Raw genomic sequence first — 121,896 nt, 5'->3', positions numbered from 1 at the left:
TGTTTTGACCAGTAGGATATTTTGGTGCTCCAATGAATTAAATTAATAGATCCATAATAATTTGCATGCAATAGTGTGAAGAACTTAATTTTGTAAAATGAACTAAACATACAGCAGAAATAATGCCTCAGACTAATTAAGTAGTGATTCAGCCAGAACTCCTTTAATATGTCAAGACTAGTCAACTAAAGATAACCAAAGTGTCTGTGGGCCAGTGTGTCATAAGTGTATATCTGTATTAAAACATTTAATAAGAAAACTAAAATAAACAAAGCCCAGTGCTGTATAAAAGAATCCTTCACTATTGTATATGGAGACACATACAGCTCTTCCCAGATACCCTGATAACTCTTGGTGTTATTTTTCATGCCCTAATAATAGAGCAGTCTAATAATCTTTTTTGACCTTTTCTCCTATCAGGGCTTTATATCAGTTATACAACTCCCTGTCTGAAAATGCATTTATCTTCAAGATTCGTAATCTCTCTGCCTTCACCCACTATTGATGTCGGTGGTGGGGTTTCTTGATATTATCGTATGGTCAGCTGCTGGGAGCCCTTCTTATTTTTATCTCCCCTTGGTGGAGAGCGCAGTCGGAGCTGGAGTGTAAAGCGCCGTTAGACAGTCCAAGGCCATGCCAACCTCGGCTCTCTCGCATTAATCCGCACATTTTTCAGCGAGGAATCAATAGTTTTAAATGTCACTTTATACTTTTCTTACCTACCCCTTTTGTGATCTTAAGATACATCTTTCTGCAGAGGGTAGAACTTATTTAGGCAATGTTTATTCTCTGGGATTGATTTCAGACTTATACTGCTGCCGTTCTTGAAAATCAGAAGGCTCTCCCATTTTAAAACCCAAATTATTATTTAAGAGACATGTAAAATACCAGAGTCAATGTTTTGAAAATCTCCCTGAACCGTTGAAGACTCTCCCCTTCAGAAGGAATAATAACAGGTACACTGGAAAATAAATATGGTAAGGAAAATACAAAATGTTTTCCCCTATTTTTATTGAAGTGTGTTAAGGTTTCAATATTAAAGACAAAAATACAGCCTGCAGTTGTGTGAAAGCCATTGGCATACTTCAGCAAAATAAAATCAATCAATTCGGCCATGAAAGTGTGGAGAGCTTTTGACTTTTAGTTCAGCAAATTGTACATAAAAGTCAAAAGATCCTTCATGACTTTGCCGTCATCTCAAAAAAGTTGTATTGTTCTGATACTCTGTAACTCAGAGGAAACAAAGCAGTGAAACACAGAAACAGAAATTCTGCACATAAACAATGTTACATTAAACAAAATTGTGTACCACAGTAATCAAAGTACTGCAAATCCCATGTCTCGACTCTGCATTCTTTAGCTATCATGAACTTCTAGAGCTAGCAATCCACAGTTCAGTTTTATTTAAAAAAAGCATGCACCCCCCCAAACCCAAAAAGTCACAAAATAACATTCTTTACAATTAACACTACTTCATTTTAGAAAAGAATTACAAGGCCATATCTTCATCAGATGTGTTGTTGCAAAAAGATTTAGAAATACATGTATGATGTTAAATTGCTTGCGAAAGTGCATAGGTTTTTAAAAATAGCTTTAGCAAACAAGTGTCAGTTTACGAGAAAAATAAAAAGTATGAAACGGATTTCATATTCTCCAAACACTTCGATTCCTTTGACTTCCTTCTTGAAGTATTCTCTTGAAAAGCAGTGTTCAAAATCTGCGTCCCCTTCTATTCCTTGAATCCAGGGCTGCTCAAAGTGACCTGTAGCAGCCATTAGACCATCCGCACAAATTTGGGAAGACGATGCTCTCACAAGAAGAATTCCAGTAACTCTGGGTCTTCTGCACTGGCCATAGTTTTTTCCTCCTGACAATTGATCAAGTCATCAGTGCTGCAAAAAAAGAAACAGAGACACTCAATTGCCTTAAAGTATCAGAATCTTCAAATTAAATTATATCATAACGAAAGTCATGACACTTCAACGGAGATAAGGAAATAACAGTGGGAGGACAATAATTCATTCCATTATGTAAAATGTGAATGTGCCAATCACATTTACTGATATTTAGAAAATACATGCACATAGTGACATGCTTAGTACAGCCAGAGGTGAACGTTTCCAATGAATGCACAATAGACATAACACTGAAAAAGACAGAGGTTTTCTTTTTTTTTTTTCAGTTTGGAATTCCAAAACTAGTCAGTTATTATAACTGTATATAAAAGTCATACATACACATCGTATTGTTATAAAAAGGTCACTGAATAAAGGCCTGATTATTTAATGAGAAGCGACTATTTTGATACTATAAAACCAATTTAAAAATTTGTAGCATACTGTGATTGAAAAAAAAAAAAACATGAAAACCTGACTAATAATTAAATTTGAATCCCCAAAAATGATCCCCTTGAGGTTTTGGGTTTATAGTCTTTATTCCATGATGTCATAACCGAAGATAAACAAAATTAAAAGGGATGAAAACATTGAAATTTGCATAGATGATAAAACATTCCTTTTAACCAGGGCATGTAAAGTTAATACATCAAAATGAATTCAGTCATCTGAAATGAATCATCATTAAATGAGATCTCAGATTTCATGAAGTGACATCATGATCAACCTGATTATATGGAATCAATTCAGATCTGTGTCTAGTATTTTTACAGTAGACCCTGAAACTAAATATACATTGTCAAGTAGTTTGGCAAGACCCAGAGAAACATACCATGCAGTGTACATATTATGAAGGTCATCAGTAATCAGCATGCAAGGGTGATCGCGACTGAAGATGCAAGTATCCTAAAAAAAGTCAGGGCAGATGTGTTTTGAGCAAGCGCAGCCATGCCTTTCAGAGCATGCAAAAATACAGCAAGCAACTCCATGCAGAAAGCAAAAACACATTCAAATTAAATGACAGATATTCATTATTTGTTTAAATTGTTTGTGTAAACTGTAAGTCGCCCTGGATAAGGGTGTCTGCCAATGAATAAATAATACTAATTCTATTCAAACTACTGTACATCTATAGTAAATCCAACAGACATTTCGAAATAACAAAATACAGCCATTCCCTGCCTTTCAGGCTTCAGAAACAAAATTTGCCCATGTGACTAAAGTGCAGTATTTATATATGAATGTTTTATTCAAACCAATAGTGGCACCACAATATTTCATATTAGATGTAAAAAAATAAAGAATGCCCACAAATGTAAGAAAAACAAAACAAAAAGCAACATGAAGGAATTTTAAAATATATAGTTAAAAATACAATTATGGAATATTAATATATATTGTTGGATATAAAATACACTACAGAGCCCATATAAAATGACTGAAATTCATTCATTATTTAATGACTATGAAAGTACTGATAATTAAAAGGTTGACAGCAGCACAGACCACAAAACTTATATCTCGTAATGTTATATAGTTTGGTTAAAATATAGTGGTTCAATTTACATACACTTAACAAGTATAAACACACTTGCTGGAACCACTGTACAGAATATATACTATAAACTTTTTCAACTCACAAAATAATTTCCATTTGTCCATTTTTCTTTTGTTTGCTATAAGGAGTTTCACAGTTGTCTATCATATTGTTTAGATCTTGGTTGGCTCAGATACATCGTTGCCTGCCTTGTATACAAAGTTTATTCGAGCCACTCGACTATTATTATAGAACTGAAATCACATGATGAAAACAACAGCATCTTGATGGTTAAAAAAAATATATATTAGTAAAAGGTTAACACGCTGTGGAATATAGACAAAACAGAAGCACACTATTTATTTTGCAGTGAATGTTTGCAATACAGTACATGCAAGCCACACAACTACCAATACTACACAGCACTCACTGTTTTGCTCTTTAACTTTGTGGGGCTAATTTGGTGTGCTTTTGTTTCTGCTTGTTTCCTTCCTGTCGAAGTCAGTAGTAAACCAGATGGGGGTGTTTTGACTATAGCAGCCGTTGGATAATTGTTATTGTTATTGTTCTGGTTTCCACTCAGAGACTCCATGATGGATCTGAACGTTCCAAACGGTCTTTTCCACGCATCACCCGAGTCCGTGCTTTGGGCAGTCCTGGACACGCCTTTATCGCTCTCTTTTCCTTTGCTACTATTCGCTTCCCCTTCCGTCTGTTCGATGTGCACAACTGGCTCCTCAAAGGTCACCCTGAGTTTCAAGTTTTGGGATGTTCTTCTCTTTGAGGATGGAGATTTGAGGGCACTTTTGGGGCTTGTGGTAACCTTTTGGTTATTAGCATTTTCAGAGGCAGACGGGGGCACTTCCCCAGTCACTCCAGTTCTCGGGAGAATCCCCGCCTGGTACTGCGATTCATAATCCGGGTCGCTGCCTTCTGAAGTGGGCGAGGGGCTGTGTCCATCCATGGACTTTGAAACACTGTTGGCAAAGGCGTACTTGCGTCCAGCCGCGGAAGTGTGCTTCTTGATCATTAGGTGTAAACTCTCAGTACACTCCACATTTTCTACAATAGGTAGAGGGCGGGGTTTGTCAGCTCTCTTGACCGGAGTGTTTTTCTGCTCTTCCGAGTGATAGGAATCCGTGTCCGACTCGCTGAGGGAGCGCTGCATGATCTGTCTCAGTCTAGCCAGTTTAAGCTCTCTCTTCTCGGCTGGCATCCTCTTCAGTATCTTGGGGCCCGTTCCAGAGCCTTCTCTCTGCCCATCCTGGAACTCCAGTGATAGTTTCTCTTGGGTACACACGTTCTCTGCTATCTCTTTTCCCAGAAGCTGTCGCAGAATCTTATCAGAGTCTTCCTCCTTCTGCTTGACGAGCCGGCGGCCAGGCAGAGTGCCGGCACAGCTCCTCTGGAGGGCTGAGTGGGTAGTGTCCATTGTCTTGTGTTCTGGTGAAAAAGGCACTTGGGGCCTGGTTACTGCGGGGGACAAAGGTGAACTAACAGAAAAACAAAGACAAAAAATGAAAATGGAAAACCCACACAACGAATACACCATGTAATCACAGAGACCGTAAAACAAAACAAAAATAGGACATTTCAGGCAATCATATAACCTGAGTTTTAGTAACATAACATTATAATGGTCTAGGTTGTAATTTATAAGAATTTGGTTGCATATTTCTACCAGACTCCTCACTGTTTTATCACCTTTAAAACATAAGGAACTTTTAAAGGGTAATGTGATATTTTCAGTTATGGTTTTGTAAACATTAAGTGCACTATGCTGCAGAAATGTTCTCAATCTTTAAGGCAACAATGTGTGGTCGGAGAACAGGTCTACAGTAAAAAACAAACTCAAAAAGAACTTTCAGAAAGTATCCTTTCTGTACAATTGTAACATCACAAAGCTGGCGACAGCTGTTTTGGCATGACATTTTCTTGAGCAAATAATAGACACACGACTGTGTCACAGTAACACACCTGGGAGATTCAACTGGCGTGCCCTCTTCCAGTTGCTGTGTTTCCAGTAGCTGCTGTAGTTGAGTTTGCAAAGTGATTCTTTCAGTAGTTTGCCTGGAAATGTAGTTACCACACAGTTACACAGATAATACAACAGCTTGTAATACTACTTCTCCTCAAAAGTATAGAAAGAAAAAAGAAAAATGTGATGTGTGCGAGATAGAGGGTCCTTTCTTCCGCTTACTCTTTCAGCTGCTTGGTTAACTTGACAACTTGTGATGCCAGGGACATGCATGTTTCCACAACCACAAGGTAGCGTGAGCAGGTGGTGTGTCCGTGTCGCTCAGCACTCTGGGATGGCTTTTCTCCGTGCTGGTTGTTAATGGTAACATTGGCACCATATTCCACCAGGGTCTGCAAAAACAGGTAACAGCAACAAACAACACAGGAAATATGAGTAATGGCATCAATGTGCATTTAATACAACTAACCAGACAAAAAAACTAAATGCTACTGATGTACGTAAAAGTTCATTTTCACCTTTAAACTTTATAAACACTTGTCTGTTTGGAATTAATATAACAACATTTATTGTAAAGTATTGCTTTTTAATTACAGTTGCAGAATACAATTTTTTGTGTATTTGGTGTACACTTCATTAAACCACAAGCATTTCATCTCAAATGGTAGAAACACATCTACCTGGATGCAGCCCAGATGGCCGTGCTGAGATGCAATGTGGACGGCACTGTTTCCGTATTGGTCAACTTCATCCAATGAAATCCCTTGTTCTTGCATGAACTGCAATAACCACAGGAGAATCTTTTCCTACAAGAAACAACCCAGAATTTGCTGAAATTTACAGAACCTCAGAATCACAGAGAAAAAAAAGACTGGGAACACGGTTTCACAATAAAAGGATCTCAAACTGAAACAAAGAACTGGAAGCTGTTTACTTCTGGTGTTTTGGCCAACAGCAACAGTGCTGGCAAAGCCAGTGGAAAATGAAACATTGTAATAAATTGTTGACAGGGTGAAATCTAAGGAAATAGTGTTGATTTCTAGTTTATTTGAACTTTACAAAAATGCAGTAGATGTTCTATCATTTGCTGGTGACAATCTGCTTGTATGCCAACACTGCACAGATGACGGGGATTCATGTAGCTGCTGATCTACAGTAACAGCTTATTGTTAACTAACAATGCACAGCAAATCAGTTTCCACATTTCTGAAAGTACTGTATTCTGTTAATACAATACATCATAGGGATGAGTTTACACTACCAAACATAAAATGGGTGGCATATATTATTACATTTTAAACAACACTATACATATATATTAAACCTATATGGAGTCCATTGAAAGATAATCATTCTATTTATTTAGAAAATCCACAGTATCCAATAAAAGGACCTAAATCATACTGAGGGTACACTTATCACTCATTGTATGGCATCTGTTAACAGCCCCCTATTAAGGTCAAACAAAAGCCTGAATCCCAACCCTACCAAACATCATGCTAGGTCCATGAAAATCTTCACAAGATTCAGTAAACTCAGTAGAAAAACATCCCTAATCTTAATGAAGCCTTAGTGTACTGGGGACTCTAACTCTAAACATAGCCCAAACCAAATAGGAACCCTAATTTCATCACTTAACTTTAGTGCAAAATATACCTAAATTACTGTAGACAACGCTTTGGAAACACCCTAAATCCGAGACCGTTTCCACCTTTAATTGCATCTGTAATCAAACTTGGGAAAATGTTTAAATTAAGGATTTTCCATTGTTTAAAATTGGAGAATAGCTGGGTTTCTGTAAAGACAAGCCAGGAATTTAGGGAGGTTTTTGCCAAAAAAATACCTTTGGGCTTAACAGCATTAGTATTGTGTCTTCAGAACTACAAGAAAAGCAGGGAGAAAAGGAGCAAAAGGAGACCCTTACCATCATTCATGGATCCTTATATTACATCTAGAGATGGACATTAGCACACGGAGGGCTGGAATTTGCTCTGGTCACATCTCCCATGGTAGAGCTTTCTTAAACTTTAGGTTAACCTCTATAGGCTTTAGAGTGTAAAGTTTAAGTCTAATTATTACTAACGGGAGTAACAGCTGTTCATTGCATTTTTTCAGTGCAAAGTAGAGGGTATAGGCTTAGATGAAGTAAGACAATGGAAGTCATAAAATATGTGTATGCACCTTGCTTTCTAGAAGAAAAAAAATAGGATTGTCACCTTACCTGCCCATAACATGCAGCATAGTGGATCAGGCTGGGGTGGTCTCTGGTGCAACTGAGTTCTGCAATGGCCTCCGTTTCACTCACCATCCAGCGAACGCACTCCAGGCGCCCATTCTACAGAGCAAGTAATGTACTTATTAAACATCACATCACTGGAGTGAAGAAAGACAGACAGAAGATATTGTGACAGGACTTCCCCAAACGAGATGTTAAATTGAGTAATTTTTGCCCGACAAAATTAAGTCAGTAAAATTGTGTTGTGCATCCATCCTTGTAATCACATCATTGAGACGTGATCCTCTTTGAACATTTTATTTGCATCAAGGAATCATTTATTATACTACAGGTTACTTGCTTTTAGGATTTCCTGCTGAAAATGTAAAAAAGGAAAAGGAAAGGAAAACAGAAACTTGGCAAAGTGGAGTGGGCTTTGAAAGTGCAAATGCTAGAATTGGGCAATATGTTCAAGCCCCGAGTAAAGATCACTTCAGGACAATAGAGTGGCTCCGTTCTTGGCTTCCTGCTTGACTCACCTTGATGGAGAGGCCGGCAGGAGTGAGCTGTTCGTTGTTGCGTTCGCTCAGACAGTCCTCCCCCATGAGAGAGGTGAGGTGCTGTAAGCATTCGGCGTGGCCCTGGGAGGCCGAGACATGAAGCAGGTTGTTTCCATTCTCATCGTGGATCTGCTCCAGGTTATCCACGGCTAAATGAGGCTATGGCCCATTGGAGAGGAGCAATGCGTGAGAGAAGAAATATAAATGAACAAATGCCTTGCACTGAAAGACTTAATAGTATAGATGATATCAGCTATAAAATATTTTAATATATTTTCTATTTCTGTGTGAGGCGGAAGGAGGTGTTTTCCAAAGAACTGAAAATGCAAAATAATCTTGTATTGCCTTCCTACAGCTTTACTCTTGGCATTTTACATTACAATGACTAATATAAAATAAGACACTTGCTTTGTTCTACATGATCTCAACAGAAGACAACCTGCGTTTCCCTTCTCAAGCTTGGCTACTCCTGTGATGGCTGTCATTAGGACCACTGGGTTCAAACTCTTCACTGAATGATTTTTTTTGAGATCACAAGCAGTTTTGAAATGGAAATCATAGGGGAAAAATAGATGAAAGCATCAAATAATGATTGATAAACAAATATCTTATATATTGCGTTTCAATTAACATTGTGACCACATCCTAGAACCCATGCCTAAAACCATGCAATCCTCAATGAAATATTAAAAATAATAGAGAATATGAGAATAAATAGATCAAAAAACAACACAGTCCTATATTTATGATGTTTAAGGAGGCATGTAATTAGCTTTAATAAATCAGAGGGTGGCTGTAGAAGCATTCATTATACTACTGCTGCTAATAAAGCTCAGACACGTCTCTGATGTTGGTGAGACTTCATCAGTACACAAACCACTACTGTCCTACTGCAGGAATCTGGAAATCATTCATGAGGCTGGATGAGTGCAGTATTCTTCTTTATCGCATAGATGCATTGATAAAAAAGCAGACCCAGTACAACACAAATACTGAAAGAGCAAGGCAACTCCCGGCCTCTCGTCTGTTGGAACGTAACAGGACTCAACTTCTCCTGTACTTTCTTATAAATGTGAGAGCACTTAACCGTAACAGTCAGAGCTAAGATGATCCCGTGAAGGAATTCCTGTCTTACCACTGACTTCAAGCTGTAAAATGTAGATGTGAACTGACCGCATCAATCCTGCACTGTCCAGAAAACGTCATGCTCAACGAATTCAGTTGAAAGCATTTTGTAAGATGTTTAGTAATTTCTTTCTGTACTTGTTTCTATTGCAAACTAAGAAATTAAATACAAAAAAATTTAATCAGTTGACAGTAACTGATTATGTACATGATTATCATTGTTTTTCTGAAAGCATGAGTTTCTTAGGGTTTTGAATGCACCAGAAATAAGCACCGTTTTATCATTAAACCCATACCAAAACTTTTTTTTGATTGTTTGTGTTGCCTTTCAGCTTCCCTTGGAGCGATCACACGGACACCATATCGGTTCTAGCAGGAAATTAAAAATGTGCAGTAAGATTTATAAACGTCCCATTCATTGTCCCAGTTTATACTTTGACTAATTAATTCTGGCAAATTCACTGCTGTTGGATCGCAACAAAAGAAACGCTGAGGCTTACTGAGCTTGTCTACATATTATGGTGTGCATTCAGATCTGGTTGCTCTGGCAACACACGAGCATGGTGTTTGATCAGAGAGCTGGAACTAACTTAAAACTTCACTATGGGTCAAAGGAGGCCTGCGCACGATGTGAACCGCTGCTGCAACAACTTGACACAAACAGTGCTGAATAATAATGAGCGCAGCACAGAGCGCCCTTGTTCCCTGGCAGAAGGCACTGCAAGCTGGGCTAATCTCTGAATAACTACGGACAAATGAAGAATGAATAGTGGGAGTAGATGCCTTTTTGTTTCCTGGCCAGATATTATATAAAGTTTCTTGAAAACATAAGTGCTTTGTGAAATGTGTATTCTTAAGATAAGGAAGATAAGACCGCTGTACACTAAGCACACCTACACACACACACACACACACACACACCTATAAGCAAGGTCACAGCCAGCGCGGTAACAAGAGCCCTTTCTGTTAAACTTAAGAAAATAATTAAGTCAATGAAAGACTCTCTCTTCTGTGAACACAATCTCTAAAATCAATGCTATGCAGATGCACACTTTGTGCAGACTCACCAGCAAGGATATCTGCCCTTCTCGGATGATGTTGAGGATGCTCTTCACCTTCTTTGCCTCCTCGTTGCGCTCCCCCGGTCCCCCCGGGCTGCCCCAGGCCCTGTTGCTGTTCTCGTCCAGCTTGCTATCTGCAGGCAGGTTCTGCAGCTGGAAAATCCTGGGCTGGCAGTTGGGCATCGCTTTGTCGGCCTTATGAGCATGGGAATCCGAAAACGTCCTGTTTGGGAAGCTTTTCACTTGGGTCTCAGCTTCGGGAACTGAGCCACAGCTAAGCAGATTCTGGGAAAGCTCTAATCCTGCAGCCGGGCGTCTGTGCTGGTCTGCGACAATAGCCGGCGTCTTTCTCAGGTCTGAGCTTTTCACGGGGGACAGCACGCAGAACTGGGTCAAGCTCGCTGGCAGGTTCTCGCCGTTCGCCGCAGAGCAGGTCTTGTTGCCGTGACCTTTGTCGCTCACGCCGCTACCCGCAGTCCTTTTCTCGGCGGCTCCCTTCGACAGAGCAGAGAGCTGCTGATTTGACTTGATGTAAGGCACGTCCAGAATCTCGTCCATGTCCAGGTCATAGTGCTCCAGCTCTCCAAACAGCACCCCAGTGCCGGCATCTTTCCCTTTAAAGCCCTGGCTGTCACTGGGAGACAAGCTAGGCTGAGGCTGCTTTTCAGAGGTCTCTTCTTTGCTGTAGTCTCCTTTTTGTTCTGGCTGGTCATTGTCCGTCTCATTGTCTGTGGTTTCGGGCTGGCGTTTCAGCGGGGAGACCCTTTTCACTGGTCTGAATTTGCTGTACACTTCTGCTATGCCAGTGGGTTTAATTCCACTTCCACTGTGGGACGAAACGCCACCGCTCCAGTTTGTACCTGGAACTAATCGAATACAACCCATTAGAGAAAAATCACCTAGCAGCGTTTGGTTTAGCTATTTGATACCAGTCAGAAATACAGCATAGGGGGTGTGGGAGGGTTTTGTATCTAAATACATAATAAAATGCATATACTTAGACAAAGGTGTTTAATAAAATTACTTTGTTGTTCGTTGAAGAAGAACGCCTGAAGCACTGATGTGTTGCTTTGATTTCACTGGATTTCAATTAACACAAGAATGCTGTATCAATTTTAAGCAATCAATTAATGGATCAATAATCCACAATCTATCAATATTGCAGCTTGCAGGGAGATTTTTATTTCATTTATGTACCATACATAAATGAGGGTTAGAAAATACCAAGCAAAAAGCTTCTGATTTGGTTGATGGAAAGCTAACAGGTATATGACCCATTTGGTTCCTTCAGGGATATAGAACATGTGCATTTAGTAAAATTATAATTTATGGATTTATAATCTACTTCTTGGGTAACAAATTTGAAGCTCTACTTTCAAGTACTGTCATGCTACCTTGAAGTGTAGCTACCCACAGAGGCCTCAGGGCAAATAATACAATTCTTAAAAACTGCAGTAGGAAATTAATAAAAAGTTAGAAATAACATGAAGAGACTAAATCAACCTAGGTAAATATTATACTTTTGGTTGGCAAGCAATGTACCATTTTATAATATATAAAACAGTGTCTATAATTATGGTTATTAAAAAGTTATCCTTTGTCAACACAATATTACTGGTGGACAATTTCATACCAAATTATCCTTTGAAAAAACAAATCCTTCCTGCTTCATTCACATTTTACTTTATTTCTCTACTATATATAAGTACATTTAACACAGAGAACCAAACTTTAGTGTATACAGATATGGAAAAAATATATATAAAAATCGTTGGCATTTTTCCTTTAGAGAAAAACTTAAATATTAGGACAAGTACATTGTGACACAGACTAGAAAGGGAGCGCTAATTAATATGAATTTGAAAAAGCCAAAAAAACAAGAGCTCTTTGAACATAAACATCAAAGTAACACTAGCTTATGGTTTTAGTTTCCTTCACAGATCAATTTAACCTTCTTCCTAATCCTTCTGTTTGGGAAGATTGCCATGCAGATAAACTAGAACCACTTTCAGATATAAATTCTGAACTGGCAGACCCTTTTTAAAAGAACAGAGCCTTGAGGATCTGAACTGAGAGGAAATGTGTCAACCGCCATTTTACAGAATTTGAAATTGTATTGGTAGCATGTCTTCCATGGTTTTAATTACATTTGAAGCCTGTACACCTCATTATTAGGAGCAACATCTTTATTCTGGATGTCTTGTAGTGACAACACATGCAAGGGATTGATATTACATTGTTGTCGTTTTTTTATGTCTTCACACTACAACCTATGCTACAAACTTTGTATTAACTGTGTGGGCAAAAGGATTATAAATCACCAAAAATAACAGATAATACCCCAGATTAAATGAAAACCCAGCATCCAATATTTAAATCCATGTAATTCTTATAAGCATCTAGATTCTTCCCAAATGAAACCACCATAATACTAGGTTTGTAATTCATGCCTGGGGATCAAGTTTTGACTTTAGATGGGTTAATGCCAAGAACAGCATTTTCTGTTCATGTTTTATTGTAAGGAAATGGTTTGCAGTATTTTTCATAATGTTTGGCAAAAATAAACTAATCTTGGTCAGTGAACCATATAAAAATATAAAAGAAAAGTAAAATCGTTTGAATATTAACTGAATCACACACAAATCAAATGATCCTCTTAACCCTGTTTGAGGATACAAAGGACTTAAATGTTGTTTAAGCTGCTTACCTAAACTGTTTCCACGTATAGTAAATAAAACTGAAAACGCTTATAATTGTGAACTTGTAACATGACAACTAGAACTACTGTAGATTACCTTTACAGTATTATAAAATTAACAGACTTTTATAGCTCAGTAAGAGTCACTCAGTCCTGTGTTCTAAAACAAAGAATGTATTGTTTGGTTTTTCATGTGTTGTTGTTTTCTAACTTATGTATTGGGTAAGATTTAGGAGTTCACAAAAAACTACACTTTTAAGTTGGTTTTATTTACATGTTAAATTCTTTCCAAGTGATATAGGAAAATTAATGCCATATGTTTCCCAGCTGTTTTGTTCTGACAGGAACCATTAAAGACTGCATGGAAATGAATTCTGTCTGGACCTTAGAAAAACATTTTTTTTTCTATTCAGACAGGTCTAGACAAGACCAACAGTGGGCCCTCTATTGAAACCTCTTAACATCTTATTGTTTTTAACCTGCTTTTGTTTTTATTTTATTTTATTTACTCCTGACTGCATGCAAGAAGTACTTCCAGAGATACAATCAGTGTAAAGCATAACACACAGGATAGCCCCAAAAACATTTAGATTACATGTCAATGACTTAACCTTGGCACTACAAATGGAGAGTTTTCTTTGTTTTAAATAGGAAGTCAAGCCCCCAGTTCAAAAAGAGAAACATCCTTTACTGTCATGAATTGTCATTTGAGATAAGGATTTTAAAATTTATTTAGTGAGGTCCTGTGTATTCATGACATAATAATGAACTGATGTTTTCAAATTAAATAATGGATAGTTATAATAATAGCTGTAGATCCCGTGCTTTACAGGAATGTTAGGGAGGAAACAGTCTGATTTCTTTCCTTGAGGGGTTTTGTTACATTCCTTAAATAGATTTCTTATTCATCATACCCCCAAAAAAATAAAAAAATGTTATACTTATTGTTTTTATCTTTCTAATTTACCTTGCACTGTTCTTTGTAAATCACAGTCAAACACAATGGAAACATGATGTTTACAATAAAACTGACATACAGGATGGTAATATTAGTAAGAGAGAGGAGGTAATAATAAAATTAATAATACATACTATGTCACATCAACTATGATGCAAGAAAAATACTTCTTTTGGTCTCCTATGTTTGGGTTCTATGAGGACACAGTTTGCGCTTCATGACGACCAACTTCCATGTTAAATTTTAATCAGCTGTGACTGTTACGTGTAAGAACATTAGGCACCTCTGAGTCATCCGTTTGACTCCTTTCCAAGATGGTAGTGCTCAGTAGTTATTTAGGCAGACTTTCTTGGCTAAATGTTTACAGTCTATAAGTAAACTGAGTGGTCGGCAAACATATTTTGAAATTGGCTTCTCTTTAAAGGCAAGGGTACCAGCTGTTTAAAAATAAATTTGCTAGGGCCAAGAGTGACTGCTCCCATCTCTCTCTTTAAAAAAAAATATTTCAATAAGTATCAAGCTTGTATCCGAGTCATACCTCATCTGGCATTTGAAGACCACCAGGTTAAAAATTCAGGAAATTCCTACTTATTTTCTCTCCCTTTCCCTTCTCGTTCCCACAAATGTCTCCAATTTGGCTGCCTGTGTTGATTATTAATGAATTTCACCTGGACAACGCTGTTTATTTTTGGACTTGTATAAGGATCAGCCAAAGGAAGCAGCCCATTCCTATTCCTTATTAAGATTATTCCAACTGACATTGTATTTTTGTATGCCATCTACCGCACGTCAAAAACACACTTGTAGAAAAACATGTATATGTTGTGAGAACGACGCCCATAAAAGGCCTAGTCTTCAGCTGTGACTTCTGTAGATTGAATTGACATTGGCTCATAATGGAAAATAAACACTCTAATATTGAACTATGCAGTGAGACCTGCTGCTCCCCACAAAATCTCAACGACATTGGATCATTTCAAATACAGAAATGTACAGAATGTACTTGAAACTCAAAGGTCTTTGTTCCCTTGTTGATTTTGTCTTGTTGTTGTTGTTTTTTTTAAGAGCCATCGTTTCCGATCAGAGGGTGGTGCTGTTGTTCAGTGTTATCGGCTAAACTGTAATCTGGTAAGTATATCAGTGTGCTCTAATTCCCTTTGATCACAGGCATTAGTATTATGACTGCCATTGTTTTTCCTGCACACAATGGTCTTATCTCAAATGGTTTTAGACCCCATGGAACATAGTATTTACAATGTCATTTTAAGCCTTAAAAAACAATAAAACAAGACATCTTCGCCGGGACTGTAAGGCTTTAATCTTTTCAAATGACAGATCAGGCGAAACACAGCTGCTGGTGCATGTAAATCGTTAATGCTTTCAGACAAAAGAGCCGACCACTTCAGAGAAGGGTCTTGGGTCCATCTTACCCCGCCCTGTCCTCACTGCTTTATAACACGTCATTTACTGGTATCACATTAAACCGACACAGCAACAAGGATAAAATCCCTGCGTTTCTTTAATAAAGAATTCTATTTGATGTTCTTAATCATAGATATTGGTAGATGGATACAGAAGACGTAGATGAATAGATCACCAGCACTGAAAAATATACCTTCAGAGAATAGGTTTAAAGGAATACATGTTTAAGGCTGGTTATGATTAGGAGTTATATTAGCTGTCAACATCAAAGAGCTCCACCTGTGATCCATAATGTGCTGCTAGGCTTCAAAAAATTTCAACCAGTTCATAGGGACCTGCATCACCATGCCTAAGGAACGTGCAGCTACAGGAAGCAGTGCTTATACAAGAGATCAATGATCAGCTCAATGTTTTAATTTTGTTGGTAATTCAAAACATCAACTATTTAATAGAAAGATGAAGGAGAGGCACCTTCTAAAATGAAAACAATCACTATGACAAAAGTGTACAGTGAATAAAAAAAAAAAAGAAAAAAAGGATACAAAATATCCAATTACATTAACTGAATTGTATTATTGTATTGTGTCCAGGTGACTTCTCCATTGTGAAAAACAGGAACAATTGAAATGTTCAGCTATAAGCAATTTCTTACGATACAACATTTGCTGCAGAACAACATCAAAAACAGCTACCGGATTCAATAACACTTAATAACTACTACAGGACAATTAATTAATTAAAGTATTATTATTATTTGTGGGGTGAGGGGCTCCACTAAATTCCTGAAACATAATGCACCTTTATCTTTACTGGGATAAGATATTCTACATGCATACGATACCTTGTCTTTCTTCGTTCTGAGAGTCGCATCTTCGGCAAAGCTCCGGGATGGTCTTCAGAGATGTTACTGAATACTTAAAGAGAGGAACAGATTAAAGTTAAACCCTTGACAATCTATGCTGAGATGCCTGCTACAAAGGGTTCCTGAAATCCAGACAGGCCGTTTTCATAAAGTGTTTTCTTAGGTTTCTCAGGTTGTTAGTGGAGTTCCACAGGGATCAGTACTAGGGCCTTTGCTTTTTCTAATCTATATTAATGATCTGGACTCCGGGATAGTTAGCTAACTTGTCAAATTTGCAGATGATTCTAAAATAGGTGGCTCAGCAGATATAATCTCGGCAGCACAGGCTATTCAAACGGACTTAATAATAATAATAATAATATTATTATTATTAATAATTCAGATACTTAGCCGACGCCCTTATCCAGGGCGACTTACATTTGTACCCATTTATACAGCTGGGTATTTTATTGGAGCAATCTGAAATCTGAAGTAAAGTACCTTGCTCAAGGGTAGAACAGCATTGTACGTGCTGCCTTAGATAATATTCAGTTGTGGACCGACACCTGGCAGATGAAATTCAATGTGGACAAGTGCAAGGTAATACATGCAGGTAACAAAAATGTCCACTATAAATTACACTATGGGAGGAATAGAACTAGATGAAGTAACGCATGAGAAAGACCTAGGAGTCTATGTGGACTCCTCACTTTCTCCATCCAAACAATGTGGGGAAGCAATAAAAAAGGCAAACAGAGTGTTAGGGTATATTGTCAAAAGTGTAGAATTGAGAACAAGGGCAGTAATGGACAGTTCTGGGCTCCACACTTCAAGAAAGATATCGCTGCTCTAGAGGCAGTTCAGAGGAGAGCAGCCAGACTTATTCCAGGTCTGAAGGGAATGTCCTACTGAGAGACTGAGGGAACTGAACCTGTTCACCCTGGAACAGAGACTACGTGGGGACTTGATTCAAGTCTTCAAAATCATGAAAGGCATCGACCACATCAAACCAGAGGAGCTTTTCCAGATCAGCAGGGACACACGGACCCGGGGACACAAATGGAAATTGGGCTTCAAGGCATTCAAGATGGAAAACAGGAGACACTTCTTCACACAGAGAGTCATCACAATCTGGAACAAACTCCCCAGCGATGTGGGTGAAGCTGAAAATGTGTGAACATTCAAAAATAGACTGAATAGGATCCTTGGATCACTCAGTTATTAATGGACACCAAATGAGCATGATGGGTAGAATTACCTCCTCTCATTTATAAACTTTCTTATGTTTGACATCTATTGCTCTTGTTTAATCTTGAGAAATAGCCGTCAAATTTACACTTCACTTTAAACCAGCTAAAATCATAGTAATGCATTTATGCTATTTATTCTTAAGTTCTAATAATCAGAATTTTAAATATCCATTTTAAATGCTTTTCATTGCCTTAGTCTTCATCCAAAGTGGAGTAGTTTATCAAAGTTCTAGCAAAAACTGTTACACCAAATGTTCTTCATCTGTGGCCTTTTTTTTTTAATTGGCTTTAAACCACTGAATTTAGAGAGTCTTTTGTATTGTTTTTATTAATTCTAAGAGGGAAAGAGTTAAGAAAAAAAAAAAAAGCAATTGAAAATAGCTCCAAGAAACTGGGCTGAATATTTTAATTAGCTCCACAGAGAAAGACTTAAAATTGTTGCTTAACATGAAACTCAGCTCCATAGAAATATCTCAAAACTAGTAACGTCTCAATAAAACTGTTAACTTTCTAAAATTTGCATTTAATTTTTAGATGGTGATGTGTATTTGGCACAATTTGTAAAAAAATATGTTTAAATCTTGGCAGTGTTAATACAAGCTGTAATCAAGCTGCTTGTAATTTAAGTCTTCAATTCACTTGCTTTTTGAAGATTTACTTATTACTCATACAATTATTGTAAAAAAATAAGATTTTTCATCAAAGGGGGACAGCCAAGGTCTGAAACATGAGTCAGCTAAAGATTTCATATTCATGTCAACCCCAACACAAGGTTTGTAAATACACAGCTGGCATTTACTCTGCTGTAATGTAGACTGGAGTAAATCATGACTGAGAATAGGAGACACGTCATTGCACTAGGAATCGTGGAAGTATGGAACAAATTCAAGAGAGTAAGAAATGCCCAGATTACATTCAATAGATTAATCGGATATAGGTTAAGAAGTCAATTGTTCTGTTAATTAGTTTTTTTAAGACTTTACCTTTGAGTGTGAGGTCAGTTCTTACTTCTGGATTAGCTAACATGATATCCATACCCACTACAATTCATCCAGAAACACAACTGTGTTGAATTTAAATCACTGAACAGTAAGTCCAAGTAAGTCCCAAGTCTTTTTGCTTCGAGTCCAAGTAAGTCCCAAGTCAGTATTAAGCAAGTCTCAAGTAAGTCCCAAGTCAAGTCACATCACGTCTCAAGTCTTTAATTTTGAGCCGAGTCTTGAAGTCTCTTTTATAATGAATTACCACGTATGATCTTCTTTATACTTTAAGTAATACAATACATAACACAGCAGATTATCAAAAACATTGTTATTGTCCATATATCACTAAAATAATGTGCGATAGTATAAAATAATTATATTATATATATACACACACACACTGGTGAATTATGGGACAAAATCCAAGTTAAAAATATGAATTTGGTCCAAAGCAGAAAATGCACACTCCTACTACTGAGCCTTACTTCGAACATAAGTAGAAGAACATCAGCCATGTTGCTGGATGTCTTCATGCCTCAGTGAAGTATTGTACTTGTACTACAGAGGATTGGACAGAACCGTCACTCATCTGTGCATGATGTGGTCGTAGAATTAGTCCACCATGGCTGAAAACCCGCTCAGTAGGTGCACTTGTTGCTGGTACAGCTAATGCCCTCACTGCCACACTAAAGAGTGATGGCAGGGGTTTCCTATTCATAGCCCAGAACAGGAGGCTGTTTTGTCCTTCAGACATTGTGAGGTACTGGCAGAGCCGAGAGGGCAGGGGATACATTTTGATACATATTTTAAGCAACATTAGCACCTTATGACTCTGTTTAGAGATCACTGGCTAGCTAACTACTGAAATAAACACTACCCAATTGTGCTAGAATGTAGAAAGTTGCTGCTTAGCTAGCTAGGTGATCGTGCTTGGGACAGCGAGGACGCATTAGCTAGTAGAGGAGACGTCGCACGCATGCGCCTGTGCTGTAGTCCTGTTCTTCTAAAAGTTGGCATTTTGTTAGATTTTCCTTGCTGTTGGTAAGTTTGTGCTTCAAGACCTATAATGGCCAAATGTATTGAAAGAGGGTAACTTCCACAACGAAACGTATAAGATGGCCTAAGCCTGTGTTGAACGTAGACCTTATATGAGTGATTTTTCTGAATCTCTATGGGGAAAAATGAATGGGATATTTGCGTTAGGAACGGGAAGTTAATTTGCATACGCTAGTGCCTACAAAGTGACGACACCACTTCGGCTCTCTATTGTCTTTGGTGAGAGTCTGTGCCCAAGGACACATAGTATGACAGGCCTTGACACAATGAGCGCCATATTCATCGGCGGACTGACGCGCATCCATTTGAATGTAACAAAAAATGTACAAAAGCAAACAACATAAAAATGAGAAAAGTGAGTTTCTTTTTTCAAGTCATGCCAAGTAAAACACCCACAAGTCAAAGCAAATCACAAGTCAGTGATTGCCAAGTCTATGTCAAGTCTAAGTCATTTCAGCTTTTTTCAAGTCAAGTCTCAAATTCTGACTCGAGTCAACTCGAGTCCCAAGTCACTTCAAGTCTACACCTCTTCTGAACAGTTCAGAAAAAATCCTCATCTTATAAATGTGTACAGCTCTAAATGTATCTATACGTTCATTCAACTAGAATGCTTAACTACATTTTTAGAAGCGGTTTTATCCTGAAAAGAAGGGCACAGTGTCAACTAATATGAAAACCTTCCCATTTTGCCTTATGTATCAGCTCGAAGGGGACGGGAGTGTTCCAAGACTGGAAAGATTTAAAAATAAACTGTTCTACATGCGTTTGAAGCATTACCAAGATTTGTAAGTGGAAATAGTTTTTCCCTAAAATTCATTCCTTTGGCGATCGGGAGTTTATGTTCTTCAATTATGTTTAGCTTATGTAAACTAAATGCAGATATCTAAATATCCCATCACACAAAATTGGATTAAGAATTTGTTTTAATATTTTCAGCCCGATGTAAAGTATAAACTTGAAGCATTTACAAACATGCGAGTGGCTTGAGAACACAACACACCACAACACCAGTCGTTACAGGAGCCTGAGAGCTGAAGAGCATAGTGAATTTCGAATCGTGCTCAGTTGTATCTAGAAAGTGTGACACTGCTATTGATTCTACACATGGAAACTGAACAAGAATACAACTGCCCGAGCCTGAACAAGGGGACTATGACTTCTAAATTGTGAAATAATAGATTGAAATAATGTGAATAGTACAAATATTCAGACCTCCAGTTTCCACATACTGTTGCCACAATGTATATTAATAATCATAATTGATCCTCTACACACAATTACTTCTGACCAGACCTGACTGCTCTGTTCTCACGGCTTGTCCTTATCGAAGTGAAAAAGATTTAAGCCATTATGAGTCCCAGTGGTCCATCAAACTAAAACAGTAGATATGTGTGTGTGTGTGTGTCAGGTAAGTCACAGCTTCTGAATTGCCCCATTTTACCACAGCTACCACAAACAGACAATCGGCGAAGCCAGCACTGATGAGTTATACCAGGTGAAGAGCAGAACTATTTTGGCCGTGATTAAGAGCCGGTCTGAAATCTCTCATCCACCTTCAGTCTCCTGTTCTCATGCATGGGAGGCTGGAATGGGAAATTCTACCGTGCAGAGAAGAAAGGGATTGAAAATGTAGAAAAAAGGTAGAAAAAATAACTAACGCCCCATAAAGACTGAAAACATTGTATATACTCCATAAAAGGTAATATTGCCATGACTGTAAAATAATATAAATATTTTATTACAGTTTAAAAATATAAATAATCTGATTTCCCCACTTTAGTCTATCTTAAAGTGTTACAACACTGCCACAGCAGACAAGCCCAGTATGTTTTGCCCTCCTGAGGTGACTGGAATCTTCATATAACCAGCAGCTCCAAACACAAGTGAAGTGATGGTGTGTTTCTGGCTCTGACAAGGAGTCCCTCGAGAGTGATTATAATATTCTACTTCCTTCAAAGATGGGAGATGCATTAGAAGGTAACTTATAAGATGAAAAGGTTACCAAAACATCCTTTAGATCCCTGCATTTGCAGTTCTTGCACAAGTAGCCTTTTTGTTACACCACATGTGAAGCCAAGAACACGGCTGCCTTAACAAGAAATCAAGCATCTTATCATGATCCACCACAGATTATTGCAGCTCTCAACTTCAGAATCTCATGATCATTTTAGTGATAACACTGGATGATACCTAAAACCAGAAGATGCACATCCTACACCCTCTGGAGAACTGCATCCTGTCATAAGGAGACAATGCCAAAGCCGTATTTTTTAATTGTATGCCCCATTTTGTGGTTTTAGAGGAGCGATTCCCAAAGCAGTTGCCATCTGTAGGGAATATGGTAGCTGCTTGTGCCCAGCTGCTCCAGGACGCTTAATTGCATGCTTGACAATTGATATGTAATTAGAACAGTGCTCTTTGCTTCACTACAGCTAATTAATCTTTCCAAAGCAGAGGTTATTTTTAATTTGTGAAACATAAGAAAGGTACTTGGACCAGCTACACTGAATATTCAGATTCAAATGCAGTAAAGTTCTTAAAAGGCGTTGATAATGCTGCAAGCCTTTACTAGTGTAATCAAATAATTAAGAAGATAATGCTGATCCACGCAAAATGTATTATCTGTAGTCATGGCACTTTGATAAAAATATGTTATTCTTACATAATTTACAATGTATGCCATATCAGAGTCTGCCAAGGTAACAGGTTGAGGTGAGGTGTATTGACTCAGAGGCAGAATTACACTGTAAATGTAATGATTAATATTTTTAAGTCGGTACGAGAAAAATCTACATTTACACTTACAATTTGCTTTCCTAAAATAGAAAGATAAGGAGCAGATAGCCAAACAATTACATAAATCCATGAATTGTACACAGTAAGTTATTTAACCTCAATGGAAATCTTTCTAAGAGATAAACAGTAACAGTATGCAATATCCAGTATGAGAAACAACAGATTACATGTAGGTTAATTTGCAATTTACACAAGTACAGTAAGAGACTTGTAAATTGGAATTTGTAAAATGTATTTTGAATTGCTAAGTTGAATTTGTAATGATTGATGCCTTGTACTTCTCTGTATTTTTGCATGGATAAGGGCATCTTCCAAGAAAAAAAAAATAATAATAATAATAATCATCATCATTTGCATAAAAAATATTGCATTTTCCTGCAGGCATTTTGAATGCTTCTGAAAGGAGAACAAATTAATAGTATGGAAGTAAAATGTATTATGCTGGAAAATAGTGTCTTTGCTGCTAACAAAGCACATTATTTTATATTAATGCATTTGATTTAATATGTGCACATTCTCTTCTTATATACTTGTAATAAGTATTTTTTATTATTAATGAATCTCCAAAGAGTGTTTTACACACTGCTAAAAAGGATCAACATCTATCCAATATTATTAATTAATGGAAATTAATAAAATACAAATGTGTAATTTAGGTCCAAGATAGGATGGAGAATTGCTCAAATGTGGGTGTTGGCAGAATCCAGTATTTTATTTTATTTTTAATCTGTTTTATAACATTGACATGTTTTATAAATATTTTAAAAGATGCTTATTAATGGACTTGAACAAGACTGAGCTCCTACTTCTATTTTTCTGATTAAACACAAGTGTTATTCCCACTCACTCCTCATTGTTCAAATCAGTGGCACTTTCTTAAGATCTGAATTTTCGTTGCTACAACTTGGATACAGACAGTTGTTTATAAACTCCTTGCCAGGGCCTTATGAATTGCATGTGAACATCCCTTTAGCTCAGATTGAACCGGTTTCTCCGTTATATATCTTAGAGGTTTACTTACGGCTAAATCATCAGTGAAGTCAATTTCATCCAAATCCAGGTACTCAGGGGTATCCATTATTTCTCCGCAGAAGCATTATGTGAAGCAGGGGTCCTGTGGTATCACCAATCTGAGGAACAATAATTATGGGAAATTAGTGCTAACAGGTCTGAACAGTTACTAACCCTCCACTGTCAAAGTTAAAAAGCAGCAGTTAGCCTTTATGTTTTTCTAAGGTCACAGTAATACAACATTGATGATGACTGCCTAAGCAATATGATAACAATGACAAAGAAAATATCAGTCAATACAATATAGGACATACACCATGAGAAAATGTGCTCCTGCTGCTTAGCTTAACCAATAATCTGGTGTGTGACAGTTACAGATACAAATTTCAGTTAATTCCTAGTAGTAGAATTGTAAGAGTATAGTCAACACCAGGTCTTAAGTTTAACTTGGACCTATAGCTTCTCTGTCTAAACCTTTAGTAGTGTTTTTTGAAGGAATACTCACCGATAGCATATCCTGCAGGCTGAAGACAACCTGTGTATCCTTATCTCTGCTATCTTATTTCCTAATAAGACATTTTGAAAACTGATTTATTCCCGGGGAACAACGTAATTTAGTCCTTGTTCAAATTCGATTTCCTGTTTTTGCGGCTGCTAGCCCAGTCTCTGTGCCACACTCCCATTAACCCAGTTGTGTGAAGATCTCCCTGCCACACATTAAAGGAATGTTTTCCCTTTCACCTAATCTCCTTACCCTGCATAATGCTTTTAGCTGAGTGGCACAGTTGTTTCAGTGTCAAACTGGGGCTGTTCTAATATTATTCCAGAATTCCCTAAAGCCCAAATACCTGATTCTGTTAAGGTAGTTAGTTACCCCTTTTTTTTGTATATGGTCACCACCTTGACATTTTTACGTTACAAGTCAGATGTGCAAGTGTTTCCCATTATTATTTAGGTCTTCTTCACTCCAGCTCCCATAAGCAACCTCAGATAAGAAATAGGCCTACATAGCTGAACCACCACGTGTTGCACATTTTCAGCTGGATTGGTCACAAGCTGCAAAGACTTGAAAAGCAGCCAAAAATGGACGACTTGCAAAAACAGATTTACATGACTGTACATTTTCTGTAAGTAACTGAGATTGAAATTATGTTTAATTGAGTCATTAATCTATGGCTTGTTATCTTAATGAATGTATTATTTAAACTTTCTGATTGCCTGACTGTATTGCTGACATTTAATTTCTTTCTCTGCCATGCCCTCATGTGAAATTACTCATCGAACAGCACTTGTGTGACAAGGCATGCCCTGAACTGAAAGCTTTTGGGATGAAGGTAAAACTACAAAGATCAAATTAATGCACAAGCGAAGAACTAAATGCAATATAGAGCAGCTTTATACAGCCCTATTTTCTTTTGATATTCATTTTCTTTTAATATAAATTATAGATCAATAGATTTATTGAAAGCCATCTGCTTTGCATTTTCTTTTCATCTTCAATACAAAAAAAAAAAACAGGTGCTACCTGCATAACAGAATTATGTCTGAATTGACTATTATTAATAATAATAATAATAATAATAATAATAATAATAATAATAAAATAAAATAAAAAATTTGACACTATAATAAAAGGTCAACAGAATGAACAGAAAACATGCAAATGTAGACTAGGTCTGACAAAAGGCTATGAGTCAGGGTTTGGGAATTATTAAAGAAAAAACTTAAAGCATATATTTCAGTATTATTACAACTTACTAAACATTATACAACATAAACAAACCAACATTTTAGTATAAAATACTCCCCAAACAAGTGAAATGCATTACTTGAAAGGTCAAACCAATATATCAGTATAACCAAGTTTAACTTTAGTTTGCAAAGAGTTTGTCTGGTAAAATAATATAAAGAGTGTACTGCTCTGAGCTGGCTAGTATTTCAGACCAATAAGGAGAGGCAAGGACATCGCCCTGCTAAGTAGGGGTAAGCCACTTGGTCAGCTGTAAAGATAAAGATTGACTTACTGTAAGAATATATTAATATAGAGCAGATCTATTAATGATATGCCTGGCAGAAGCTTCTCTATAAAATCTAAAATGTGACTGTACTGTTGTGTTTTTGTATTTTTCTTGTGCCCTGTACCTGTCAGAACCAGTCTCCATAGCATAATAGTATACATAATCTTTTGGCATTGGTTGTCTGTCTGAATGTGGTTAGAAAATGTACAAAGTAGTTAAAATGTAACAATAAATTATTGCACATTTTGAAAAATGCAATAATTTATTCAACTAAAGAATTTTACCTCACACAAAAACAGTAAGATGTCAGTATTGTGTTTTTTAATAATTAAACTGATATGATATGTATGTAGGTCTAGAAATATGTTCTGACATGATTCTGGTATAAATCCTAAAAACAAAACACACAGTGCTCTTCATTTTCAGGTTTTATTTATCTGAATTACAGTACTGAAATAACAAATACCCCCCCAAAAAGACACATTCAGAAAATAATTAATGATAAACATTGTCTGCCTTAAACACTTGTTTTGAGCTACAGTGTATTATAAAAATCTCAGTTTTTCTTCCATGTATTCTGCCTCCCTGATACCTTGTGCTAAGTATAGCATATCTTCCCAGGTCTTTGCAATCCTGAAGTCTCCCTGAGAGAATCCACTCAAATATGAGCACAACCTGTTACTAGGATCCTTCAAAGAAATAAAGCATTTCCAGAATTACACTGCAAAACACCGGAGATGCCTGCTTACTCACAAAACACAGGCGATCACTGCTTTGAGTTAACTCTTCACCTTTATGGTTAAAACAAATAATCCATATTGTCAATTCATATTCACATTGTACAGTTGCTGTCATGCTATCATACATGCCCAACAGAAGCTTCATTTGAGTATTTATACAGCTGCATCCCACTTTCTCAACACCCTGTTCACTCAGCATACGGGGAGGTTAGAATCATGGCTGGCAGTGACTTTGTCAGTTTTGGGTTTGAAAAGCATGATGGCATCAGACTTACCCTGACTTTGTAGCTCATAGCAATGAGAATGAAAGGGCTAAGAGCTGAATAGACAGAAGACAGTACAGCAAGTAACAGTGGGAAAAAGGAATAAGCAACCAATTGGTCTAGGAACTGCAGCAAAGTGTGATGGGAAATCCACAAAGCACACACAAGAAACATCAGAGGAAAGACCAGTTTGGACGCCATGAAAACTTCTCTCTCAGATTTGTCTTCGCCGATCCAGATGTCTCCATATGTCGCAACACGATATCCTCTCAGAAGCACCGTTATCCGAAAGCCAACGAGAAGCAACACCATCAGTGGCAAGACGTCAACAAATGTTAAAATAATCCTTCCGTATATGAGCTCCACAACAGGGTTAGTGTACTTGACTTGACAAGCAGTGGGAGCCCAGTCTCTACCATCAGTTTTGTTCTGTAAACATTGCCCTTTTTCTACATACAGTAAGAGAGGGTAACTTACTCCGATTGCAATGGCCCATAGCACCAACATCCCAATGCAAAGGATCGTGCGCCTGTCCGCAGTGGGTGTTGAAGTTAAAGGATGAACCACCCGATTCAGCCTGACACTGTAGAACAAAGCCACGTAGAGTGTGAACCAAATGGCGAGCATGTTGGTGAGGGTAGAGGTAAACTGGATGATTTTGCAACCAGTAGAACTGAATATCACCACGTCTGCGAGTGCGGAAACAACATTCAGCAAGTTCACAACCAAGATCCGGATCAAGTGGACGGAGGCAATGTTCAGGAGCAGCATGCATGAGGTTCTGTGTCGCTGGGTTACGCATCTGTATGCACCAAGAAAGAGTACTATGTTGCCAACCAAGCCAACAGAACCCAGGACAAGGTAAGCAAGCCAGTCAGCATCTTTGGAAGTGATCAGCTTTCTATTACAATCGGTCATCTCTTCTCCAAAATGTATACGCGTCTTCTTTATGACTAGAGACTGAGAAGCAAGCTCCTATCCCTAACGCAAAATGAATAAACACTCCACTGACTAACTTGTTTTGCAGAACGGTAAGAACACCTGAGCAGTAAACACAATTAAAAACCCTCCTGCTTCAGTGAACACTATGACTATGGAGAAGGTTTAATACTGTGCAATCCCCAGAGTCACATAACAAAAGCACAACATTAAATTCAATTTTATTATGTAGAAGCACATAGAAGGCTTTTATAGATGCCTAGTAGAATGAAAAAAGGGGGGGTTCTTCAGTGTATGATATTTGCAATTTTTGGAAAGTGTAATTCTACAGGGAAGGATAAAAGTATGGTTGATTTCCATATGAAGGAAATAATTTCTCAGAGGACGATGAGAGTGACATAGCTGCAAGCTTTACAAGACTTCAGTGAAGTAATTAAAGGCACGATTCTCCTGTTTCAGTATTATGATACCAAAAAGCCTGGGTCTGTCAAAGCGTTGTATTGAGAAGGGATTACCAATTATGATCGAGCTTGTGGCTCAGGATGTCAATACAGGCACTGCTTACACAAGCCAAACCCATGCAATTTATTAATGACCTTTTCCTTTAGGCTACCATTTTCTAAATCCCAAAAACATGAGTCACAAACACAAAATATCAGAACAGCAAAAAATTGTTTTATAAAAAAAAAAGATAAAGAAAATAGTATGTTTGAAATATTACCTCATACAGACCTCAAGAAAAAATGTATATTATTTGAATTCCTGTCTAGCCTACAAAAGAGAAAATAATGAGTACTAATACCCTCACACTAATTGCTAAATCTGCATAAACCTGATGACACCCATTCAGAGGAAAATGATTACTGGAATTTGACAAAGCTTTCTAGTTTAGGATTAGGCGTATTACTGATCCGAGTATACCGTCAATACATTAAGTATTTTTGTGGTTGTCTCAAGGGCTAATTTCAGTCAATTCAGTATCATTCCTAAATCACATTTTTATGTTAATCACATTTTCATTAGCCAACGTGTATGAAACGCGTAAATGGATCAGATTTTACAACAGATTTAATTGACCACTTCATAAATGACGCATAATGGGCTAATTTTAGTTTCATATTCCAGCTCTGAGTAAATTGGTTCAATATCATGCTATATTTAGATTTTCTGTTTGGTTAGGAACCACAAAATAATAGGTATCATGGAAAGGAGGATGTAATTAAATGTGAAAGGTCAAGAAAGAACATTTTACAAAGAATTCTATACCGCTAGATCTGTTTTTTTATTACTCTATGTTTTTCTTTTCTTATAAAATTGGCTTCAGTTGAAAGTGGACCCTTACATTTTCTGCAATCTAAAAATAGCATCACCCAAAGAGACCACAGAGCTAAGTCATAAAGCAGACATCCCTCTTATAGCTCCAGCTTTGGAGTATTTATATATATATTATATAAAAAGCTGCAATATAAACTATACAATTGTGTAAATTGGTTTAGCATTCTTTTTCATTATAATAATAAAAAAAAAAATTGCATGCAATAAGTTACAGGTTCATCACCTTAAATATTTTTGTCAAGCAAAGACAACTTAATTGAATTCCTGAATAAGTTAAATAAGTTAGTCTTAAATAATAACCTTGTCTTGAATGTCATGAGATACTCTTCCAGAAGAATCTGAGCAACTCTTTCATTATTTTGTGATAACAATTATGTCAAATGCTTTGCTGCCTATTTTACATTGAATACTTTCATCATGCAGTCCCAACGGTTCCCTTTAAAGGCTTAGCTCAGTTGCAGTTCTCCCTATTTAATTCCACTTTCAAAAGAAGAGATGCAGCTAATGAATTAAGGTGCAAATCCCCTTAAAGAATTAGCATCTCTAGAGAGCCATTCTTAATATGCACGCGGCTCCTGTAAGCGGAGGGAATTAACCCTTTCGTTACACTCTGGGCATTTATGAATTATACTGATGACACTGTGAAATACATAGTTCCCAAACATATCATGTATAATAACAAGATTGTGTTATATTTTACTAGGAGCTGAAGTAGCTTAATTTCTCTGACACATTGCCAGGTTTCCTTCAAGGTACGGTTGTCTCACTCTATACAACCCACATCCCATTAATGCCAACCCCTATCGTTGCCCATTTCGAGGCCTGTCCCAGACTTCAAGGCCTGTAGTAAACTAATAAATACTATAAAGATAAACAGTGAGAGAAGAATCTTCCACACAAATTACTTGACACGAGTAGAAAAATGACTAGCAAGACCCCAATACAATGAATACAAGTTTGCACTGTTACATATTTTTTTAATCATGTTGATTTCACTCTAAATGAGTAATTCAATGTTGGAATACATGAACACAATACTGTAGCAATTGTAAGTTCTACCCATGACTAATGCTGACAAACCAAAACATTCCCAGGGACACAGCGAATGATAAGTGAGTGGGTACATTTTGGCTATCCATGTGCTCTGGGTCATTGCAAATGATATATCATTACACACAATATGACATGATTGTCAGACCTAATACAAATATTGTGTTGTTTATTCACAGGACTTTAATTCTTAGCAGAGTTAAAGTACTGCTGCACAGAGAACAGAAACCCACACTACAGAAATATTGATTGCTTGACTTTGTGAAAGCAATCAGGAGACTTTTTTTTTTTGTTTGAAGATGTATACACATTCTGTGGTGTTACAAATTAGTTTGGTACTTTTTGTGATTCAAACTTCTTTGAACTCATAATTGTTCTTGAAGTCAGATATATATGGATTTAGTCATCACCTATATTGTCTACTTTATAAGAATGTTCTTCTGTTCTTTGATGCAAAAGTGCAAGATGTTTGTCATCTCTGTCAAGAATAAAATGATTCTACTTGAACATTGTGGGCCACCTGAATCAGTGGAGATTCAAAAGGCATTTTCAATGTCATAAACACAAGAATTAATGTTCCCCTGTTCTCATAAGTATCAACCTACACATTAAAAAATGTAACACGGCTTGTTTTTGTTACAAACTTTAAACAAAGTGAATCACAGCCACTATTATTTAAACACTCACACATCCCTGTAATGGCATTCCTGGTCTAATGAAGGCACAGTTAGCTTGTGAAAAATGAGTACCAGACATGAAATCCTAAGTCCTTATCAGCGACTAACTCATGGTGACCTGCAAGTGACCTTAGACAAGTAAATAAATCAACCTTCACGCTCTTTGAGTACTTAAATCCTGACTGTGGTAGCACTGAGTGTAATCTACAGTAGTTCCCACTAAACTGAGAGGCACTTACATGCTTGGGAACACCGTGACAGCAGTAATGATCAACAGTTTGACAATGCGCATTCACAGAGTGTAATTAAATGTAGGGAAATACTAATGTTCTAGTAGTAAGGCTTCTGTTCAGGTATGAAACTGGCTACTTCGTTTTCCTCTCTGTAAAACCCTAAAACCTCAAACATCTGGGAACCATCAACTATAAACTTGAGCTATGATGTTAAGTTAAGATCCACCCCCCATCAATGTTGGGCTTTACAGGCGGAAAACAGTAACACAACTTTTTCTTTCCTTCTTGCCACGGTGCATCGCAGAGTGAATTTCCACACATTGTGAGAATTTTGAGAGGTGCGCACGATGTACGTGTTCATAGTTTGTGCAGCTGCTGGGTGACTGGCAAAGAAAAGGACTGTGATTGCGTGTTATTGTTCCATTAATCACAATTAGGCACATTTACCAGCAAGAAAGATTAATAACTTAATCCTTTAGGTTTAAAGGGGGTGCGGGTAGTGTGCTGCTATGTCGAGGTTAAAGCGTAAAATAGCAGGATGTGCTGCAATTGAACTGCCACACATCTGACCTTGCCATTAAATTCATCATCTGCCTCATTTCATGATTAGGACGCTGTAGCAGATGTGCATGACATATTGCAATCCTGCACTGTATTATTTTAATTTCATATGATCTTACACTAGCAGTTTGTAAAACTGAATGCCTGCTAAAACAATCTTGAAGAACTTCGATACGCTACACTGGTATTCCAATTCTACAGTGCATTATGGGAGTATAACGGTATATTCTTTACAGTCTATCCTGGGTATGCACTTCTCCTTATTTGTTGCTTCAGCTGTTGCTATTGTGAGGTCTTGTCACCCACATAAAATAAGACAAAATCTTAGTTAATCTTATCCTGGTTAAGTCTGTTTCAACAAATAAATAGACACCACCAAAAGTAGTTCATGTTGTAAGTGTCCAACTTATTGTATCCCCCCTCTCATTTTAGGTCTGTTATTTGGGGTAAAAGCCATAGTTTAATAACAAAGTATATTTTTGTTTACACACCGGCTTGCACATCGTTTATTCAGTGCAAGATGAATTTCTGGCAAAATTTGTTCTGGCAAAAAAACAACCAGTGTAGTGTGATTTACTGACCACATGCAAGCTTCAGAAAACAAAATTAGTGTTTGTTAAAATTACTGTTTACTGAAAAATAGGCTGGTGAACAGGGTTTGGCAGGAAAAAAAAACTTGGCTTCCAGGGGAAATTCTTAGTTATCCACAGCAGAGGAGTAAGCAAAAAAATGTTAAGAAGCTGGCTTCACATTAAAGCAAAACATATACAATTATACGCTAAATACTACATTCTGGTCCTCACGTAAACACTGGTGTCACCATTACATAGGCATGGTAGACAACTGTCTTGTTTGAATGCATCTGAAAGAAAGTGATAGCACAGGAATCACTTATACAACAGTAATTCACAGTGCTGCATGAGTTAATGTTTGTATATTTCTAAAAGAGCATTTCAGAGATATGAAAGTGTTCCTCTTCTAGTGCCCAACCAGAAGCATACTATATGTAAACTACATACCCTTTGATTTATTCTATATGTTCACAGTATGATGCAGTAGCTATTACCCTTGAAAACAAAATGTGTAACATCTTTTTATTCAAATGGAGATTGTTAACTCATTAGTGGCATTATATCTTAATGTTTCTTTTATCTGCACTTCAAAAACGAAACTGCAATTACTCAGTGCCAAGTCCCACATCAAAGGATCTTTACATAAAATACTAAAATAATGAACGGCAACCAAAACTATTGCCAGTGACTATGGATGGGAATATTGAAAAGTCCGTTTACATTACAAATTAATATAGTACAAGTACAACATTATACCTTGACTGAACATATAGATAATGCAACCCTGACTGAAGCATTAGCTTGACTTCCACTTTTTCATAGACCACCAACAGCACATCCAGAGAAAGACATCTATACAGAAATAAAGGTTCTGCAAGGCTTTTACATTTGAGGATCATAGTTTAGTTTAGAAAGGAAGCCTCACAATGGACACACAATCAGAAGTAACATCAACGATATTTGATCTTCCTTCCAAAAGGGAAACTGGCACAGAATTATACAGACAGGCTTATTTGAGAAGTAATTAGCCGTACACTAGTGATTGTTAAAGGCCAGATACATTTAATCTGATCATCACCAACACATTTTCAACCGGACTATCCAAATATAAAAGACTCTGGAGGGATATTATTTTGCTCCATGTTGTCCATCAGGGGATGAATGTAGCAGAGGGCAACTGTAAGCATTTAGAATATGTGCTAATGAAGAGATAATTTTACAAAGCCGACTGATTAGGCATAATTGGCATTCCTGTGACTGTAAACAGGATTGAACTGGAATGTTTTTTTTTTTTTTAATTACTGAAAAATAGTATAGTTTATATATAAAACATAATATATATGAGCATTCTGGACTCATGGAAGCTGCTTAGGCGAGAAGCACCCTACACTCATTTTCATTCCATTGTAATATGTACAAACCATATTGTGATGTTCACAGAATGTGTGTTACTCTAAATAATCTGCAAATTCAAATACTAACGCATGTCCTCACAGTAACCCTTAGTGACTCACTGCCTTGAATTTTAATCTGCTAAAATGAGAGTCTGAAATACCTAACATTTATACAACATTAAAGGTCAGTTTACAGAGCCTTGCGGTTGAAAGTTTTCAAAATGAAGACTTGGGTAAAATTATACTGATGATATGTGGGTTGAATGAAAGTACATTTGTAAAAAGCATTAGAGAAACACAAGAAATCCAGACATGCATGTCGAAACTATTAATATTCCTTTGAAAAAATACATCTTCGTGCTCAACTCTCATCTTGTTTCCTTTATCAGCTCTTTCCCCCGTCAACAACCAAAAAATAAACCCTGGCGAGAACCCCAAGTGACATGACAAGAATGAAGTGGGCAATAATCAGTTACTGTAAATAAAGCCTCCTTAAGAGTTATCATTACACAGTGTTTTGCTTCATTATTATCTGCAGACAGAAAAGCAGCTTCTTCTGCCAGGAGCCAGCGTGTTGTACACTGGACGAGATTGTTTTAACCGTGCCCGTCTTAAAACCATTTCGGTTCACCTCAGATACTTCTGCATAAACTCACAATTCTGTACAACGTTCGACATGATGTAAATGTGAGAACAGAAGTGCTTCCAGCCCTTTGCTCAAAGGTAATTTGAGAGGGCTTTTTAGCTATTTCCTAGCAACCGGAACAAACACAGCAGCATTTTCTGTCCCGACAGGGAGCATCTGTGCCAGGGTTTAGTATACAAAAGGGAAAGCCATCACATATTGCCTCTGTAGGTAAGACTCATTCCAACACTGGACAGTGCTTCAGAGTGTCTACAGGGAGTCAATTTGTCAACTTCTACTGTAAAAAAAATGAACTGCAGCCGGTGTAAATTTCTCTTTCAAACAACGGCAGTGAGAGCAACAAAGGGATTTCCATTTACATTGGCCAATGCATGCAAGTCAAAATCCACTGGAACCAAGCAAACCCAAAAATACTACAATAAAAGAAACTGCCATGAAAAACCAAATAAGTTCTAAAGAGCTGTTTATTTCTTATTCTATACTGTGCTCTGCCATTCCCAACCGCGGAACACGCAAAGTACACTATGACACACTGATTACTTAGCGTCAAGCTTAGTATTTCAATGCCAAATAAGAGCAGCTCCCCGTGTCTCAGGCTTAAAGAAACAGGTTTCTTTAAACCACATTTCAAAATGCAAACTATAAAAGATATTCTCGTGTCTATGAAGTGGCTATTCCAGTGGCAGGGTTGTCTGCCTGCTGGCTCTGTGCTTCCCTAAAGCAGGCCGTCACTACTGGCTTGTCTGGCCAACGGTTTTTGAGTCTGGATAATACTCTTTCACTGTGCCATTGGACTATGTTGCGTTGTAACTGGTTCCTGCGGTTGTGTCATGTCATGTTTATCCAACTGCACATATTTTATCCTTCGTTTACCTGCATAAATGATGTACTGGAAGACTCTGCATGACAATACAATTTCCTTTCACAACTACCATGCCAATTTTCATTTGAATAAAATGTTTTCCTTTCCACTCCCAATCCATGCATGTTACAATAGCTAAAAGCTTTGGGTAATTCATACTTTTTTTGTCCTTAATAGATGGATTGTGGAACTTAGTAGACTTCATGAAGATCTTGCCATCAAATGGAAATAATGTGGAAGATATTCCTCCTGCATTCTCACCGCTATGCAACTCAGATTGAGCCAGACGATTTCCTGTGTACAGTTGCCATGGCAGATTTTCACCCCGAGACAAAGCAGGCCAGAACACCATGAACCCTCAGCAGGCAAAGTACGGCACTCTCAGACTTGGAAACTAATCTTTAGTTTCCACTTCACTTCAAACTGTTTATTACAGCTATAGTTCCTTAAAACAAAAGATATATAAACATATTCACATGATGGTTTCCTATAAACTACTGTAAAAATGAGCCAACCTTAAACATCCTTCTATTGTGTTCTTACTTAGTTTCATATGAAGTTGTGTTAAATGTAGTACTGAATGTAGCCACACATACGCCAGACAAGACGGTGGTCGAGACACTGCCAGAACCACGGGGTAGATCACATCTGTTTAAGCAACCTAGAAAAACAAAAGTTGCGCAACCTCCAGCCGCACAAAACTTTCTGAACTAACACCAACAGTGCGTTTTGAACGTTTGTTTGCAGGGTAATTGATATTTAAAGCAAATTAAACAGCGCAGTTTGGATTATAATAACAAGCCATCATATTTCAAAAGCTTGCATGTGTAACCGGGTTCACCACATTGAGAAGCCTGTAACGTTGGCATTACTCCCCTGGACGGAGTGAATAAACCCATATGTGGGCCGACCTGTTGGCACAGATGCAGACGACATTCACAAACCAGAAGATTTTCGTAATTGGGACTTGAAATTTACAGAAGACGACTTACAGAGTATACAGGGAATCTGATTGGAGAAACTAACCTCGCATTGCTTCTGTGCAGCTACTAAAAGGTGCAAGAATGCTTTTTTTTTCTTAGCTGAAAAACAATGTGTGTGGTAAACGTGTAGCGGAATTAGACTGTGGTCTTTTGAGATTCAGTTCAAAATTATGGCAGAGAAAAACACAACATGCTTGCCTTGAACCCTATAAACAATGGCATATCAAACACTTTTCCCCTTAACACAATATTACTTGCACATTCAGAAAACAACCATAGCTCTGCAAAGAATGCACGCATTTCCTGTGGAAACTGTAAGTTTGCCAACATTGTGTGCTTTACCGTAAAACATTGCATATTACAAAGGACAAAGATACTTATTTTTAATTCACCACCTGCAGATGAGATCACCATTATTATGTGGTTAAATATAGACTTCTACTCTATTACATGCAAAATGATTCATTTGAACAGTCAGTGCCCAATGAAAAAGGCTCAACTCACATTAATTACAGAAATTTGTTATTTAAAAGGTGTGGAGCTTTAATACATCCCATCTGCCAGTGAAAAGCAATACAGTGAATGGAAATCCAATACAGAGGAACGGCACCAAAATAAAACTCATCAGAGGTTGTCAGAGTTCGGATTTGGCAAGGAGAACGATAATTAAGCCAATTTAATTAAATACACATTAAATCTAGATTTATAATCCTGCCACAAATGTTGTTACTCCATGCAAAAAGTTACATTCCAAACTATGTACAAAATGCATTTAAATCTCTCCTTCAAATGCAATAGTCACTTGATTCAGCGGTTCAATGCATCTAGTCATCCACAAAACCCTGAGCTAGGCCCTGCCACTCTCCCAGTATTAAAACCCTGCAGTCATGGGTCCTATTAAGTTGAGACTCTTTAATACTTCTGTAAGCCTCATTACAAAGATGGTGTAGCTGTCCCCAATTTACTGATTTTACTGCTTCCCTGCTTCTGTCCCACTCAAATATGCGCATTACCAGTTGTCAGCTTACCAACACCATATTTTAACTGTTCTAATTAGAAAGAAATGTTTTCGATTATGAAAAGGGGCTTTTGAAAAAGGATCAAGGGTTCACGGCCGAGAACGATGGAAGTTTTTGCTGTGTCTGGTTATGACACCCTAAGTGCCTTCACTCGCTCACGCAGGCCAGCAAGCTGTCGGTGGTGCCATATTTCTTCAATAACTTTAAACGCCCATTCATAAAACATCCTGTAAGGAAATCAACATGTAGCATCAACAGTGTCACAGAGTCGTCAGTTACTTTAATGCCTTTTAAATTTACTGCATATTTATTATATTTTACCTGTTTCTAAATGGCAGGCTATCTTATAAATTGAAAATGTTTGGAAGTAATAACTTTAATGATAGTAGCAGCTTTTAAATACCTACTTATATATATATATATATATATATATATATATATATATATATATATATATATATATATATATATATATATTCATTTTCAGTTGGGAGTGTTTAATTGAGTGGTATTTATTTAAGAAAGTGCTGCCATTCATAACAGTTGAAGTATGGTGCACTTAGGGCTGTTAAAACTTCTCATGTTATTAACTCTGTTATTGTGACATCCTGCCACTGTTAAGTAGCCAATATATGACAAACTCCAGCTTGATTGTAATATTTGGTCATATTGTTTCCAATTGTTTAGATCCTCTGGTCTGTGATGCTGGAGCCCCATCTGTTACCTCCATTGTGTTTAAACGTCTTATTGATTTTTCCAATGTGCCAACCTGCCTGTCACATAGAAAGCACATAGACTGTGCAAAAGCTTACTCTTGTATTATCTCTAGGAACCTTGCTAACAGTTTAACCCAATTTCCCATTGAAATCATCTGGATCTAAGCCAAGCTCCTAACTGAATAATGCAACTATCCTTCATTATTAAACGGATGCTATTTTAATGCATTTTAACTGTGTCACAACATCGCATGCATGTGAATCCCTGCTCACAGCACACAAAGCACCCATGCCACGGACACAGCTTTATCCTCAAACATACATGAACAAATCATTTCAAATTAAAAAAACAACAGAACTTCGCAAGTGAAGGATAACAATGACACGCAGACATACATGTCTTTGTTATCAGTCCATTCCCGATTCTCCATTTGGTTTACTGAACATCATTACTTTGTATCCGAGCCCTGGAGCCCCACCGACTGAGCCTTCAGACATGACGGAGGGGTTTCTCCCAGTCAAACTCATCCATGTCCGGGAAAACAAGGCATAAATACAGCCATACATAAAAACAGGGGGTAGGGCGGTGTTTCTCCCTGTGCAAGACTGTCAGAGCTCAGCTGCATACCTCCACACCGAAACTTGAAGAAGAAGAAGAAAAAAGGAAAATAACACGTACCATTTCACACACACATACCATCTTAAACTACTCGACACCAGAAACCCACTGCAAAGAAAAAGACAGCCCACTAGCGACTGCTGGCGAAATGGTCTATGTCTCGGTGATGCCTGATCAATGGTCTCACCCTTTGTGTGCCGCGGCTCTTGGCTGGCCGTCCTGCCCCCGGTGTCCTGCTCGGTGTCGGTAGCAATGAGGAGCACAATCCCGGCGCCGGGGCTGCAGCTGTGATCTCACTTTCAGCTGCGCTCCGTTTCCCTCTTCATACCGGAAACCGGGCTCTGGGAGACCCCGATGTGGGCTCATCAAGCAAATGCGCTTTCCTCCGTGCCTGTGGGGTTACAGTCCGCCCCGATGGCTTGCGATGGAGATGCCGCTGCTCGCCTCTCTCAGTGATACCGAACTGTCGACGTCATGCAATCGTAATCTCCATTTGCTGGGGAATATAGGCTCCATGTTTCCAATTACTAATGTGTGATCAGCTGCAGGACTTGCTAATTGCATGTGGGCACCTCTGCTGTGTGTTGTCTAATGTAAAATAGGTTCCTGTTCCATAAGAAGAATGTGAATTTGAATGTCCTACACTTACAAAAATAAATGACTCAGTATCTTGTATTTGTTTTACTTATAACAATTGAAACATGTTACCTCAACTTGCTATTATTTACTTTTCATTAGTGCACATTGACTTTTTTATCGGCTAACAATTAAAATGACTGGAGTGCATTCTTATTATATGAAATAATAAGTATTTTCTTAGTTTACTGAACATAAGTAACGGATTTATTTATATTAGACTTTACTTTACCAAATATTGTACATTACTAAGGATTACTTGTAGAATGGACACATTTGTTTTACTAGTATTCAGTCATTTTATTTATACATTTAAGAACAAACAAGTATTATTATAATTTGTGTGTGTAGTTCTGATCAAGGACTTTCTGTATTTTAAAAGTATGGAAATGAAACATGATCATGTGTGTCTTAAGAAATGGATTGACGTAATTGTATCATGTATTCCTGTATATGAGTTCAACAGAGAATAACGTCATACTGGATCAATTAGATTACCTGGCCAAATTGCACTAAGGATTACAACATAAATATCTCTTCATCTGCAGTATATAACACACATGCTGCTAACTAAGGCTTATGTTTAACAGTAAGGATTACCCTGAAACAGTTGTGTAGAGGAGTTATTTTGACACTACAAAGGGAGAGTTGATTGTACCAATGGGAAATGTATAATTGGTCTGAAATTGGATATGGTCAAACACTTCCCAGAAAAAACAGCCAGAACCTTTAAATACACGAGGACCTCTCTGTATTGATGTGGTTGAAAGTATTCACACCCTGAAGCAAGGTTATTTGGTGATTCACAGGATACTTCCCCATTTTTCCCAGCTTTTTCAAAGGTCTCAGTGCCACCGTGGCTGTGCAATCATCTGTGATCACTGGCTTGTGGACAGCTGCCCTGAGTGTACATCCTCTACGTTAGGGGATATGGGTAGGGGATGCAATCATGGTAGTTCATCTGCTGAATGATGTCTTTTTGGAGATGCCTTGTCTTAATCACAAATTGCACTGTTTGCTGTGACCAATGAGTCTTAATCTGTGGCCTGCATGATCTGTGTTCCCCTCTAATATAACATTATGGTTTCCACTCTGGAAACCATAATGTTTCTGCCATGTTACAGACGGCTATACATGTGATATGGCAAACAGCTACCTTTCTGCATTCAAAATAGTCACTTAAAATCTTTTATGAAAAGCCAGTGTTCCACAAACACAATGCAGATACAGATTTATATACTTTTATCTTATGTTAACCTAAATAGTACAATTAATTTCACTTCATTCCACAGTTAATAATGGATGTAATTACAGGAGAAAGGGGCAAGTAAGTTTAACAGGTCAGTCCTATAAATATGTGATATTATATGGCTTAGGAATACACTATCCATTTCAGGACAACCCCTGCCTTATTATAATGACTAAACTGCGTTGAATTGATTTATGAATGAAAGGGATGGGGGGGGGGGGGGTGTTAGCCTGAATGGTGTCTTATTTAACTCAACTGAGTTATATCAAATAATTATTTGCCTGATCTGTTCCAATTTGGCCAATTTTGGCCAATAGGTATAAAAATAAAAAGAGCATTACAATGCATTCAGGTAAAAATAAGAACAAGTACATTACTCTGCATATTCTTACCTATATGTTGAATTGCTTAATCAACGAATAACATATCTTTAAACCTTCTGAGACTTGGAGCAAAAGAAGGATGTTGAAGCAACATGAATAAAATCCACCACAACAAGCTCCACTGAAATGAATAACAGACACAGTAGCAATCATAATAGATGCCAAATAATCATTACAGTACTTTGAGAAATGTTGTATTGTTTGGCTGAAAAAAAAAAAATCATCATGGTGGCTTTTTGGCAGTGATACTGCATGTCTTGATCACTAATTGTATGTATTGCGCTGCAGTAACTTAGTGATGCTGTGCATATGTTTTTAGTATATGCAAACTGAAACACTCGTTGGGATTTTTTGACATTTATGGAGAGGTTTTCTCATGACAGCAGGATGTGGTGTCAGCAATAACACCACTTGCATAATAATGTGAGTAAACATCTGTGATCCCAATATTATATTACTTTCAATCATCCAGATCAATGCTGTTTTTAGACACGTTGTTCTTGAAAAGATCTTACATCTTTAAAACTTTCAAGAACATGTAACATGTGTTGTGTATAATGCGACCAGAGTGAAAATAAATGAAATATCCCTGAATATTAAAAGTATAAGGTAATATTACAACAATAATTTGAGAATTATACATCCGCTGTCATGGCCGATATCCTGCCATGCTCGTGCTAACTTTTGTTCTCGTGTGTGTCCACAGCTGGGCGCTCATGATGAAGGGCCCATCCACGCTGATCAGTCGCCACATCGATCATTGTGTGTTATTTGAACCACAGAGCTCTGGATTTAGACCGTACAGACAATAGGATGTGTAGGCCAACTGCCTTGAAAGGTCAGATCAGTTTTCTAATCTGTTCAACATTTTGAAGCTAAACACATTGTTAGTTTACATTCAGGGCTCCCTGCTATGTCATGTGAACGATTTTGAGATGCTACAGAAGTTAAACCCCAACACTGTCAGACAAAAAACAGAACTTTATATCTGTTTTGATATAAAAAGGGTGACTTTAATTACCTTATGCTGTGAAAGAACCAAACATGTTTCTGTAGCCTTTTTTCAGATATTAATGACATTCATTTTGATGATAATTCTATCATTTTTTAATTAAGGACAAGTTGTATTTTTTCTTATTCTATTTTAAAAACACAAACTTTATTATGTGCCAGTGTAGTGGCACTCAGCTTTAAGAACTACCAAACAGATATTTTATCTTCCCATCTGTCAAGAATGTCAAACTGAGTTGAGAGGAAGTTCACTTTCATCAGTCGGCACAATCTCATAGAGAAGCAAAGAGATGTCCATGTGCAAACCACTGACCAGGTGTGAATTCAGTTTCCAATATCTCAGTACCACCATTAATTTCAATGATGTGAAATAAGAAGCAAGCAAGACAAGAAGTCCTTTGCTCATGTGTACATTGCTGAAAATTGATAGTAGATGTGGAAAACTACATTACATACAAAATGACAAAAAAAAAACATTTACTAAAACCACACTTACACAAAGCAATTACAAATAGATGTAATTGTTTTTTAATTAATCTTTCACGTCATTCAGCAATTTTGCAGTGAGGTTAGAACTGTTAGTATATCGTTCATGTACTTCACGCATTAACCACAAGGATCTACACTCACCTAAAGGATTATTAGGAACACCTGTTCAATTTCTCATTAATGCAATTATCTAACCAACCAATCACATGGCAGTTGCTTCAATGCATTTAGGGGTGTGGTCCTGGTCAAGACAATCTCCTGAACTCCAAACTGAATGTCTGAATGGGAAAGAAAGGTGATTTAAGCAATTTTGAGCGTGGCATGGTTGTTGGTGCCAGACGGGCCGGTCTGAGTATTTCACAATCTGCTCAGTTACTGGGATGTTCACGCACAACCATTTCGAGGGTTTACAAAGAATGGTGTGAAAAGGGAAAAACATCCAGTATGCGGCAGTCCTGTGGGCGAAAATGCCTTGTTGATGCTAGAGGTCAGAGGAGAATGGGCCGACTGATTCAAGCTGATAGAAGAGCAACTTTGACTGAAATAACCACTCGTTACAACCGAGGTATGCAGCAAAGCATTTGTGAAGCCACAACACGTACAACCTTGAGGCGGATGGGCTACAACAGCAGAAGACCCCACCGGGTACCACTCATCTACACTACAAATAGGAAAAAGAGGCTACAATTTGCACAAGCTCACCAAAATTGGACAGTTGAAGACTGGAAAAATGTTGCCTGGTCTGATGAGTCTCGATTTCTGTTGAGACATTCAGATGGTAGAGTCAGAATTTGGCGTAAACAGATTGAGAACATGGATCCATCATGCCTTGTTACCACTGTGCAGGCTGGTGGTGGTGGTGTAATGGTGTGGGGGATGTTTTCTTGGCACACTTTAGGCCCCTTAGTGCCAATTGGGCATCGTTTAAATGCCACGGCCTACCTGAGCATTGTTTCTGACCATGTCCATCCCTTTATGACCACCATGTACCCATCCTCTGATGGCTAATTCCAGCAGGATAATGCACCATGTCACAAAGGTCGAATCATTTCAAATTGGTTTCTTGAACATGACAATGAGTTCACTGTACTAAACTGGCCCCCACAGTCACCAGATCTCAACCCAATAGAGCATCTTTGGGATGTGGTGGAACGGGAGCTTCGTGCCCTGGATGTGCATCCCACAAATCTCCATCAACTGCAAGATGCTATCCTATCAATATGGGCCAACATTTCTAAAGAATGCTTTCAGCACCTTGTTGAATCAATGCCACGTAGAATTAAGGCAGTTCTGAAGGTGAAAGGGGGTCAAACACAGTATTAGTATGGTGTTCCTAATAATCCTTTAGGTGAGTGTATGTCTAACTCTGTTATGGTGCCATCTGCTGGTTCATAGAAAGCTTTCTGACTAATGTCTGTGAAAAGCATGTCACATAGACAAGTACAGCAAATTGCAATAGTTCAAATTTGGCCCTTTGTGTTTTCAAATACATATATTATGAAAAAATATATATAAATTCTGAATGTGGTTTTCTGTCCATAGCCATCATGGTTGTGTTGTTGTTTTTAGTTAAATCCTGTAGGAAGCGCTGTAATTTACACTACATTGGGACTTTCCTTATGTGTGATGCGTATCCACAATTTCAATTTTATAATATCTCAATTCCAACCCAAACTATTAATATTTAAATCAAGAGGATTAATGTTTCAGTCTACATACACATACATGACAAAAAGTGAAAATCAAATAATTTAATTCAGTTTTTTTTTCCTGAGTTCTCTAAAAAATACAATCATATTGTCAAAAAGATTATTTTGAAATGAGGTCTTTAAATCTCATTAAGCTACTTCTTTGCAGACTCCTCACTGTGCTATATTATTCCACATTCACACTCACATTAATCACAACACATCTTCTGCTCTAAAAATATGAATGCGTAGTCATTATATTGACCGTCTTCATTCAGGTTTTAAATGAATAATCAGAGGTTAATGCATAATAACATCTTGATTAATTTGATGATCAAATAATTGAAAACAATATGCAGTGCTCAAAAGTTGAAATGATCATATGTAGGTAAAATAACATTAATATTGCAGGAACTGATAATACTATTGAATATACGTTTGAGATTTTATCATAAAACACAATATACTTAATTATTGCAATAATGTGTTTTAAATTATTTCTGAATGCTATAATGATAAACAAATATTATTCATCAACCTACTTCTTATTGAAACCTCCAACCAATTTGTTCTACATTCTCAAAAAGATCAAGTAAAAAATCTCTTTAATGCTGTTTAATAATTGCTCAAGCTGCACAATCCCTGCTGCAGTACACATTTCAGATTAAAACAAAAGAATAATACGCTGTGAGGTTGATGTTTTCCAGACGTGTCCTTGCATCCATTTTCCATAATCGTTGCTTGCCGTCAGGTTCATGAGAAGCTGCCACTTTACTTGGGAGGTTTGCAGGATCGCTGGTGGACCGTCAGCCTGTCTGGCAGGAAAGTCCGCCCGCAGAAATCACAGGGTACCAGCTGGGCTTGGGCGCTTTGCCAGGCCGCCTCATTCAGTGCCTGAAGATCATAGGAGCCTGTAGCTACAACAGCGAACACAGCAGTGTTATTTCTCATCTACAGTTAAGGATGTGGTGTTTAAATCACATTTTTGACAATTATTTTTGAACTGAAGCCCTTTGGCTACATGATTTAAAATGTGCTGTGTGTATTATTCCCAAACTAGGTTAACTATGTTGTAAACAGTTTTTACTGTATATAGGCTTGCTTTAGCTTACAAATCATAATACTTCAACTCAAGACATTTTTACGTAGCCATTTTTTAGATATTGTTTCCAGGGCCGACATATTGAATTCTTCTTGGTTAGCAAGGGATTAAACTGTGCAGACAAGACTTTAAGATTAAATATCACTCAGCTAGTCTCAAAATCAGTTCCCCTACAAGATGTACAGATTTTTCTTTTCAGCAGCTGCAAGGACACGTGGTATTATTGAACTGCATTTCAATTACATTTGGTTTTAACTCAAACGAGTTGTGAGGTCTGACTTCTCCACTCAGCTGGGAAGGTTTTGTGTTTTGTTTTCTCTTTATTGGAAGGAAAGCAAGAATGAAAGAAATCTAAATGTGCATGTAATTTCAAATAGGAAAAATCTGAATAACAACAGCTGTATACTCACATCCTAGCACCCTTATTTCCGGCTTCCTGGGCTCTGGTCTCTGAAGCTGTTTTGGCAACTGGCTATTTCCCATGTGCCACTTTTTCAGACACTGTGGCTCGTGGATACTGATTGATTTGGATCCAAATTCTCTGCCACAAATGTAGCAAACAACTGTCACAGGCCGCCTCACTACTGCTGACTGATTAGAAACCAAACAAAATGTTAAGTAATAAATATGAAACAAACAAAATGTGCAGGTCTAGTATTCATTTTGGGTCCACAATCCCCTTTTATATGTATATCTTTTTGTTTTCTCAGAACATACGCACACCATAGATGAATCAAAATTAAAAGAAGAACATTCAAACATATGTTCTCAACAACTGAAAAAAATACCATATCTCTTTAGAAATATTCTGAAATCTGTCTGAAAAATTGATCATCAAACCTCAACAGAAGAGGTACAGCTAGTCATGCTGTATTCCAGAAGTTTAAAAGAGAACTTCTATTTAAGTCTGCAGCTCCCTCTAGTGTTGAAAGTGAATTATAAGATAAAAAGCTAATTAATGATTTAATTAGACATATGCAATTTGTCTTCTACTGGCAAAACAAAGCAGAAGGATATGGTTTGGGAGGTTTTGTCATTCACTTCAATGGCTTTATGGACTGATCTAGGAAAATTAAATTATTGTATAGGGACCTAAGAAATAGGTTATATTAATTTATTTCCATTTTCAAATGTATTTATTTATTTTATTTGTATAATTTAAGTAAGTTTCTATAAGAGATTGCAACTATTATACAGTTATTCCTAAAGTGAAATGCTTAGTTATAATAAAATAAAAGTCATTAATAACAGGAACAGCTATAGTACATTATTATTATTACTACTATTACAATTATGATGATGATTATTGTTATTATTATAATAATAATTATTATTATTACTACTACTCCTTAAATGTAATGATTGCTTATTGTAAAATGTATTTACTTCTACATAATCACAATTTAAAAGCAACATAGTTGGTTCTCTGTTTTTGATTTCCCTACACTTTCTGTGGCTTGCTTTCGAATGTCATCTCACAGCTTGCTTCACAGATGTGACAAAGGAGGCCTGAAGATTAATTAGTTAAATTCTCCCTGCCTCCCTTGGCACAAAGCAAATCGAATGACCCTTTGAGCCCCAGAGGGCAGAGCTCAACAAGGCCACACTATCCTAGCTTTACTGCCCGTTCAGTCTCGGCCTCTTTGCTGAAAAACAGACTTTCCATTCCTCTTAGGAGAGTTGTGTCCCTTTAATCCTCCATAAAAACCACAAGCTGTACAGGCCTAAAGGCATGACAATCTGGGTAACTCATCAGACGAAGATGTATGCTCCTTTCAGGCTATCACTGAAACCTATCATGATACATAGTTTGTATTTCTTGTGTGCTCAAAAATAAATAAAAGCAAATCCGCCTAAATGTTTTTCAATCAGAATTTAACTGACAGTTTAGATAAAGGACTGTTCCTGAATTCAGGACGGGACGATAAACCATTTAACTGACCGAACATACCAGTCTCGTGCTCCAAAAATAACAAAAATGTACATTAACACAATATATGTAAATACTAATAAAATATTTACCATACCAGCCACTGAATAAAATGACCTATCTGCAATAGGTTGCAGAACACCATGTTTAAAAAAAAATTGTTGACCGAGCCTGCCTGATTCCTTTTCGACCTTTCAGACATTTCAGTAAGATACGTAGAACCTTATAATGATCAGTCTGTGGTAACAGCAAAGAATGAACACTTGAAATAATCCTCGCGGCAATTAAGAAATCCAGGAAAGTTTTAAAATTTCACCATAGAAATTGCTTCTAGGATTCTAATTCTAGCTCTTGAACACCATTACTGACAACACATAGAAAAGTATAGATCTGGATCAAGCCAAAATCTAAATGGGTAATATAGGTTATGTTCTTTAAAAAAAATTAAAACAGCTAATTAAATAACAATGTAACCTAAACAAACAAACAAACAAACAAATACATAAATAACCACCTTGCCAGCTGGTTTAGAGGAGGTCCCACTATCTTGTTTCTTGACGGCATCCACATTACTCTGACTGGTGACACCTTTCTTGAGGGAGACTGTCTTCACACTGGGCCCAGCAGATTTACAGCTCCTCTGGTGGACAGCGAGCGGCTCAGGTGCGAAGGTGCGGCCGCAGTTAGCGCAGGGCAGGAGCTGGCCCTTGAAGCTTTCATAAGCAGCCTCATTGTGTTCTGCCCTCGTGGCCCCTCCTGCTTTAATCACTGCTGGCTTTTGAGGGGCCGGCCGGCGAAGCTCCTTAGGAAGTGCATCATTCTCAATCTTCCACTTCTCAAGACATTGGGGCTCGTGGATGGGGAGGGATTTGGTCCCGAATTCTCTCCCACAGATGTAGCAAACCAAAGTGCGAGGTTTCGAGGGGGCTTTCGGTGTGGCGCTCGAAATGCTTTTGGAGACGCTTCCCTGGGAGACATCAACATTCTGAGACTGTCCAGACCTTGAACTTTTAACAGCCTGGAAAGTTTGGGAGTGTGAAGCCTCCCTGCTATTCGGTTTCGGTTTACAGCTTCTTTGATGAACAGGGAGACGATCTGGCAGAAATCTGCGCCCACAGGTTTCACAGGGGAGAAGCTGAGCTTGTGAACTTTGCCACGCTGCTTCATTCACAGCATTAATATCATATGAACCACCAACAGACAGAGCTTCAGGTTTCTGAGGTGTTGGTCGCCTTTGATTCTTTGGCAATTTTTCATTTTCAATGTGCCATTTTTCTAAGCATTTTGGCTCATGGATGTCAATTGATTTAGAGCCAAATTCCCTCCCACACAAATAGCAGACTCTAAATCCTGGTCTCTTTGGGGGTATCACTGGCCGGTTAAAACCGTTTTGCGACATAGTGGATTGACTTGTTTTTTTCGATAATACTGTAGTAGTAGGTCTTACAGGTCGCTTTTGAATGACTACATTTGCTCCATGTGCAATCTGTCCTAATTGTAAATTATATTCATTTAATTCATGTGACTGTTTATGTGGAAAAGTCATGTAATGTATGCCACTGGTTGAAAATAAATCTCCTGTTACAGAAAATGATTTTTCCAAATGTTTTCCTAGCTCAAAACACTCTCCTCTGTTGAAAAGTTACTTAAACTGCACATTTCAGTTTGTCTTGCGTTTAAGGTCTGCTGTGCCTGGAATGTTTTGGGGGCAAATTTTTCAGTTTCGTGTTGGAAGCAGGAGGGAGGATGACAAGGAAGGACCGATGGCTCCAGTATGGCTTTGTATTGTTCTGTTCAAAACTGGAAACGTCTGTGTGGAATCTGAGAAACACTTGTGTATTAGTGTCAGATACACTGCTGATGAAATGAAATTCACACAAGCACATGCACACAATCTCCATTTTAATTCTATAAGATAAATTGGCTATATTCTTTGAATCTATGTCTAAATTAAACTTGAAACAGAAAACGCAGGTTAGACCTTTTTAAATGAATATATTATTTTATTCTCGTAATAGAAAACATAATCCTCCCTGGTATTTCATTTGTGTGAGTTATATTGCAGTTTGGAAAGTGAGGGACATTCAGTCAGACTCTGTGCCAGTAGGTGGCATAAGAGCCATGCCTGTGCAGGTCAGCACACCTGTTTCAGCCTGCAAACCCTCTTCAATTCATATCAAATGCAAATATTGACTTTCATGACTTTCTGACTGGCTCTCTTCTGTACATGGACACAAGGAAATAGATACTTCTGGATGATGAAGATTGTTTTTCTACTACTTCACTGCTCAACTGCTACAACTTTTACTCATCTTACAAATCTTACACAACCAGACCTTATATATTTTAAACCCTGGGATTCTCTTTTTTACACATTGAATGAATGCAGAACAGAATCTGCTCCTAAAAAGCTTAAGTTATAATAATACTAGGGACGAAAGTAGTTTATAATGGACTTTCATGTAAAACTATGATATAATTAAAAATGTGATAGCATATATCAACAAACATGCAAAAAACGCTTTCAAAAACGGATAATAGTACATCATTATGCGCTATTTGCATGTGTTACTAAATAATAAGTGACAAAGGATGCGGTTTACATGGGTTTAATAGTATGACTATATGACACACAGTGTAGAGGTTTAAGTTTGTAAGATGTAAGCTATAGATATCTGAAAAAATAAATCAAAATAAATGCGATGCTTACCTGTCAATATTAAACAAACACAGATGAGATGGTTAAGCAGAGAAAACACATGTAAAGAAATCCTGGCAACTTCAGTCATCTTTCAGGTGTAAAAGTCTCCTAGCAACGGTCAACACACTGACGTAGCACAGACACACAATCTGATTGGCCACAGTCACAGTTACTTTATCACAATTTGGCACAACCTGTCTCTAGAACAGCTCAGGCATTTTAATATGGCACTTCTGTAGCAGTTATGATTGAAAGTTTCCTCTTGTTTATTCAATGTTAAACTAAAGTTAAAGTTAAGTTAAACTAAACACCTTTAAATAACCGTAATATTGTGTAATGACAGCTCTGTCAGCCACACGTCAAATGGACTGAAAATGACAGTTTATGATAAGCGCATGTGACGTAGGTCTGACGTAATCAAAGATATTAATCCTTACGTCATGTGAGAGACAAGAGATGGAGTTCGATCTTACGCTCAATATTAGAAGTCAGAAGAAGAATATGAATCATTTGTGTGACAGACTTGTGTTACCACCTTTTCCACATGAAACTTGTGGATAAATATGATTTGTTAAGGGAAATATTTAATTTAAAATATGTATCTAGTCTGCTGACCCATTGACTTGTTACACTGTTTTTCACTTTGTTCGGATACAAATATATTGCCTTTGGACAAAAAACTAACTTCCTGTTTATCTTCCAAAACTATTTACTTTCCCTCAGTGATTTTATTTCAGTTGCATGAATGTTTTCGCAGGACAAGTACAGACGTAAACAAGCCTAAATGATCCCGAAATAATTTACAGCGTGTATTATTTTTAGTATCTGAGAGCGGGAAGGAAACTCCCTTAAATTAAATACAATATATTTTTGAAACATTCATAATTTACCATACCTACAGTATTCATTACTGCTGTGCCCAGCGTCATAGTTAATGATGTGTTCCTCTGATCTTTCCAAAGATATTGTACCTTTTAAAAATACACCTTATGCTGAAACAAATGCAATACAAAATCTGGTAAAGAGATGTTTTTCTCTTTTACTAGGAAGAAATGGAGAACCTATGAATGTAGGAATTATTGTTTTGTCATTGTCTAATTTAATTATAGAACAATAATATGCAAATATCAAAACAATAACATGTAACACACCATCCAAAATAAATAAAATCACCCATTTCAGAACACAGTGCAACACACAAAAAGCAGCATTTTTATCTGCCGATTCATTCTCTCAGTCAAGCATATCAGGGACCTCTCCAGATTTGACTGAAAGTCTAAGGTATTTTTACTAGGTCTCTGGGACATTGGGCATGAATTGAACTGTCTGGTGGAGAACCATTCTGTAACCATGCAGTGAATCTGACCAACTGTGGAATGACTACAGGAGAGGGTTGTCCGAAATTATCTTGAAATCCACTTACAAGATGTTTAGTTGCTTCACCAAAAGAACATTAACATACTATAATTTACAATTTGAGATCTGTGGCTCATACAAACAAGATAGGGCCTCATATCCTTTTAAACTGAATGTGGGGTCAGGTGATGAACACTCAACATGTGTTCATGGTTTCCTTTATCCCTTGGAAATTATAGTCAAATCTGCCTGGTTCAAGATGTTCATCTATCAAAGCAAAATGTGGACCAACAACTGCTGCAAACAATGGACTGCTATAAAGAAAGTGTTGTCCTTTAGGTTAGAGAAGTTTCATTTAAGCCCTTATTAAACACACAGGGGATAATATGGTACCATTGTGTAATGCCTTTCCATATGCCATTAGACATACACTCACCTAAAGGATTATTAGGAACACCATACTAATACTGTGTTTGACCCCCTTTCGCCTTCAGAACTGCCTTAATTCTACGTGGCATTGATTCAACAAGGTGCTGAAAGCATTCTTTAGAAATGTTGGCCCATATTGATAGGATAGCATCTTGCAGTTGATGGAGATTTGTGGGATGCACATCCAGGGCACGAAGCTCCCGTTCCACCACATCCCAAAGATGCTCTATTGGGTTGAGATCTGGTGACTGTGGGGGCCAGTTTAGTACAGTGAACTCATTGTCATGTTCAAGAAACCAATTTGAAATGATTCGACCTTTGTGACATGGTGCATTATCCTGCTGGAAGTAGCCATCAGAGGATGGGTACATGGTGGTCATAAAGGGATGGACATGGTCAGAAACAATGCTCAGGTAGGCCGTGGCATTTAAACGATGCCCAATTGGCACTAAGTGTGCCAAGAAAACATCCCCCACACCATTACACCACCACCACCAGCCTGCACAGTGGTAACAAGGCATGATGGATCCATGTTCTCATTCTGTTTACGCCAAATTCTGACTCTACCATCTGAATGTCTCAACAGAAATCGAGACTCATCAGACCAGGCAACATTTTTCCAGTCTTCAACTGTCCAATTTTGGTGAGCTTGTGCAAATTGTAGCCTCTTTTTCCTATTTGTAGTGGAGATGAGTGGTACCCGGTGGGGTCTTCTGCTGTTGTAGCCCATCCGCCTCAAGGTTGTACGTGTTGTGGCTTCACAAATGCTTTGCTGTATACCTCGGTTGTAACGAGTGGTTATTTCAGTCAAAGTTGCTCTTCTATCAGCTTGAATCAGTCGGCCCATTGTCCTCTGACCTCTAGCATCAACAAGGCATTTTCGCCCACAGGACTGCCGCATACTGGATGTTTTTCCCTTTTCACACCATTCTTTGTAAACCCTAGAAATGGTTGTGCGTGAAAATCCCAGTAACTGAGCAGATTGTGAAATACTCAGACCGGCCCGTCTGGCACCAACAACCATGCCACGCTCAAAATTGCTTAAATCACCTTTCTTTCCCATTCAGACATTCAGTTTGGAGTTCAGGAGATTGTCTTGACCAGGACCACACCCCTAAATGCATTGAAGCAACTGCCATGTGATTGGTTGGTTAGATAATTGCATTAATGAGAAATTGAACAGGTGTTCCTAATAATCCTTTAGGTGAGTGTATATCACTGTAAGTATCTGTTCCAAAGATGGGATCTTCAAACACAGCATCTGAAATGTTCCCCATCTCTGCCAATGCTCTTGCTATGAAGGAACAGACAAATGATCCAGTGTACTGGTTTCTAAGTGTTTGTGATTAATAACATTAATATAAATATGCAAGCTAGTTTCCCTCTGAAATCTACTCTTATGCAATCTGCTGGTGTAAACTAGCAAGATCCAAGTCTATAGTGACCTCTGTTGGAATTGCACACTGGATTGGAAAAATGTATAAAGAAAATGTAAACTGTTGTTATTATAAACATTTGACTGTATATGTATATTTCCTCCAAATACAAACATGATGTTGAGGCTTATATAGCTGAATTGAAGATATTAATCAAAAACTGCTATCTAAAGGGATTATAGTCTTCAATTTGCTTTAAAATACTATTAGAATGTCTCTGTGGATTCTAAAACCTGATATAAATATAAAACACTTTTGTTTACAGATCAATTGTCGCTAAACTTCAGGGCCGGGCCAGGAGGAGAGTTATTTCTGACCAAAGTCGAAAGAGATGTGCGAATCTGTCAGACTTCACGTTTCCAGTCCACTACGTGAACAAACAACAGACCCAGCCTGCCAGAGGGCTTGTGTAACTTTGCATCGGTGCCAGAAACTTTAAAAATCCTTCCCTGCTCCCGCCTCCACTCCAGACACCAGCAGCTGAGAGGAAGATGTGAGTCCGCTTGGGCAACTTTATATATATATATATATATATTTATATTTATATTTATAAGCTTTTTTCCGCATCTAAAGCATTATCTACCAATGCAGTTATTTATAAACGCTGTGACTAGATCTTTACCACTGCCTTGCTTTGTCCTCCAACGTTGCAGATAATGCTGACTTTTGTCTACTTTTAATTGACAAGGATTATATTTCTGTATTCCTTTGAAAACCTATCACTGCTTTTCTCTTGCATTTTAAGTTTAAAAAATGAAGAAAGGGGGATTTAGCCACGTCATTTATTTATGCATCCACTTATGCTACTTGGGCTGCATTTTGGAAGTAGTTCAATGCCAGCAGCAGCAGCAGGACACAAGACCAGGGCATCTCCCACCTGCAGGTGTTTTTAGGCACAAAATCCAATGGGAAAATAACGGGCAGGTTTTCAGTTTGCTAAGTCATGGAGCCGAATACCAGCCCCCAAGAAGAAGGGAACAAAAGTCTAACCCAGATCCACCGAAACCCATCATCATCAACATTAGAGACAACAACCAAACAGCGGAGGCGCATCATTCAACACCATCTGCTGCTTCAGCCGCAGCTCAGAGACGGCCAGCTGCGGGGGCACGGCCAGGACTGCCACACTGGCTCCGGGCAGGGGGCACCAGGCATGGGAGACCAACCGGAGCATCCTCGCAGGAAAGAAGAGACACCCCCAATCTTGATGCCAGGCAACCCAATCCACAGACCACTGCAGAAAAAGAAAATCGTACCGGGGATAATCCTCTGCCATTGAGCAATTTCAGAGCCGAGGACACGATGGCAGGGGACGATCCCTATAATCCCTATAAATCCACGGATGATAATCCTTATTATAATTACTACGATACCTACGAGAGACCGAGAGGAAGAGGTAGACAGAGGCCGGGGTACGGAACAGGCTATTTTCAAAATGGTAAGAGACTTTATTGTAAATAATAATAATAATAATAATAATAATAATAATAATAATAATAATAATAATAATGTGCCAACTCGATGTAAGCAATTAAAGATGGAAGTAAAATAAAGAGCTAATTGTTCAATGAGTTTGGTTTAATAGCCTATATAATTATCTCTATAATTGCATGTTTGAATGATCCTAATGCTTTAGTTATATTGCCACAGTTAATTAGGTATCTAATTCACAGGTCTTCCAGATTTGGTGCCAGATCCTTATTATATACAGGCTTCCACGTACGTGCAGAGAATGCCTATGTACAACCTGAGATGTGCAGCAGAGGAAAACTGCTTGGCAAGGTACAGTCTGTAGGGGGCGCGATTTGGAGCAGGGGATGTACTTTTTGTGATTGCATCATATTTTTGTCTGTGGGATTATGCTGTTGGTGTCCTAAGCTTTGGTCCAATTCTGGAATTATTGAATTGAAGTATTTGAAACCAATACAATTAAAGTGTTTAAAGTACATTCAAATTAGCGTTTCAACAAATTCATTTTATTTGGCATTTTAAAACATTTACCTTGAGTTTGACCCTATGTATTCTGAACACATGGTACATGGTCAGAATATTTTTTATATGTATCTTGAAAAAAAAAGATTGTATTCTCTTTTTCTGTAAAAGTAGGTACAGAGATGTAAAATGACAATAATTATGACACTGTTTTGTTAAAGTGAGTGTGAAATGACAGAGTACTGACCAGGTTTGTGCCAACAGTTCAGCCTACCGGTCTGAGGTCCGAGATTACGACACGCGCATGCTACTGAGGTTTCCGCAGCGCGTGAAGAACCAGGGCACGTCGGACTTCCTGCCCAGCAGACCGCGCTACTCGTGGGAATGGCACAGCTGTCACCAGTGGGTTTCATTTCACATATCTGGATTGCTTACAGAGCAGATGACGACACCACATTCAAGATAAAGGCCTACTTTCTTTGGCACATTTTCACCCCAAATGGAATGTTGTGTGAAAACACGTGACGTGCGACACTGCATGTTTTTGCTCTGTAGTCTGACGTGAGCAGAACTGATTGTTTAAATTAGGTTTCGCGACAGACACAAATAAAATATCGATTGGAGATGTTACGTGGGGTGGGTAGGCTAATGAATGGATTTCCAACTTATGTAATATAGTATTTCATTTTTATCTTGTAGATGGTTTGTATTCCTAAAACATACACCAGTCATATGCAGTAGTAGATAGCTGTAGGTTAAGGATGAACATTCTGGACAGAACATGATATCCACTTTGAGATGCAACACATTGACTTAGCAGGATGTGTTTCTTTGCACATAACTGATACATTGTTACAGTAATTTGACTAATAACATTGCTATGCTATGATGTAAACCACAGGCTTTGTTTAGAGTCTAAGGATTGGATGAACTGAAAATCTTGGCAATATTTCAGTGGACACTTCACAATCAGCACTGAATCTTCTCTAAAAATGTAGAAACATTATTATTATTAATTATTATAATTAATTATTATTATCCATACTACTACTACTTATAGATATGACCTCTTAGTGTAAGAATGTATCCCAAGAGTGCAGGGAGAGTTCTTAAGGTTAGATGTTGTCTGTGAAGGTGAATAACTATCGTGATAAAGGAGCTCTCACATTGTTCAGCCTTTTAAACCCTTCATATGGGCATTTAAGTAGGAAGAATCCAAAAGGCCTGGTGGCTGTTGATTTAAATTCATCCCACATTGTAGGATTAACTGATACGAGTGAAGAGGCAATTGGCTCCATGTCTGGCTCTCTTTGCTATTGTGGGAAAACACTGGTGAGACAGAGTGAACAACAGCTGGCAGTTCCAATTCAGAGAATAAATGTAGAGCACATTTGGTTTCCATTTAAGATTGAACCGAAAATAGCAATACTCCAAAGATAGTCAGCCAGCTTGAATCAACATACAGGGAGGGATGGATCTATACCTCACCCAGGACAACCTCACTGCTGTCCAGTGGTAGTGAAATACTCCGTCCGATAGTGAGAGCTGACGCTGGAGCAGTTTGTACAGGTTTAATTGTAGTTGTTGATAACACCAGCCGACATCAAGCAGGAATCATCACTGCAATCGACAGGATGGATTTGAATACCCAACAATAGGCTCAGCTCCTGCAATGCTTCTCGTTATGTGTAGGCACTGTCAGTTTTATAATATTTCTGTGTACTCAGCAAATTATTATCACGTAGAATGACTTAGAATTTTCACCCAAGAATATGAACTGTCATTTCCTTCTAGATTCTCTGTAATGGCATGATATTGAGGATATGTAACAGATATAACATGCCATGCAGTAACAATGTATTAATAGAAGATTTTAGTGTGCAAAAACTGCAAAGTCTGTCTGGTAACTCTGTGTGGTGCCTTGCTCAGATTAAAACGGCCATGGGGGGCATCTGTTTATTGCCTGGCTGTTTGATGTAAATGGGATACCATTCCAGGTGATCAAGAGGTGTCTGATATAAAAGTTGATTTGCAGAATGTATTCCAAAGTGTTTGCTGGTCCTTAAAAGCAGACCAGATTAAAGATTAAAAACAGCATGTTTTAACAAATAAACAACCTCAGCTCCTTCTAGACACAATACAGTAAATATGGCCACCACATTTTGGCTGTCTGCCCTTAGGCTTATTTTCCAGCAGTCCTTTGTCCTCTCTAGCTGGAAGACAGGGAGGCCAAAGTCCATGTGATCCATTTTTACAGTCAGATCCATTTCAAGTTTCTGACATTGGAGGAAGCAACTACATTGCCACAGTGAATCTTATGCCTAGACCATATCAAAACTTTAAGCTACCCACAAATTGCAAATTATAAACTCATATCCTATAAGGTTTTTATTTATAAGTTGTAGAAAGGAGCTTCTGACAATTAAACTAAACCGAGATTTGTAATTTGTGATTCATGGATGGGGCAAAGTTTTGATTTGGTCTAGGCCTGACATTCCAGTGCATGGATGGCTAGCTATACTCCCTCCACCTCACTGCATAGAAGAACATGAAACAAGACCATTTAGAAAAGCAGTAATTCAACAGATTTAGTACATCACGAGGGCCGGCTAAGTAAGGAATCTGTGCTTGCTGGGAAGACTAATTGTCCAATTGATCATGTACTAGGAACGCAAATTGCTATAATTCGAATACTATATTAATGATTTTAATCTGCCTGTTTCCGATTAAGAAGAGCTCTTCAGACCAGAAGCACAATCCAGACTCTGTGTGTGTGTGTGTGTATATATATTTATTTCTAGATCTACAGATGCCCATTCTCGCTTTTTGTTATTTCTCAGACATTATCACAGCATGGATGAGTTCAGCCACTATGACTTATTGGAGGCCAATTCTCAAAGAAGAGTTGCTGAAGGTCACAAAGCTAGCTTTTGCCTGGAGGACACATCATGTGACTATGGCTACTATAGACGCTATGCTTGTACATCCCACACTCAGGTATGAGATTGTCAATAATATTCACTCTTCTTCCTGTACTTCATAATTATTAAGTCTATCATTTATGGTTTCTGTCTCATGTGTGAATCCCCCCCGGCTACATATAGAACACCTAGTGTTTTGTATTGTTATAGATTTATAATGTACTTGAAGCATGTCAACCCTAAACTGACAGAAAAAGTGGATACATTGTCAATAAGGTGTTTCCCTCTGAAATAAATGATACTTCTCAATGTTCCTGTTACTAATCAGACTGACTGAAAAGCTGAGTTAAGAATCTGATCACATCTAAGCTATATGATAATTATCAAAAATATATATTACTTTAATATCTTTAGATGAGGCTGCTATAAAGTATGAATCATATTTTGGTTATTATAATTAAAGTTGATTACAAAATGTTTAAAGTTTCATTTTTTTTTTCTTCCCCATAGGGTCTGAGTCCAGGATGTTATGATACCTATAATGCTGATATTGATTGTCAGTGGATTGACATTACTGATGTGAAGCCTGGAAACTACATTCTTAAGGTTTGGCACTCTTATCATGAATCATTTAATACTTTCATATATATACACACCTCTTTACAGGTATTTTAACCAAATGGGCCAAAGTGCTATAAGGAGCCAGATTAACTTTTGGTTAAGTATGCTGCCACAAAAGACCCTTAAAATTTAGCTTGTGAATATTTAAGAGTGCACAAGTGGCATCAGCTATTAAAAACAAGGAAACTGTTGCATTAGAACATTTTTTAGGCCAAAAATCCTTTCATGTAAAAAGATGTTTCTTTGTCCTTTCTAGGTCAGTGTGAATCCAAGCTACCAGGTCCCGGAGTCTGACTATTCAAACAACATTGTACGATGCGACATCCGCTACACAGGCCAATACGTGTACGCATCGGGCTGCAGGCTCTCAGCGTAAGTCATTTCTCCTTTTCCCCCCTCAGAGTTACAGAGAAGCAATGACTCAACAGTGTAATTATCAAATTTCACAGATTACAGTGATTTTCAAATCTGAATGGCCAACCCCTGCTAGCAGTGAAAGGCTTGTTGTCAATCTTTCCTGTACACCCGGCTACATGATGTTCATACACAGACAAAGTTTTAGCCCTAATTGCAATATACAATTATGGGCTATCCAGAGAATTGTTACATTTCACAATGAATGCATCTGAATAGTACTTCAAATGCATCTGACCAGTAGGTCATTTGTGTTGCCATTTGGATTAGCATTAGAATTGCTCTTGCAACACTTGAGATTTTTTCTATAAACGCACATCCTTTCTAGTATACAATCAAATACAGCATTTGTGCAGTTTAACCTGCAGAAAGTAGACATTCTTCTGTGTAAAAGGGCTCTTCTTGAAGAAATGAACAAGCTTTTGGGAAGAAACTGGCAGCAAAAAGTGTCCATAAAGAATTCATGAAGTTCAAATTGCAGATTTGATTACATTATTTCTGTTCCAAACTGGTGTCTGGGAATAATCAAGGCCAAAAGAGGCCCCACCAAATAAAATAAGCATTTCTCAAAAGCAGTTCAGTTCGGTCTTAAGAATACGTTTCTGTATGGTTTGCAGTCTTATAAATGGGGTTAAATTATGATTCTGTCTGCATTAAGCATTCTTTGTATTCTTTAGGTGAATAACATAAGTAATTGCTTTGGAAAATGAAGGGTGTATCTATAGCCCCTGTTGGAATGCCATAGCAATAAGACTGCATTATGTAAAGAAGGAAACACTTACAAATCTGAAAATACCAATTTAATTTTACAGTGGAAAGCCTGTACAGAGAAAGTATTCATTCAATACAGCCAATAGTGTAAATGGATTGTTTGTGTATTCATCCAAATTAAGTATGTTTAAATAAAAGTTGATTTTGTAGCGTTATTATATATTGCCAATTTCTAAATCAGAGAAAGGTTATTATCTGGGAATAATGCTTTGTTTACTTGCTCCACTATTTAATTTACCAAGAAAAGCATTACTAAATACCTTGGTAATTCACCTCGTTATAATACTATTTAGCCCCTTCTGCAGAACGAGAGATAGTGGATCATAACACAGATACGAATACACTTAAGCAGCTAGTTGGTGATGGTGGCTTACAATGACGAAAGCAGAACTGCACTGGGCATTACCGAGGAGCCTACTGATGACTCATTGGGTGGGATTGCCTCATTCTATCAAGCCACAGCACCTTTTATTGGTGGAAAACAATGTCATTAATGGGCTACCTGTGCAGAAGCTTTCCTCCTGGATTATGCGGAGAATTGCTGCAGAATGATTGGGTGGGAAGAGGCAGCTGGGGAGATGGGGAATTCACAGGACCACACTTTCTTGATTTATGTACATGCTAGGGAACTTTTGGCTGGAGTATTCTACACGGAGTGGAAAAACAGACTGGAAAAAAAAAAAGACTGCACACAACATTACAAAACGGCAACAAAAAAACCTGAATATATAACCATTTGGCTTCTTATTCACTCTCTATTGCCACAGTGGCAGAGAGTGAAGATAGAGCACTGGAAATATGGGTAAATAAAACAGAAGTGAAGGAAAAAAATCTTATGTAAACTAAGATTTCCTTTTGTTTATTCTAAGGTTATAGCAGCAGCCAGCACAGATTGCTCACTACAGTTGCTGTCACACTTGAAAATGTTATAATGACTAATGTCACACTTGACTAATGTTATCTGTATGGTCTGTTTAATTATCCACGTTGTTTTTTTCAGGTACTAAGACACCAAAGGTGCGATTCTCTGCCAAAGAGTAGAAGAAAATGCCTGGAAGCACCTTCAGAATGCCATTACCAAAGTCAATATTAAAACGTTATTAAATTGCACAAGGACTGCTTCCCATAAACAAAACAACCATAACTCTGCATACCGAATTGTAATAAGAATAAAAAGGAAATCACAACTGTTAAATGTTTGACAAACATGGTTTAAGTGACTTGAAGCTTAATGTTGCTGTTTAGACCCGTGACTATTTAAGATTCATCCAACAATTCTGCAGGATTTCTTAGTATTCTACAACAAAGCTCATTTTCACAAGCTGCTTACACCTTCAAAGGGATTGCAAAGCATGACAATCTAATTCATGAAAAGAATAACAAAACTTACCGAAAAAATGCAGAACTTTCTCAAACTGAAAATCTATCTAATAAAATACATTCCACATATGGGAGTTTGGAACTGAAGTCCTCCACTGCAGTGTATGGTTTGTTGTATACTACTAAGCTTGCAAACTAGTGCATATTTACTGGAAATACTCTTTGCCCTTAAATGTGACTTCAAAACATTTTACATGGGTTAAGATGAGCTAACTCAAAATGCAATCAAAACAGGACTGAACCTAAAAGGTAAAAATATAGATTCAATGTATATAATGCCCTAAACATGTAGTATCTTTATTCTTCCAAGGAAAGTCAATTACTTTTGAAAGAATACAATTTCTTTATTTTTTTAAAAAACTATGCAGTTTTCCTTTGAAACTACACGGCATTATCTCAAATTACTTGGCGTGCATGGATAATATTTATAACCTACTTCTTTTATTGCTCAGTGGGTCAGAAAACCACTTTAATAGTGCTATATGACCACTTTACTTTTGACCTGAAACTGAGAGCTGTAGTATTTAGATTTTTAAAGACCTATTTCTTGTTAAAATAAACTGCCAGGAAATAATGTAAGGAAATCCATGTAATGCCATTCAGTGAAAGTTATGAGATGTTCAAACAGGAAAAAAAAAAAAAAAAAAGACAAGACATCAAAAGTACCAATAACTTCGCTGCTCGTTTCCCAGGTGGGTGTAAAGCAATGTAGTTTGCACACCGACAATTAAGAAAATTACTACTTGGAATCTATCATAACTAAATAAACAGCTAAAAAGTGCGATACGTCTCATACATAAGCCTCAGTATTGTGCTGAAAATGGTGCTAATTATGACTCCAAACTTGAAGATGACAAAATGTTCTTGTATGTTCTGTGCAGGACAGTTGTTACACATTATCCAAAACAAGTTTAATGCCACTAAATATTGGGGCCTTACAGAAATCTTAATAGTTCCTTTTTTGCTTAATGTTTCAAGGTATTGTTAACTTCCTGTATCTTTTCCTAATGCTTTTAAAACTTGTGTAAACTCCACATATAATAAGCTTTGTACCTAGTTGCACTATATTCCTACAGTACATCCCTATATCTTCTATGAAAAAGGACTTGAATAAAATATTTGAAGCTTTCAATGGGACTTCTTCTTTCCTTACACATGTAACTGCTTTATCTAGATTACTGCTGTTACTATGTATAATGTCTAGCATGGCCATGGCTAACACCACAGAGTAGTGGGCCCAGTATCGAGTATCAGCTGTAATCACCACTCAAGGAGAACTGAACACTTGAACACTCTGCAGCATGAAAATATTAGAAAATCTGCAAATTCATAATACTGTGAAGGATGACTAATAAGAGACGTACACATCCATGTATTTTTCAATATATATTGGTATTGTATAGCTTAATATTAACAAATTAAATCTTACATACACAGAAGAAATATTACATCCATCAGTTTTGTTAAGGAGCAGTTTATAAATAAACTGTACAGGAAAAAACTGGAACAATTTATAAATGCTCTACTATGACAATGTGGTTCAAAACCTAGCATAAGCAAGCAAAACTGACCATCTGTCAACTGACGGCTAAATGGATGCAGTAAAAGAAACGGTACTGCTACTCAAATTTACCTGTATAAAACACTTTGCAGTGAAACTATCAAGTCATTATTAATCAAAAATCAGTCGTCAAATTTGATCCTTTTCCCCTGGAACGCTGTTATTTGGGACTGTTGTTCTTTTCGTCTCCTGCTGGCCTCCCAGGAGGGATGGAGAGTCTCTGGTTTGTGCGGAGTTGGATTGGGAAACTTCCTGACGGCGGCGGTGTGAGCTGGGCGATTCTGAAATTGTGGTCGGCTTTTCACAGCAGCTGCAAACGGAAGGAAACCAAAGGGATAAATATACAAAGCAACGGACATATTTACACTACTAGAGACGTATGCATCGGGGATACCGTGTATTGACTTCAGAGGCCATTTTTGCAGGCCTTGATATATTTAATTTTCCGTCGTCTCCGTTAGGAGACCCTATAATTCGGAGGTCAGGGGATTGTGGCTGATGCTTTGGAGATGCTATGGGCTGATGTCGTCCAGTAAAACTGCAGTCATATGAATGCGGCTGGGCCTTAGTTCAAACAAATATGGTTAAAACATTGTAAAATGAGCAGAGTCTCTTTCTTGGGCTGTTTGAACTGAGATTCACCTGATGCTCGGCTGCCAGACACAGACTGTAGGGGAGATCGTACAGGTTGCCTTTCTAAAATAGCACCAAAGTTGCCAACTCATACTGTGATGTACAGTATCTGACTTCTATGAATTATATAAGGGCCAACATCTAAAATAACACCTCTCGTATAGAACGAGACGTATTATAGGTTTTTGTATTATTAAATGGGTATCTTGTACAACTGCTCTTGTAAGTCTGAATGTGGTCGATCTACAACTGATTAGTGGATTAATTATGCATATAAACATCAGACGATTGTAGTTAAAAGGGAAACATACCTGAGCCCTTGTACTCTTGAGGATTTCCACGAAAATTTCTGCAAAATAGGATATAGAAATGCATTATTTTAATTGTTATATTCAACTTGTGAGAAGTTTTTTTTTTTTTTTTTTATACAATTACATAAAATACTCCAAGTATAGAAATTGATCATCTCAGTTCATTGACATGTTTCACTTTACACTCTAATACTATCACAGCAGTCTTTACCTTTTTTGATTCTGGGGTTTGGTCCCTTTTGATCCTGATAAAGTATTGCAGAAGACGGACTTCATTCTCACTTGTTTCTGGTTCTGCTGGCCTTTTCCCTTGGCCTGGGTGGTGGATCTTGCTTCTTTTAAGAGATCATCAATTGCTTTCCTGACATCGGGTTTCTTCTTTTCCTGTGCAGGGGCAGTGTCGGTTTTCTTTTTCTTCACTTTTTTCACTTTGCCAATAAAAAAGTCATCTCCATCACTTCCACTATCTTCAGACTGGGATGACTGCTTGTAAAAACGTTCCTCTGTGCTATCATCAAAGTATTCCTTCTCTTCATCATCTGAGTCATCTAATTCACTTTCTTCACCTTCCAGGTCTGGTTTCTGTAATTTCACTTTAGGCTCTGTTTTATTCGCAGGAGTGGGTGGCTTGTTGGTTGAATTTTGAACCTCTTCTTTATCAACAGGAGGGGGTTGTAAGGGGTCTGGTCTGAGGGATTTGGTATCAGTGTTCGTCTGATCAACAACAGTCTCTGATGTTGCCTCAGGTTGGTCTTTGTCTTGATGACTTTCTTTTGCTGGAACAATCTCTTTTGTAGGAACAATCTCTTTTGTTGGAACAATCTCTTTTGTTGGAACAATCTCTTTTGTTGGAACAATCTCTTTTGTTGGAACAATCTCTTTGGTTTCATTTATGTCATCACAGCTCACTTCAGCACACTTATCAGTACTCTTCTCCGTTTCCTCAGAGGTGCATTCCCCTTTGCGTTCATCTGTTGGCTTCAAAGTGTCCTTGTCAATCTTTCCCAGCTGTGGAGCTTTTTTGCCTTTTAAAGACTTTTTCCGCTCGTCTTTGAATGCCTTAATGGCAGCTTTGTATCAAATGTAAAAAAGACAAAAGAATAGGTTGATAAATAATAACAATAACCATCACCATCATCATAATGAACATAATCAGTAAATATGTCCATATTCTAGACAAAACACTAAGAAACATCTACTAACAGCAGGGTTTGGGTAAGAAATTCTCAGAATTAGACTTTAAGCCCCCTTTTTATGTTCTTAGAAGAAAGTAGCTGGTGTTTGGAAAAATTTAATTCAGCATAAAAGACTACCACAAAATATTTGGGTTGGGCACATTTATATTATACTTGTATATATAAATAATTCCCCAAAACAGAGGCAATACAATACTATATTTTACTATTTTGAGAGATAAAATCCTTGATTCTGAAACCATGTAGCTCAGCAAGAAAAGGCAACAAAAGGATGAAAACAAAACTTACTCAGCTGGCCAGTTGATCAATACCAGCTTAGTTACTCAGAAGAGGGAGTGATACGGATAGTCTGCAAATGTATTATATTACCTTTAATGTCTATTATTTTTTTGCTGATTAGTGGGTGTGATGCAATTCGTGCAGTTGCTCTGTCTGACGTTGTAGACTTTGGCTGTAATACAAATAATAAATGTCAGCATATTGTTGGCTGTGCATTTGGATAAGAAAAAAACATTCTACAAATGGGATCTGATTTTCTGTCAAACAAAAATAGGTAAAAAGAACAATGAGACAAAAATAATTAAAGTAATTTTAAATCTCCTGCTTTTTCTTCCCACTCCCCCATCCCCCTCCAAAGCATGCCACGTATGCAACGATCTCACGATGGAAACCCTGGTTTACTCGTCCTGTTGGTTAAGTCTCTGCTTATGGTATTTCCTGAACAGCACAGAAGTGAAATCAGGACAAGGGGAAAACAAATACAGCGCACTGGCTTCACACTACAGAGTGAAAGTTAGCAAGATACAATGGTTGCGGTGCAGAGCTTTACACATTACAGACATAACATCATTCATTGGAAATGGTAGGGTAAATTAAGTTATATTTATTACCGTTAGCTGTATTCGCCAAGAAAATATGTAGGAAATTCCTGATTCCAACGAAATTTAACTTTTCTTACTCACATACCATATAAAGTGAAATAATGACTAAGCTGCTGCGGTCATGCCTCTTATGGGCCAACACTATGTATAGTTATTATTCATATGGGTTTAATGTAAAAAAAAATAGTTATATATTACAAAAGTAAACTTCAAAAGTAAAATTCATGCAAACAACTTGATAATATTTAATGTACACTACCAGTCAAAAGTTTAAGAACACTCCCAGTTTTTATTGAAATTTAAGCAGTTAAATCCAGTGAATAACCTGAAATGGTTCAAAGGTAAGAGGTAAACTGACTTAAAGAAAAGTTTAGGTTACCAAAAACAGAAAAATAATGTACATTTCAGAGTTATATACTGTGCTACTACACCCTCTTAAGCATTATTTGGCAGTGTTACGCACAGCTCCTGTGCATAGAAGTTACACTGTGTTCCTACAATGCACACATCTGCAAATAGGCTCGTTTTGTTCAGAACAACCTAACGATTAATCCAGTATATATTATTTGATGTTCTATCAAAACACAAAGAAGTTCAGATCCAATTATGTAAAATCGTTGTGTATTAGTATACTGTACAGAGTTTTCCATCTTTACATTTGAGCTCTGTAAAGGTGTGTGTTGCTTCTAACAAAACATGGTTGGTCTTGATTTGATCAGTAGTCTGGTTCCAGAATATGTCATTATTGTCAATATTTTGTATTCCTACTCAGACCAAGTATCCCCCACCCCATTTCAGAATATGTAGTGTGTATGTTTCCAATATTTTAGTCATGCAAGAGTTCCTCTTCCTCAAAGTGTCAAATTGTATGTGGCATTAACCAACTTTCATTAAATAAATTGAAATTTTAATTAAGGAATTAATCACCTTTTTGCATAGTTCAATTAAGGACACAAACAGACTTTTATGTACGTTTGCTATTCACTATTATTCATTGGACAGATGCCTTTATTCAAAGTTATCAGCCATTGAGAATTAATCATAAGGAAATATTTTTCACTGACTCACCAAAGAAGTGTTAACCGGAAGAGGTCATAGATTAGAGTAGTTACGAGCAAAGTGAGTTAATCTGAGAACAATTAGGTTTCAGGTTATCAGCAATACTAGTCATGGAGCAGTGAATTCTATAACTCATAATGACAAACGACGAAGTCCAACAGTCCATCTGCAGTACATTTTAGAGAGTGAATACCACTTTTACATCTTAACCTTGTTATTACATTCATAAACAGGTATGTGCTTTTCTGGAGGAGGAGAGGGGACTTTTTCCATTTTAATTCCCAGTAGTAGGAGTAACTAATACTAACACTGCTAATGCAGAGGTTGTTAGTACATGACTGCAGCAGTAATGGTTAAAATGGATTAGAGGTTGATGGTACATCATACAAGCAGAAATATCCATGCAGCACTCCAGATCTTAAGCTTGTTTGGCTGAAACATTTTGGGTAACGGTACAGACCGTGCTTCCATGCTTCAGTGAAAAATATTACAAAACTATTTAAAAATTAAATAAAATCACAGGTGTTTGGGCTAATACACTTTCCAGACAAAAGTGACCGTTAACAACTAGACATGCTTTGGAAAACATAAATGTGCAATACTTTAAATAAAGTTAGTAATTATGCATTTTTCATTTGCCCAGTCATTTCCCCAACCTACAAGAGGATAACTATTGCAAGAATGCTTTTTCTGGGTTAAGGCCATAAATTACCAGGAAAAAAGGCATATTACTTCAGTGCTGTAAATAGTATTCAAAGTCTTCCATTAAAGAATCTCTAATGCAGACCTTAAGGATTATTTTTAAATGCTTACCAGGCCTTAATGGAGATATAATCAGCAATTTATGAGCACAGATTAATTGCAGAAAAATTTGCCTACTTAAATGTTAATGAATGGTGAAAAGAATGTTGTGTGTATATGACTTATTGTAAAGTAACCCAGTTCTCTACACCTTCACATGCATTTACGGTTGGTTGGTTGGTTGTTTCCTTGTACATTTGGAATATCCTAATATCCTATCCTTTTGTATCCTGCAAATTCAAACTTTCCTCACTGGTGTGATTGGGGTAGTAACACGGGTAAGGTGAAGACAGATGCATATGTGCTGTCAAATGTGACTGTCCAGCCACATACAGCTGGTGGTGAAATGATTCACAACCTCATTTTGAAATATTATTCAGTGATTAATTTACTTTATTACATACATTAAAAAAGGTTAAGGTTTACCTTAGTATATACTTACATTTTTACAGACTTGTTCAAAGTTGAGATTCTTTTGCAGGGCCGCCTTTGTAACTTCATCAGGTTTTAAAGTCTGAAAACATAAAAAGGATACAAAAACCTAATTACCCCAAGTGAGGACAAAAGTTTAGTTGAAAAAAAGAGAATGGTTTTGCTCACATTCCTTTCCAATATGTTTAAAACATGAAGATGCCGGGAAGTGGTTGGGCACTCAGCCAAGCTTACATATATTCTATGGAATGCCTAGGAATTTGAAAAGATTAATGGTCTTCATATTCACACAAATAAATGCACATTGGTAAGCTTGATTCATTTAAGAGGACCGCAATCCATTAAACAACCCAGGGACAGCATGATGGAAATAAGGAAAGGAGAGCAGAGGTGTGTTCAATCTGACAGCAGGGACATAACAGACGCACTGTAGTATCTTTATCAGAAGGTCGATCGATTAGGTTTATAATTGGTCATGATTGAAGTTAAAGGTAGAACAGAGCAAACAGCACATTTAGGACAAGACAAATGGAGTAAGCATTACTTAATAATAGTTAATAACATCTCATGTAGAAGTCTGCTTTATTAAGTGACTTACAGAGGCTATGGAAAACGAACATCTGCTGGGTTAGAATCACAAACTACAGCAGGACCACGACTTATCTAAACAACAGAGCACTCAAGGATTTATTCAGGGAAATACATAGTGAGTCAGACGCACAGCAAAGGTTTGGACCAGGAGCCTCATAACAATAAACCCCGATTACCTTAGCTACTGGAAACAGTAGCCTAAAGTTAATGTTGGGCAACACTGAATGGTGGCAAATAAGTCGAATTGAAAAAAACACTGCATTGAAGAAAGAAAAAAAAAAATATATATATATATATACTGTTGTATTTAGTGATAAAAGAACAAAGTATTACACTGAAATCTAGAATGCAAATAGCATTTATCATTAAAGAAGCTCTACTGTTTTTAGAAAACGCTGGACTGGGATTTAGCCATAATTCTGTGCACAGAACAACAGCATCTGTCTCCACGGGTGATGCTTCCCCCCAGGCAATGTTTGTCAATGGCTGTTAAAGTTGGCAGACGAATAGTGAATGGTTATGGATTTCATGAATGCCTTTTGGATTCTTGACAACAGTGGCAAAGTAAGAGCCCATTATCCTTTCTGAAGCATTTGCGTTCAACTTGGATGTAATTTTCAGTTGGCACGTCCATAGTCTGAAGCAGTAATCCTAAATAATTCTTAATCTGTGTGTGGACTGATTTATTGATCATCATCTTATTTGGGATCTCAAAAAACAGATAATTCATGCTTTACAGGGCAACAAAATAAATATCAACAACCCAAGCAGTACACAGAACCTGTTCCGTCAATATGGGTTATACTACTACTTACAGTATATACATATAGGGTGTCTGAATAATTTTGTTAACAGGGTCAATAGAGGTTATTTTCTTCAACTGATTTTATTGAGAAATTAAAATTATAGAATTTGCTTAATATTAAAACCTAATTTTTGAGTATGTATTCGCTTCAAACTGAACGATTTTAAAGGTAACAGAACACATTAGTACATAAGCAGACTTAATAAAACAATATATGACATATGCTTACTGGGTTCTCTCATTTTGTCACAGAATAATGTCAGAACCCCAACACTTTCAAATGACATGTTTTGAACAGTCCTGCAATGAGATTCATACATACAACCACTATAGAATTCCACAATTCAACCACAGAAGAGCATGAACAAAACAGCTCAGTTATAATGATAGGTTAAAAAAACCCAGTGCAGATTCTAACAGGATGATGAATATCTTTTTTTCTTGCTTGCTAGAAACCGTAAACATACTGGATCCAGTTGGCTTAAATTGTATTTGATCTCATAACATGCAGGTGGAAAATTAATTTTGACAAACGAGTTAATATGACAACAAAAAAGTATTACAAAGACAACATGCACAGGATAAAGGTAGTCTATGGTTTGTTAATGGCAAACTCATATACAAAAAATAAAAATCAAGTGTTCTTCACACTAAAAACATGTCATCTGTATGGCAAATGGTTTAAGAGGCATTCACGGTTTTGAAAATGGTAAAAGGAAAACAAAATACAAATTTCCTTATGGGGATGTTTATGTATAGCAAATGGTCTGTAGAATACTATACACATTTAGGATGAATGAGCTTATTTCTAGTGCCCAAGCCTCTGAAATGGATTGCACAATCTGGGTGTCATTAAGACGAACTGTTTAGGAGACTAATTATACCTTAGATAAATGCACAGCTTAAGTAATAAATTAAATACTTAAAATAGAATTAACTGCAGTAGAAACAACACAAAGTAGCAAATACATTTACATTTTACCCTGTCCTTGGAAAACTGGCAAACAAAGTGGTTCTAGTTTTTTAACGAGATACTTCCCGAATCCAAAGCAAAACAAAAAAACAGTAGATTGGGCATCAGGGATCTTGACAGATTTAAACCCACTCACTAATGGTTTCTCTGCATAAATGAGAGCAGAAACACTTTGACAACAGTGATTGGAAATTACCTGGCTGTAAAACATTTTTAAAATGTGGTCTAGGATTTCTAACCACCGGACCTTTGCTTTTTACACTGCTCAATGTTTACCATCATATCTCTCAGTTTTGCTTTTGCTCCCTTTAAACTTCATTTCAGGTAACATTTAACAGGAACTAGATTATGTGTGAAAATAAACATTGGTTTAGTCAGTCAAAACAGTAATCGTGGAGGCAATGTTGAGATCAGTGTTAAATTTGATGCAAACAGATTTTTGAGGAACATAAGTGATTTCATGAAGAACATGTCAACCCTAGTGAATCACTACCATGTTAGCATAATTAGAATAGAATACATACTTTTATTTTCAAGTTGTAAGACATTATATGTTGTCAAGACATTCAAAACGGAAAACAGGAGACACTTCTTTAAACTCCCCAGCAATGTGGTAGAAGCTGAAAGTTTGGGAACATTTAAAAATAAACTGGATAGGATCCTTGGATCACTCAGTTATTAATGAACACCAAATGAGCACAATGGGTTGAATGGCCTCCTCTCGTTTGTAAACATGCATACCCATGTTGATTTAATTGATATCAATTTAAATAAACCAGAACTTCATATTATTTCCATATTTATAACAGTGTTTAGGTTATAGCAAAGACATGCCACCAGAGTCCTACAACCTACAAGGCATTCAAGATGGAAAACAGGAGACACTTCTCCACACAGAGAGTTGTCACAATCTGGAACAAACTCCCCAGTGATATGAGCGATGTGGTTGAAGCTGAAAATTTGGGAACATTTAAAAATATACTAGATAGGATACTTGGATTATTTAGTTAATAATGGACACCAAAAGAGCATGATGGGTCAAATGGCCTCCTCTCGTTCGTACACTTTATGTTTTTGTATGTTCTAACTAATGGGCAACTCAGCAGAGACCTGGTAAATGTTATAAATTAAGACTCTGGGTGAAATACAGAATTTGCAGGTTGGCAAATCCTGCAGCCCCAATCAAGATGTTCCTTTACAGGGAGATGACTGATGGGAACACCTTCAATAAAATACACCTCATTAAACAAATCTGACCATTTGCATTCATGACTTTAAGCCACACAGCGCTGAGCTACTGCTGTGCTATGGTTCTTAAGAACAGAACAGAACAAGGGAACTGATTAAAACAAAAAAACACACACAAAAAACAAAACATGTGGGCCTAATTACCTAAAGCTTTCAGCCAACATTTCAGACTTTCCACGACATTAACCCTGGATAACTATTGTCTGAAGTTCTATACCTTTAATTTCTGAAAATTGGATGTTTATAGCAAAGAAAGTGGCTGTAATTAGAGAAAAATTGCATCCCCTTAGGTGAAACGCACCATAATTTGACAAACTCCTATACATTTGAGGTTTATTACCATCATAATCCTAAGAGTTGATTACAGTATTTTGTGCCATTTAAATATTGGGAAATTAAACTGTCTTTATATTTGAAAGGGAATTTCAAAATGGAGATTATGATAGGCCTACTCTATTCCACCTACTATGGTTAATAAAAATGATGCATCTGAAGCATTCCAGTCTGTTTCTGGAGAAGAGGGGGTAATCAAATATATATTTGTATTTGACCAATGCATAATAATAGTGCTCGGCTATGGGTCTGAAACCTGGTCATTAAACACAAGATTGACACAAAAACTCCAGACAACACAAACAAAGAACAAATGGATGCTTATAATGGCATGCTTGGAAACAGACAAATTGATTCAGGAATAACTAAAGACCTATGACATTAGTGAAAGACTGAATGTTAAAATGCAAATGGGCTGGGCAGCAAGAAGAACACATCGGTGACGGATTAAAGAAGATATAGCATGCATCCCAAGAAAGATGACCAAGAAAGAGTTCACAACAGAAGATGGGAAGACGACATCAGAAAGTTTATTGGAGTAAGCTGGAAGAGAGACTGTAGATCAAGAGGAAAAATCTTCCTTCATTTCATCCAGAGGTGGATCAACAAATCTGATGATGATGGTGATGAATATTTATGCAATTTCTATATGATCATACTTTGGACAATGCATCCCTTCTGTGATTGACCACCAATGAGAGTATAGACAGCATTAATGTTTTTGTTTAGTAACTTATAGTTTAGCAAAGAAAAAAATATTAGCTTTAGAATTAATAAGTTGATTTGAGACAAGTAAGTCAAATGTTCAGACTCTGCAATGTATGATATGTATAGTGTATCCAAAGGTAATTGCCTATAGAGTGCACTGCAAAAAATGTTCTGATTTCTATACTTCTATTGACCATGGCACCATTTGCCAGTTCTTCCCATATAAACATCTGTAGCTCAGGATATCCATTTAGTTTTCACATGCAGTTACATTTTACATTACTGAAAAGTATCTAACAACTTGTAACAGCTGTACAAACACTGAAGTAATTTACTTAATTACTCGTATGTGTCAACATCAATTTCATACATGGCTCAAGAAGTGTTTGCATTTGTAACTTTTTATATTCCCAAATCCAAATGCAGTTGTGAAAATTCAACGGCAAACCATTTTACTTGTATGCCTGGAACTAATTAAAAAAATAAAATAAGGATAAAGCAGATGTATTGTCTGACTGAAGAACACTCAAAGCAGTTTGTGTTGGGGCTCTGCTTCAAACGTTCACATGGTTTATAGTTCATCATTTAACTTGGCATTGTAGTGAGAATTTGTAAAGTTCCCAACATCCCATATCACCCAACTCAGACTAATGATGCCAAGTCACCTCAATTAGTTTCTACAAATTATTGAATGTTGTCAGAAAATGTAATTTATTTTAAATGGAAAGGGGCTCTATAAAATAATAATTGAGTGTTGCAGTGTAGAGCAACAGTATCATTAATTGCCTTTTTTAGGTTTTCATATTTATTTATTTATTTATATTTATATGGCAGACATATGCAGCATTAAGTGTCTTGCATAAAGTGTCCTGTCCTAAGTTTACGAAGTTTGAATGCAATATTTTATCTCTGTGATTAAAACCACATTACTTTAAAATATGCTGATACAGGTTGTTTTTCTTGCTGGTGTTAGATGTTACTGAGAATAACATTTGAAAATTCAGGGATGACAAAAGATCCAACAATGGATACATTGTCTGGGTATAAAAATGCAAATTAAGGATGGGAGTATAGAATTATAAAAAAAATAGTACGCAAGTTATAAAAACTCCTCTCCAAAAACAACTGTCTTTTTTTAAGAATGTTGATGGTCTATTTCTCAGAGACATTCCAAACATTTTGTAATACATTCTTTACAGTATGCATAAACATTCAATGGAACTAAGCCACAGAGCATTATTCTTCACTTTTTTCTCTACCTAGTCCCCCAAAGTTGTTGGAACAATTTTGAGTCTCTGATTAAACACTTTGAAAAATAAATTAAAAATGACCGATTGATAACTTGCACTTTAAATGCAGTTCTCAGAAAAAAAGAGGACAAGAATAAAAAACTATAGAGATTGTCAGTCGTAATGTAAACAATTTGTCCTGCATGAATCTTTGAGTTTCATGGAAGCATGTTTCCATAGTTACTTAAATGACATCAATGCCATGACTTTGGTGTACTTTGGTGTATGGTTTCAAACAGTTTCTATGGCCAAAAACTATGAACTGAGAGTAACAAATAACTTCAAATCTAAAGTCTAGCTGAAACCATGGGACACTTTATCAGCAAAAAAAACATCAAATATACACATAAATATATACATTTCCTATATTAAATATTTAGCTAAGCAGAGTTCAAGTATATGAAACTCTACATTGAATATGTACTTAGATTAATTTATTTGATGTCATAATACAAAAAAACTCAATTTCAGGGCAGGGGAAAAATCATAGTTTCTCTGCATAAATAAGTATTAAAATTTCAAAAAATCTGTGAAGAGAGTGGGGTCAATACATGTCAGGAGGTTAAGGGTTTATGGAGATGGCATGGTGCTATTATAACACTTCCATTTACATACAGATGATACATTTAGATATAGCAAATACACTGATTAATTTCCCTGGTTGTCCTATATCTCCACATATTGATTCTGCTCACCTAGTGTGTTTCCTCAGCCTACTTTGCTTTGCTCTTCTTAACCACTTCCTACGTGTGTCCCTTTAATGCGCAAGCCATAACAACTCCAACATTATAGTGTGCTGTATCACAACAAGGGTTGTGACGAAGTTCGAATCCACATTCACAGATGACGAACTTTACACGTTTAGCAAATCCGAATTCCATCGAATACTAAACCAAACAAATTTGAATTTGTAGCAAAATATTTTTGTTTACCATTGCAACACACACATGCATGAAGTCAAGTATGCTCATTCACTCAGATGTTATTTTACAGAGAGAAGGGATGAAGTGATTGTTACAGATAGGGCTGTAATGCTGTTAAGGCGGAACTCCGCCTCCCACTGGAAATGAACCAGTATCGACTACGTGTCCTTCAAGATAGGCTTAAGTGTATCTTTCTGTACCACTGCACAAAGTGAATGTATTTTCAGTGTCGGTGGCATCTATCACACATTAGCTCTAGTACAGCTCTCTTGGTTTTTTTTGCAGGAAAATGACAAAGTCTGGTTTACATGCGCGAGAATAACACTTAAACACTTCCATCATGGAATCCGTGGCTGTCATGTGACAACGTGTTCAAATTAAACCAGTTGCCGTGCCTTGTGGCTTTAATAAACTGTATTAGATACTTTACATCGTGTTAACTCTAACGGTGCACAACAGACCCACAAGATAGAAAGAATAATGATAATAGAAAAAAAGCTTTGCGCATTATTATTAACATAAAATACAACATTAGTTACAATGAAACGTCCACCGGCAACTAACTTTATCTTGAAATCTTGTACTTCTATTCTATCATTTAAGGATATATAAGATTAATACTGTTTATATTTGGAATGGGCGTGCTTTATCGTTTTTCCTAATTTTTACATCATTTACTGGAGTATTTGGGTTTGACCCTGCCCTTCTCTGGGTGTTTTTTCTTGACCACTGATGCCAAACGTGCCCGCGCATCATCACTTCACAGTTAAAACCCTGCATGTCAACCCCCCCATGATGCTCAGAGCTGCTTGTGTTCTTGAAATATAAGGTACAACTACTAGCCTAAACTACATGTAAGTAGTAAAGTGACTAGTAATAGTAGTATTAGATACACGTTAAGAACTTAAGAAACCATGTTGAATTGTAACTTTTGCATCTGAACACTTAATTTAAAATGTCTGAAGACTCTTGCAATTGTTCATTTGAACAGTGAAATAATAGTAATAAAAGTACATTACATTCAATTTTAGGATTATGAGCTGATGTTTTTTCAGAACTATTTCACATTTACAGCATTTAAATAAAATGGATTTTACAGTAATACTGGAAAATACAAAATGCCCCTCAACCTACAACTAAATAAGCTATGTCCGCATCAGATGGATTTAATTCACTGGAATTTTTCGAACACGCAACTGAAGCTGTAGATCAGGTGAAAGCATATGATATGATATACTAAGATTTTCAAAAAGCTTTTGATAAGGTTCCACACCAAAGACTGATCCTCAAATTGGAAGCTGTAGGCATTCAGGGTAATGTAAGTAGATGGATTATGAACTGGTTGATGTATAGGAAGCAGAGGGTGTCGATTAGAGGAGTCACTTCTAACTGGAGTGAGGTTGTTAGTGGAGTTCCACAGTGATTAGAAAAAGCAAAGGCCCTAGTACTGATCTATATTAATGATCTGGACTCTGGGATAGTTAGCAAACTTGTCAAATTTGCAGATGATACTAAAAAAGGTGTCTCAGCAGATACAATCTCGGCAGCACAGGCTATTCAAAGGGACTTAGATAACATTCAGTTGTGGGCCAACACCTGGCAGATGAAATTCATGGAAATGTGGACAAGAGCAAGGTAATACATGCAGGTCACAGAAATGTCCACTATAATTACACTATGGGAGGAATAGAACTAGATGAAGTATCGCATGAGAAAGACCTAGGAGTCTATGTGGACTCCTCACTTTCTCCATCCAAACAATGTGGGTAAGCAATAAAAAAGGCAAACAGAGTGTTAGGGTATATTGTCAAAAGTGTAGAATTGAGAACAAGGGCAGTGATGTTCAGACTGTACAATGCACTAGTTAGAGCTCATCTGGATACTGTGTGCAGTTCTGGGCTCCACACTTCAAGAAAGATATCACTGCTCTAGAGGCAGTTCAGAGGAGAGAAACCAGACTTATTCCAGGTCTGAAGGGAATGTCCTACTGAGAGACTGAGGAACTGAACCTTTTCACCCTGGAACAGAGGAGACTACGTTGGGACTTGATCCAAGTCTTTAAATTCATGAAAGGCATTGACCACATCAAACCAGATGAGCTTTTCCAGATCAGCAGGGACACACGCACCCAGGGACACAAATGGAAATTGGGCTTCAAGGCATTCATAACGGGAAACTGGAAACACTTCTTCACATAGAGAGTTGTCACAATTGGAACAAACTCACCAGCGATGTGGGTGAAGCTGAAAATTTGGGAACATTTAAAGTCAGACTGGATAGGACCCTTAGATCACTCAGTGATGGACACCAAACGAGCATGAATGGCCTCCTCTAGTTTGTAAACTTTGTTATGTTCTTAATGCTTTAAAATCGGATTTCTGTCAGAAGTATTTGGTATCCACCATTGTTTATTTCACATTCAATAGAACAGAAACTTTGCTTTTATGACATAACATTACTTTTAATAGTAAAACAAATAAAAATGGCACAGCCAAATATATTGGGACCCATAACCTAATATTTCATTGCACAACCTTTAGAAACAATAACTGCAATCAAGCGCTGTCTTTTTCCCTTTTGTCTTTTCCCAACTGCGAGTTACAGCTCTTTCCACAGATGTTCAATGGGATTTAGATCAGGACTCATAGAAGACCACTTCAGAACGGTCCGATGTTTTCTTCTCATCCATCCTTGGGTGGTTTTCTTGGGTCATTATCCTGCTGGAGGACCCATGAGCTGCAACTGAAACGCAGCTTTCTGACACTGAGCTGTACATTTCACTCCAAGTTGGGTTTTTTGTGTTTCTCTCTTAGAGAGAGGTCTTCTACCATGGAGCCCATTTTCATTCAGACAGCGATGGATGGTGCCACTTGAAACTGTTGCACCTTGAGCTTGATCGTTGGCTTGGATCTGTTTTGAGGTTTTACTTGGTTCTTTCTTCACCATTCGAACAATCCTTCTCTTCATTGTAGGGGTCAATCTTCCTCTTTCGGCCACATCCAGGGATGCTGGCTACAGTCCCATGGGCATTAAACTTCTTAATAATATTGGTAACAGTGTTCACAGGAACATCAAGCTCTTTAGAGATGGTCTTGTAGGACCATGCTCTTCAGACAACTCTCTGGTTTTTCTTCTCTTTTCCATGTTCAGTGTGATACACACAGGGACACAAAACAGCAGAGTGAGTACTTTTCTCCATTTAAACTGGCTGGATGAGTGACAATGCGATTGACAACACCTGTGATACTAATTAAAAGAGAATGGCCTGCTTGAGGTATCACTACAATACAATTATTTCATATAACTTCTAAAGGGTATCAATAATATTGTCCAGGCCATTTTAGAATGTATTTATAGAATAAGCAAGAATTCATTTATTTTCAGTTTTTTTTTTTGCTTTGTTCCACTGCAAACCAAAGACATGCATGTATGGATGACAAAATATATTTTAATTTCAACACTTCTAAGGGCGAATGGTGCATTATTTGAATAAAATGCAAGGGTACCAATACTTTCATTCACGTCTGTATGATGGTCTAAAGTGACAATTTAACACATTTGAACTGCTAATTAATGAGAAAAGCATTGCAGTTCTGCATAAATAATCTCCAAAATTCCATATACAGTGAGGGGAAAAAGTATTTGATCCCCTGCTGATTTTGTATGTTTGCCCACTGACAAAGAAATTATCAGTCTATAATTTTAATGGTAGGTGTATTTTAACAGTGAGAGACAGAATAACAAGAAAAATATCCAGAAAAACGCATTTCAAAAGAGTTATAAATTGATTTGCATGTTAATGAGGGAAATAAGTATTTGATCCCTATCAATCAGCAAGATTTCTGGCTCCCAAGTGTCTTTTATACAGGTAACGAGCTGAGATTAGGAGCACTCTCTTAAAGGGAGTGCTCCTAATCTCAGCTCGTTACCTGTATAAAAGACACCTGTCCACAGAAGCAATCAATCAATCAGATTCCAAACTCTCCACCATGGCCAAGACCAAAGAGCTGTCCAAGGATGTCAGGGACAAGATTGTAGACCTACAGAAGGCTGGAATGGGCTACAAGACCATCGCCAAGCAGCTTGGTGAGAAGGTGACAACAGTTGGTGCGATTATTCGCAAATGGAAGAAACACAAAATAACTGTCAGTCTCCCTCGGTCTGGGGCTCCATGCAAGATCTCACCTCGTGGAGTTTCAATGATCATGAGAACGGTGAGGAATCAGCCCAGAACTACACGGGATTATCTTGTTAATGATCTCAAGGCAGCTGGGACCACAGTCACCAAGAAAACAATTGGTAACACACTATGCCGTGAAGGACTGAAATCCTGCAGCGCCCGCAAGGTCCCCCTGCTCAAGAAAGCACATGTACAGGCCCGTCTGAAGTTTGCCAATGAACATCTGAATGATTCAGAGGAGAACTGGGTGAAAGTGTTGTGGTCAGATGAGACCAAAATTGAGCTCTTTGGCATCAACTCAACTCGCCGTGTTTGGAGGAGGAGGAATGACCCCAAGAACACCATCCCCACCGTCAAACATGGAGGTGGAAACATTATGCTTTGGGGGTGTTTTTCTGCTAAGGGGAAAGGACAACTGCACCGCATCAAAGGGACGATGGACGGGGCCATATACCGTCAAATCTTGGGTGAGAACCTCCTTCCCTCAGCCAGGGCATTGAAAATGGGTCGTGGATGGGTATTCCAGCATGACAATTACCAAAACACACAGCCAAGGCAACAAAGGAGTGGCTCAAGAAGAAGCACATTAAGGTCCTGGAGTGGCCTAGCCAGTCTCCAGACCTTAATCCCATACAAAATCTGTGGAGGGAGCTGAAGGTTCGAGTTGCCAAACGTCAGCCTCGAAACCTTAATGACTTGGAGAGGATCTACAAAGAGGAGTGGGACAAAATCCCTCCCGAGATGTGTGCAAACCTGGTGGCCAACTACAAGAAACGTCTGACCTCTGTGATTGCCAACAAGGGTTTTGCCACCAAGTACTAAGTCGAAGGGGTCAAATACTTATTTCCCTCATTAACATGCAAATCAATGTATAACTTTTTTGAAATGCGTTTTTCTGGATTTTTTTGTTGTTATTCTGTCTCTCACTGTTAAAATACACCTACCATTAAAATTATAGACTGATCATTTCTTTGTCAGTGGGCAAACGTACAAAATCAGTAGGGGATCAAATACTTTTTTCCCTCACTGTAGCACAGTAGCACAGAATTCCAGGAGGAATAATAATACTTTTGGACAGTGAGGTTTTTAAAACAAACCAAACCAACAAAAAAAACAAAAAAGACTGATGGGTAACCTTCTTTCTATGCATTCAATTATGCGTCACATTTTGTAATATCTAAAACTAAAACCAGCTGTCAATGGTCAGTATTGTGTTTTTCCATATTTAAAAAAAATCACTATAGCCTAAACTCTTTTCTAGGTCACTGGCAGAAAGACCTCAACAACATTCCAAGCACCAACTGTTCCTTCGAGTACTAAATCAGCTTCTGCAAACAATTAACCCAATTCCTCGGTCCACGTTGCTGGAATTTCTAACTGCTGTCATCTTGCAGATAAAGCAGTGAATTCCTGGTGTATAGTCTCAGGCACTGTGAAGAAGTATTACATGCTATACCGACTACAGATTGTTGATCAGTTGAATAGACTGCTGCAATAAAAACACACACACTAATCACAAGGATGATACAAAGAAGCTTGCCAAAGCACAACACTGTGAAATACCGGGTGGACATTTCCTGTAAACAAAATGTTCTCCAAAGGACTGAACTGAGTGCACTCCTACTGGCCTGAATTTGAGATTATGCCCCTTCTAAGATAAAGAAAAAGACCTACTGAAAGGATTTACTTAATGTCTCTTTAAAATAATATAATGTACCTTCTGATACACTGAAACATTTCTCAATTTATTTCAATAGCAAAAATGTACAAGCACAAAATAGCTTTATATTTGAATTGAATGTACACATTGTTACAGCAGGAACAACACAAATGCTCATTTTATATTACAAACTAAAATGTACAATTGAAATTTCTTTAAATTATTTTTTAAATGTGCTACATAAACAGTTTTTCTACAACCACAGCACTGCCATCACTAATATACAAATAGGTAGCCTGCTTTTAAGATTTCCTTGTTTCACTTGATCTTTATAAAGGGAAATTACACAACACTATAATATGTTACTTGTTAGTTTTTGGCTGAAATAAGGATTAAGAAACTTAAATGGGCAATACATAGGATATAATTAGATAGTGAAGAGTGATGGATATAAAATTAAAACTTAATATTTACAAGAAAGAAAATATGCCACCATGCTTGTTTAGGGGACTTTCTATACTATGTATTATTAGTACACAGGATTGGGAGCATATTTAATGGTATTACTCTTTTTAACCAGTAGATTTGCTTTTAAAGCCACAATCACAAGTTCACTTTTCTCCAGTATGTCATGAGGCAGTGATGGAACCCAGTGGGAAATCTTGAAGCAACTTCAAAGTCTGTTGTTGACCAGTTAATGCATGTCCTGGATGCAGAATGAAGGATGCATGTCTTCTTGCATGGTGTGGGGTGCAAACTGGGCCATGTTTACTGTAATCATTTGCATTGACTAAGGCAGGATTATGACAAGGCATTGAAGACAGAAAACAGGAGACACTTCTTCACACAGAGAGTCGTCACAATCTGGAACAAACTCCCCAGTAATGTGGTTGAAGCTTAAAATTTGGGAACATTCAAAAACAGACTGGATAGGATCCTTGGATCACTTAGTTATTAATGGACACCAAACAAGCACGATGGGTCGATTGGTCTCCTCTCTTTTGTGAACTTTCTTAGGTTTCTTATGACTTTTCAAGCCAATAACATGTCCTATGTAAACTGATGCATGAGCTCAGATATGGAAAACACAACCCTGCTATGGAATTGTGAATCAATGAAAAATAACTCCACTAAGTGTATGTGGTAATCTTTATGAAACCAACTGTACTTCCTGGGACACTGTCATAAAAATTACTGTTCTGCAATACAGTATGGCATTGCTGATGGTGCTGATTTGCACAATGTTTAGAGTGATGTGGTGGAAAAAAGTATTGGAGTTGGGAGTTCTAAATCAGAATTTATTACGTGCATGGGAGGAACAGCGCAAAACAGAACTCAAAGGATTTTAGGCTTGCATGACACTGTTCCCTAAAAGTTTTAAGATAGAACAAAGCTTTTATAACCCCTCTGTGACATGCCCTCAAGGGGCTTTAAGATATTATAATCAGTGTCTGAATGGTCATTTCTAATAACTATAGCAGTGATTTCATTGGCATTCTAATCTAAGCCTTCCCATCTCATCAATATTATAATAATTGCTCATGAATAATAATCATTAACCTTTAAATTGCTAGTTGCAAGAAAGAAATGTGAACTGCTGATAACCACGTTAGGAGTAACAGCAGACAAAGGACAAAGGCAGGATAGGATGTTAATATTTTTTCCCCACAGTGATGCACCCAACTGTAGCAGAAGGCATACTGCAGCAGTTATAAATTGGATACAAAATTAAACTCACTGTCTGAAGTGCTCTTGAACAATACAAACTGGTCATTAAAAAGGATGATTACATCTGCTTTCTAAAGCATTACATCAAGTAAGCGTAAGCACACATGAAGGCTTCTGCCACATTTATAACAATATGCACAATCTTAATTTTAAGAGATCGGGCTACAAATTAAGTTAACTTTAAAATTATGTTCAAAAATACCTGAATTAATCAATCACAACGGCAGCCCAAAATATCAGAGTAAATCATAATGGCATAAAATAAGATTGTCTTAGATTCAAAAACAGTTTACATGACATATAGGCTACATAGTTTTAAAGTACATACTGCCAACATTATACAAAAATGCCCAGGGCTGGCATTTGGAAAAGCATGAAGTCATAGCTGATCAGTACTGCCAGAGTCCACATGCTGAGAAAAAGGAAGTCTACAGTCTCTCTGGACATTACAGTTACAGTACAAAATTCAAATCCACATTTACACGCATGCACGATTTTCATAGTTATTTTTGTTTATTTTAATATTTTGGCAAACCCAAGTACATTCTTAATTGAACTGCTGTAGTGTTTGGTCCACTGCGGCTTGTTATTTAGTCCGAACGCGTAAATCTTTAACTAAAACATTTGATTTATGTGTGTTAGAAAAAACAGTGTCACAAACATGCAAGACACCTGACAAATAAATATTGCAATTTAGCAGGCCTCTGTATGTGACATATATATGTTACTGACTTATTCTACAGGCTATACACAAAATATGAAGAATCAAACAGTGACATTCAAGACCCATTCAAGCATAAAACATATGCTGGCATATTAACTCTCACATTGACAAACTGACTATGGGATTTATATTGTTGACCTTTCCATACATACACTTAGACATGAACTAAAACCGTATCGTATTGTATAAACCTCATTATTATTGTTACTTGTCTTTTGCATAATTGGGTGAAGTTGAACAGTGGTCTAATGTTTCATATTAGCAATTGCCTAGATACAAGAAAAGGCAAATATTTGCATCTCACTTCGATAAAAAAGTCTTCCTGCTTCAGACAGTTGATGTGATTGACATAGAATACTAGAATACTGTTACACATTTTACAAATTCAGAATAATATCAGCAGATATTTGCCATTAAAAAAAAAAAAAAAAAAAAAGATTTTTGTAATAAACTAAGGTCCAAGATTACCTTCATTTCATGTATTTCTTCTAACAGTCTCCCCACTCGCCTTTGGTTCTTCTCAACTTCTTCTGCTTTGCCTCTACAATGAAGTGAAAACAAAAAATGGAAGGATTTAAAACAAAATGTTGTGGAAGCTTCAAGTTAAATAAACAAATAAGAAATTGATTCATAATCTACTTTAAATCGACCTCAGTCCACATAACCTATGTGAAGCTACTGTGTCACTGTAAAGATCAAATTTCTTAATTTTCTTATAAGTGAAACATGATTATATATATTTTTTTTCATAATAAAGAACAGATGAGTAACTGAAAAATGAAAGTCACATTAGGATTTGTTATATAAGCCAGAAATGGCTTCAAAATGATTTCCTGTTGAGAGGTTTACTGACTAGTGATATTTTGGAACATCTTTGTATATTAGGAACCTCTAATACACAAGAGAGATCAAAATATATACATACAATTGTCAGTTCTCAAGACATTTGACACCCGACACCCCCCCCCCCCCCCACGACACCATTAATAATCAAAAAAATCAAACAAACAAAAAAAAACTAAGCAAATGGAACATCTTGGCACCAAAATCCCACATGATATTGGAGCCATTGCCCATGGGGAAAGCGCACAGAACCACATTTAATTTAAAGGAAAGCATACACAGATTTTATTTTACTGACTTTTTGGATTTGAGCTCAGCAATGTGCCTCGTTAGCTTCCGGATAATCAATGCTTTTGCCTTCTTCACATCTTTTCTCATCTTCACCACCTGGGAATGAGATTAGCAACAATTACTTTTTCACTTTTTGACAATATTGTGCATGCAAATATTAATTGTCAAATAATAATATTGCTACCACATATGGCTGCCTCTAATTGCAGTTTAGTCAGCTGCACTTACTACCCTATTAAACGTAAAAGCTTAGAACTCTTCAAAGACTTAAGAAAATAATGGAAAAAAAAATCCTGGAGATCTCTCTAAAGCCTGAAAGGAAATAAGACAAACGGCCAACGCATTCCCAGCCAGCCACGTTTTCATATTATTCTTGGATCAATGGCAGAGGCACATTCAAAAAAAATGTTAAGTTGGCCCCTCAATGCATTTGATCTCAGCACTTCATATATGTACATTTCTTTAGAGCTGGCAGTACAACTGCTCTGCCATATTATCTTTACTTCCTCCATGTCAGCTTTTGAACAAAAGGAAAGACTAACCCCATGACAGCACTAGCTTAGATGCCTTAGTGGTTGAAGTACTTAAGGAACATATCACTTTTCAGCTAGAGCATTCAATACATTACTATATGGATAAGAAACGCATACAGAGCTCAATGGATCTGCAGCTTTGTGCAGTGGCTGGTGATGAAGGGAGACAGGTTGACCATTCTATATGAATCAACCCAACATTTGGTATTCCTTTTTCATTACTCTGGTAATTATAGTACATTAGATTACTACAAATATACTGTTAACAGCAATTTATCTGTTATGTTCTTCAGTGACAATATTTTTGTACTGCAGTAACGCTGTAATTAGACCACTGTCCAATGGGCTTTTCAGTTTTAGTGCATAGAATGTTCCACCTGTCTGTGTTCGACAGTGACCAGGTGTATTTTGTGGTTGCTTGTGAAGACTCCACACTTTGCTGTCATTAAAAACAATCATTACTGCATCCTTACAAGTAGACTTGTACTAAGAAAGCAGGATTTTGAAACATGTCAACGCTTAAACATCCCATGCATATCTGCAAATGTATGAGTCATTATCTAAGCTGCCAATTTCCTCATGTGTGAAGAACCACTCATAAAGGACTTCAAAAATAATAGTGGGAAATATGTTTTTGATATATAAGCACTACACACCAGTTTTGATTTATTAATTTAATGTTTGAACCTCTGAATTAATACACAGGCAATATTTATTTTTTTTCCTGAGGGAAAACTAGAAAGTGGTATTTTGTCTCCATTGCCTTGAGAAAGCAGACACATATGTTACAACCGCCTGGGGTTTACAATTAACAGCTCCCAAATGCCAAGGGGCTTGCCTTCTGAGCAGAGTTCCTGGCTTGCCTTTAAACACATTTTGATAAGCTGAAAAACTTCAAATCAGCAGGTTGGCTGAAAATCCCAATTTTTATTTAAAAATGATATAATATTAAGATGCAGATGTGATGAAAAAATAAACAATTATTGGCGTTTTGACTGGCTGACAAGAAGGCTCAGAGTTTTCCAGTTTTAAATGCATTGAATCTCAAAATATACCATCTACACCAAAGCCATTTTTAAGGGAGGAAAAAAGAAAACTGCTGAGCTTTTAAAGTTTAAAAATACACTTGGTTTGAACACACTCTGGAGGACACCAAGGTCACAATCCCACCAAATGTGTTATTAAAAAAAGTTTAATGTAGGCCTTTTAAGTCAGATGGGAAACGGCAAGATGGAACAGAGGCAGTGGAAAAGAGAGGGCAAGAAAACCGGTACAGCATGAGCGATACAGTCTGTTCTGCACTTGTGGCCCAGCAGAAAGACAGAAGCAGTTAGGTGGACACAGGTGAAATAGGAGAGGAGCAGACAGAAGGGAAGGTGAAATAGTGAGTAATAGTCCTTTTCCACTGGCATATCTGACCCCAGATGTGTGGCACGTTACCCAATGGCAATTTTGTCGACCCTGAACCAGGCTATGAAATTTAGGCCCTGAGCCTTTCCTAGTGCTAGAGGTATATAATAAAAAAAAAATAAAAAAAAAATAATAAAAAAAAAAGAGCGAAATTAAGTGGGACAGAGAAGGTAGGGAACAAAGGGTGATGTATGAGGTAGGGGGTAGTGACAGATGAGGCTTATGGGAGGTTTTGGACACATCCAGTGAGACAGAGGATGTTGCGGGTGGGGATGGAGGGCTGGGGAAGGAAGAAAAGGTAGATAGACATAAGAGGAAGTGCAGAGTTTAAAACATCTCATGGAGAAATTACCTTTGTTTGTTTTATTTTGCCGTTTTTAATTGTCGGCTACTTATCAAGCCGTTGTGTTCTTTTTATCTTAGTGTTAGCATGAGAACAGTTTGTTTTTCCTTTCATGCACAGTCAATTACCTAAAGTACAGCCTGAATATTGAAGCTGGGAGTGCTGCAATTTGCCTGACCACCATAACCACAGCGTTTACGCGAAGAGCAAAAAAAAAACAAAAAAAAAAAAACAGTGATGAGAATGGGAAAATAAAAACAAGCTTAGGAAGATTAGAAACGAAAAATTAAGAAAATCACACTGAAGTAAATATATTTTGCAGGGTTTCATTCTACTTAGGCCATGAAAAAAATATTGTAAAAACAATAACATAAAATCTTCAGAAGTGTTTCCCTAAACCTCCAAAAGTATTTTCCAACCAGCAATAGCAAAAGTCACACAAATAAAATCCTTTTCTAAGTATGTAATGACATTGCTATGACAGAGGGTGGACATTCTAGGTCAGGACTGTCTACAATGATTTCGTAAAGACCAGCAGCCATGACCTTTTTTTCAAAACAAGCAGTTTTCATTCAGTAATTCATTTACTATTCATGTGTTTCTAGTTTTCTCTTGCCCCCCCCTCCCCCCTTTAGTCACCTATCTTCATGCTGTGAAGCACAGCTTTTCTAATGGGTAGCCTATATAATTCACCTTCTTTTTAAAAATAAATACACCAACTGTGTGTAGCTGTGCGTTTGGATGTATGATTATCTGAACAGTTAAAACAACCCTGCGGTACGCCATTCTAATTATGATCAGACATCAAGGTTTCAATAAAACGTGAATGCAATTTACCCCCTTTGCCACAGACCAAAGGAACGAACAAGCTAGCCGACAGTGATGTTTTCCCGCTGCTACCATGACATCATCTAAACCAGGATCTTGGAAAGCACAACTTCCATTAAAAGACTGTTCTGCTCTGTACTCTACTTAATCTATATCTGAAGTTCAAAATCCAAACAACTTACAAACTCATTGTATGCAATTTCTAATAATTGTATTATGAAAATTTTAATTTCAAAATAAACTAAAGTGTGCAATCAAAATTTGGTAACTAGTGTGATGTGTACGCATATTGAAGAAAAAGAGATCCAACTAACAATTGAATTAATTTGTCAGTTTAAGGTTTAGTGTTAATGCTCAAAAGGCACTATATCAAGCAAAGACACTACAATAGTAATGCATCAACCAACACTTCAATGCATCCGAAATATCTTTTTATGCTTTTTAAGTTTTGAGATTTGCAAATTGAAACTGACAGTGATCTTTTTAGGTACAAAACGTAAGGGGAAACATCTGTTTTTCTAATGCTCAATTACCGCACGGTGTAATTGCGTCCTTTTCTGACCACAGTGAAAATACTATGTAGTTGTTTTCAATGGGAACTGGTCTCCTTAACCACACATCCTAAAGTAGCCTAGATTCACAAGTTTACATCCAGAGTTGCCATATTTACCATGCAATTCCCTCCACCATCTTTTGTCCTGTAAGTAGAAAGTCATCTTATTTTGTGCTGAAGAGCTTTCTTTCTTAGGGAGAAAATAATAACACTGCAACAGCTAGAAAAGCACCATGGTGTTTAAGAGATAAAGCCTAAGCTACCCATTAGGTTGTGAAGTACAGAGGATAGTCTTTATGTCTTCAGAGTTTGGTCGCATTTAAACCACTACTTTCATTGCACCTTTCTTTGGCTGCACAAGGTGGACACTCTCATGACAGGACACTATGTAAAGCATTATCATACACAATTTCAACGAAAAGTCATAGCAATGAAGATATTAAATAAATCAAACTTACATTATAGCATAGTACAGCCCAGTGAAATTATATAGTTTCTCATTCAAACTAATACATTTATTTGAACAGTCATAATAGTGAAAATGGTCTACGAGCAGTTGTGGTACAATATACCTCTCAGACATATTTGAAGATTGTTAAATGTACCTGAGGTTATGTGGTAAGTGATGGTTCTCCCCGTATTTCGGAAGGGCAACATAACTGCCAGTACACACAGTGAGATTCTGGAAAATGCATGGCATGGCATTTTCATGGACAGAACCTGTACAGAAGTGATAATGCCATGTCACAAAGCATTGGAGTGTAACAGCCACTCATGGAGAATAACGTTGAGCCCAGATCCCAGAAACCACAGAGAGGAACATCCCACTGTAGCAGAAACTACACTGCAGGAGGAATGGCACAGTATACCTCTGGCCATCTATCAAAAGGATTACAGCCATCATTAAGGCCATGGGTGGGCTACATACAGCCCATTAAATAAATAAGAAAAGCTTTCTTTTGATAACTCAATGTTGTCCCAATACATTTGGCAACATAGTCCCTACACATTCTCACGATCAAGAAATGTTTTAACCGTATTCTGTGCAGCTTAATGTCTCTTGGGGGGGGAATGTGGGAACCTGCTGAACTCGATCCACTTTTTTACAGCAGCTTGTAGTGTATAAACATCAAAGTGAGCTGTACTGCTCAGAGGGAATTTCCTACTGTATATGTAGGTTGACAGGTTGTGTTCCAATTATTTGCAGCTGTCTTCCATTAATCCCCACACTTTGAATTATTTAATTACCAACATAATGAGAACATACACCCCAGGAATACAGAGTGCCTGAACACACCAGGTTATCTACCTATAAAGGGAAAAAGAAAAGGTACGATGGAAATACTGAGGCATTGTTAAGGTCACGTTTTGATGACGGAGCAATCAATATTTTTTTTAAAAAAAGAGAAAGGAATTAAATAATTTACATTTTTCAAAACACAACTGCGTAACGTATTTAAAGTATATTACAATTTTGCTTAGCAATGGCATTTTACTGAATGTTGTCCATCTGAAAACAAAACAAATGATCCAAGATGGCATTCACAAACATACGAACTATCACATTCACCAAGCTTTAAAATTTGTGCAATTATAATATAGACCTAGATACTTTGTTGAGTTCTTGAACGATGGAAAAGAAAATCATAGACATTTCTGAGAATAATACTTTTAGGGTTCATTGTAATTAATTAAATTATTTCAGAATAATAAGCAAATTGAACTGTGCATGTCACCATTCAGACCTTTTCTGTCCACCCATTATAAAACTACTCTACCAAAAACATTTGAAACTGCAATTTGATTAGAAAAACACAAGAGGACGCTACCTTGCATGCTGCAGAAGCGACATTAACTACTATCCAATAGGCGAAGAAACAATTTTTGGGAAGGCAAGAGAGAAGAAAAAAAAGAAAAAAAATTCAATAAAGTTTTAGACATTGCAGATGTATTCACATCCTTCATTTTAAACAATGTGATTAATTTACATTTAAATATTGTTAATTACAATATAATCATCAAATAGGGTATACATCTTTTGTTTGTTAAACATTCATTCAGCCTGGAGAAACCTAAATATTAAGTTTCCGAGTTTAAATGGGTGAAGTGAATTTTGGGCTGCCATTGCAGCAACTTCTATGGAACTTCTACATTAATATTTGTGATCAATATCTGGGACTGCATCTGACAATAACAGGACACTTTTGCATTAAAAAACCCTTCCTACTGCATCCTTTGGTGTCTGATCTGGGTTAAAATGTGTATACAAATTGTCTCTAGGCAACATGATTTAGACATACTGCAATAATTACCATGTATTTAAATTATTTAAATTATCCCTGCATAGTTCTTGTTGCCGACAATTTGAAATTGAGATGAAATTGGAGCATTACAGATTATTTCAATGTAATTCCCTTAATTAAACAGAGAATTGAATTAAGCTGCTCAAAAACGTACATGAAATTTGATCATAATACTATGGTTTTGATTTCTAAGACTCCTTTATAAAGTCATTTAATTTAAAAGCTCTATTAAAAAAATACTGTATGTTGTTCTTACATATAAACCTAAAAGAAACTTTAATATGTTGTTATGTTTGGCTTAAAATGTTTTTTTTTTAATTTTATTTGTTTTACCTCTTTTGGTTTGAAAGTATTTCATTGCACTGGGCCATGAAAAGATAACATTTTTAAGTTAATATTGCTATTCTATAACATCCAGATAAAAATCAACTAGGACATTTGCGTATAATACACAGGCCAGCAGTCTTTAAGCCAAGTTTAAAGTATAGATTTAAAACATCCGTCATGTATAGTTCAGTGACCTCACATGGCAAAAACAGCAGCCTTTTATTATATGTTACCCTACCAAAGAACCACAGATGTTTTATTTTATAACAGCATCTAAGAGGCCTACGTGGCCTACCACACGTGTTCACAAAATCTCTGCATTGAATAAGAAGCACTTTTTTTAAAGAACCAGCATAAAACGTACTGCATTTAATTAAGCAAAATGTATGCATGTGTAGCTCCCAAGGAACATGCCACAAAACACACTTGCTAATTAAAATTGTATACAAACTATTATAAGCTAGAAAACATAACAGCTAGTAAAAAAAAAAAACGAATCTCTTATTAGCACAGATGAAAAAATATTCAGTAAGCAGGAGCAAAACTTTCTCAGTTCTCTGAAATAAACTTTTTTAAGAAATACACATCTAGGAAGTAAACGTTTATGTCTGGATTTTTTTTTACTGTTATTGAGAAATACTTTTGAAAAATTAGCTAGAGTTTATTTGGAGCTATAAACAAGTGAACATGTTTTACACTGGAGCAAAGCTTTGAATCTCTTCCTGTTAATTCTTAACTCCCGAAAGTCACTGATGTTTCTAAATACTATTTTTGGAAGCGTCACTCTCCAGTCACCATTATTTTTGTGATGAATTAAAATTTGGACTCTTCTCTATGTTCCAAGCTGTATTTAATGTACTGAGGTCATTATTAATTGCACAACAAACTCACAACAAAACTACATGAATGGTTTAAATGCAGTTGTAATAACGAATGTATGTTACTATTACAAAATATACATATATAAAAAAGCACTGTACAATACATAAAATGAAGTACTTAGTATAATATTTCCAAGATTAATTAAAGTACCATGGAACTATAATATAATACAATATAATAGTGCCAGAAAAAACAAATATGATTGTGCAGCACCCATATTAGGCTACATTGTTTGCAAAGATGCTTCTTTTCCACCTTTCTATTCCACACAAAACTGCTTACATTTATTTACATAATTACTTATTTCCAACTGTAGCTTCTATGTATTAAAAACATACAAATGCCAATGTGAAAGCCAGTTTATCTTCCTTGAGTAAACAAACTAAAACATATTGCATTATCACATGATTTACACAACTGCTCTTGCGGAAAGCATTTGGGAAAGTGATGTGAATGCTGTTGTGTGGCATCCAGCTGTGAGAGAAAGAAGATAGTATATTGGAATTCATTGCCACTCAAAGAAACCCCCTTGGGCCTTCAAGAATCACAAGCCAGCATACTGGGGTAATAAAAATAGCATATAATTAAGAGAAAAGAATGTATAGTGTAAAACTTTGGTTTACTTAAATTTAATTGGTCGTGTTGCTGAGGAACCTGCCACTTGTCTCCATTATAGTTAAGGGTCCTTTTCTACTGCAGTTGCCTCTACTTTACAACACTGCTCTTAGGACTGATGAAATACAGAGTCTCTGGGGGCACGGTGCTGATGAACTGTGTGCACAGCAGGCTGTTCACAAGGAATCTTTCTCTTCTGCATTATTTTTGTGGCATGGACATTTTCTGTAGGTAGAGTGAATAAATAATCATAATATGTATTACTGTAACCCTTAGGAAATCCCCTCTACAAGGCATTTTACAGAATTTACTCACTCGTTTGTGGGAAATTAACCTTACTGACCACAACAACAACAACAACAAAGGAAAAGATGTGGATTAGGGGTAGACCATTTTCTAAATTAACATTTATATAAGCAAGTGTGAATATCCTTTTCAAGTCTGTGTTTTAGCTTTTACATCAGCTCACCTACAGGGTCCCAAATCACTCATTCCAAAACGGTCTATTTCCAGATCGAATAAAGATATTTCTCTAAGTTCCTGCATTTGCTGTTCTGCGATAATACAAGTTTAAAGTCTCTACTACTGTTTGAGCCTGTAACTTGCGGCTCACTCAATCTAAGGCCAACTTTCCAAATAAATTTGATAGGACACATTTCATGCAATATAACTCTTAAATGCTTTTCACAACAGCATTGCAGTTCGTCCTGTATGTGCAGGCACACATTGTTCACTGCATCTTGTACCATCATTAAATGTACTCAGTGGTGCTCCTGACATCTATGACCGCATTAACATCAGTAAACATCTCTGTGTCCAAATATTTATAATGGGAGGTTGTGTGTAATAGTTTATTAGTTTTCAGGTGTCTATAGACAATCTCAACCAATGTCTGTATGACACAGAAGCATTGATTTGGTGGACTGCTGGTAGAAAGAGAAACATTTTCCTGAAAACTGTTTAATCAATTTCAGATTCACACACTACTTTGGTATTGCTAATGTGTGGATTAATTTGTTAGTAACATGCAGTTCAACTGCCCATTTATTGTGTCCTGATGCCAACTGCTGAATTCAGTGACTCAGAAACAGGGTCTTGGTCTGAAAATTGATTTTATTGTGTTATATTGCATAGCTACTACAGGGAATTTTGATTGTCTGCAATGCTACTTCACTGCTTGCAGTCTGTGTGAACAACCTCCACAAGTCCCTTGGGCACCAAAGTGACCACACAACAATTCCGGCCTCTACAGATACTGTATCACTTTGGAGAAACAATGGACATTTTCCTACTCCATGCCTGCCAAAGACCTTTCCTGAGTTAATCTTGTGCAGAGTTTGCATCTTCTTTTTCAACCACTTAATCACATTCAAAGTTAAATAACTTATTTTCAATATAGCATAAATAGCATAAACTACTTTGACCCACATATATAAAATCTGGAAATATAAAATTATTGAAAACAAATTCTCACCCAACAAATTATATTCAAGCAAAAGCTTTGTTATTTTGAATTTTAATTATGCATTTGGTTTAATAACAAATTGACTGACAGATGTCTAATTATCCATCCACAAATTAACCATTAGGGGAAAAACAAAAAAATGTGTTTGTTTTAAATCATGACATTTCTTAATGTTCTCCAGATACACAGACCACATGTTAAGGCAGCTACAGAACACACACAAACAGCAGATTCTATTAGAAGCTAACAATTCCCCAGTGTATTAAGTTTCTAATTCACATTTTTAAGTACAGATAGAAATTATCCCTTTCCCGTATTTTAAAATAACACACTTTACTTCAGTTAAGTTTCCAAATTAAACTTTAAATAAAACTGGCATAAAAATAAATTACATATTATGAAACTAACTGGGAAATTAAGGCAACATCAAAAAGAAATGTAAATGTAAAAACAGTTACAGAGTGACCACTGGTCTGTCTGTGGCTTAAAGGCAGGTTTCATAGTGTAATCTTTCATTAAATACAGCATCCTTTATTCCTGAAAAAATAATTACACAGAACAACCAGAAAGTGGTTTGAAAGGTTTTTTGACCTTTGAAAATGTTCCATTTGGGGTCATCCCATGGGTTTGTTAATAAATGTTTATATACTAATATACTGTCAGCAGCAGCAGTTCTTTACTATGTAAACTGAAGAGCAGAACTAAGATAGTGTTTTGCTGCTGTTTGGAACAAGTATCTTGGTTACGTGAGGGAAGGCAGGGAGACAGCTGAGACTGTAGTTAAACAAAATGGAATAGATTGTGCTGCCCCCTGCAGCAGGTACACTCTCATACAAGAGCCTATTTAAAGGTACAATCAATTTGCAGAGCAAAGAAAAGTATAAGAACTTTCAGCACTTTTAACATTCTTAGTTGGTGATTAATGTAATCAGTTAAGAAAATATATATTATTATTATTATATCATCATCAGACTCATTTCAGTTCAGACGTATAACTCCAGGAAAAGTGTATACCCTGTAATGATTATTCTATGTCCACCTAACATCAGCATGGTATGCATAATTTATTTTGTAGTCAAGGAGACCGAGATAACATTAGAAACCATACATTAGCTGTATATTTCAACAGGCAGGGCATGACTGAATGTGTAAAACACACAAACATGGCACCATCTGGTGGTCCAAAAATAAAAAAAATAAACACGTTATTGCCAAAACAATGCAGTTTACAACGATAAACTCCTTTACTCCTCTTAAATCCACTGCAACGTTTGAATTTCTACTATTCCTTCCTCATGTTATCCAAAACTAGATTCTATAAGAAAACCATGTTAAATGATATCTTGAAGGGTTTTCATTCCCTTTGCAAACAAACAGCAACATCATAAAAGTGTCAAATGCTTCTTTATATCAACCATATTTAGCTTATAATACAAATGTTGCATTAATTAACAACATTTTAGAAGGAACATTTATAAAAAAGCACCAAAACCTGTGAATTTGCCAAGAAGTACAGAATACATCCACATTATTGTATAGTTAAGTTTTGTCTAAATGCTTATAGTACCCTCACAAATCAAGAATATTTTAAGACACAAGACTAATACCCGTTTACATCAGAGATTGTAGGACCGTAGGAAAATACAAGTTTCAGGGATCTCTGTACAGAACCTTATTGATCTGCTAACAGTTGTCTGCATGATGCCTAGTGTGCTACATGTAGGGTTATCATCATACTTTAAGAGTTGTTTAGTTAAGGTATTATGTTATTACTGTAATTAATGCAGTGCACATATCTGTAGTGGTAACAGAAGGGGACATCTTTATAATTGTAAGTTTGGAAGTTGTAAAATGTATTATATTTTGAATTGCTATGTTTTTTGTAAATTGAATTTGTAATGTTTGATGCCTTTACTTAACTGTATTTTGCACTTTGTTTGTTGTAAGTCGCCCTGGATAAGGACGTCTGCCAAGAAATATTAATAATAATAATAATAATAATAATAATAATAATAATAATAATAGGTAAATCTTCCTAATGGAAGTGGCGGCTAATGGTTTCTCTCTTACCTAAATGTCTTTTTCTACAAAGAGACAAGCTGTCAATTGTCTTGTCATGGTTTCAGCATCGTGCTCTTGTGGTGACTGATCAACGGGAAGATAATGGAGTGTTTTAAACTGGCCAACATTTGCTTGGTCCTACAGAAATGCAGTGGACCACAAGCACCAGGCTCTGCTATCACTTGAGTTGACACCAACGTCGGCCTTCCTTCAGTGGCAGACATTAGGAAGCAGTGATTGAAGAAAGCTCCGTCTCTTCACTGTCCCGTATTACATACCCAAAGCCACGGCCAAATGCATGGTTTAAAGTTAGCTGATAATCTTCAAAATAAAAACCACTACAAACACAAGGGTGGTAGTGCAACACGGATAGAATCGCACCATCGTACTTTAATCACACATTGCGACATGGCGCTTTTCGGCAGGTCCAAATACAAGGTGCAGTATATTCTATAATCAACTATATACTTGGGCTGATGCAGTAAAAACAAGTTTAGTAACCCTCCCCCCGCGCACTGTGCAGCATGTGTTATTGACTTACTACTTAGCAATAACACCAAGCCATGTGGACTAGTACTTTAATAACACTACTACAAATTACAGTGGGCCAGGGAAAATAAATAACACCAACTTATTCACACTAACATAATGATACTTTAACGCGGATTATAAACATGTGTTATATGCATCACAATAACAAAATACTGTTTGTTCGTGGCTAGCGTGCTAATACTGAGCATCCCATCAAAAACATACTTACAATTACAACAAAACCAAGTAAAGTAGTTACAATGTTACTCTTACCTCATTGTTTAAATTTAGAACTTGTTCCATCTCGACTCTCCCTTTTTAATTTAAGATCTTAAAATACACATTTACAAAACTTAAATGCTTTACTGTATCTCAGTTTGTTCAAACACGTTGTTTCCGTCAGTGGAACGCATGCGCCGATTGATATACTACGGCACGTGAGGTGAGACAAACTTATGCGGGGACGGTGAGATTTGGCGTTTTAGAAATGATACAAAATATATCAGAGGCGCTCAGAGACTCATAACTCAAAAGTAACATAACGTGGCATACAATCATAACTGTGGCGATTATTACATGGCGATCCATTCATTTATAAATATCTTGGTCTACAAGAATAAAACATTGCTGTAATTTACTCAATTAAAGATTAATACAATTTAATAGTAGCTGAGTATTGCAAATTGGGAATTCATTTATTTTAATTCCATTCATTAATAGTTGTCTATCACAAAATCTACAATAATACAAAAATGACTATTGAATTATATAGGAATACATTTTGTGAGAAATCAAAGTAAATGCAATAAATCAGGATGACCACCAGAGTGCTCTGGCGTTCTAGTGTCGTTTTTTTTAAGATGCACATCTTTTTTCTATAGTGTGTATCGGTGCAGCCCAAACCCAGTCCTCAAGGGCCTCTATCCAACAGGTTTTATAGGTAACTTTTAATCATACATTTCTGAACAACTGGAACATTATAACTTTGATCAATTAATCAGGTGAATTATTAAATGGTTATTTAGAGATTTGGTATAAAGAAAATTAACTACCATTTCAGCCCCCAATGACCAGAGTTCTCTTAATTGAACAAGTTATTTGTTTAATTGATCAGTAACTTACATGTCTTCCCAGTCTTTTTGAATTCGACATTTAGGGTGAACTTACTAGACAGGGGTTCTCCAGGACTGTGTTTTGGCACCACTGGCCTATGCACCATACTTAAACTAAAACAGCAATACATTAGAAATCAATGGAGCATTTGTCCTAAGTGTATACACACCACTTTAACTTGGTTCAACCCCGGAATCTTCATTGATTAATGAAGTGTAGATTAATGAAGAATACTTTGAACTTAATGGAAATTATATATATATATATATATATTACTGAAATACAGCTAAGACAGGGAGAATCAACATTAACTATTAATTTATATGACAATTTATGTATGTTCATTACTGCCAGGAGAAAAATGTTCTCTTCCAACAGACATGGTGCAATTTAACTAAGATACTCTACTGCTAATTAATTATTGACATAATAAGTAAAAGCACAGTTTATATGTATATTTATAGTAGTTATACCATTAATCCATCACAGGAACATTTCCTCTTGTACAGTTCAGAGAAGCATGCACATGTGTTATGTATTATGAATCACAAATGTTCAAGAGGTCAAACTTAGCTCAAATGTGAACTCTACTTACCCTGAATACAAAGTGTAATTGTAGAAAATATGAGATATGTGTTTCATGTCTGCTGTTGATTAGTGAAGTGTGTGTGATTGTTGAAAGTCACAAATCCTGGAAAATCCCATCCCCTTTATATTGTTAATTATCTTCATGGCTTTCATTACCTTGGACATGAAGTCTTGCGTTCACCAACATTTAGTAAGGTTACGCCTTTTGTAAATACTGATCCATCTTACAGCTCTATGTCATAGATAATTTATTTTCATATTCATCTCTGGAAACACTGGGAAGTTACCAATGCAGAAAGACAGGTGTTGGAGGTTGTCCAAAAATGATGAAGTTCTCAAGCAGATTTTGCATTTCTGAACATTACTTGCAACAATTCTTTAGGATAGGAGTTCAAAACAAAACAATGCCCCCTCAACTTTTACAGTTTAAGTCTGAAATCTTAGAAAACCATGATAAACATTAATAACACAAACACAGAATTACAGAAAAAAAACATTGTTATAAGGTCTGTGACTAAATACCAAGCAGGAGAAAGGCATAACATTCAGAATTCCTTTTTGACTCACGTAAATGTCAGCAGAACATACCGTTTCATGTATGACAAGTTTAATAAGCATTTACTCTGCTTTAATGGACCTACTAAAATAATATAGGGCTATGAATATTGTTCCTTTCATGACCTCTGGGCTTATAGAAACAGCAATTTGGTCAAAAGAAACCACTATCTAAGCATTAAGGACCACAGTACTTAATTCTATTTGAATAACAATAAAAATGACAACCGAAACATGATCATAAAACAGACACAATTACCACAGCTCCTAATAATAGTAATAAAAAACAATAAGGACAGCTGTCACATGCATGAATCTCCCGAGTCCTTAAACACTGGTCATATGCTCACATGAAAGATGTTTTACAGGGAGCCAAGTCTCTTGTTTAAAAGATGGACACAAATAACAATACAAATGTTAAAAATCACTAGAGTGGATCAGTACAGCTCTCACATTCACACTCTCCAGAGCTGTCATACACTGTGCACTCTTGGCCTTACTTATTAACATTTACTACCATGTTCCCATCTTTATTTTCTTGGTTGTTGGGATGAGAAAAGCAGTAGTCTACTGGTATGAGCCACCCTTCAGTACAAGTAAGAGAAGATTCATCTCAATGGGTTTTAAAATTGCACTTGCTTTAATGGTATCCAGATATTTTTCCCCATTATGTAATCATATTCCCCACTTGAATATTTATTCATCCCCTCTCACCTTTTAAATTAAAGTTTAGATAGTTGGATTTTACAGACAGAATGCATCAATGTTTATTGATTAATGCTGCTACTAAAGTTTGTTTTGTGTGTGTCTGTGTGTGTAATTGTGCAACCATCATAACATAAGGAAACTAGTTTTGACTACTGAAATGCTTTTGCTGCATATACTGCTCTTGTGGAGAATGGATATTCAGCCAAGGGGTTCTGTTCTCTGTTACAGCAATATCAGAAGAGCATTTCTCCATAACCTTTGCAAACTAACAATGACTGTTGAACTGCGACAGCCAAGCACGCCTCCTGTTTAAATGGAAGAGATTTGAATAAATTACTGATAAATTAGTGATGACTTCCTGTTTCTTATGAGATGACTCAAAACATAATATTGCAATTATGTAAATAATGTAAAAGCTAAATAAAAATGAAAACTGTTTATGAAATGATAATATAACAATATAACTCAACTCGGTGAAGACTTGTCATAGTAAGTCAGCTGTACACCCACAGAAACATACATATTTAGTAAAAAAATACAAACTCTAAATCTTAGAACAATCTTAGAACAAACATGTTAAAAACAGCCCATCATGCTTTGTTCTTTCACACATTACTGAGTGTGGTGAGTGTTTCTTGTGTGTCAACATGGGCACTGTGCTGGAATATATATGGGAGAAGGTATATCTAATGCCACAAAATTAAGAATCACAGAGTTGAACAGAAATATAAAGGTTGTACTTTTGTACATATGCAATTGAAATGTCAAAATTGCCTGTTTATGTAGAAGCAAGATACATAAAGCAAGGAAAAGTAAACCACTAGATGGCAATGTTCACAGTTTTAAGAAACAATCAAGCATAATATATACAAATAATGCTGATGCTTAGGACAGGGAAGATTCCACAATTAATATTTCAAACACAATGAACAGCTGCAGAATGGCATTTGTGTTTCATAGATTTGAACATCCCATGATGCCACTGGTGGAGTTCCAACGTGTGTTTTCTACCCAAAACATTTCGCCCCAGACATATGAAAAATGGCCTTTAGCAAAATTAAAACACATGAACTAATCAATGGTTGTTTTAAATCACACCTGCATCTGTTTAGTATTTGGTGCTTTATTGCAGTTTTAGCGACTCATTTTGGGTTAATTAATTAATATATGTTTAACTGAACCACTCCCTATTTTCTGCTTTATAAATAGTATTGAATGCCATGCGGTGCTCTGACAATTCATTTTCTGCACACTGAACACAATCTTATTTGAAATACACTTTCCAGACGGTAAGCATTTGTGTTACTATCCTTCATCTCTATATCATTATTATTTATAGGGTTTTTTTCCCCAAAAGTTCATGGGATTTCAGTTGGTGATATACCTAGCTTATCACTTTGAATTGTAGTTAAAATGCATTCTTTAGATTCTTACTTATTTTAATGGAAACATTATCAAACATTTTCATACATTTCCATTAAACACAACAAAGCAATAAGAATACTTGAACAGCAGAAAACAATACTTCAACTAAGAAAAAGGTAACCAAGAGTATCTGTCAATACTCAGATTAAATGTGTGTCTTTCAATAAAGAATGTATACATGATAGTGAGTTAATTTAGCATTTCACTCAGTTATGCTATTTATTTGTTGTTGAATAATTAGCAAAAAGCCCACAGCCACATATAAATGCAAATAATTTAATATAGTTTTATTGTAGTAACAATCAGAAGTGTGACATGCTAACAAGGCTTTACTCCATTTCAGATTATCAATGTTGCCAATTTAAATACATTAACCATACAATCACGATTAATGTCTTTTAAAATATGACTTAAAGTAAATTAAGCAAAGTCAATCTACCATAAAAAGTGATTTATTAATTACTTACTTATTACTTTAATGCCAAGTTCCAAGTGATGTAATGGTACAGCAGATGGTAATTGGTTCAGTTTATACCCATACTATCCAGCTGTTTTAAGTACATTTATGTGTTACCTACAACATCTTCTGCACAGGTTTTTATCTTTTTCGCTTGCTGTACTACTGAGTAAGGCTCTGGTTCTGAGAGGGAGGCCTCTGACATATGATGCGCTTTGAATTGTGCCAACTTCCACGAAAAGTGTAGTTTAAAACATGAAATAAGAACATAATTATACTAATATTAAGATAATACATTATAATGCATGTGCTATTAAGAGGCATACACATAACAGTAGAGCTTCAATTGTAACACAGTTCTTAAAATATACAGTAAGCCACCTTGACAAAAATGATAAGGACTTGACTATGCAAACCCACTGTTGTAATTTAGCCTGACCAATTTAAGTTTGTCACTTAAAACATGGCATTTAGCACACCTGAAACTAAACTTGCATGGAAATTAAGAGAAATTAAGATTTTAAATTAAGAAATTAAAATTACAGTTGCTTTCCTGTCAAAATGAAAGCATATCTGTAATCCTGGTATTAGCTCATTAAATGTTATGTTGATCGGAGCAGGTTAATGTGCTTAAGCAACCGAGTAAGCTATGTAAAATAATTAAATATATCAGAAATATAACATTTGGACATGTAGTAACATTCTGGAAAAGTTGTATCAAAACTAAAACTATTTGCATTGGTGCTAAACTCTAAACACACAATGTCAAAGAAAGATCAATCATTACATCTTTAAATGTAACATTGTTAAAAAAGATCTCTAACCGATTCAGAATAATATGATAAACAATTAATATAAACAATTTTTCAGACTCTCAAACAAACTATTTCAAGAGGAAATCATGAAGGTGGAGCAAATTTACTGTGAAGAGGATTTGCCAAATGGTTTCTCATTACTGTACAGAAAGTATTAAATCTGTAGGTGAATTCCAGTGGGGGGAAAAATAAAATTGGTTATCTCCCAGGGAAAAGAGGTTGTAGGTGGAACAATTCATGCCATGGGCAAAGACTTCATAATCAGGGAGTGTAGCCAGGGTGTCCAGATGAGCTGGGAACCCACTAGACCAGGGGCTCTCAAAGCGCGGCCTGGGGGCCAAATGCGGCCCTTCAGGATGTTTGGTGCGGCCCCCCAAAGCCAACCTTCAACCACCACTTTTCTAAAGCTTTACTATATTTTTATACTTTCTGTAAATTTTCTGTTACAAATAGCACATGTACTTTGGGGGAAAATAATAAAACAACAATTTCAATTCAACAAGTTCATAAATGTTCCCTAACAGAAATGGATAGGAAATTAAAAAGGTATAATTTGGGATATATTTTGTTTTCATTGGTGATTAATTTTATACTGGGAACCCGTGCTCTAGATAAATCTTAACAAAATTATAAAATTGTCCTGGAGGATTCTGCATAAAGATTTGAGAACCGTGCATATGACTAAAGTAACTAACTTAAAACCCTGGTATCGCACGGCTGCAGAACATGATACACGACACAGACAGAAGGTATTGGACATTGAGTCAGATAGTGATGAAGATTAGTTTTTGGATGAAGTGCTGCTGTTTCTTGGATGTTACCACCCCTTTCACTCCCCTGATAGCAGCTCTCGCTTTACACCTGTCAGCTTCTCTATTACAGTGAGGAGTTCTTGTATTAAAGGGAGTGTCATTGAAAGCACTTAGTTTCACATTGAATAGAGTTGCAAGCCTGTTCGTAATTCCCTGGCTGTATGTTCTGGTGCAGACAGTAAGACTTCACAACAGGAACCTGTGCCCTTCCTCACATGTACAATGAAAGAACATGTCTTCTTCAATTGGAGTCCGAGCTACTGCGCAGTGCACAGCTGACTGGGTATAATAGTATTGTAGAGATTATGTTCCTCATGATTGGGTAGTCATCTGACTGTAGGCATCTCTGAACTTCATCTTGACCATGATTGCAGAAGGGAAAAAAACTGCATTAAGGGACATATCACCCTCTGTGGGCTAGAGACTGTCCCCTGCATAACCCCTTACATAGTTTAGGGCTATACTCCACACACAACCAGTGTAGCAGAAGTGTTCAGGATCCCTCAAAGCCGCACATTGAAGGTTTTCATGCATTTTACCATATTCTAACTGAGTTCTAACTAATATTTATAACTGGTTCCGAAATGTAATGATCTACCTGCAAAATGTGATGTATCAATGTGTAAAGCGTTTATACTGTAGTACATTTTCCTTTAGTGTTGAAAAGCAAAAGGAAATATGTTTAATTTGCTACCATAAGGAGTCTATCTCTCTTACTAATGAGATTAATTAAATAGTTCCTCCAATGAAAAGCATTATGGTGAGAATAATAAAAGCAGAACTATTGTTGAGATCTACACTTGAAAGATAGACTGATATGCATCTTTTTAAAGGTCTTATTTTCATATCATATTCTATACAAAGCCCTGCTTACAGTTCATAACCAGCTCTGAAGCTTCATTGGACTATATACCTTTCTTGGCCATACTTTATAATTAGGTGATTCCTCATGAATTAATGTATGAATACCACAGGATTAACACACAAATATGTCCTGCACTTCTTCTGAGTTCTGATGTTAATCACATGTATAACAAGGTTAAGATTCTTGTGCTCAGCATCAGAACTCAGATGATGTTCATGAGGTATTGATGTTTTAATCCTGTGGTATTCATATATGAATTCATGAGGAATCACACCACCTTATTATAAAGTGTTACCCATTTCAGATACAGAAATAAATAAGTAACACATCTGTCTTTCAGTGAGATGTTTCTAATATGTTACACAATTTCAATTTGCGTGTTTTAAAGCAAGAAAAGCATATACAAATTGAATCACTTTTTTGAGGAACAATTAATACAGTTTAATCATAATTACATAAAACACCATATATTTCCATCCTTGCCCTATATGTGTTCAAACCTACTTCACCTCATGTTGAGATCTTAGAAGTGAACTCTAGAAATTAAATGAGAACTTCTTGAATACTGTGGCACCTTCCAAAGGACAAACCACTCAGAGGTGTGGGCTGTATTTGCAAGGATCATGACATTTTACATTTTGTAAAAATAAGTACTCATTTTACAAAATAGTGCCAGCGTAGTGGGATAAATTGTGACAGCACTTAAGAATGATTTATCATGAATTATACAACACCGTGTCTACATCATTAAAAATTGAAAGTAAATAAAACCATTGAAAACCAACTCTTCTGCCCAAGTTGGTTGTTACTATATTGAATAGTTCCGTTACTATAAACTGACTGACAGCAGGTTTGATGATTTATTAACCACCCTGTTTTCTTCCTTCCTTCCTTCGTCTGTTATTTCTGTTACTTTTTCCTAATGACCCTTGAAGCCTTTTAGAACTACATGTCTACAACAGATGTGGTGCAGACAGCAGTTTCAGCTGAAAGGCAGAGGTTTGGCAGGGAGGCTCAGAGAAAGGTGAACAATAAAGCCATTCCAAACAGTTTCATATAGGTTACATCATCTCTTATTCGAACAGGGACCCAGTGAAATCCTCGGGGGACTTGATTCTGCTGTATAGCTGCAAATTGCATTCACTGAAATTAATTGAATTGATTTGTAATTCTTTATATAATGGTTTTCTCAACAAATTACTACCTCATATAAGAAAATAAGATGGCGTATTTACAGTCCAGTGAAGGTAATATTCTTACAAAAAATTACAATTTTTTGGGGGGCTTAGAAACAGATATTGCTCCATTACTGGCTCTTGAGACCATGGCACATTGCTAAAGACGTTGATTGATTGTTTTGCATAATGACCACTTATCTCTTCTCTGCTGCTATGGTTGAACATGGCAGTATCTTGTACTTGACATCTGGAAACATCATCAGTCTCTTGGAAGTGCTCCCAGAGGCTTTGGGTCAACATGTGTCCAATCAAAAGTTTATACTCCACAAAGGTTTTTTTCATACTGGAATTTGAGACATAAGAGTTTATTCCTTCAAAATGGCATCCTCTAACACCTAGGGCCCTGAAGCATGATGTATAATTTAACAAGCCAAGTGTATTTAGCACACTAGTATGGCAAAGCCAAATTATCAATTAGAAATATCTTCAATTCATTAAAAGATATCTGCAAATATTTCAAGATATCTTCAAATAATTCCAGATATCTTCAGATATTTCAAGATATCTCTAAATCATTTATGGATACACCGATCAGCCATAACATTATGACCACCTAGCTAATATTGTGTAGGTCCCCCTTTTGCTGCCAAAACAGCCCTGACCCGTCGAGGCATGGACTCCACTAGCCCTCTGAAGGTGTGCTGTGGTATCTGGCACCAAGACGTTAGCAGCAGATCCTTTAAGTCCTGTAAGTTGCGAGGTGGGGCCTCCATGGATCGGACTTGTTTGTCCAGCACATCCCACAGCTGCTCGATTGGATTGAGATCTGGGGAATTTGGAGGCCAAGTCAACACCTTGAACTTGTGATTCATCAGACCAGGCCACCTTCTTCCATTGCTCCGTGGTCCAGTTCTGATGCTCACGTGCCCATTGTAGGCGCTTTCGGCAGTGGACAGGGGTCAGCATGGGCACCCTGACTGGTCTGTGGCTACGCAGCCCCATACGCAACAAACTGCGATGCACTGTGTGTTCTGACACCTTTCTATCAGAACCAGCATTAACTTTTTCAGCATTTTGAGCTACAGTAGCTCATCTGTTGGATCGGACCACACGGGCCAGCCTTCGCTCCCCACGTGCATCAATGGGCCTTGTCCGCCCATGACCCTGTTGCCGGTTCACCGCTTTTCCTTCCTTGGACCACTTTTGATAGGTACTGAAAACTGCAGATTTCTATGTAACTGAATGAGGAAACAGGACGTGATAATCTCAGCCAAAATACAGGAAGTCATCTGAAGATATCTTGAAATGATTTGCAGATATCTCTAAATGGACAGGAAGTCATTTGAAGATATCTCAAAATGATTTAGAGATATCTCTAAATGAATAGGAAGTAATTTGCAGATATCTCTAACTTATTTGCAGATATCTCTACATCATTTAAAAATATCTCTAAAAAGCACCTTATTTAGATATCTCTAAATGGTTTGCAGATATCTCTAAATCATTTAAATATATCTTTAAATGATTTAGAGATAACTCAAAATGATAATTTGGCTTGCCGTACTCATGACATGCACCTCAACATAATCTATTATTATACTTCACCAAATCCACAATTTGACACAATCGGCCAAACACAATTACAATTCTGATACTTACTGGTGGCTTTGTGTTGGAAAAAGGAAACTTCCTTCTACCTAAAACACACCACCAATAACTGGGGTTTAAATTTGCGGTTGGGAGGTGGGACAAAGTTTTTAATATCCTACTGACCTTTTAAATGTTTTACCTGCATATATCTCTGCAATACCCATGTCATGCTTAAAAATACAGAATGCATTTCCTATTTGTAGTACTTTTTCTCATGGGATGTGACAGTTCTGTTCACCCCGAGGTTCTGCTAATAAAACCACTAAATTAAATGCTGAAATGGGTAATATTTTAAGACTTTCATTTAAAGCCTTTGGTGATAAAATATGCAGTTCAGTATGAGAGTTTATAGAGGTTCATTTATTATAATTCTCAAATATGCAGCATGCCATTAAAATACATAAATATTTTGTCCACTTACATTTAAAATCCAAGTGTACAGTCTGGAATTTAATGAACACTCAATTGCCAAAATTAAATATGGATTTGCAAGATAATTCCGAGGACAAAGCAAGAGAGAGAGAGAATCAGCACTTTGAATGATTTTTACAGTATGGAATTCTAGAAAGGGAACATCTTATCATTTAAAATAAGGTAATGGAAAAAGAGTCTTATGTAAACCCCCTTTAGGTTTGCTAGAGTAACAACAGATGACAGTTCAAGTCAGTTAGAAAGAAAAGGCTAACAGTGCCAGCTGGGCCATTAAAAATCAAAAACCTCCTGTGGAAATATCCATACATGCTGTTTTGAGTGCACAGGACCTCATGTAATTTTTGAGAAGTGTACTTGGTCTGTCCAAACCAGGGCTGGGACTGTAAAAGATATTAGCAGGGGTCCACAAATCTAATGAAATATTTATGCACCTATTATTTGCCCATTTTGACTATTGTTGTTGTTGTTGTTGTGTGGCAGTCCCAATCCAAGCCCACGAGTCTGCCAGAATTACGTCTGTTGGCTAACAGATATTATTCTATTCTGTGAAATGATTTCTTAGAGGGCAAGTATTCTAATGTATTTTTTAATCACAGTACCTTACAGGGATTACAGAAGGGGTACAAATGATTTTTGCACCCCGCCCACCCCAAAAAAGTAAACATCAGGCTAAAGTGACATTGTCAGATTAATAAAATAAAGTGATTCAATATTGTCCTTTATAGATCTCTCTCTAAAGGCAACATACTGATGGGTATTTTACAACTACTTAGTATTCAGTGTGTTGCTTATTCAATTATTCTTCAACCCAACAGCTCAAAATTTTGTCCTGGATGCCGAACAGTCATTTCAGTGCAGCTATGAATTTTGTTTTGTGCTTGTTTGATATTAAGTACCTTGAACACATCAATTAATAGAATAGTCAAAATTCAATTTCATTATTAGAAGATATTATAATTACCCTGTTTATGTTTATATTTTGGTGAGCTAATTATTCTTCATGTAAGTTTCACTAGAGTAGAATGAATGACATCTTGAGAGATAGGTTGGCCAGATATCCCTTAATGAGTTTTTGCAGGGCATTGGTCACCTTATTATTATCATTTATTTGTAGATTCCCTTACCTTTGACATATGAAAGACAGAAGCACACACTCAGTACTAGCCAGTATACATGTAAGGAAAGGACAGTAAAGGGTGAAAATGGTAGTAAAATATGACAAGAGATGTTTTACAATTCCTTTCCTGCAGGAGTTTTGAGTGAAACATGTGTTAGTAGTTCTTGTCTTCTGCTGCCTGGAACCAGGGGTAATGGAAGATATTACTGTCAACTCACCATTAACCTTAAACATATAATTGTAGCTTACCAAATCACACAGGGAATATAGTCAGTTTTATGTCTCTAAAAGCCAAGCAAAACATATAGATAACATCAAGCATTGCTCACCCATCAGAGCCTCACAGGATAAGTGTAAAATGACACTACTTGTAGTTTGTTTATACATTTTTATTAATTACTTGGTTTTTGTTACACTGAGAAGATTTAAAGTTCACAATTCAAAGTACGTGTTGCTAAACAATATAACCTCTTGCAGCTGTTCATTCATCTCAATCACTGTCACCCTGTTTCTACCCTTCTCAGAAAACACCACCCAAATAGTCAATTAATTGATTTGTGCCACAGTTTAAGGTTATTCTGAATATTGATGTGTTTCAAAACAAGATTGATTGATTGTATATGAATTAATTAAACCCTTAATTAAATTAATAAGTTTCTCAATTAGACCTTTTCAGTGTCGGACATTGCTGAAAAGCAATCAAATTTCATAGGTAGCCTTAATTTACCATTTGCTACTCAAGTGAAAACTATTAAAATAACTAATCAAGCAAATTATTAAATAAATGAAGGATTTAATGTGGAACCAACCTGTTGAAATGAAAAGTTGCAACAGCCAGGAAAATTACAGCTGAAATGCTGTGTAATCTTTTTTTTTTTAAAATACATTTTAAAATGCTCCTTTCCTTTTAGTAAACTCTGGCAAACTACTGCAATTAATGTACTTATGCTGCTCTGTGCTGTAGGTCAGAAAATGAATGACACATTTTCAAAAAGCTATATGTTTTTAACACAGATTTATATCTGACCTAATATACAGTTTGCATTAACACATTATCAAATAAGTACAGTATCAGACATGGAAGGGGGTAATATAACTGAAAACATTGTAAAAGTATTTTAGAAATGTATACTCTTATAATCAAACAATGTATTTAGAGATAATAACTGAAATATTTAAAAAAACAACTATGATTTATATTTTCCTATAGAGTGATTACTTATTTATGGCTTTTGAATGTATTTAATATAAACATAATAAGAAGTCAAAATGGCATGTTCAAAACAGTGTAGTTTTTTATTTTTATTTTTTATCTGTAGCATTGAGTGTGATTTGTTTTATTATGTTTTATTTGGGAGCAGATCTATTACTTCCTTGACATGTTCCATTATGGATGATTCTGTGATTTCACTTGCCTTCATACTGACAAATCACATTGGGTATGCAGTGTTATATTTCACAGCAGCTATAAAGTCCAATGTTTTAGCTGGAATGCATTGTAAACACTATTTATGCACTTCCATTGGGAAGACATCCAGATATGGAGAAATTCTACATCTGACAAAATCTCTAAATTTAAAGAAATAATAATTCCTGCTTGTATACATTGTGACAAATTATTCAATGTAAAACATTTTATTTAGCACTTCTTGTGAGTGAGGAAATGTGTAACATAATCTGCTGAAAGCAATCTCATGGGCATTGTAACCAGTTAAGTACATTATTAGGTATTAAGTCATTCAAAAATTAAGTAGTTTAAAACCCAAGATGGACCTAGGACCAGATCATGGTTGTGTACAGAAGGGGATAACTAGGAGACAGGATGTGTGGCACAAGTGTATAATAGGCAATCAACACAATACAATTAAAATAATATTTGTGCACCCCTCAGTGTTTGAGCATTTACACCATATTTTAATTGCTGCACACTATCTCTTAGATATCAGTATGAGGAGTTATTTGGTGGTCTGCTTTCTTCTAATTATTATGCTTCCACATTAGCACAAATAGCTGGACTGTTTTAAATAATTGCCATATCTGGATAAATGTTGAATACAATAATGGGAAAAAGGTTTCAGAATAGAATACTTGTGATTTAAATAAGAGATGATGTGCATCGTGAGAAATGCTGATATGGTGACAGTGTTTCTTGGAACGCAGGGACCTCTGGGAAATATTCAGAATCCTTTCAACAACATGGAGAAATAATCCTGCTGTTCCACACTGTGTTCTAAATGTTTGGGAAGATAAGAGACAAGCATTACACTTGAGAAATTTCTCAAAATAAGTGCATCTTCCATTTTTAATCACAATTTCTAACTGCACTTGGTACAAGTCTAACTGCACTATTGCAGTAAAACAAAACTATTGCAGTAAAAAAGAATAGTATCTTTAATGACAAATCTTAGATTTCTTTTTACCTGAAATAATAGAAATAATCTCATACACTGTACTATAGCAATTTCAATACCCTTTATGGCAACAGATAAATTATTGCTGTTATATAATATATAATTCTGGTTTCCTTTCATGTTGTGTCCTTTTGCATGGCCTGTGAAGTTTATTTCTAACAATTTTCTACAGTTTTACCTAATAATCTCCTCACTTGCATCACGTCAATTAAGTAAACTTAATTGAACTGCTCATTTGGTGCAGTTATTTTCCCTATTAATTACAGATACTAAATAGGGCCTTTGAAAACCTAGACATTGCCGCAGACACACCCTCTCCAAATAAGTTTTGAGACTTTAGAAACAACTGAAACCCAATACTTTGTCTTTCAGTTATTGAAGTTACATGGCTTAATTAGGTATCATAATGTATTATTATTATTATTATTATTATTATTATTATTATTATTATTATTATTATTATTATTATTATATTACGAGTGTCAGGGTGAAGAAAAGAAAAGCTTAATTAATTTCAGAAAAATATACCTGTGTGATTATTGGCAGATCTAAGCTCCGGCTTAAGTGGACTTTTTAAAATGCCTTAAAACAACTATAATCAGCTGTAATTGGTACTTTTAGTGAAGAGAACTTCTGCATGCACTCACATCCACACTGTTCCCTTGCAATTGTCAGAAATAAATAATTACTGTGTGCTTCTCTGGCATGCCACTGTGATACGAGGCTACTTATAATGAGCATTGGCCTTGTCATGTTTCTATTCAGTCAAAAATGATTTTCCCACTGCCGAACTGCAGCAGACCATTCATCAACATGTATTATTAACTACAGAGAAGTAAATGTCAGGGCATGGAAAGCTCTGCCCATGTAATTCTCGACCTGCAGGACTGGGAAAAGCTTGTTCCTTAGTTTACTGGTCCTGCCGAGTCCCCTGCAGTTCTCCGGATGCATGTAAATGACAAGCTATCATTACAGTTCCAGTAATTAAGTGTAGCAGGACAAAATGCATGCATTAGAACTCTGCATATGAGATTTCTCTGCTTCAGTGGACAGAATATTCTGTCCTACAAGATGGCAATATTGTTTGTTGTTGTTGTTGTTTTTAATTATATAGACACGTTTAGGATTCCATACTGTTGGAGGAAATGCCCATTTAAAAAAAACTCCAATATGAATTACCCAAATACATATATTATTAAGTATTGTCAGATTCCAAATTACAGAAGAGGTCTCTGCCTCTTCTAAAGTACTGCTTAATGGGTGCATGCCGAAATTCGTGTTACCATTGGAAAGATGATACCACAAAATATAACCTGTATTATACCCAGCACAGCACTGTATATATAACACAAATTACTATAATATTTCAGATTGCAAGGAGGATAACCTGTATTATATAGTTGGGTGCAAGGAAAGATTTGGTACCCTGGGGCTCATTTCATACTGGGATTATAAAGTGCCTCCTGTGTTGCAGAAGCTGTCACTGAAAGTGTTTGAAAAACCCCATTGTAACAGTATAAGGAAAATCAGCAACTCAGCAATCATCTCTAAAATACCGTAAGAGATTGCATCATTACATATAATGACAGCTGAAATACTTTGTTTTTTAAAGGAAATTGATACAATAATTGAATTGGTGGAGCAAAAACAGGGCTAATCAAATGTGTAATTTGTAAAAGCTAAAGCTGGATAAGGGCGTCTCCTAATAAAGACATAATAATAATAAATAATACATCTACAGTTAGTTACATGGATACAAATTATTATTATAATTATTATTATTATTATTTTTTATATATATATATATATATATATATATATATATTTTTTTTTTTAATATACAGGTGCAGAAAACCTGAATGAAAGGGATTATCTGTGGCGCAGAAGTAAGGTGAAAAAATAAAGGTTTACTCATTGGTATCTTAGACAAATTAAGCTTGTACTTAAATCTCATTCTCAATAATTATTTTAGAAAATCCAGAAAGAGAAGAAGAAGAGAGTTAGATTAAAAGATTCAAAACATGTACATCGTACTTCAGGATTAGTTTCTTGACTATTATTTGAAGGCTGCTGTTGGGAGGAAGAAAGTGCCACAGCAATTAAACATTCATCAATGTCATACACTACCAACAGGATGGTGAGGTCTTTATAGTTCAATTATTGACTCTACGCATACAACATGACTCATTTTAAAGTACTTAAAGATCTTATGGGCCTGTTACCATCAAACTTTAATCACCATCATTAACAAATTTGCCACAGGGCCTTTACCACAAGTATTCATTGCCTGAAGGAGTAACTCCAAGAAACATGGAAGCATGTAGATGCATATGCATGAATGTATAACTCATAGGTGACCTTCAAATGTTAATAAAAGTCCTTAGAATCTCATTAAACTAGGTGATGTCTAGTATTTTCTTTTGAGGTTCCTATATTTTCATATAAAGTATTACTTGATGATTATTCATCTTTTTTAATCACATTTCTGTGAGATTGTCTAGGTGTACACATAATTTTGTCTGCCAGCATATACAGTTAGGTCCATAAATATTAGGACAGTGATACAATTATCATATGTTTGGCTCTGTATGCCACCACAATGGATTTGAAAGGAAACAATGTGCTTTAATTGTAGACTTTCATCTTTATTTTGAGGGTAGTTACATCCAAATTGGGTGAATGGTGTAGGAATTACACCCATTTTTATATGTTGTCCCCCCATATTCATTAATTAAATTGTGAGTTTCAATACTTGGTTGGAAATCCTTTGCAGTCAATGACTGCCTGAAGTCTGGAACCCATAGACATCACCAGATGCTGGGTTTCTTCCCTGGTGATGTTCTGCCAGCTGTACTGCAGCGGTCTTTAGTTCCTGCTTGTTCTTGGGGTGTTTTGCCTCCAGTTTTGCCTTAGAAAACAGGCATGGCAGAGCATCACCAGGACTGTTGATTGTTTCCTTTCAAATCCATTGTGGTGGCGTACAGAGACAAAATGTTGACAATTGTGTCACTGTCCAAATATTTATGGACCTAACTGTATATAAGAAACATAAGAAAGTTTACAAACGAGAGGAGGCCATTCGACGAATTGTGCTCATTTGGTGTCCATTAATAACTAAGTGATCCAAGGATCACGTCCAGTCTATTTTTGAATATTCCCAAATTGTTGCTTCTACCACATTGCTGGGGTGTTTGTTCAGATTGTGACGACTCTCTGTGTGAAGAAGTGTCTCCTGCTTTCTGTCTTGAATGCCTTGAAGCCCAATTTCCATTTGTGTCCCTTGGTCCGTGTGTCCCTGCTGATCTGGAAAAGCTCCTCTGGTTTGATGTGGTCAATGCCTTTCATGATTTTGAAGACTTGAATCAAGTCCCCACATAGTCTTCTCTGTTCCAGGGTGAAAAGGTTCAGTTCTCTCAGTATGACATTCCCTTCATATATATATATATTGTACATAGTTTCATACTCCGGTCTCCTGCTTTTCCACAGTCATTTGTCTGTAGCATTATTGGCATTTTGCTGCCCAGATATTATTATTGAACTTCCATAAAACCACAATCAGTGATACAGCGATGAAGTTGAAATTTAACTTGACATTTCATTTTTTTGTGATTTTGCCTCACTCTCAGGGTCCCAAAATTCAACATACCCCATGCTGTTGGACTGGGGTTTTGACATGTGATGCAAATATAATTTGTTTGAAATATGGGAGAAATTATATTACATGAGCTGTCTGGGAGAACTGGTCAAATTACAGGATCTCTTGTGAGATACAGTATGACAGTTGGCAGCTACATTGGGACTGTCTGACAGTGACAGACCACATTGCCTCCTCTAGCTTATCAAACTCTCTGAGCGGACAACTTTTTGACCACCTGCTGGCAGGCTTTGTAAGTTGCTATACCCTGCTGAATCTAGCAACCCCACACCCCCACTTCAAAAACACTTACATCCAACCCAGTTATGAATAAAACATGGTGTAGCATTACAAGTAGAGGAAGGTTCAACTAGGGACATAAATGCATCCACTAAGTGTGCAAAATCCATCTACAGGTAGACAGAGAATTCAGCCTGGATCCAGGTAAAGGACATAGACAAAGTAGCAATAAGTTATTTTGCAAGTCCCTGTGTGTTGCTGCAGTTAAGCTATGCTGTATGTATTAGCCCAGGGATAACAGACTATTTACACTGAATAGGCAGACGTGTTGCAATTTCTGTAGTTGTGTGCTCTCACAGCACAGTGACAGCAACAATGAACACATGGACAACATTATTCTGCATAAATAGAGAGATGCCCATTCTATTGTACTATGATTTTGGCCGGCTGCTCTACTAGTGCAGCTAGAAGCAAGGCCATAATCTACTTGCAATCAAGCCCCCACAGGAGTGGGGCCACAGACCCACTGAAAAAATCTACATAATACACAGTCAGCTAGTCACCAGAGTAGCCAAACTGAACACAAAAGTATATACAGTATTGCAGCAGGAAGCTCATGCTGCCTCCGTGCAGCACAGGAGCATCTTTGCTCAGCTGACCAGTACAGAGCGGACAGCTCCACTGTACTGTTAAACTTACAATGTTGTTCAATTAACTATATACAACACGGGGCGCAGGAGCCAGCTTTTGCACTACACGCGGAACATCGGTGCAGTGGCCGCTTGCTCCACTAGCACAGCTAGGAACAAGGCCACACCAGCTCGACTGTGTCGTGACAAACGAACTATATACATCACGGGGCACAGGAGCCGGCTCATGTACCACACGCGGAACACAGGAGCAAATGACACCTGCCGAATAGCACAGCTAACGCAGGGCAACGACAGCTCTTACCGTGTGAATAAATTAACTATGTACACAGCGGGGCACTGGAGAAGCTCAAAGTGGCCTCTGCTGGAGGACAACTGCAACGGTCCCCTGCTCCATGGCGTAACACAGCCAGAGTGGGACACAGACCTGCTGACCAAGGAACTATATACACAGTGAGGCAGCGAGAACAGCTCGAGCACCACCAGCTGGGGACAGCGGCAGTGAGCTCCAGTCTACTAACCAAGGACGGAGACACAGACCTGTATACACAACATATATACACATAGCAGGGGACAGGCCAGACGCATGCACCACTGTGTAACAATGAACGAACTATGTACAGGGTGGCCTCGTAGGGCAATGTACCTGGAGGCCTCATGACAGACCCAGGAACACATCGACAGGGTTGTCAGCAAGTCCAGGAGCAGCTCACATGGATGCTCGACTGGAAGGCATAGTTTGGTGGAAGGGAAAAACATGGTTCAACAGCTCCATGCAGGATGCACTAAACAGGGGCAGACTGGGAAGACAAATCAGGAGCCAGAGCTCGTAGGCTACTGGGGCTCAGCTGAAGCCAACTCTGGGTTCTCAATGGAAGGGACCGTTCCCGTCACATCCAGCCTGTAGAGGTCCAAGCTGCAGCCACACAAATGTCTGCCAAGGGGGCGCCATTCAGGAGGGAGGTCAGGTCTGCAAACCAGAATCTGCGAGGCCACCGGGGCACTATCAGCGGAACTGTCACTCATTCTCACCTGATCTTCTCCAGGACCTACAGGAGAAGGGGGAACAGTGGGAACGCGTAGAGGAGACAGCGAGGCCATGTGTGAGCTAGCGCATCAATCCCCAGGGTTCCTGAGCGGTCTCGGACAGAGAACCAGCCGTGAAGCAACCAAACAAATACAGAAAAGACAGGTAAGTAAGTCTTATGCACAGACAAGACACGGTGAGATCACGTTCTCAGGTCCAGCAAAAGAGGACAAACCTGCGCAGACATCACGTTTTATAGAACAGGAAGTGGGAAGGGCCTAGGCAACCTCAAAATGAGCTTACACTCTTGCTCAATTTGATGTTTCTAATGATCGTTCCACCCCATTAAAAAATAAAACATTTTTTTTGTAGAATTAAAAACAAATGTTAATTAACGATTTAGAAATCAGTTGATTTAGCTGATCATGTATTGCAATGATCTGCTGACATTCTGTTCTTACATCAATGGGATTTGTATGAATGTAAGGAAAGAATAACACACTTTTTCTGAAAAGACATATCCTGTCAAATCAGATAGTTTGTTTGTTTGTTTGTTTATTAGGTTATTTAGCAATGACATGTCAAAACATCCTTCTTGTTGTATCTTTGGATATATATTCATATTTATTACTTCAATACATTTATGAAAAGCAGAAGACACCACAGGGAAATGCTCCTCTGCAAGAAAGTGAAGCAAGTGAAAAACTAAATAATTAAACATTGCTTTTTCTAAGCAGTTGTGATGGGCTGGAGCAATATTCTCCACTCCCGTCCCCAGTAGTATGGAGAGTCTCTTTTTTTTTTTAATTTAACCAGGAGGTCTAAAACTTTCATAAAGTAAATTAATAAACAATAAAGCCTACTTAAGTCTGTTTTATAATAACTACTGTAGTTAGCCTAAAATAGCCTAAAAATATGAATATCTTTAATGGAATCAAATCCAGATTTACAATGAAAGACTTATATAATCTCTGAGCCTATTATGAATGTGAGTTGAGAAACATTGGAATCTACCGAGCAGGTTGTTGTATATAATGTTAAGAATTACTTTAAATAGAAACACAATATTCTATTTATGGATATATTTTCAAATCTCAAACACATATATGCTTAAATGTGTGTAAGTATAATGTGTTTCAATCATAAATAATAACAATTTAATAACAATCACTTTCTTCTTCTTCTTCTTCTTCTTCTTCTTCTTCTTCTTCCTTAGCAGACACCTTTAGTGTGCATGTAATGACTGACTTGCAGTAATTATTTAAAACCTCTTTCCATGCTTATAACCAAAGTACCACATTTTTCCAGAGTGTTAAGCCCAGTGTAAAAAGGAACCACCACTGTTGATTGACCTTGACTCTTCTTTCCCGGGGATTGTCTTAAAGTTTTCAAAAGCCAGTTTCATGTCTCATGGCCTTTGCTGTCTGCAGAAGCCACACAGGGTCGGCACACTGATCAAATGAGTGTGTTATTATGTTTTGGGGGTATGCTGTTTGAGCCTGTGGTGGCTTCTGACATTGCTGTCCATTTCCAAGTTCATCCCAAGTTTCCAATAAGTCAGGCTGGTGACAAAATGTTCTGTTGCTATAGATCTATAGCTATAAATCAGATTCTTGCCACACAAGTTTCCTGTCATTTTGAGATTTTGCAGAACTATATCTGGAAAGCAGCTCTACAATCATGATCAAATCATTAGTGAAGAACACACTGACTAATGTCAAACAACTGAAAGCATAAGTTATACTAGTGTAAACCAATTAAGCCTTCAATGTTCACATTGACCTAGTGCTTGGGGGTGTTGTTGTTGTTTCTTGAAGCACACTATATCAGATGTGGGCTTCTTGGGAATGGTGGTCTTCTCTACTGGAATTCTTATTCAACGCTAATCACACCTGAGCACTGTTTCTTTTGATAAAGCTAATACAGCATTGTAACAGTTGTGTGGTGTCAGGGGATGTCATGCTTTCAGTTGAACCATTATGAACGGTATCTTCAGATTCTAGTATGCTATTGACATTGCTCTCTTCAACAGCTTCTACACAAACACAAATCCTGATTTAAGACAATACCATTGTAAAATATTTTTGTCCCCATACAATTACACTCCGAAGGACTGTACAGCAGCACAATTAAATGGACTCATCATAGAAAAGCCATTGTTTTAAGATGATGAAAAGTGACATATTTTGCTGGAGGCTATCCAAGAGCTTACAAATCTGAAGATGACAGCTTGTCACAGGGAAAACGGCCTTGAGTTCAGAAGCATATGGCTTCAAGGTCTTTGCAAAACAGAAATTCTACAGTTATGTCTATTGCACCTCTAGTCATGTCTGATGGTATTACTGTTTTCATTATTGAGAAAAACAAACTCAATTTAGCTCACTATATTTTTAAGTGAACAATTATGTACAAATTAAGTTTGTTGTGTTTTAAACATAAATACATATTTTATTTGGATTGTATATCTCTATAGTGTCTCATGCATTTATTTATTTGTTGATATCTACATCTCTTCTATGTGTATTAGCTTTTAAAATGGGAGATCTGGTAGTGTGTGTATGATTGTAGATTTAAAGGGGAACTCCACCGCAAATCCATACATTTTCAGGTTGTTCTATAAGAAGAAACTGTGAAGTGAGCTTTTCATGTCCAGCCTATTCTACGTACCTCATTGAAGGAACCATCATTTTGTAGTCATAAAACATTTATTTCACCAAACAGAATAGGGAATCCCCACATGTGCACAGTTCGCAGTGTGCTGTAGCCTACATGGCAGTCCCTCAAATAAATTAATCATGTAAAATAATAGCAACAGTTCTGCGTGGTGAAATCAACTTTTTGACTACAAACTGATGGTTCTTTTGGAAAAATAGGGTGATGGGCCAATGGAACGTGCATGTTTCTACTTGGAGAACAACCTAGAGTTTCCCTTTAAGTCTAAAAGTGGGGGACCATATTCAGTCACATAAATGTTAAATGCTAAATAATTATTTAATTAATATTTTTCAAATGTCTGCATCTGACCATAATCATTATGCTACATGAATGTCATTTATGTTAAGTAATGACAAGATTATAGAATCAGTGGAAAAGCCTTTTAACTGTGTCAATTACTCTTCCCTGACACCACCTCACCTTTTTGAGATTCTTTGCTTCCCAGAACATGATGACTTTATTGGCACTTCATATTCATTCAGTTTCTGATTTCAGATATATCTCATACATAAGTACAGAGTCAGACTACTTTCCATTTTGGGTCAGCAGAGATTTCTATCCATGTGGTTGGTTCTTCTTCACTACGCTTTTTGAGAAAAAAATAAATGCAGTGTCTGTGGATGCTGTCAGTACACTTTTGGAAAGGCTTCTTCAGCACTGACACCGATGTCCCTTTGAGAAAGGGCAATTTCTTCCTGAGCCAAACAATAGCAGTAGTTTGGAAAGGGCTGTTCGGTACATAATACCATATTTCCATGACACTGCAACACCGTGCTGGCATGGTGCTGGCACTGTTGTGAAAGTATGTACAGTTGTTTCCATGCCATGCCAGCATCCTTTCCAAACATATAACCAAACATCCGTAATATTAAGAAGTGCAGGAAATGAATGTAACGGTTTGCAGTGTTGTGACAAAAAAAGTCGACTATCGTAAATATAAGGCTCTAAACCAAAAGGTATAATAAACTCCATCGATAAAATAAACAACACTGCATTTAAAAACTCAATTTTAACATTTCTGCGTTTACAGTTATTACCATGGGTACCGTTCTAGGTATTGCATCATTACATGGAATTACACTTTTCGTGGGGACGGCCTGGCATGCTTTCATTACTCTGCCATTCAAGTATTTGCTGACACAGTATACATACATTCTTAGAGATTATTATATTATAGCAGAAATAAATGAAAATCAAAAATATTTTGAACAGAAAAAAAACAGCAAAAGCAAAAATGACTTCAAAATTGTGTTTTGAATCTGCTTGACTGATTCTAACTATATTTTGGTTACCATGGATATGTTATATACAGCAACAGAGTAAAGTTTAGAATTGCAGTGGATTTTTATTTTTTATTTTCCAGGAGACATACTTTTTCAGGTTGGAGATTTATGCTTCGCATAGCACAAACCCATTTCTAAAATTGATGTATTATTTATAATTGCATCACACAGGCATTTATAGACACGTTTACCATCACATGTCAATACACTTGCCCCATCTGTACTATTGACTTGTTGCCAGTTTAAATTTGTCAAAAATGAACAAGTGTGCCTGACCTTACATTTTAGTAAAACTCAAACATCCATCCATCCACCCCTTCATCATCAATAGCCGCAGTAGCCAGGCAGCAGCGCCAACCACTACACCACCATGCCGCCCTGACACTCAAACACTGCTGCAGAGTAAATTTCTCATTGTATGTTAATTCAGTATTGTCATAAAATAATAACTGACTGAACCAATGTTCACTACTGTTAAAAGACAGTGTACTTAATTCCTGGAGGTACTGCATGTTAGCCTGCTCTATATTTGACTATGTGGGTACTGTGTGAACTGCCAGGGCAGACAATCACATTCATTCCATAGGAGCATGACAATTGGATTGGCATTTTTCCAAGTGTCAAGACTTAATAACTGTTCATTACATTTATATTTGTCTTTTACAGTTGGACTGTAATGAATGCAGAGCATCAAGCATTGTGCTGTGATACAATTTATAATGGCAGAAAACAAATTCTCAGAATACTTCATAATCCATTACTGTCAACCAAAGCAAAAAACAAAGCATAAATAAGGAACAAAGTAATCCACAGATATGGAGTCTTGACTCAGGATACTCAAAATAGCATGCAACATCAGCTGTCAATATGTATGTGTCATACTAATACTCTGGCTATATATATATATATATATATATATATATATATATATATATATACTGCTTAGCTTATATAATGCAGCAAAACAACATTAGGTGATCTTTTATTTTTAAATAGTACGTGAAATTTAAAGTTGTAGGCTACTGTCAGGACAAACAATAATGTTACAATATGGAAATTCAAACACAGAGAAATGAAAGTAAGTTTTGCATGAATCTGTTTTGTAGTAATTAAGTCATGTCGTTGCTTGCATTGTGGATTGTCTGTAAAGCATACAGTGACCAGGGCACAGGGGTCTTTGTAAAATACCACTTACATCAGACACTGTCAGTTCTTCCTATTGAGCAGGATTAGTATAAAGTACAATTAAATTGATTTCTGATTATAGGTTAGAATTTTTGTTCTGCACGATAATGCCCACTTAATTGCCTTTTCTATATTTTAATATGTATGCTGCCCTTAATTTACTGGTACAATATTTTGCTGAAATGTTAGCTATATTTTTAAAATAGGGGTTTGGGCTGGGAAACATATCACGCACAATCTAAGCTGCAAAGACAACATCTAAATCTCTAGATGCTGAAAATGCATTGGATTGAAAGGTCTAATAGAAAGTGTTCAGCATTTTAAACTTAATTTTCTCTGTGTGTACTCCAAATTAGTTTGCCATTTTCTTCTTGATGTGGAAATAGTCATTGGTAACCTTTTGAGAAGACATCAAACAAAAGGTTTTCTGTCAGTTTGTATTCATGAGAAATACCATTTGAGATTTAAAGATACTTCAACATCCTTCTTTCGTCCCTTGCTCTGGGCAAGTTGTCTATGTCATGGCAGTCTTTAAATGACACAATTCAATGGATGACTCTAACTTAACAACACTTTGTCAGCCACATAAACACACACAACACAGGTTCAAACTGGAGAGTAGAGCGATTTTAATTTTCTTTTTTTTTTAAGAAAACACTGCTCAGCAATCCATCATAATACATTAATAATCAGATACAGTTTTACAATATGAGATGAGTAATCTCATTCTGGCATACAAGCTATGATTGACACAAAAGCATGCATACACATGATAAATGCATGTAACATGCTTCACTATTAGCTACCTAAACATAAGCAGGTGAAAGAACTTGAGAAGAGGAGGACATTTGTGCATTGAAGGTAAGGATCTCATTGTTAACAGAACAGAAAAGACATTACCGTGTATCTTTCAAAATCAACAGATACTTTGTATACTCTTGAAGGTGAAGGTGTTCCTCAAAGATAGGTCTGATCCTCTGGAGGTTCCTCCAAGGCCTGTTATTGTCCTTTTTAATTGGAAGCAGAATATGTTTCACAAAGATACAACGTCACATGTTAAATGGTTTGCCTAAGTGAGCTGCTGTTTTTCATATTGGTTGCAATACTGTTCCCTTGCATTGCAAAGTTATCATGTGCATAGAAGTATACCACCTAATGTGTAACAATAGACCTGATGTTCTCTTTTTCATGTCTTGGCTTTGTCTGAACTCGATACATGGGTACAGCACCAAACAAGTTCAAGTGTCAATTTCAATCAACTTAAACAATGTTTTTTAACTGTTATTGTTAATGTTTTGTTTGTTGTTGTTTGTGTTTGTGTGTGTGTTTGTGTGTCACCTTTAAGCTTTGAGGCTTGTTCAGATTTTGCAGTTTTGTAGGTATATGCATTAACTGCTGAATCTTTTCTCAAGAGAATCTCAGTGGAGATCAAGAAAAAGTCTCCTTTTTAAGTAGGAGGTAATCACTTTATTCTAGCACAGCATGCTGCCACCAATTAGAAATGTTTGATTAAAGCACATTAATTGGAATAACACAATTAACTATGCTCTGAC

General features: G+C 36.8%; 4 protein-coding genes across 8 annotated transcripts; 1 reads left to right on the top strand and 3 right to left on the bottom strand.

The window, feature by feature from the left end:
- Nucleotides 1-969: 969 nt before the first annotated feature.
- Nucleotides 970-38,503, bottom strand: sncaip (synuclein, alpha interacting protein). 2 transcript variants are annotated; one of them, XM_066711323.1, is made up of 12 exons: nucleotides 38,201-38,503; nucleotides 23,397-23,505; nucleotides 16,291-16,363; nucleotides 10,378-11,237; nucleotides 8,165-8,344; nucleotides 7,632-7,745; nucleotides 6,091-6,216; nucleotides 5,633-5,802; nucleotides 5,410-5,502; nucleotides 3,863-4,925; nucleotides 2,728-2,801; nucleotides 970-1,892 (listed from the first exon to the last, which is right to left on the bottom strand). In XM_066711323.1, the coding sequence occupies exons 2-12, from the start codon at nucleotides 23,451-23,453 to the stop codon at nucleotides 1,811-1,813; spliced, it is 2,892 nt and encodes a 963-aa protein (XP_066567420.1). In that variant the 5' UTR covers nucleotides 23,454-23,505; nucleotides 38,201-38,503; the 3' UTR covers nucleotides 970-1,810. The 2 variants fall into 2 exon arrangements, with proteins under 2 accessions (XP_066567420.1, XP_066567421.1); XM_066711324.1 differs by lacking the exon at nucleotides 2,728-2,801.
- A 5,014-nt stretch (nucleotides 38,504-43,517) lies between these two features.
- LOC136754991 (zinc finger protein 474-like) lies at nucleotides 43,518-49,294 on the bottom strand. Of its 2 annotated transcripts, none has more exons than XM_066711322.1 (4): nucleotides 49,212-49,294; nucleotides 47,016-48,322; nucleotides 44,982-45,162; nucleotides 43,518-44,386 (listed from the first exon to the last, which is right to left on the bottom strand). In XM_066711322.1, the coding sequence occupies exons 2-4, from the start codon at nucleotides 48,045-48,047 to the stop codon at nucleotides 44,241-44,243; spliced, it is 1,359 nt and encodes a 452-aa protein (XP_066567419.1). In that variant the 5' UTR covers nucleotides 48,048-48,322; nucleotides 49,212-49,294; the 3' UTR covers nucleotides 43,518-44,240. The 2 variants fall into 2 exon arrangements, 1 of the variants encoding a protein (XP_066567419.1); XR_010817615.1 differs by having other exon boundaries at nucleotides 44,297-44,386; nucleotides 44,982-45,112.
- Nucleotides 49,295-52,811: 3,517 nt separating this feature from the next.
- Nucleotides 52,812-61,594, top strand: LOC136754989 (protein-lysine 6-oxidase). Of its 2 annotated transcripts, XM_066711321.1 has the most exons (8): nucleotides 52,812-52,916; nucleotides 53,169-53,861; nucleotides 54,097-54,205; nucleotides 54,620-54,757; nucleotides 57,196-57,352; nucleotides 57,787-57,882; nucleotides 58,154-58,269; nucleotides 60,083-61,594. In XM_066711321.1, the coding sequence occupies exons 2-8, from the start codon at nucleotides 53,177-53,179 to the stop codon at nucleotides 60,087-60,089; spliced, it is 1,308 nt and encodes a 435-aa protein (XP_066567418.1). In that variant the 5' UTR covers nucleotides 52,812-52,916; nucleotides 53,169-53,176; the 3' UTR covers nucleotides 60,090-61,594. The 2 variants fall into 2 exon arrangements, with proteins under 2 accessions (XP_066567418.1, XP_066567417.1); XM_066711320.1 differs by lacking the exon at nucleotides 52,812-52,916 and having other exon boundaries at nucleotides 52,934-53,861.
- A 241-nt stretch (nucleotides 61,595-61,835) lies between these two features.
- srfbp1 (serum response factor binding protein 1) lies at nucleotides 61,836-95,915 on the bottom strand. 2 transcript variants are annotated; one of them, XM_066711318.1, is made up of 8 exons: nucleotides 95,757-95,915; nucleotides 83,640-83,728; nucleotides 82,967-83,039; nucleotides 67,347-67,418; nucleotides 64,533-64,614; nucleotides 63,179-64,037; nucleotides 62,968-63,005; nucleotides 61,836-62,333 (listed from the first exon to the last, which is right to left on the bottom strand). In XM_066711318.1, the coding sequence occupies exons 1-8, from the start codon at nucleotides 95,784-95,786 to the stop codon at nucleotides 62,146-62,148; spliced, it is 1,431 nt and encodes a 476-aa protein (XP_066567415.1). In that variant the 5' UTR covers nucleotides 95,787-95,915; the 3' UTR covers nucleotides 61,836-62,145. The 2 variants fall into 2 exon arrangements, with proteins under 2 accessions (XP_066567415.1, XP_066567416.1); XM_066711319.1 differs by lacking the exon at nucleotides 83,640-83,728.
- Between the last annotated feature and the right edge of the window lie 25,981 nt (nucleotides 95,916-121,896).

Source organism: Amia ocellicauda, chromosome 8 (genome assembly GCF_036373705.1).
Source record: "Amia ocellicauda isolate fAmiCal2 chromosome 8, fAmiCal2.hap1, whole genome shotgun sequence".
In the NCBI taxonomy this organism is placed as follows: Eukaryota; Metazoa; Chordata; class Actinopteri; order Amiiformes; family Amiidae; genus Amia; species Amia ocellicauda.
Note: the sequence above shows the minus strand (reverse complement) of the source record. Positions and strands in the feature narration are given on the sequence as shown.

Excerpts from the sequence above, each read along its gene's own strand:
- LOC136754989 (XM_066711321.1), top strand. The coding sequence starts at position 53,177 with ATGAAGAAAGGGGGATTTAGCCACGTCATTTATTTATGCATCCACTTA. Across the intron at positions 54,206-54,619 it reads GAGGAAAACTGCTTGGCAAG|TTCAGCCTACCGGTCTGAGG; the intron begins GTACAGTCTGTA and ends TTGTGCCAACAG. Across the intron at positions 57,883-58,153 it reads CTGGAAACTACATTCTTAAG|GTCAGTGTGAATCCAAGCTA; the intron begins GTTTGGCACTCT and ends TGTCCTTTCTAG.
- sncaip (XM_066711323.1), bottom strand. The coding sequence starts at position 23,453 with ATGGATACCCCTGAGTACCTGGATTTGGATGAAATTGACTTCACTGAT. Across the intron at positions 16,364-23,396 it reads ACTTCACTGATGATTTAGCC|TATTCAGTAACATCTCTGAA; the intron begins GTAAGTAAACCT and ends CCTCTCTTTAAG. Across the intron at positions 6,217-7,631 it reads ATGCTGCATGTTATGGGCAG|GAAAAGATTCTCCTGTGGTT; the intron begins GTAAGGTGACAA and ends TGTTTCTTGTAG.
- LOC136754991 (XM_066711322.1), bottom strand. The coding sequence starts at position 48,047 with ATGACTTTTCCACATAAACAGTCACATGAATTAAATGAATATAATTTA. Across the intron at positions 45,163-47,015 it reads CCTCTAAACCAGCTGGCAAG|TCAGCAGTAGTGAGGCGGCC; the intron begins GTGGTTATTTAT and ends GTTTCTAATCAG. Across the intron at positions 44,387-44,981 it reads GGAAATAAGGGTGCTAGGAT|CTACAGGCTCCTATGATCTT; the intron begins GTGAGTATACAG and ends TCGCTGTTGTAG.
- srfbp1 (XM_066711318.1), bottom strand. The coding sequence starts at position 95,786 with ATGGAACAAGTTCTAAATTTAAACAATGAG. Across the intron at positions 83,040-83,639 it reads GCTGAGCTCAAATCCAAAAA|AGGCAAAGCAGAAGAAGTTG; the intron begins GTCAGTAAAATA and ends ACTTCATTGTAG. Across the intron at positions 64,615-67,346 it reads TTGAACAAGTCTGTAAAAAT|CCAAAGTCTACAACGTCAGA; the intron begins GTAAGTATATAC and ends TTTGTATTACAG.